This window comes from Diceros bicornis, chromosome 40, assembly GCF_020826845.1.
Source record: "Diceros bicornis minor isolate mBicDic1 chromosome 40, mDicBic1.mat.cur, whole genome shotgun sequence".
NCBI classification, from domain to species: Eukaryota; Metazoa; Chordata; class Mammalia; order Perissodactyla; family Rhinocerotidae; genus Diceros; species Diceros bicornis.
Window position 1 is genome coordinate 10,988,421 of NC_080779.1, and position 144,179 is coordinate 11,132,599.

The window sequence follows — 144,179 nt, forward strand, 5'->3', positions numbered from 1 at the left end:
TCAGAGGAGGCTTCACAGTTTCAAAGTTCTCAGATTCATTTTCAATACCTAGGTATTGCCATCTCTGGTTTCAGATTTCTACACTTGTCCTTTTTTAGCATAAGTAACCTGGTAGGGTTGAGCATTTAATTGCAGATGGACTCTGCGACTATTACAGTCAGACCAGGGCTTGATTGCCATATTCGCCCTGGATGTCGGAGGCAATATATGCTCTATTTGTAAGTGCTTCTCTGATACATTGATGTATTTACCTAGTGAGTCACAAATCTAAGTGAGGTCCAGAGAAACAGAAGACTCTCCAGATAATTAAGGCTATAAAACAACCATTATGTTATCACGGATTCAGTGATGCTGAAAGTATTATGAAAGATCAGAAGACCTTTAAAGCCTGTGGCAAGTCCCAGTAGAAAAATCACAGCAAAAACTCCTATGGGTTTGGAGTTAAGCCGTGCAAATAACTTTTAAGTAAGTAACTGTGTTTCTTTTGAGAGTGCTTGCTTATGGGACACAAGGTGCCCATGCTGTCTGAATTGCCCATCATAAACTCAGTTTTATCTGAACCACCAAGCCAAACAGCACCCAACCATCAAATAGAATTGGTACGTATAGTGTGTTGGTTTTCAACTGCGGAGAATATATTACCACAAATATAGTGGCTTAAAGCAACACAAATTTATTTTGCAGTTTCTGAGGTCAGAAGTATGATGATTAATTTTATGTATCATCTTGACTGGACCACAGGATGCCTGGATATCTGTCTAAACATCATTTCTGGGTATGTCTGTGAGGGTGTTTCTGGAAGAGATTAACATTTGAATTTGTGGATCAAGTAAGGATTGCCCTCTCCAGTGTGGGTGGGCATGATGCAATCCATTGATGGCCTAAATAGAACAAAATGGGGAGAAAGGTTGAATTCTCTCTCCCTTTATGTCTAAGAACTTGTGCTGAGGCATCCATCCTTCCTGCCCTTGGACTGGGACTTAGAACTTCAGCACTCCTGGTTCTCAGGCTTTTGGACTCAGACTGGAAATACACCACTGGCTTTCTTGGGTCTCCAGTATGCAGATAGCAAATTGTGGGGCTTCTCAGCCTCCATAATCACATTAGCCAATTCCTTATAATAAATTTCATTTATAATAAGCTCTATTAGCTTTATGGTGATTGGTCAGAAGTTTCCTTAAATGCCTTAGTCTGGTAAGTCTTCCAGTGGATCTGTGTGTTTGTTAACTCATTCCTTCAATGCTCAAACAGTTTACGAGTCTTCATTAGCTTTTATTTCCTGCTCGTGCAGAAATTTAAAGTCAGCCAGAGGTGACTAGGGCCCTCTCAGTTCTATTCTGTGCATATGTGAATCTTCTAAATCCTCAAGAATATATCACAACTTTTTAAAGCCCCTATGGACATCTCATTTCCCAGACCCCCCTTGTAAATTTTTGGCTAGTTCTTGTTCGCTGCAACCGGTATCACATAGCCTTGGGCAGCTACGATATTCAAAAGTTGCTGCTGATTGATTTTTACAAACACACCGAGGGTAGAGCTTGCCTCACTGAGCAAGCTCTGAGTCAGGTCAAAAAAGACAAGCCCTGTGAATTGGACTTTTCCAGGGAGCTATCAGACAATCACAATATTCTGGTAATGGAGCTTTTCGAGAATGAGAATAGGCCATACTAACTGCAAAATCTGCCATTTTTATGGAGGTTCAGTAGTTCTTCTTGAATAAACAATCTTCAGATTGTTATAAGCCTTGGGTTAATTTCCAGATTTCTGAAGTTGCTTTCGGTGATTTTGCCAGTATTTTCATTGCTTTTCTGAAAGGGCAGATTTATGGAGCTCCTCCTTCTGCCATTCTCTAGGCACTTATTCTGGATATGAATTTGCTTGCCTTGCTTTACATCCTTCTGGCAGCAATACCATTTATTTATAGTCAAGATATTTATTTATTTATCATCATAATATTTCACAAAAATCGCCACTGACAAAGAAACATATTTTATAGCAAAAGCAGTGATACAATATGCTCAAGCCAACAGAATTCACTACTTTCACTATATACCCTACCACCCAGAAGTAGGATAGTGAAATAGTCAATTGAAGACTCAGTTATGGAGCCAGCTGGAAGAAACCACCTTATGAATTTGTGTTACAGTCTTAAGAGGAGGTGATATGTATAGGCTGAACTGATCACCAATATGTGATTCTGTGTTTATTGTAACCTGAACACATGGAATGGATCCAGGAATCAAGGATAGAAGTGGGATTGGCTCTTATCTCTATTAGACTCAACGCAAATATTTTGCACTGGCTATTGCTATACTTTCGTGTGTGTGTGTGTGTATATATATATATATATTTTTTTTTTTTTTTCTGTTTTCATGACCTTGGCTCTCCTGACCTATCAATTTTCATGCAAGTTCAATTAAAGGATGAAATTGGATCATATAAGAACTAGTAACATTGTTTGATAGAAATAATTTGTTGTGGCTGTTTTGTGTTATGGAAAAAGCATTATATTGATGTTGAGTATCAGAGAGGAAGGGTAGGTACCATTTTTCATTTTTATGGCAGTTCCTTATCTTTTAAATATTTCCATATTTGAGATACATGGTGTTTACGAAGGTGCTGTGCTCAGATATCTTTTCAAGGGAACCGGCTGTAGGGAACGTCACTCATTGACAACCTCCAGCTGCTGCATCTTCGGATCTATCTTGGGGTTCACATCAGGCCATATTTCCCTTGGGCTGCTCTCAGCCAATGAGTGAGCACAGCAAGTGTATTTGAAACAGCCATTTTTGCTCAATAGTGGATTTCTTTAAAGAGTAACTTTTGTTCAGGGATTCCCAACTAGCTTGATCAAGACTTTGTCAGAACCGTGCTGCAGTCTGAAGTTCTTCTACCCAATCCTTTCTTCTCGCTCTCCTTTCATAGGTGTAAATCCTGCATTGTGGTCTGAAGTTTCTCCCTGTCTAAACCTGTTTCCTCCCCATTTATTCTTCAGAGATGTTTCCCGCAATAAATCTTATGCATGTCTTTCTCATCTCTGCATCTGCTCTCAGAGGCCCCAGAGTAGCACAGCGAAATTCCCATGAGTGCTGTCCTCCCAACATCGTAGTCAAAAAACAATTTTGACTACTAGGATGTGGGAATATAACCCAAGCATACTTAAGTGAGACTCTGTTTCAGGTGGGACGAGTTTGGACAAGAGGCTCTTTAGGGTGAGAATTGTAGCCAAGTGTCTGGCTTTTGGGGTTGACAAAATCAAGCACCTGATTCAGAAATGGAGTGGTAAGTGAAATGGCTAGAAAGAAAGGTAATTTTAGTAAGATCAGATTTCCAGTATTTTGAGTTTGGTGACATCAGTGCTGGCAGCAACAACAGAGATTTCTTCATTAGGGATTAGTTCCACGCTCGGTTTTAGAAATTTTTCCTGGAAGCTTAACTTCCAGGCTAATTTGATAGCCCTCCCAAAAACCTCCATACATTTTTTGACATCCTTTAATAAATTCCTTTTTCTGATTAAACTATAGAAATTGCATTTATTGTTTACAATTAAGAACTCTGACAAGTAAGACAGTCTTCGTCATTTTGTTAATGAATGAGTTTGATGGGAAGAAATCAGAGGTTCCTTTCCTGGTGGTAATTTTTTTTTTTTTGCTGAGAAAGATTTGCCCTGAGCTAAATCTGTGTCCATCTTCCTCTATTTTGCATGCTGGTTGCCACAGCATGGCTACCAACCAGTTTTGTAGGTCTGTGCCCGGAACCAAACCCGGGCCGCTGTAGCAGAGCGTGCAGAAATTAACCACTAGGCCATGGGGCCAGCCGGCCCCTCTGTTGGTAATTTTTAATAACATAATTTTCCATTCCAATAAGAGTCATAAGTAAACATTTTTTGAACATTTTTTGACATGTACTCAGGCTTCAAGAATGGATCCTCAACTGTTTGGATATTGCTTGCAATTACTATTACATATTAAAATATTGTGCTCTTGAAAATATTTTGCTTTGATTACCTTGATGAATTTACCAAGAACTAATGTCAGTCAGGTTATTAGCCTTGTAGCCTCAGAAATCAGACTTAGCATATTGAGAATGAACCCATATCTCAGGAGCAGACAAACATGAATTGACTACTTAAAACCTACCTTGCTAACTTATAATGAGAACTATCATGGGGATCTGAATATGTAAAGTCTCTTTAAGCAATGATCCATCTCCCTGTTATCAGGTCCAGTATGGTGGGCCACTGGTGAGTCTATTTCTTGCTCATCCTTACACTAAGAATAAATTATGGAGTCCCAGTTTTATGAGGGAAAAGATCTCCTATTAACTTGTACCTGAGTGAGTCCTGAACTTTGTTTTCTCTACCTTGTATCCCATGAGACTATTAAAAATAGGTTACGTTCACCTGATTCGTTAAATACCTTTCAGATTCGAAAGCTGGTTTCGAATACCTTTCGTATTCGAAAGAGATAAGCTGCTCTTATCTCTCTGGAATCCCACTTTCATTTAGGTTGTGGCCCAAATGTTTTTGATTTTCTTGCTTAACAGTGCTTTTCAGAAGATGAAAAATTGTATCACCCGGCAGTTTTAGTAACTTCCAATGGGAGAATAACTCAGTCTGCCATATTACCGTATTTAAATATTAAATGCATCAGGAACTGATTTTTATGTATGATGAAAGATGGCAATTCAATTCTTTTTTTGTCCTGATGGACAGCCAGTTGTCTCATGACCATTTATTGATAATATGTTTCCATATATGTGTGAGTCCATTTCTGGAGTCTGTGGGTGTTATTCTATTGGTCAGTGTATCTATACCTTCACCAATACTATGCTGACTTAATTGCTGTACACCTATAAAAAGATTTGAGACCTGATTTAATTAGTCCCCCAAATCATCATCTTCTCCTCCTTCTTTTTCTCTCTTCTTTTTCTCCTTCTTTATGTCCCTTTCCCTCTCCTTATCCTTCAGGAGTACTTTGTCTACTCTTGACACTTTGCGCATTCAAATAAATTTTCAATTTTAAAATTTTCTTTTAAATTAAAAAATTTTAAAGCTTGACAAATTCCATATTAAACATGTTCAGATTTCTATTTATATTTCATTAAATATATTGATATATTTAGAGAAAATTAATATATTTATTATGTTGAGTCTTCCTATCTGTCATCTCACTTTAATTGGGTCCTCCTTAATAGCTTTCCAAAAAGTTTTATAATTTTCTCCAAAATGGTCTAGCATACTATTTTTTTAGAGGAAGAAAAGTCCAATACTACCAAGTAATGCTATAAATATGAAATTTAACAATAATATTAACCACTTCTAGTGGTAATGTAAATTGGTACACTATGGCAACATCTTTTAAAATTTACTGTTCACATACTCTATGATTTAGCAATTGTATTTTTTAGGAACCTTTCCTAGAGAATATTGGATAGTTTTTATATAGAGTGGATAGACTGTAGTATATTTTCACAATGGAATATTATGCAGAAGTAAAAATGAATGAACTATAGGCAAATGTAACAACATAGAGGAATCTTAGAAGCATAATACATAGTGAAGAATGTCAGTTTCAAAAGACTATATGTGGCATAACACCATTTTTATGAGGTTTGAAAATGAACAAAAATGGAACAATATATCCTGTAGGAACGCACCTATTTGGAATAAAACCATAAACATAGCAAAATAAATGTAAGATTTAGAACATTGGTCACCACAGGGCAGAGTGGAGAGGCAGAAAGTGGGATAAAGAAAGAACACTTGCGATGATACCAGGATTGTTATAGTTCTTCAAATAGGTTGTAGGTTCATGTATATTTTACTGTCTGGCTTAATAATTTACATTTGGTTACATATATTATTTTTATGTATCAAATCTTACATACTAAAAAAACAAATAAGAATGATTTATTATTTTAATCTTTAAAATTTTTTTAGTCTGATCAAATCCTACTATGTAAAAATTGAATTGCCATCTTTCATTATACATAAAACTTCCTGATGCATTTAATACTTAAATATGGTAATATAGCAAACTGAGTTAACAGATTTTTGTTTTAAGTTGGTTTTCAAAATACCACTGTTACTATTTTTTTTGTGACAAATATTGAAATAGTTATAGATAAATTGATGTAATATCTGAGAATTCTCCTAAAATAATCTGGTCGATTAATGCCATGGTGTAGATATAGCTGAAATCAAGTTGGCCATGAGTTAATATTTATTGAAGCTAGTGATGGGCACATGAGGATTAATTATCATCTTCTTGTTACTTTTGTATACATTATAATTTCTGATATTAGAAAGTTTTTCTTTTAATCTCAGCACCCACAAGAGAAATTATAAGCAACCGCAGAAAAAACATAGAGCAACTGAAGCCTGTGATGCAGAGCTGGGAGTGTATGTGACGGTGAGAGGAAAGGTATACACAGGCAGACAGGTCACCGGGCCAGTGGCAATGGTCCCACTTAAGTGTCATCGTGTGTTGTCTTATACCAAAGAGCTTATATTTTTATTTGTTTTTTATCTTGAAAGACATCAAAAACAAACTGAAAAATAGTGATTCAGTTTTATTTGTCCCGTCAACAATCAAATAGCTCTCTCTCTTTAGGAAGCGTGTGGAAAATTGTCCATTATTTGCTTCCTTTCCTATGCCACATCCAATCCCTAGAGGACAAAATTGCGTGCACAGAAATCTCATTCAAAGAAGAGCCCCCAGTTCCCTGAACCAGGTACACAAAGAAAATATTGTTACTATCTTACTTTCTCTCTCTCTCTTTCTTTCTCTCTCTCTTTCTCCTCTCTCAAACACACGCACACTTCCTGGATAAATAGAAGATAAGGGTAGCTATTTTTTTTTCATTAGGGCCCAATAGATGCCTTGCCTGGGGTTTTACATGCACTGTTTTGTTTATTTCTCACATCAGTGGTAATATTATTGTTCCCATTTCATGTATCAATAAACGAGGTTTAAAGAGTTACAGTAACTTGTCTGAGTTCCCATAGTGCGAATGTTACACAGCTGTGACTTGATACCACATCAATTACACCTTTAAACCAATGTTATTTCCAATACATCAAATGAAACGGACAGTCTGAATAATGGAATAGGAGAAAACCGTAACTTTAGGACAGCTTTGCAAAAGTCAGGAGTAGCTTAAAAGCAAACATAAAGACAATTCATGAGGTAAGGAAGGGTTTTAAACAGACGACTAAAGTGAACTGTATTCTAAGGTTCTTGTTGACAAAGTCAGTATTGATCAGCTGAAGACCACTGCTGAGCTCAGGCTCATGAGAATCAGCTGGGTCGGTATACTACAAGGATTCCTTAAGTGTCAAATCTATTGAAAGTACAGGACAAGGGAGTCAAATTTTAATTAGATGCAAATTTGTACAGTAATAATTTGGATGAGGCAATAATCTAGATGAGGCTTATGCCCTTTGCCAGAGAAACAGGAACTTTCCGGGTGGGTATTTCCCACCAATTTTCAGCAAATGGGAATTTAAATTCACAACGTTAGAGTGCGAAAAAAGTCCCTTTCTCTCATTTCTAGATTAATTTAACCTGCTCCAAGCACTGTTTTTTTCAGGCTTTCATTGTCTTTGAATTATTTTGCTTTTAGCTAATTACAACTCTGTAAATTGTAGACAACGGATAGCATTGCAAATAACTCTTGTCCGTATTGCGTAAGCAGATTCTGTCAGGTGGAGAGACAATTGATTTCTCTTCCCACTGGGTAAAAAGCTTGTTTTGCATTGGTTTGTAATTTCATTTTAGCATTCCTGACTGCTTATAAATGTATGGTATTTTGAATTCTCCTTTGAAACATTACATCGATTCCCTCATTAATTCATGAGTTAAACATAATCTTTAACAAGTGTTCATTTTATTTTTGAGAGTCATGATTTTACCTTTTTTAAAACAATTTACCCTTTCACAGATCTAGTCAATCTGACTCCAGAGCCGGGATCCTTAACCACAAAACTATGCTGATGCCATCACTATAGTAACAGTTAAACTTTACTGTGCATTAACTATGTGACAAACACTCTGCTGACAGCAGAGAGGCTACACAAGTTGCCTAAGGAAGGTTTCACAAAGCCACAGCACAGGATTCAGATTCACCTCTGTTTCACTCCTGTCTTCCAGCTCTAAACCACTGTGCTGTACTTCCTCCTCAAGTTGTCTCACAGCCACAAGAATTTTCTGCTTAAGATGATGTAGGGCTCTATACTTCAGAGATTTTTTAAACTCTTGACATCATTCCAGAATCACAACTGCTTCTTTTTTTTTTGTGAGGAAGATCAGCCCTGAGCTAACATCCATGCTAATCCTCCTCTTTTTGCTGAGGAAGACCGGCTCTGAGCTAACATCCATTGCCAATCCTCCTCCTTTTTTCTCCCCAAAGCCCCAGTAGATAGTTGTATGTCATAGTTGCACATCCTTCTAGTTGCTGTATGTGGGATGTGGCCTCAGCATGGCCGGAGAAGCAGTGCGTCAGTGCGCGCCTGGGATCCGAACCCGGGTCGCCCATAGCGGAGCGCACGCACTTAACCGCTAAGCCATGGGGCCAGCCCACAACCACTTCTTGAGGTAGGTAGAGTAGATGTCATCACCCTCAATTTCGTGATGTGGAACCAACTTGAGAGGTCCGAGAGCTGGTCAAGATCACAGAGTACTAATTGATGGTGCTAGTGCTCCACCACAAACCTTCTGATTCTGAATTCTCTGTTCTCTGTTGGAGGAGGAAGCTGTCGGGTCATCCCCAGATAAGTGGTAATGCCCAGCTGGAAAGGGTCTACTGCCAGGTGAGCTACACTCACTGTCATCCTGGAGAGAGTTCAGAAGCTCTCGAAGAACTGACCCTGGCATGCTAACCCAAGATTTGACCGCTCCTCTAAGATATTTAGATTTTAGGACTTATTAGGACGCATCAATGCAGCAACATTTCCCCAGGGCTTTCTCTGTGTCTGGCATTCAAAGAATTGATAGTCTGGAAGGGAACACTGGGCAATACACCAAGACTTGCAAATAATTTATCAAATGTAAAATTTTCTTCCTATGTATGAAGGTTTCCTGAGCCTACCCTAGATACCAGGAAGGGTCTAATGTTGTGATTTAGTTACAATCGTACATTTTCTCCTCCAATAAATTCATCCTACCTCCTCAAGTCATTACGAAACTGAATCCACTTGTGAGGTACTCCCAAAATAGCTATTTTCTGCTCATTCTGCCTGGAAGAATTTATTTACCCCAATTCACCATAGATGTTTTTGACTCTGCAAATTTCATTTATATTCTTGCAATGTTTGTCCGGATATTTTTAACGGAGAGCTGCCTGAAACTCCATGTGTTGCAGAGTAAACCTGCAGAAATTCCAGCCGTATTGTCTAAATTCAGAACTTGAAATTCAGCTCCAGGGGTGTGGGTGGAGCACAGCAACCATTGTTTGCTCAACTCTATGCTCCTAAGGCTGCTGGTTTGTTCTGCCCTGCTCTGTGTGACTTTCCTGTGGGCGTATCCTTGGGTGAGGATCTGTCCTTTTGTCCTCTCTTTTTAAGAATATCCCCTTTCTGGAGGACAGAACGCTTATCCTCCTTTCCTCTTTCTGATTGGTTGTATTTTTTAACTTCTGCATTTAGAACTTTGGAGACCCCCCTCCCCCATACACACAACCCCTTTTAAAGATGGCATAGTTAGATAATAGGGCTGCCTGCTGAACCGGGTCCAGGACAAGCACAAACTCACAAGGGCAGCCTTCACCTGTGAAACAGTATGCCAGTGAAACCCAGAGACCGAGTTTCACTTGCTCTTAGTTACCCAGAAAAATGCCTTTAAGGAAACAAAGTAAGTGAAACCTGGTGGGGCCTTCCTTCCTTTTAAACTGGTTCAGGGCCATGGTGCTAGGTAAGCCCTTATTTTACAAGTTTCTCAGTGGCTCTGTTTCTAGTATTTCCATTAGCTCAAAGATAAAATCCAACAGGAATAAAAATATTGAAATAAAAAAATAAGTTAAAGAATAACATGAATTATCAGAACATGGTTCCAGTGACTTCATTGAATAAACCCTCACTTGAAGAAGGCTGGGCAATGGGAATTTTGATTTCTAACCTGCCGTACTTACTTGATCATCCCTGGCTCGTTAGAATCTCAAAAAGAACAAGAATTTTTAAATCAAATCTTGTGCACAGATGAAACAACACATCACTTGCTAACTCACATATCACCCACTTCTCTATACATAAAGACGCAGACTCCTGAATCAGTGATTTGGCCACAGCCACTGTTAGCTTCATTCAGCACTTCAGCATCACGTTAAATGGAAAAGAAGGGGCCGACCCCAGTGGCTTAGTGGTTAAGTGCGTGCGCTCCGCTGCTGGCGGCCCGGGTTCGGATCCCGGGCGCGCACCAACGCACCGCTTCTCTGGCCATGCTGATGCCTTGTCCCACATACAGCAACTAGAAGGATGTGCAGCTATGACATACCACTATCTACTGGGGCTTTTGGGGAAAAAAAGGAGGAGGATTGGCAATGGATGTTAGCTCAGAGTCGGTCTTCCTCAGCAAAAAGTGGAGGATTAGCACGGATGTTAGCTCGAGGGCTGATCCTCCTCACAAAAAAAAAAAAAAAGAAAGGAAACTTGTGTCAGTGCAGCAGTGTATAAACAAGACCTAAACTATTACTTGATTTAAGGACATGGTCTTAAGAATTCAGCTGATGGTGGCATAAGGCATATTCACTTTTTAGGTTACTCAATGTGTTCTTCACAACAGCCATAAGGGTGTTACTACAGCTTAGTGGAGAGAGTGAAGACTTTGGAGTCAGACAGCTCTAAATGTAAATATACTGGCATTTGTGTGTCCTTGATGAAAACTTGGACCAGCTGTCCTCGGTGGAAGCTTTTGTGAGTCTCAGTTCCTTCATCCGTAAAATGGGTATAATAATCATAATACCTACTTCATAAAATTCTTGTGAGAATTACGTTCTAAAAAATGCGTATGTAAAGTTCTTAGTAAAATCCTGGGCACGTTGTATGTTTTCAATTAACGGTACAGTGCCTACCAAGAATATAAGTTCCTCTTTAATTATTAAAGGAATGCTTCAATAGTCAGTCATCTCCCCACCCCCTTCCATTCTTTCAGTGGGTTGTTGATTTATTTTTCCATCGTAAGCAAATGGCATAGTGCAGTGTTTCAGAGCTGCCCAGGACTGTGGAGGTTGTCTGGTGGGGACCTCATCCAGGAACCAAAAGCAAAGTTCTTTGGAAACAACAAATAAATGATATCCAAAAGAAACAATTTAAAATCAGACACAAAACATTTCATTTAAGCCCTCAAAAAATAATCTTAACAACACTAATGATCAATCCTGCTCATCATCTAATTTTCAGATCATCCACTAAGTTTGTCAAAGCAGATTTTCAAAATCAGAATACAAAATCTGTACTGATTTGTCCGTTTTAAAGCAAGGGGTTTTTTTTTGCAGGATGAAGCCTTTCTGTTTCTTCCCACTGGATCTTTCCCAAGTGAGAAGGATAACTATGTATGGATCTGACTCACTAATTAAATTCCCAGTCCTTCTCAGGGAGAAAGTTCGGGCGGTGGTTGTGAACCAGGCAGACTTGGTTTCCAAAGGTCTTCTTTGGAAGCAGGGAGACCTTGGACCTGTTACTGAATCTCTCTAAACCTGTTTCCTTTCAGGCAGGATGATACTACATCTATGTATGCACAGCATTTTGAATAGTGCCTGGCATACAGTAAGCATTCTATAAATGTTGGCTCCTACAGTTCTGTTCAAGGCTGACTTCCTAGAATGCAGAGTAAACACCTTGCTTTTAGGACCCACTTTGATTCTAGATCTGTATTCCTGTGCCTGGAAACAGAGTAGCCACCACCTGGGTTCCGTTGACAACACAGTTCTAGTGACTTTGTTGAATAAACTGTAACTTAAAGAAGGCGGGGCAATGAAAATTTTGATTTCCAACCTGCCGTACTTACTTGATCATCCCTGGCTGGTTAGAGTCTCAGAAAGAACAAGAATTTTTAAATCAAATCTTGTGTACAGATGAAACAACACATCACTTACTAATTGCAGGAGCGACTAGCACTGCTGCGGGCATCTCTTTTATTCCCCTTGGCTTGTGGCCCAATTAACAATTAGCAGCGACTGATGTGCTCAGAGGAAGCGTTCCGTCTGCACCGCTGGGTTTTCTCAGGAGGAGTTAGAAATAAGATATTTGACAGAGTTTAAACAGGGAAAAAAAATAAAAAACTACAAGAAACCACCTGTTTTATTTGTGGATAAAATATACTTGCAAAAACCCTAGACAACACCAACACATTCACTGATTTTACGTATGAAAAAAAATTTACTTTTCCTAATTTTGGAAAGTTAGGAAATATGCTAGAAACTATTTTTTTCATGCTGAAAATTCTTAAATGCTATCTCTCTAGTTAATATTCATAAGTTAAGATAATCACATTTTTGGAGGGGAGGTCTCTTACAGAAAAGAAATTGCAGGCTGAAGAATTAAACCCCATTGACTATTCCCCCAACAAAGAGAAGTTTTCTCTTTCTTCACTGGGTGCCTAGCATGATATGCAGAGGCAGGGCCTCTAAATTCATTTGTCTCTGTGAGAATAAACCATGATTAGAATAGTGCACTGGGGTAACTGTCCCAGAAGGAGGAAAATGCAGTAATTTTGAGGTAATGACACAAAAATAAACAAGCTTTATTTGTAAAACGTGAATCCGTACCCCGACCCTGTCTCTGGTTTTGCTGTTGATTGACGGACACTGGATAGAGGCAGGTGGAACTATGATCATGTTTTTCAATGCTCTATTTCTGCCACATCCTCTCCCTGTCCTCCCAAGTATCCTCTATTATGTCAGTCCAATTGCCTCTCAGAAAACTCTCAGATGTCTGTTATTTATACCTTGTCATATAATCAAATAAATATATGTCCTCTCTCATGAGTACATGTATTTTAGCCTAAATAATTGTAGCCATTAGTGATCAAGCTCTGACTATAAAATAAGCACTAAGCTAAGAATTTTACATATATTATCTCATTTAACCCTCATGATCATTCTATGAGGTAGATAAAATTATCTTATTTTACCAATCAGTAAAGTTCAGCTTAGGAAAGATAATCAAGTTACTCAAGGTCCCACGCTAAAAGTGGGCTGAGTTCAGAGCCCACTTAAGAGTTATTGATTTAAAAACCTAAATGATCTGAGTGGCAGGCATCCAAACAGGTGAGGAGGTGTTCTGGGGGCTTGCCTGCAGGCTGAAGCCAGCACTCCAGGCTGAAGACCTGAGTTCTGCCACACACCTGCCATAGTAGTCACTTCCTATACAGGAATGATAATTCTATCATTGAATTCAGGTGCCAATGCCAGCCCTTCCTCCCATGTCCCTTTGTCTTTCTTTTTCCAAGAAGAGAAGCATAGAGGTATATGGCCTTCACGAGAGAGACAAAAGCAGGAAGGAAGCGTAATGAAGTGTCCAGAATCTCATCTCCACTTTGTCATGGCAGATTCCATTCCACAGCCACGCTTTCTCTTTTAGCAGGTTCATTAAAGACAGGAGAGGTGCCCATGGCATCCCTTCAGGGTTGGGGAGGGCGAATAAAAACATTTACCACATCCCAAACACCAGAAAATGTGTGGAAAACCCTTAAGGCGGAAAGCCGCTATATAAGGTAAATAAAAGAAAATGCTACTTCACGCAACTTCAGAATTGACTGAAACCCAAGAGCGTTCAGGCTAGCCATATGAATAGGTTTGAGAAAGTAAAACACAAAACAAAACAAACAAAAAACCTATGGAGGGAAATTAGGATGTTGTGGGTTGCGTGTCCAATTTTTAGAGGTTTAAAAAGGCTGGGGCCGGCCCGTGGCTTAGCGGTTAAGTGCGCACGTTCTGCTGCTGGCTGCCCGGGTTCGGATCCAGGGCACGCACCAACACACCGCTTGTCAAGCCATGCTGAGGCAGCGTCCCATATAAAGTGGAGGAAGATGGGCCCAGATATTAGCCCAGGGCCCGTCTTCCTCACCAAAAAGAGGAGGATTGGCAGATGTTACCTCAGGGCTAATCTTCCTCACACACACACAAAAAAGCTAAAAGGGCTAATTCTGTTACTGGAAGAGAAGGTGGACTACTCAGCGGACCACCAGCCAGGCCCAGGAGAGCACCCCTTATGGGATTTCAGCCCCTCCCTGAGGTGAGTAGGGAACGAGAACCAGATCTTCCTCAAACTCGAGAGGAAACTTGCTCTGCTGCACTGCTTGGTGCCTGTTGGGTCTCATCACGTGAAACCAATACCCAAGATAGCCAAGAGCATCCCTGGGGTAGCACCTGTTACACCCTCAACCAGTGCCCAGAGTGGGCTGTCACTGATGGAGTGAAGATCAGACCGCACTGCATTTTGAAACAGTCCTGGATGGTAACCAGAGGTTACCCTGGAGGTAACCAGCCATTTCCCCCATGAGCTCTCCAAGTCTAGCAGAGCTGCCAGGACCACGAGGGACCTCAGTCTGCCTCACCTTTCAGGCAGGAGCTCCAGGGCCTCTTCCCAGACTCGGGCTGCCCTGGCCAGACAGTGTCTATGTGAACAAATGACCTCAGAGCAAACAACTCTATTGTGGCTTCTACCAATTAAAGGGGCAAGATCCAACGGACTCACTGAATCCCACCACTCCTTTCTCAAAAGGCACCAGCATCTCAGAGAAAAACAGAAGTTAGATGGAGTCCACTCATCCTTAGGCCTTGCTGGCTACTCTGGGGAAGGGCTTTCACAGTGTGGATTCCTGTCATTTTGTGGAGAGTCCAGTAAGGGATGTAGGGACTCTTTACCTCTCAAGAATCTGCCTTGTATATGGCTTTGGAAAGGTGATTTCTGACAACCCCTCTCTGTCTCTGTGTCTCCATCTGCCGTTTAAGAATCGTGACTCACTGACTCCCTCTCATGGGGCATCAAATTTTTTCTGTTGCTTGGACTGTCGATTAGTTTAAACAAAAAGAAAAACCCAGAGATCCTTGACTTTTATACGTGTTTCTATCCCTTTGGGCTGATTACTATTATTTGGTTGTGTATAATTTTTATTAAAGTCAAAATATTTAGACAACTTAGAAGAAGCAGTCTTCTATTTCAGATTCAGAAGAAGAGAGACAAGTGGGCTCTTTTGATTGCCATTTCTACCACTGCAGCGGGAACCTGAGTGAATGCTGTTCACAAAATACAAATCCGGGGAAAGTCACACATTATTTGACAGTCGCTGGTTTCCATGGGTTACACTAGGGGGCAAGCCCACGTCCTTCAAGGGAAAGCAGACCTTGAACTGGCATCAGGCAGCTTCTCAAGACCTTGTTTTTGTCACCTGGAAAATAAGAATGTCTGACAACATCCTCTCTAATGTCCTTTCCAGCTCTAAATTGTCATTGTCATTTCAACATTTATAAATAATCTACCAGGTTCAAGGCACTACAATAACAAAGAGAAAAAGTCGATAAAAGCTAAAAAAAAAAACATAGAAAAAAGGTAAAGCCAAGAGATAAAAGACACAGCTGATGAATGGATAAAATTTAAAATAAACAAACTATCCTCCCTGTCCTTCAGACCATGGACCATCAGATGCAAATGCCCGTATATAAGTGTAACCCCAGAGAAGTTTCGTGACACGTCCAAGGTGCTGTGGGGGCACCAAGGAGGAGGGCAATCACTTAATCCCTTCTGATTCACGGGATCACAGCGGGCCTAGAGGCAGGGTGCATTGGATCATGGCCTTTAAAGACGCATAGGATTAAATCAGTTTGGGATGGTAAGAGATATGAGAAACAGCAATGATAAAGAATATTATGGTTAATTGATTATTATAGATTAGCCACTTGGCATAATAAATAGCACTTCATAAATATTTGTTAATCTATAGGTGGCCAGAAGAGAGAGAAGAGGAAGAGCGGGGAGGGAGGGAGGAAAGATAAAGTCATCTAGCAAAGTTGATGAGCTGGAGTGTGAGGTTCAACGTCATGTTTGGGGATGATGAGGATGGAAAATTAAATTGGAAAATGTTTCAAGCCTTAGATACAGAGAACAAACTGGTGGTTGCCAGAAGGGAGAGGGTGAGGAGTTGGGTGAAATGGGTAAGGTAGACTAAGAGATACAAAATTCCAGTTATAAAATAAATAAGTCATAGGGATGTAATGTACAGCACAGGGAATATAGTCAATAATATTGCAATAACTTTGTATGGTGACAGATGGTAACGAGACTTATTGTAGTGAGTATTTTGTAATGTGTATAAATGTTGAATCACTATGATGTACACCTGAAACTAACATGATATTGTATGTCAACTGTACGTCGGTTAAAAAAATGACTAGATAATGCTCTAAAAATAATAAACTTTGTTATAGTCTAGAAAAGAAACCCTAGAGCAAACTATCATACCCTACAATGCACAGCTCATAAATACCTGATGTTTGTGTCATTGCTAGTAAAGCCTGTTTATGGCTGTTTTGTTTCTAATATTTGTTTTTAAAATAAATATTCCAACTATAAAAATAGACCACTGATTAATCCACTAGATTAATCTGTGAACAGATTAATCCTATAGTCTGTATCACATCTGTCTATTATTGCTACTGATTAAATATAGCAATGTTATGACAAATTTTGCCTCTCTTCAGAAATATAATTATTATATCATATCAAAATTGAAATCGAATGCATTCACTTGGAAGGGAGGACAGTCAGCTTGTGAAGCCAGCAACTCCCCACATGACCTTGGGCTAAGTGTCTTTATCTGTAAACACAGGGGGTTGGGCCAGGCCATTTCTAAGGCCCCTCCTAGTTCTAACTTGATTATAGGGTGCACAGGCGTATGCTGAAGGTGAATTACTGACAAATCACGTTTGTATCTCAATAAGTTACATGGATCACACACTCTTAGGAATTCTTAGTGAAGAATTTTGGGGGGGATTAATATCTATCACTCACAGGGAATTCATCTACAAAGTACACCAGCTACGAATGTGGCAGAGCCTACAAGCTGCTCTCAGGCCTCTGAAAAATCTCCCTGCCTCGTATAGATGCATGTCTGATATCTTCCAAAAAAGTCAACTCAATAGCTTTCTTCAGAACTTGGAAAATCCTTCTTTCACAATAAAAGGAAGACAGGCTCCTGAAAAACACAGAAACGTTCCTGCAGACAATAAAACTATTTTCTTCGAAGCAAAGGGCTGTGGGACTTGTAGTGTTCCCTGCTAGGTCTGTGCTCAGGTGACTGACTGGACCCAATCACTGAGACATCTTCCTCACTCTCCTCTTCAGATTCATACTCCTCATCGACTACGTGAAACAGTGGTTTGGGCTTTACAGCTGCCCTTCTGCCTCCACCAACATGCTCTTCTTGGCTTCTCTGTCTTTGATAACTGAAGTCAGATGGCCTCCTTCCTCTGTGTAAGCTCTTCATCGGGATTATTTCTTGTGTCAGGTGTCTGTCTTGAAGCAACCCTGTTCGAGAGTGTACGTTGAACGTGATGGATGGGAATTCTGAATCACTGCTGTCATTGTCTGGGAATATATGACACAAGGAGGAAAGAACAAGACTTAAGATCAGCGAGTTAAAACTTAGTATCCAGATGCCAAGAACTCAGAGTGAAGCTGATTCCTTCTTGAGGTTCCAGCTCTTATACTCAACTTGCTGATCAGTGTGATTTTCCTTTTTCAAGGTAGCTACCCCAAGAGGGGAGTGGAATAGACGCTATGTGCGCAACGTTATAAATAAATAGAAATGCATGGAAACCTATGCATCAAGCTAGTCTTCTCCAGGTAAGTAAGAGAGTGGTTATTTTTTTTACAAAATCAAATCAATCGGCCATAGGCATTAGGCCACAAGGCACAAAGCTGCTTTAACTTGTCAAAGACCAATGCTAAACTGAACGTTACATGATACTGTGATATGATAATGATTGGTTTTACCTTGGTTTGTTTTTTAATCAGTGGTTACCAGAAAGCATGAAATCTGAGTTTTACCCCTTTGACCTTGAAATAGCCAATCATGGAGAAACAGCGTTGGGAGGGGGTCACAACAGAGAGCCATGTGTGGCAAAACAACCCTGACTAGATGCTTTCCTCTCAAAGGAAATAAGAAGGTGAAGAGATTGTGGCTGGTACACAATGGCAATGATAATGTTGGTAACATCCATTTATTGAGAACTTACTATGTCACTGTGCTAATTATTTCACATCTATTACGCCACTTAATCCTCAAACAACCCTTTGAGATGAGTAAAATTATGATCCTCATTTCGGAGGAAAAAAGGCTGAGGTTTCAAGAGGTTAAGTGACTTTCAGTATCACACAGTGAAGGTGGGACTGGAGCTTGGGCGGAGCCTGTCCACTTGCACATCAGCTCTCCCCCGGCTGTCACTGTCTCCTTTATATGTGCCACACGTGGGTTGGGAGGGCTCCTCATGAAAGGAGAGAAGCCATCGGGTTTCTATGTAAAGTCCCCTCCGGGATGACCTTCCAAATACCTAACCCATGTCTAGGACATTGCCTTTTCCCTACTTCACTATGCACACATCTTCGAAGGAATATATTTTACAAATCTCTTTTATTCTCCTTTCTTCAAAGTTTTAATTTTATAAATTTATTTTCCTTTTAAATATTCTCTTGAGAATTTAGGTATTTTGAGACCTTTATTTTTAAATCTGAAAGCAGGCTTCTTTCTCCCGCTCTCTACTCTCTCCTGAAAAAAACAAAACAAAAACTCCACAGCTAGAACTAATACGCACACAGGTTTACACTTGACAAGATGTGTTTAAATTGTGGGATATCAGAAAATCTTAAAATACCCTGTGCAATAATGTTTTTCCAAAATATGTCCAAATTATCCTGACAAGGTAGCCGGGACGTTGAGGAGGGCAGAGGGCAGGAATCAATTGCTTTGAATATAGAACACATTAGTTAGTATATTCGTCCATTTTTTCATGACTTCCCTTTAATTTGTGCTCTACAGTCTGGCCTGGGACCAGAGTTCCTCTGGATCCTTTGGTGCTTGGAATACCACCTAAGAAAACAACAGCCTGGATACTTCTGCCCCCAAGAGCCATTCCTTTCACTCCCCTCCGCTCCCTCTCCTGGTTTCCAACTACTCCTCTGAGTGTGGCTCCCCCTCAGGGGACGGATTGCAACTGCAGTCAGTTGACCACCTGGTTTTAGAAAGTGGGTTCCATGCACTAGGGAGAGGCTGGGCAGGTCACTCGCAAGGAAGATTGAGCAGATTTGATTAATCAGAATGAAAATTTCTGAATGGCAAAAAAGTCTAAAAACTGAAAGACAAATGTGAAACTTGAGGAAAGATCGTTGGCAACAAATATGAGACAATGGATGATATCCTTGTTATATAGTGTTCTTCAAATTCATTTTAAGAAAGCAAACAAATTTTAAAAAATGGGCAAAGACAGAAATAGAAACTTCCCCCAAAGAAATATAATTGACTCTAAACATATGAAAAGATGTTCAACCTCACTAAAAATCAAAGAGATGCATATGAAAATTAAATATGGTATATAAATTTTATCCTACCATATGGTAGATTACTCAAAAGTTTGACAATAGCCCAGCAATGATAAAAGTGTTCAGAAACGACCTTTCTCACAGATTTTTGATGTGAGGGTAGATTTAAATATATATAACTTTTAACCTAAAAATTTTACTCCCAGGAAAACGTATTAAGGGAATACAGTCACGCATTGCTTAACGATGGAGATACCTCCTAAGAAATGCGTCATTAGGTGATTTCATCGCGCAAACATCATAGAGTGTACTTACAAAACCTAGATGGGATAGCTTACCACACACCTGGGTGATATGGTACTAATTTTATGGGACCACTGTTGTATATGTGAGCAAAACGTCATTATGCAGCACATGACTATAATTGGTTATTTATGCAAAGATCAATCACAAGTGATCCAAGGTGCTTATCATATATCATTGCCTATATTCACTAAAAATTGGAAATATCTTAAATATTTGTTAATAGAATTTACCTAAATAACCTATGGTGCTTTTATATAATTGGCTATTATTAAGTCATTAAAAATGATTACTAGGTTCCTATCTATTGACACGGAAATAGGTCCACAACATATGATTGACTAGGCAACTTTCTATAAAAATTACAGAACAATGACTATACTATGATTTTATTAATGATATGATGCTGTGTGTTCGATTTTTTTTTTTTTTTTTGGTATCAAGTATAGGTAGAGTAAGGATCAGGATGGTGTAGAAAGAATTATAGAAGGCTGCTTACCAAAATGTTCTATAAGGATTCTATCTTGGTATTGGGGTTTCAAGTACTTTTAACTTTCTTTTATGCTTTTCCCTACTGATTGATTTTGAATCAAGCATATTTTTAAATCAGAAAAAAGTCAAGTTTGATTTTAAAGAACAATTATATTCACTCTTCAATGATTTAATTCTCAAATTCCATGTGTTTAGTTCATCTGAATTTCCAAGATGATTTTAAGTCTTAAAAATTTAGGAAAATTAAAATAGACAGCATGGCATGTTCTATATATTATATGTCACCTTTTGCTATTAGAAAATTATTTTATATATACACTTTAAAAATAATAACTTCGCTTTTATTAGAATGATAGGCAGTTTCAATAATTCTAAGAATTCTACTTAAGAATTAGATATTAAATGGGAAACATTAATCAGTAAATTTGATGAAATTATTTTAGTAAAATTTAACCACCTCGGAGAATTCCGCCAATTTTTAAGCCATGGGTGAATTACACATTTTCAAAAAAGTGTCCATTTTACATTTCTGTAAGACCCTTGGGCTGTATCCAGCCTGCTGCCTCTTTTTATATGGCCCATGAGCTAAGAACGGTTGTTACATTTTTAAACAGCTGAAAAAAAATTAAAAGAAGAATATTTCCCGACAAGTAAAAATTATATGAAATTCAAATTTCAGTGTCTATAAATAAAGTTCTGAATTAGATTAATAAAAAAGTTATTTTCTCTTTTTCTTGTCATGTAAGTACCTATATAATCTTGATTTTGCCTTTTGGCCCATGAAAATATTTACTATCTAACCCTTTACAGAAAAGAAGGAGAGCAGCCAGGTGCACGAGGTTACCTGTGAACTCAGCAGCCCTCCTGTCTCTTCTGGCTGGCTGAGGATCGCCATAGGGAAAGGAGAGATAGCGGATGTTTTTGGTCCCAGCCTGAGGGTAACAAGTAGAAATAAACGGAGTTAGCTACTGCAGTTTGGAGCTTGACATGGCAAACGAAGTGAAGGACAGTGCCCTGTACTGTGGTATCTTGTGTGGATTACTGGCTTTCAGTTACTTGTGTTTAAAGAAAACAGAATGCTTCAGCCTTCAATATATACTTCCCTTCCCTCTCATGATAAAATGGACCATTATGAACTTCTCAAAGTTACTCCCACAACCCCACAGAGATTAGGGTAGAGGTTAGGGTCTACTCCAGACCCAACCTCCATCCAGAAGTCCCAGTAAGATTGCTTTGATATGGCCTCGAATAGAATAGTGCAGCCGCACAGTGGGTGATATGAAGATGAGGGCCAGGAGTTTTGGCAAGAACAAATTCTTCCCTATATCTTCCTGGGGAAGAAGTAAGCTTCCCAGAGCCAGGGTCCCAGTCCACGGAGGTTCCCCTGGGATGTTCAGTACCTGGACACCATGGTATCTGGTCTAGACACACAGCCCAGGGAGTGTGTTCCAGTCACTGGCCCACCCTGGAGGGCAGTTTGCTGCCTTGTACCACAGTGACAGACACCTCGGATTCCTAAGGCCCTGGACCCAGAGACAGAGCTTGTCCGGTGTCCTACATTCTCATACTTTTGTATTTCTTTGGCAACAAGTGGGTGGTTTTGTTTAAATGTCAATGGTAGTCACCCGAGGACGCCCTGTACAGGGACGGGCCCAGCTCTCAGGTGAGTCAACAGTCCCCCCCTTACCGGCTTTCCCCACGGCAGGCTGTGACCTTTCCTCATACTCTCCCTTAAGGTGTTCTGGCGGCGGATCAGAATCTCTTTAGCCTGTTTCTCACTTGTTTGGGGTTTGAGGCTGTATTTGTTGTAGGATGGGGTCTGCAGAGACAACAGAACATCAAATAAGTAACGACATCTCCAGTACAACTTTCAGCCTCAGGAGGTCATAGAAATGTCACAGACTAAAACTGCTAGAGCTGGAAGGCACATGGAGGTCATCTGAGCATTTGCCTCAATTACAAAGGAACAAGTTATGGCCCCAAGAAGAAATGTCTGTGACCAAGGCCACCCCTAGCAGGACAGAGCTGTGGTCGGAGCCTGTGCCTTCTGGCTCGCAAAGCAGAGCTCTCTGTCTGTACTCTCCCTCTATTATCCCTACAGTGGTCCTCCCCTAAGATACCCACAGGCTTCAGCTGCTCCCCACACACTTTCTTTCCCAGGTGATATTTTTTATGCCAGGCCAATGGTTACTGAACATTTGGATTTAATAGATCAGGAAAATGTCAAAACTACTTTGGGAATTTCAATAAGGTTGCTATTTTTTAATTTTGCCAACTAAAGATACATACAAAAAAATCAACCAATTACTGTTACCATCATCAGTTCAAAAAGGAAGAAGTCTTTTAACCAAAATAGTAGGAAGGACATAATCTTGACAAAAGAACAGGCCTTCAAGCGCTTAACTGGAAATTCTTCTCCCTCTTCTTGCTCACCCAAGGTTCAGCAGTGAATACCCAGCTTTCTCTGGGTCAGTAGGTCCCATTGGATAATAGAATTGGGACTGCAGTGCTCTCTCTCCTGGTTAATGGATGCTTCAATAAGGATGTTCAGCAATAGAGCAAATTCTTTGTATGCCAGGTGCCATGGTGGGCACGGGATTTTAAAAAATGAATAAATTAGAATTCTGGTCTTCAAAAGGCTCATAGTCTACTAAGGAAGTCAAACAAATAAGCATATACTGTTATGTGATCAGGTAAGTGATAAGATATTGGGTTCTGCAGGGAGTTATAGAGTACAGGCAAAGGACATGTAATCCAGTTTTGGGTGGGAAAGGTGCACTGCACTGATCTGAGTCTTGAAAGACGAGTGGATGTTCCTTCCAGGAAGTGGGAACACATGAGAGAAGACATAGCTGTGAAACAACTTGGGAGGGAGGGAGGAGGGTCCACTGGAGTAGAGCTGGGAATTTGTTTGTTATCACAGGAGAATGAAGTACTTAATCAAACTGTGGTGAGACATGAGACTAGAGGTGCAGGAAGGGGCTGGGCACAACCTGCCAAGAGACGAGGCTCCATCCTTCAGGCCAGTGGTCTCTTAGGTGGGGTGCATACACTCCAAGGGATGCCACAAGATGATCCCCAGTGTGGGAAAAGAAAATACTAATACTTGTATTTCCATTTATTTTTACACAAAAATACAAAAGAAATTAGACCCTCACTTGGTTGATATATGAGATAGTCAAGTTTCCTGTCAGAACAGAAGAGGGTGTTTGTAACAAGGAGGCATTGACCACAGTGTTTTCACTGGTTTCACTGGTTTTTAGTTTACTGTTTGTGTTTTAATGTATATACATCCAGTTAAGTAGATTTGTGGCTTTTATTATCTATTAACTAAATTAATCCTCACATAGTAGACAGTTGTCTAAAAGTAGCTCCACAAATCAGGCATAGGTTGGGGGCTAAGGGAGCAATGAGGTAGCAGCAGAGCCAACCTTCACCTTCTCCTCATGGGAGATCTTTACCAGCCACTCTTGACAAATTAACCAATCTGACAGGAATTTGGCAAAAAATTTGAATTTTAAAGACATTTTAAAATATGGATTCTTATCCTCCATCACTAATGAGGGACCTCAACCTAAGTGCATTTTGTACATTGAGATATTAAAGAATGACATTATGATACTATCGTGAAAAATCTTTAAAAGTTAAGCACCTAGAATACCAAGACAATTTTACAACTGTAAATACCAATACCTTTTACAATTTTTCATCAATGTTAAATTCATGCAAAACTTAATTCACTCATTGTGCACATTTGTGTGTTTACACACACATATACATATATGTGTATATATACATATAGACATATATACGTGTGTGTATAAACATATATTGCCATGTATAGGAATGCTAATAATAGAAATTTCCCACACTTTGACTTGAGGGGAGGCTGTACTTTAAGGAACATTTGGACATTTTTTCTTCTGTTTCGCCTCACATCATGTCACCTATATGCTTGTCTAATCTGCCTATCTGTAGGGAGCATAGTAGGTCCCATGAATATAATGTATATGCAAGTTTCTTCCCTCTCCTTCCTCCATTTCTGCCATTTAATGGAGCTGGTGATTGTTTAAATCCTGTATTTCCCACTAAAACTTGAGTTCTATGGGAGAAAGGTGTGCATTCTAGACTTTCATTAAATATTTGCTGAAGGGAACTGAAGTTGAATAAATTGTTTTCCTCCTTTGAAAGTATGTAGAAATTCAGAGAGCAATCTGCTTATTGAGGCCACCTCAGGGACTGCCCACCAGTCTCTGATCTGTCCTTAGGGTCTAGACCGAGGCCAGTTTCTTCACTTGTAAGTTTAGAAAGAGTGTTTCTCAGTCTCCATCCTCACTGCATTCCAGAGAGCATCTGTCCCCCTGAGAACCTCCAGAGGTTAGTCTTTCACCTTCCCCACCAGTGACGACCCTGTTCTGGATGTGCTGAGGGGTGGCCTTCAGACAGGAGTACAACAGACCCAGCAGGGCCAGCTCAGGTACAGAGCAACTGTGTATTATAATCCCCCAGAGTTAAACCGTGCCCTGAGTGACTCCTGACTCCCAAGACGGCCTCTTCCGAGATGTGAACACTGAGAAACGCCCCAACCACTAGCCCTGCACAGCGTGAGGCCTAGTGACCAATCACCCAAGCTAGAGGACAACAGATGTCACCTTTTGTGACAGTCCTCAAAATTGTAGATTGTCCACTAGAAACAAAGCAGACAGTGGTCCTGGGTTGCACCTTTAGAGTGGTTTTTCCTTCAAGAGAGCACAAGGATCATGATGGAGGACAAGAGACACATGACCTATGTAAAAGACAGGGTGAGAATGGAAAGACAGGAACGGGAGGGGACTGGTGAGTTTTACTCTCTAAAAGGAAAAAAAGTGGAGGCAGAAGCCATCTCAGAGCTTGGAACTCTCCTCTGTTTATTATTTATGTTCTCCCCATGTGACTTTCCTTGGTGCTCAGCAATAAACTCTTTAAATCAAAAGAGGCCTATGTGCTTATTTGGGAGCAACAAGGAAGGGGGATACTGCATAGCTTAAAAGGGAGAAACCTGGGGGACAGACCGAATAGGCACACTTATAAAAGAAGAGGGTGGCTATCTGGGAACCTGCATAAAAGGGAAAAAGGAGAGAATGGGCAGTTAACCTCATTGTAGATAGGGTTGGAGTCTCAGGATCTCTATCTTCATTTCTGGACCTTTCCCTAAATTCAACCTTCCGCAATATGATTACCAGGCTTCCTTTGGTCTCTGGCCCTCACTAAGCTAGCCGACGTTCTTTGAACCAGGAATTTCTTAACTTTTTATCTAAGGCAGAAGGTGATAATCTCACTGAAACAGTTTCACTTGGAATGATTTGAAAGCTGTGGAATTTACTCTAAGCATGCTGATTAATGCTGACCTATATTCCTTGAGGAAGTGCAGGGCTCTTTTGCTGACACATTCCCCTTAATCATTGACCTTTTGGAAACAGGAAACCAGAAAACATTCACTTTCACTGGATCATGTGAGTCTGGAGTCATGGAAAGAGCACTGGGTGGTGGTTGGAAGACCTGGGTTCTTGGATTTGTTTTTCAACCTTAAACAACTCACGTAAACCACTCCCCAACCTCAGCATCTTCTACTTGAAAATGAGGAGCTTTGACTAGATGATTTTTTTTGGTCCCCTTTAGGCTATGATCTATGACATAGTCACAAAAACCAAGGATCTAACAATGAATTCACTTATAATTACATTCAATAATTGGATGTTCACTTGAATCCTCAAACTTGAAAAAAAACTCTAATTAGAGGACACAAGTTTAAATATCATTTAACTAAATCAAAATTTCAGAAGGACTTACTCACTGCCCCCAGAAATGTTCTTGCTGTGCATATACTTTGGACCAGTTCCCAGGTGCTGGTATAGACTCTGTGCCTTTTTCCAAAATCGAAAAATAATATGTCTCCTTTTATTTAAGCTTTCAGCATTGCGGTTCCAACATTCTAATCTAAACTATCTCAGTTTTCTAGGCCCTGTTACAATCAATCAGATTGAGACAACTCGACTGTCATCGTGTCCTGGGGCCATCTTCTTTCTGTGGTCCCATGGATGAGATCCACCACTTGTCGACTCTGGAGGGAGAGGGAGACCTGCTGGTTCTGCAAAGCACCAGGCTGCAGAGCTAGGGCAGCCTGACCCCTAGGGACAGCAACTGGATTTGCAGTTCTTTTTATACCATGGTGCCAATTTTGCAGGAGAAACATAACAATTAACTTTCTGTTCTCCAAACTAAGCAAGAGAAATTGGTCAGCAAGGAGGCTGCTTTAGAGAAGATAATGTGAACAAGAACTGATTCCTGATGGAGCAATTCCAAGGACAGGCAATAGGGACAAGTCAGGAGGCTTATACACACCCTTTGTCGAACTTGGTACATGTTGTGTGTCAGAAGGTCCCTCATGGACTCCACATCTTCAGGGGAAAGCCTTTTGGTTCCTTGTATCCTCTGGGCCCTGGAGATATCATTGGAGGGAAGCCAAACTTTATTCTTCTATCTCGGCAAGAGTGCCACGAAAGTATCAATGTACTTGTAGGAGTTCTAATTTCCAGAACCCCTGTTTTTATATAACCTTTCCGATAGTTTCAGTAAGTTCATGTGAAATGTCAGTACACGTGTCCCAACTTACATTTTGAAAATGTGGTTTCTTTGCCTGTAGCTTTTATGTGGGAATTATTCTAACTTACTTTTCAAAAGGGGGTTTAAGGGGGTGACAAACCAGTTATTTTTTTTCCTACTTATCTGTTTTGAACAGACACACTTGTAAAATACAATAAAAATCAATTATTACAAAGTACACTTTTAAAAAGATACCATAAAATGCAAACCAAATGTTTTACTGTTAGATTCAACAGAAATAAGTTTACTTGGTCAAGGTTGACTCTTGGTTAGGTCTGTACTTCTCTCACCGCGGACAGGTGACAAAGAGCTCATGGCCACACCACCCATGCACCACATTTTGAGTAGCATTGATCTAAGAGAGTATTAAAATTTCATGAGTACCTTTATCTTGGAATTGCCCCTTTAGGGATTTTATCTTTGGTTAAAGAATAATTGTAAGAAACTAGAATCATATTTTATCAGGAGAATTAGAGCATGTCTACCATGGAAGCCAGCCCAGCTCTGAGACACCGGGCATTCTGTGAGATTCTAGAAGCAGCTGACTGCTTGCTGCCTCTGCGCTGACCAGCTCCACATGGCTTCCCTCACCGCTCAGAAAGGGTTCAAAACCCAAGTCACACCCAGGTTAGCGTCAAAGCACAATTGTCTTCTCAGGATTTCAAAGTCATGACATTGCTAAGCGCAGAATTCTCATGTGACAAATATATTTGATTTCAATGATTTCAATCTAGTGGCAGTAATTTCTAAAAATTTTCTGGTGTACGAATAACATAGGTCCACTGTAGAACATAAGAACAGAAAAGAGAGAACTAAAGAGAATTAAACCCATCTTTTACTACTATCACCCCTCTTAACATCTTGGTATAAACCCTTGCAGAGTTCTGATTTTTTCCTTTCCAGCTACAGCTCTTTAGAATGCATAAGGACACTGCTGTGCTAATAACTGCTTGCAAAGGTCTTAGGATAATTGATCACAGAGATAAGTAGTTATTAGTTTCAATACAGGCCACTTTTTGAGTATTTTTCCCCACACATTAGTGGCAATATAGCCATAAGTAGCAAGAATATTTTGTAAGCAATATGCAATTGGTAAAAGATTTTTAAGGACTTGGGTACTGGATATCACAGTACGCCAGGATTTATTTAGCAATGCTATCTGTAGACTGACTAATGCCCTTTCTACAAAACCATTAAAATCAGAGTTTTGATATCTCAGAGCTTCAAATGTCAACCCTATTGATATTCAGTTACCACCCTTGTTGATTTAAACATTATTATCAGGGCATTTCAACTTAAGTGTTTAAATGTCCTTCAAATAAAATTTATTCTGATTTAGATACACCTACACATTCCCACCATCTGAACACATTCCTTTTTATGGTGGAAGTCATCTATTGCTAAGCAGAAACAACAGCTAATCAAACAGGTCCATTTTCCGTGTTCATGATAAAACAACCAAATAGAAAAAACCATTGGTAAAGGTAATGGAAAAGTTAAACTTGAGATTAGACGTAGATGTAACTTGGCACTTTCCTTCGTTTACAGTTGACCACTTTGGGAAGGACCAGACTTAATTAAGGTCCATTCAGGCTACTAGCTGGATATGCAATCCAGGCATCCCAGAGGCACTGTCTCCCATTGGTGCACACTGAGAAGCTGGGGCTATAAAATCATATAGAGGAATCATTCACTTGGGCTCCAGTGTCCAGGTGATACTGGAGTTTCCTACATGCCACTTCATCAGCAAAACCATCCCAAATGACCATATCAGGAGCACAGGGAAGATACAATCCTTGGAAAAACTGAATGTTAATAATCTGTGGGTCAAAAAAGTGGAATTATAAATGGAAAGATGCTTGTCACTGGAACATTCATTCATTATCCACAAAGGAAATCTCTGTCACCTTAAATCAAAATCCTCTGGTAATTTCATGACTATTAAAATCAAACTGGGAAAATCTGAATCTAAAAGTATTCGAATAAAAGATTCACATTTCTCTTAACTTTTTTTTTATCAGATGCTATAATAATGTAAAAAGAGGCTTCAATTCTAAACACAGCAATATAGATATGAAATCTAGTAGATGTTATATTCCTGCCACAAGATGAATTCCCCAAAGATCAAATATGATATCCCGATTCATTTAGAAGAATCTATCCTCTTTTAATAGCTTTATATATGAAATCCATGGGGAATATATGCTAAGATGATGGAAGGATGTGCCCACTGTGTAATCAATGGTACCCGACAGCTCTTCTGTGTCTGTGGTCTCCTAGTGTCTTTTTAGAAAGGTCATCAAGATGACCAACATTCAGAATGAGTGAAGAGTGGCAGAGAAGAGGGCCCAGCTCCCCACAACACGATGTTCCACCACGGAAGTGAAAATCCAACAGAATCTTCATTCTATAGTCTTCGGTGTAAGAACGCATAAATGTAAACTTATACCTGTCCATACGTAATCAATTAAAAAATTCTTAAACTACAATAAATTATGATTTTTTATAAATGAGATGTTAAAATTATTTGGGAGTTTAAAATAGAATATTTTGAAGTTATATAGTTGTAGTTTGTTATGCCTATAAATTTATAAATGTTTTAATATCACTTTAACATTAGCCAAATATTCTTTAAAGCTTTGACACTTTTAATCAGTTTGAGCCTCTATCCTCTGATATTTCTAAGAGCTTACTACTCATTGGTAAAATGAGTGCCTCATATTTAAAATAATAATCCAAGTATATACTCTACCTGTTCCATTGGTTGTTTTGAGGGTCAAATTATATAATGCATGTAAAAGTCATGGAATTCTATAGGATCAACATGATCTGCATTGTGTTATAGACAACTCCTGGTGGTAGTGTTCTCCTGAAGGTCACAAAGTTTGGAAATCTAACCTCTTGTAGAACAATTGCTTAAACTTCTAAAGAAAAAAATATATGTGCATTTTGTTGTTATCATCTCACACAGAAAAATAAAAAGCGAGCTGAGTACACACTTCTTTTTCCTATTATTGTATGAAGGTTTGTTTTTTAAGAAATGAGCTGCTTTGATCTTAGGAGAGGAATTCCTTTTTGCTTGACGTCCTACAGATTTCTGATGAGATCAAATAAATGCAATTTAAATACTAAACTTGTATTTAAACTTGTATCAGTTTAAAAATCTCCTCTCTTACCTCGGTTAACTAAATGGTTTGGGCTATAGGAGGGAAAAAAAAATATCTCTAATCTATAAGGCTCTCTTACTAATCTTGAATCAATGTTGGAAAAAATAGTTGACTCAACAGAAAGGCCCTCTCCAAATAAAGCTGGCTTAAAAATTCCCGTGAGGTCAGAAACTGGGGCAACTGCTTATGACCAATGCAATGGAATACAGAGATTCAAAATCTGTTTTAGCACATGATAGACTGATTCTCGTTTGAGATAAGTACCCCTACATTCCTAGACCGAATGCTCACATAACTAGCATGCAAACCAATTGAGGAAGTTCTTCATGGTCTAAACTGTCTGCACCTGTCCTGCCCTCTGGACGTGCATTGAAGTAACTCCTGTCCATCCCTCGGTGAGCAGGTCAAACGCCTGGGGACCAGATGAGGGTCACCTCTTATACTCTCACAGCTTCCTAGACTTTATGATTATGTCTGTGTGACCTTTGTCATTAACGTCGTGACCCTGCTAGGGTATGAGCTTCATGAGCAGGGACGGAGTCTACTTTCAGTACTTGGCACATCATAGCTGCGCAAGGAACAGGGTTGGGCCTAAGGTGAGGCAAGTGAGGCACTAGCCTCTGGGAAGGGGATGCCAAAGAAGTTCGGTAATCAAGTCAAGTAGGATTTGAATGCAATATTTTAGAAAATAAAGATCAATGCAAAAAAAAAAATCCATGATGAATAAAATACCATTATTTGAAATAAATACAGAATCAATATTACTGATTTTTCCTTCTGCCTCAGGCTCCAATATAGCTCAGCATGGCATTGCCAATAAATATTTGTTAGCTCATTCCCATTTTAGTATCAGAAGTTTCCTTAACGCCACGTAATGGGCAACACCAAAATAAACCACAAAAACAGTTTCACTGAGAATTAAGGCAGAAAGCTTTCTGTCTACACGAAGATGCCCTCAGGGACGTGACTAGATTTTTCTCCGGCCATGGAAGAAAGGTGATGTTGTTTCTGATTCATTAGCAAGTAAGTAAGGGATGAGAAATAACACTCAGGCATCGGTGACAATTTTGGTGCTATCTATTCTTAGCTCTTCTCTCAGCTTGCTTTTCAAACATGAGGGCATAATTGAAGCTCATGATCAAGTGAATTCACCTGCTGAAGATGACAGGCTGGAGGGGCTGGTGTTCCTTATCCTAAACGTACATTGTGACTAATTTTCCCAATTCATAAACCATTTCTTGGAATAAAACTGGGCATCTTTGGGGGGTGGTTTAATTCTTGTGACATTAAGGGGGTTCTTGTTAAATGTCAGAGAGTTAAAGCAGCTTTAAAAAATATCTAGCCAGCTCTTGGGACAACTGATTTCCAGATGGTCCAACAGAAGCACCATGCTTCAAAGGGAATCATCTTGTAATGACGGATTTATATACTAGTCTTACCCTGCCTCAACACCAACTCCCTAAGGTCCTCTGTTCCACAGGAAGCCAGTCCCCTCCCTGCTTCTATTCCAAGCTGGTCCCACACAGACTCAAGGCAAATCTCACAGTCTCACATAGATCTTTGCCTTAGACACAAGTATCAACTCAGCTTTCTCTTTAAAGAGCACACCAACCTCCACACCTCTTGCTACCACCATTCATCCTCAAATCCATGTTAGTGTCACAGGATGCTGACCTGGTCTCTCCTCATGCAGGAGGGGAAGAGAAATGACTTATGGGAGAAATGCAACAGTAGGATTAGCAGAATCAAACGAACAGAGATTAAAGGGTAGAGATTTCTTTTTTTTTTTTTCTCCATGAAGAAGATCAGCCCTGAGCTAACATCCATGCCAATCCTCGTCTTTTTGCTGAGGAAGACCGGCTCTGAGCTAACATCTATTGCCAATCCTCCTCCTTTTTTTCCCCTCAAAGCCCCAGTAGATAGTTGTATGTCATAGCTGCACATCCTTCTAGTTGCTGTATGTGGGACGCAGCCTCAGCATGGCCGGAGAAGTGGTGCGTTGGTGCGCGCCCAGGATCCGAACCCGGGCCGCCAGTAGCGGAGCACGCGCACTTAACCGCTAAGCCACCGGGCCGGCCCAGAGATTTCTAATCAAGAAGAGAAAGAGAAAATCTTGCAAAATATGCTATAATTCTAAATTCATTGGCCCCTCCCTCCCAAAGAAAGGTGTTATGCAACTATAGTAGGCAACTTTTGCTATAAAGTAATTTTCAGAAACTAGGCGAAACAGGTTGAGCATAGCTCAAGCTACAAAATACTGAGACTTAGATCCTCTTTTTTTCATGATTCCTTCCTTATGTATCTGCCTCTTCACTCCTAGTATTAATCAGTTAATGCCCCGTGGAATTCTAACACTGAAAGTCTAGATCAAAGAGCAGATATGACTTACTGATGAGGTACGGAAAAGGCTGTAGAACTCAGCATCCCAGTCTCTACCATCTCAATTGCTTGTTTCATTTCCAGCTTCTTGTATAAAGAAACAATGCTTGATTTTGGCAGGTTCTTTCGGATTAGTATTTTCCGTAAATATCTATGATCAAACTTCTTAAACCTAAAAATGAAAGCCAACATTTTGGAAATCTTTAATCTCTGTGCACGTTATGTAAGTATGTGTTTTTCTTAAAACAAACTACTACTTAACTTTATCCTGAAAAACACCAGGACAGGGCCTGGAATTCATAGCCTTTGAACACATTTTTTTTTAAAAAATCATAGAATTTATACATTTTTTAAAATAAAGAAAGAATGGCCTACTGGCCTGTACACATTGAAAATCAACTAAACAAAAGGAAGGGACAAGCTGCAATCAGGGCAAAAAGTGTGCGTAAGTGGGGAGCGAGGGAGGCCGAGCCCAGCTCAGCTCTGATTGTAAGAGAAGAAATGAGTGGGTTAAGGCTTTTGAGCAAGTGTTCCATTCTAATAGCTCATAACAGTGGCAGCTGCACTTACGGTAATACCGGCCTATTCAACCAGAACCCAATAAGTTTAAATGGCCTGGTAGTTACAGTAGTTTTGCCCATTATGCTGCAGATTATTTTAAATCCTGCCAATTAAATAGGGGGGACCCACATATATCCTGACAGTCTGAATGATGGAGAATCTGAATAGCTAGACACTGATGGCCGCTGACTATTGTAGCAAACCTCTGGCCGACCCATTAGACTGAGCTGCACATATGCATATGGTGCCTTCAGAGTCGGCCATTTGTTTGGAGTAGGAATTTTCAACACTTCCAATCATTTTACATTCAAAGAGTAATTTGTCTGCCTGTTTTATTTTCTGGAGGGGAACACAACTCCCTGGGCTGCTGGCTTATCATCTGGTGATTGATTTCCTGGTCTGCAAGGCGGATGGACTCATTGTCAAGTCTCCTCTGAGTTTAGCGGGCTGTGATTCCTTGAGCTCTGTGATCTGTGTTTGGCTCATACCAGGCCCACTCTTGCTTCAACCAGGTCACCCCCTCAGCCTTCTAGTTTTCTACTTTTCTTCAGGGGAAGGCACGTTCCTGTTTATTCCTGACTCCACTGTAATTGGCTCCCTAGCCATCAGGACTTTCTGGACACTCTTCACGCTGAGCTCACCTTGGCCTTGCACTGTTCAATGCCAGTGGTTGAACATGCCCTATGTGCCACTTGGCTTCTCCTGATGTGCCACTGGGTCACTTCCTCCATGCCCTCCACATCCTGATTCAGACCTGATTCTCTTCCAGCCTCCCTAACCACTTCTTCCAAGTCTCCCCTGCCCCTCCTCTTCCTTACCTGCCCCATAGGAATGGAAGCTTCTCAGAGTCCTGTCCTCGGTCAGCTTCCCCTCTTCACACCCTTGTGGTTACCTCACCCATGCCCATGGCTTTAGTTACCAAATACTCACTGACAACTCACAATCTTTACCTTCCTTGAACTTAAGACTGAATTCCAAAAGGGGGCTGAGTATCTATTTGAGACATCTTAAACAGAATCTACTATTTAACCAAACATTCTTCTATAGTCTATAAATTTAACCATGGCATTGTTATCTCCCTCTGCTCCCTTTCTGGAATTCTGAGAGTCATTCTTATTTTCCCTTTCCTCACCTTTCTCTGCCTGTGCCCATCACCAGTCACCACATCTACCTCAGAAATATTTCAGTACCCTTTCTGCTAGTTCCTTATCTTTACTAGTCTGAAAGCTCTGTGGTTCATTCAAAACAAAAGAGGTTTTAAAGTCAGTCCTGAATTTAAATCAAGGTTCCACTGCAGAATACGTTAATTGACCTCTTGGAGTTGGTTTTCTCATCTTTAAAATGAAAATAATAGCAATAACACAGGACTCTTAAGGAGATCATGTAAGAAATAATATACGAAATAGCTAGCCTAGTAGCTGGAGCTTACTCTATGTTTACAAGATGATAGTTGTTTTTTTAAAAATTTTTTACATGATTGTGAAAATCCCCTTACAGCTCTCCCTCCCCACATTATCTCTTTCTAATCCAATTTCCATATTGCTTTTGTAGTTTGCCTTCCAAAAGCCAAATACGGTCATGTCACTCTTCTATTTAAAAGCCTTTTGATATACGTTTTAAAGGTCAAGTAGAATTTTATAGTATTAATGGCTGTATAGAACTCCTTAGCACTGCATCATAAAAGCAACGTCTTTGTCTTTCCGACTTCTTGTCTCACCACATCACTCTCTCTGACCGTATCTAAATGGTGCCATGATCTTTCTTGCCTTTGCATACTGAAATACACTGCTGCTGCTGCTGCCACTTGGCATACTTTCCATTCTTCTTTGCCTGGAGAACTCCTCATTTATTTTCAAAACACACTTCCATTTCTGTATTAATATAGTTCTATGCATTTACCTCTGTTATTACATTTCCCATATTGATCATAATTATTTGTTCAGGTTCTTTTACTCTTTTTTTCCAGAACCTCTTCTACTATACTGTGAGGATCTTGAGTGCGTTGAATGTGTCTTACTGCTCTTGATATCTGCCATTGTGTCTAGAAAATTAGGCGTAGATTTGGCTAAATGGAAGAATATTAAATGGTTTTTCATTTGGGAGAATGAATGATAGGATTTGGCCTTAAAAATGCATGGCCCAAGTTCTAGATTGGTGGATATTCACACAATTTAAATTCTACTTTAACATGATGAGGACTGCTAAAACTAACCTTCTTTCTGCCTCATAAAAAGAGCCCACTCAAGAGCTCTCAGTTTCCCTTTCAGGTGGCACCACTCCACAACAGCCAGATTTTTTAAGATCTAGTTTCTCCTTGGTATCACCAACATCAATGTGTTGGCAAGCCCTAGAGAGGAAACTTCTACCATGGGGTTAACTTACCTACTGCTAACTCCTACATCCTCCAAACAGCTGTGCATAATTCCAAAACTCTCATCTTCCTCATCCTCGATGAAACTCTCCTCAGGGCCACATACTTAAGAAATATGGCTCTAGACTAAATCCAGGAAGAGAATGAGTTCTGAAATGTATGATCTAGTGGAGAAGAGGGACTTTGGCATTCTTATAGAATCATTACGTGCGAAGGACCCTTAAAGGTCTTCCATTGCAGCCTCCCCAACAAAGGAGGAATCTCTTCCCCAGGATCCCTGATGAGGGAAACTCATCAAACTTTGGATCACCAAATTCCCTCTACAGCCTCATGAAGACAGTCATTCCATGGTTGAGCTTCTCTTATCATTGAGAAACTTGTCCTCGTTTTAAACTTAAGTCTGACTTCTCTAATTTCCATCTATCAGTTGTACTACTCCCTAAAGCAACTTGGCCCAAGTCTACAGCCTCCTCCACCTGATAGTTCTCCCTTTTCCAGGCTAGGCATTCCCAGGACTTCCACCTGCTTCTGGTATGGCATGGATCCCAGGCCCTTCATCTTCCTGGTCCCCTTCCTCTGGATTCTTTCTAATTTAATGCTCATCTTCCAGTGTAACCTTTTGAGGTTCCCATTCCACAAATATCCTTCCTAGGTAGTGAAGCCCTCAGCCTCCTTACTTGTCTCTCACTTGGTAGTGGCTCCATTGCCCACACACATCTTCAATTCCAGCCTTCAAGTGATCCATCAGCTGCCAAACCAAGCACAAGAAAATGACAGCTGGTGAAATGTTAACTCTAAAAGACATGAAGGAAAGCTAATACATTTTGGAAAACAAAGGAGGCTTTAATTTCCTGGAGCATATCCTCTTTTCTATCACTCTGTTCATGTAACTGAAACTTACAATACCTTTCATAGTAATTCAACTTAGTTTCATGATTCAAAGACTCTGTAGATAAATTCTTTAATAATGCACATAACTTGCAATGAAAACAGGATACCTGCCATTTGCTTTGAATAATATTGTTCTAGAATGATCTAGGAAATTTCTCATTACTAAAATCACATGGATGTAAAGCCTAATAATTAACTGTTACTTTTAATTTCATTGCAAAAGAAAAGAAAATGCCAATATCCAATTTATACAGTTTCTGAAAATATAATTCCACAGACATGCTATTACAGTAATAACATGTAACAACAAAATTTGTGTATGTGCCTCATTTTTTATCTAATCACTTTGTCTCAGTATTTACATTGCACTATCCAAGCCAATTATACTACATTTGCTTTATCCAAATTTTTTATAGGAATTTAGGAAAAAAGCACCGTTTCTTCAAAATTTATGAATTAGTCTTGAAGAAATTTAAATTTATAATCATTGAAGTTTATACTAGCTTCTAAAATTTTTTAGAAAATTGATTAATATACTAAATTCATTCTGAAATACTAAATTGATGCATTTTCTGCCAATAATTATAACTTTTTTTAAGAAAAATAAATAAGAAAGGAGTGAAATATCCAAGTTCTATTGTTTTAGGTATATTACCTAATTTCTCAAAATAATGAACAGGGGGATAAAGATAGAGACAAAAATCTTAAATCAGGTTAAAGCATCACTTATTTTAAAAAGACTCATTCTCTATCCTCATCTGTTGAATACTTTCAAATGGCCTTGAAAAATTTTGGTTTGGGCTTCCTAGAATTTAAATTACTTTATTTCCTCAATGTTGGCCATGAAATTCAGGACTGATTTTGAAAGACTTCATCAGTTTCTCCAGCATCAGAATCATGAACTCTCAGATATGAAAGCAACCTAAAAATTGTCTGGGGCGTTCATCTCCTCAAAGCTTGAATCTTCTGTACAGCAGCTATGCCAACTGTTCCCAATCATTGCTTGCACACATCCATTTCACGTTTGGGTGTGCCATACAAGAAACAATGATCAGAATGCTTTCATTAACTGAGCTGAAGTCTCTCTCCCAATACCTTCCATATACTAGCTCTCATTTCTATTCCCTGGAGCCACACAGAATGGCATTCGTTCAAAACTGTGTTGAACTTAAACAAACAGGTAGAAACCACGCTGAACTTCATTTTATCATTGTTAGAGTTGGATGTTTTCACCACTAGGCAGAATTGGTAGAAGCCTTTACCTCTTCCTCATTAAAAGTTCAGAAAGAACAGAGGATCCTACGTTCCATTGGAACAAGGAGTTTAGAAGCAAGTAGGGCAATTCAGAACATTAGTCACTGTGATAGTTTTTTGAAGTGTCAACTTGGCTAGGCTAGTCCTCAGTTATTGTTAACACTAATCTAGATGTTGCTGTGAAGGTATTTGTAGTAAGATTAAAGTCCATAATCAGTTGTCTTTAAGTAAGGGATATTGTCCTAGATAATCTGAGTGGGCCTGATTTGATCAGTTGAAAGGCCTGAAGAGTAGAGCTGAGGCTTCCCTGATGAAGAAGAAAGTTCCATTGATCAATGGAACAGAATCGAGAGCCCAGAAATAAAACCACACATCTATGGACAGCTGATCTTTGACAAAGGAGCCAAGAACATACAACGGAGAAAGGAAAGTCTCTTCAATAATGGGAAAACTGGACAGCCACATGCAAAAGAATGAAAGTAGACCATTATCATACACCATACACAAAAACTAACTCAAAATGGGTTAAAGACCTGACTGTAAGACCTGAAACCATAAAACTCTTAGAAGCAAATATAGGTAGTACACTGTTTGACATTGGTCTTAGCCATATCTTTTCAAATACCATGTCTACTCAGGCAAAGGAAACAAAAGAAAAAATAAACGAATGGGACTACATCAGGTTAAAAAGCTTCTGCAAAGCAAAGAAAACCATCCACAAAATGAAAAGACAATCCACCAACCTAGATTTGCAAATCGTATATCTGAGAAGGGGTTAATTTCCAAAATACATAAAGAAGTCATGCAACTCAGCAACAAAAAAGTGAACAACCCAAGCAAATAATGGGCATAGAATATGAAGAGACATTTTTCCAAAGAAGATATACAGATGGCCAACAGGCACATAAAAAGATGTTCAACATCACTAATTACTAGGGAAATGCAAATCAAAACTACAATGAGATATCACCTCATACCATCAGAATGGCTGTAATTCACAAGACAAGAAATAACAAGCGTTGGGGGCCGGCCCTGTGGAGTAGTAGTTAAGTGCGCACGCTCCACTGCTGGCGGCCTGGGTTCGGATCCCAGGTGCCCACCATCACACCGCTTGTCAGGCCATGCTGTGGTGGCATCCCACATAAAGTGGCGGAAGATCGGCACGGATGTTAGCTCAGGGCCAGTCTTCCTCAGCAAAAAGAGGAGGATTGACATGTATGTTAGCTCAGGGCTTATCACACACACACACACACAAAAAACCAGTGTTGGAGAGAATGTGGAGAAAAGGGAACTCTCATGCATGCTGGTGAGAATGCAAACTGGTGCAGCCACTAAGGAAAACAGTATGGAGGTTTCTCAAAAAAATAAAAATAGAAATACCATATGATCCAGCTATTCCACTACTGGGTATTTATCTAAAGAATACGAAATCAACAATTCAAAAAGATTTGTGCACCCCTATGTTCATTGCGGCATTATTCACAATAGCCAAGACATGGAAGCAACCCAAGTGCCCATCAACAGATGAATGGATAAAGAAGATGTGGTATAGGGCCAGCCCCCTTGGCCTGGTTTGGCCACGCTCTGCTTTGGCAGCCCAGGTGTGGTTCCTGGGCATGGAACTACACCACTCATCTATCAGCGGCCATGCTGTGGTGGCAGCTCACATACTAAAAGAGAAAGATTGGCAGTGGATGGTAGCTCAGGGTAAATCTTCCTCAGCAAAAAATAAAAATAAAAAGATACACACACACACACACACACACACACACACAATGGAATACTACTCAGTCATAAAAAAGACAAAATCATGCCATTTACGACAACGTGGATGGACCTTGAGGGCATTATGCTAAGTGAAATAAGTCAGACAGAGAAAGACAAATATGATATGATTTCACTCACATGTGGAAGATAAACAAACAGACAGATAAGGAGAACAGATTGGTGGTTACCAGAGGAAAAGGGGGGTGGCGGGAAGGAGAAAGGGGTAAAGGGGCACATGTATATGGTGACAGATAAAAACTAGACTATTGGTGATGAACGAGAGCAATCTACACTGAAACTGAAATACAATAATGTACACCTGAAATTTACACAATGTTAAAGGCAATATGACCTGAATAAAATTTTTAAAAAGTGAATAAAGTTGGAAAAAAAAAAAAAAAAGAAGAAGAAGGGGGCTCGCCCTGTGGCTGAGTGGTTAAAGTTCCACGTGCTCCACTTCAGCTGCCCAGGTTCATGGGTTCAGATCCCAGGCACAGACCTACTCCACTCATCAGCCGTGCTGTGGAGGCATCCCACATAAAAAATAGAGGAAGATTGGCACAGACGTTAGTTAGCTCAGGGCTAATCTTCCTCACCAAAAAAGAAAATCCCACTTGTGCACAGTGGCTGTAGCTCATGCCTGAGAGTTCCAGTCCACTTTCCTGATGGCCTGTCCTACAGATTTTGGACATGCCTAGCCAGGCCCCAAAGAAGGTAAGCCAATTCCTTGCAATGAAGCTCTTATACATCTCTTACTGGTTTGCTTCTGTTGAACCCTGACAGAAGCACTGCCAGCTTAGACTGAAAGAGAAAGACAGAAGATAAAACGAAAGAAAGCTGTTGGATCTCTAAAATTCTATAGGCAAGAAACAGGCTGATCAAACTAATGAGCTGCAAACACATGCTACCTTTCACGATAAAGGAAGTATGACTCAGTGGGTGGAGCTGAGAACCCAGAGGGTGGAGCGACTGTTCCCAGGCCTTGAAACCAAACAGAGTTTTCCCAGGTGGACTTAGAAATTTGCTTGGGATAGATGACTCCTTTTTTCCTCCCATTTTTTCCCCCGTTTTGAAAGGGAATATCTATAGCTGTTATCCTATGACTGCCCTACCAGTGTATTTTGGGAACGGGCAACTTGTTTCTTGAGTTTCACAGGTTCAGAACCAGAGAGGGGAGCTGTGCCTCAGAAAGGATTATACCCAGAGCCTCACCCATCCCTGATTTAGATGGTCGAGATGATGAGATCTGGAACTTTTGAGCTCATAAGATTTAGAAGAGATTTTGGTCTTTGAGTTGGTACTATAATGGATTGAAATTTGGGGGATGTTGGGATAGAGTTAGTGTATTTTGCATGTGAAACAGACATGAATGTTTGAGAGGCATAAGGCAGACTGTGACTGGCAGAATAATGGTCTCCAAAGACGTCCACGTCCTGATCCCCAGAACCTGTGAATATGTTAGTTTATACGCAAAGAAGCATTAAGATAGCAAATGGACTTGAGGTTGCTAGTCAGCTGACCTTAAGATAGAATATCCTAAATTATCCAGATGGACCCAATATAATCACAAAAGTCTTTACTGTGGAAGAGGAAGGCAGAAGAGTCAGTGCAGCACGAGAAAGCCCTGACCGGCCATTGCTAGCTTTGAAGATGGAAGGGGTCCATGAGCCAAGGAATGCCAGCAGCCTCTAGAAGCTGAAAGAAGCAAAGGAATAGATTCTTCCCTAGAACCTCCAGAAAGCAATGCAGCTTTGCAGCATCTTGATTTTAGCCCAGTGAGACCCATTTTGAACTTCCGACCTCCAGAACTAGAAGATAATAACTTTGTATTTTTTTAAGACACTAAACTTGTGATAATTTCCTGCAGCAGCAAGAAAAAACCAGTACAGTCGCTCTTGGTGGAGCTGCAGAGGAAAGAGGCTATGTCTAGTGACATGTACACATGTCACCTCAAAGCTCTAGATTACTCCCATAAGCGGCAGATGGGGACATCTTATTAACTTATTAATTATGACAAAGAGATAACTTACACGGATATGAAGCTCTTCATTGATGGATTCTTTTTTATTGGTCTTTTTAACATCCAGGTACCTGACCAGAGGGCCAATTGTGATTCCCTAGATCATAAAAAACAAAATAAAGGGTTTTGTTGTAGTGAAGATTGCCATTATAGAGAGCAAATCCATTAGCAAAACTATTAGAACTTCCAACTTTTATGTTTTTTGGGGTACTAGCTTCTACTGGATAGCTCCAGTGTTGACCTTAGTTCTTGTTTAATTATTTTAAATTCTGCAATAAAAATAGGCAGTACGTCTACATTTTAAAGCAAAAATTTGGTTTCATCCTTTAAAATAAACTCTCATTAGTTTGCTAAGACATAACTCCAGCTAAAATGAAAACTCATGCTAGCTAGTACTGATTGGAATCTCATTTTCAGCAATACACAGTAGGGTAACTATCATTCACTTGTCACCCAGGAATATTTTGATTAATACGTTTTATTGATTAAAAGGCAACATATTTTAGAGATTAAAGGATGACCATAAACATGATCTAGAAATATTTGGTAATTTAGCTTGGGTATTGAGCACACGTCTGAAAGTCAGAAAAGTGCCCCTTTTTTGGTATTATGCTAATTTAATACATAACCCTGAAAGAATCTACTTATTTCAGATATGAAAGAAATCTACCAACCTGAATAAATACAGTAAAATATGTAACTACTAGAGTAGCAGTGACAAACATTTTCTTCCTAGGAAAAAGAGACAGAGGAAGCAAAAATGCGAGTGAAAAACTTCCGGCTCCTCGAACACCGCTGTAGAAAATTACGCACTGGTCCTTGACGGAGAAGGGGTAAGTCCGAAACTGGTTACTGACATAGAAGAGAGCAAACACGCCTAGAAAGGGGGAAATACGTATTAGAGCAGAGGGTCATGAACGGGTAGAGGTACAGTGCTAGTGAACCCAAGCTGAGTGCATCTGTCCTCAAAACAAGGCCTCCTAGTTCTATCACACCCAGGATTGTCCATCCCAAACATAGTATCTTACAAAACTTACCACTTTTTGACTAGGTGTGAGACAGTAGTGCTTCAGATTGGTAGCTTCCGTGTGTGTGTGTGTGTGTGTGTGTGTGTGTGTGTGTATTTAAAGTAATAAAATCTTGATACTTTTGGATATACAAAATGGCAGAAATTTTGGGGCCAGCCTGGTGGTGCAAGCGGTTAAGTGCGTGTGCTCTGCTGCCTCGGCCTAGGGTTTGCCGGTTTGGATCCCGGGCGCACACCGACGCACTGCTTGGCAAGCCATGCTGTGGCGGCATCCCATATAAAGTGGAAGAAAGATGGGCACGGATGTTAGCCCATGGCCAGTCTTCTTCAGCAAAAAAACAAAAAAACCAAAGAGAGGAGGATTGGCAGATGCTAGCACAGGGCTGATCTCCTCATTAAAAAAAATGGCAGAAATTTTCTAATCTATACTCATAATTTTTGTTCTGCCTTTCAAAACTAGGTAAAGCAAGGGGATTATTTGGGGGACAAAAATATTTTTATCATCTCATGTTCTCGTTGAGTAACCACAGGAGCTTTAAACATGAGAAGAGCCCTCTTGGTGACTGTGGTCTCTGCAGGGTGAGCAAATCTGTGGTTGGTTTGGTTCTTCTTGAGGTTCAATGTAAATAAGAAAGGATGTTGGCAAGGGTTCAAAGGGGGGCTTCTTACAGTCAGTAAGTGGAGGGTGGAGGGTGAGGGAGCTTGTTTAAAACAGAAGTGTTTTCTGCCACACTGATTTTCTATCCCCAAGCGGTCCCCATGACCTAGCGACCATCAATGCAGTGGTGCCTGGTGGGAAAGCTATCTTCATTAATTAAAGAGGTTTCACTGCAAGATGATAAAACTCTCAGTATCCTCATGTGACTTCTAATCACACAGGCTTCACAGCAAGTAACTTTTGATTATAGACACATTGATTGGGCAAGAGACGGTAAAGTTTAAACTTTTTCATTTTGTTTCAATTTTCCTGGGTCCTCCACATACTAGTCATGTGACCTCAGGCAAGGTTCTTAATTTTTTTATCTACTCAGTCTCCTCACTGCTGAATGGAAGTAATGATAGTATTCACTTCAGAAAGCGGACGCAAGGCTTAAATAAATTTAATATCTGTAAACGATATGAAGCAGAGCCTTATATGTTACAAGCCTTCATGAGTGTGAACTATTGTTAGCTACGATGAGTCAGGCTGGGAAGGGAACAGGCTGGAAGCGGGAGACGTGGATTCTGACACCTGGCTCTGTCCCTCACTGTGATGTGGCCAAGTCAGCCATTCTCTTGGTGACTGTTCCATCAGTTCCCTCAGCTAGAACAGGAAGGAGTTGGGCTGGATGGTCACCAAGGGTCAACAATGTTGAGGTATCCACAATATACCTGGGTGGTTTCTATTCTTGTTGGCTGGGCTGAAGCTCTGTAGTGTTACTTCTTTTGACATTAGCTCTACTCCTCTGAAGATCCCTACAGGTTTAGAACTGAAAGGAACCTAAGAAATTTGTCCACACTCACGATTTTGTGGTTGAGGAAGATTTTGAGTAGTTAAATGTCTATCCAAGGTCAAATAGTTAGCAATGGTGCCAGGATTTGACGTGAGATTATAAATTTATACCACAATTTCCTTAAATCTTTTCTCCCTTGAGGATCCAACAGGCACATATATTAAGAGTTAGTTTCATGAATATTTTAATATTTCTGCATACTTGTTATTCTTTCCTAGATCCTAAAATCCATCCTAAATTAATTTAGAATTGATACGTTCAAGATAAGTTCTCGGCCATTTCTCTAATTTCTGTTTGAGTAATTGGCTTGTAAATATTGATCAAAGTCATTTAAAAAATGCTTCAAATATTGGTCAAAATCACTTTAAAATATAATTGCTTCTAATCAAAAGGCAATACATATTGTAGTTCAGTACTTAATGTTCTTTTCTAGCTCCGGAAACATAAATGTACAAGATATAGCAGCAGCCATTAGTCAAGACATCTCCTTTTTTAAATTAGGCATATTTTGTACAGTTGACACCAGGTACATTACAGAGTTGCCTTTACTACTTAATACTAAGCACTTTTTAAAAATAAAGATTCACTTCCTGGTCCTTGGTTTTCTGTACATCACACTCAATCCTCAACTAAAATCACCTGTATTGTTTAGAGCACTGTTTCCTAATAGTACTTGCCTCACGCAGAATACAACTTGTGAGATCTCACTTTTCCCGTAACAAAAGTGTGGATGCCCGCAGTTTATTATCTATATCTGATTTAAGGTGCGACAGGACACAGATTGGCAAAACGAAGAGCAAGGAATAAATTTACTGAGTTATATTTAAATGTGTAGATGTGAAAGTTCTCTATTCAATTGAAAAAAAAAAAGAAACCCCTGCTCCAGCCTTGCTTCAGGGCAGAGCCTTATCAGCCACTAATTACCTTGAACTGATTGAAGGAGTAAACAGAAAACATTCCTGGTCACTACAAGGTGCCTATACTCCCCTAACCAGTAAAACCAGTTAGCGTCACCTCACTACCTACTTATGCTTTTACACCGCAGGAAGGAATCAGAAAAACAAAAAAAAGAAGGTGGCAGGAGAGTGTTCAGGGCCCTGCTGTCTCTTACTGATGGCTCTCCAGATCTGGCAGAAGGCCAGCGTGAAGCAGATGAAGGCCCAGTTCCACTCGTGGTTCTTCCCAACGGTGGACACGCCCATGAAGATGAAGATCAGGGTCTCGCTGACACTGCTCAGCATCTTCATGAAATACTTGATGGTCGTGTAGGATGTCTGGGACACGTTTTCTTCTACGTACTTTTTCATTGTCACGGCGCAGGCTGTGATTCTGCAAAAGGAGCAGAGACTGAGAGAAGCCACGAGATTTTGCCCCTCCGTGAAAAATCCCACCTACTGGTGACGCCACAGATACACAAATCCTGTCTTTCCCTGGAGAGAACACCTTCTCCATTCCCCTCTCTGACAGATTTCCTTTCTTCCTCCTCTCCCTCTCCAAGGGGTTTGCACAAGTTGAGTGTGGGCAAGGTGGGTGTGGCATGGCTTTCCCACAACAAAAAGGCACTAACTCTGCACAAATCCGAAGCAGAACTGTTTCTACCTTGCTCTCCCTCATCAAGAGCCTTGTCAGTCCCACCTCTTACTCTCCACTTCACTCTGCCTTAAACCAAAATAAATCCAGTGCCGTTACCTAGAAAGAATAACTCAGCAAGGCCCCTCATATTGCAATATTTCTTACAACAACTTAATGAGAAGTTTTTCATTTAAAATGTTTCTGTTCTAGAGCTACTTCGCAAGTCTGGAGGGGAAAGACAGGACTTTGCCTTGTCTTAGTAGTTCTGCTTACTTTTAAGGTGGGAAAATGATGAGTGCCCAGACTTTACACTATTATATTTAATTGAAAGATGTATTTCTATACAATAAAATTAAATATTTCTGCCCAACTAGCTGGGTATGAGAATGATGTCACAAGGAAAATAACATGACTAGATATAATAAGCCAAGTTGAGAAGCCTCATTTCAAGATCTACACAAGGATAAACATTTCAAAATATTTTCATTAGGAAAAGGCAATCTGGATTTCTAGTCTTATCCCATCTACCTAGTTTCATTCCGCATTGACCAGTCCTGGAGCTCTGATGTGACTTGAGGGAAATATCAGAAGGCGGAGCTCAGGAATGCTTCCCTTTGCCGTTAAAATAATGAATTTTTCAAGGAAAAAAATAATCTACTGAAATGAGACTTTAACTTTGAACTTCTCCCAGCTCCTCTCTGTATCAGCTTTTCTGAGCTTAATTGCTATGCTCTCCTTAGGCAAATCATGAGAAGAGAGCAAATGCAAATGCTGGAGAGAACATTTGTTTGGCAAAGGATCTGAATAAGATTTTACAAAAGTTTAAAAAATCTGAATCCTACAACACCTTTGAGAATTAGCGTCAGAAGTCAAGCCTTTTCCAGATGCTGGGCCACAAGATGCGGTCCTAACGTCTCTTTTATTGCTATGAGAGTTAGTCTTTGGTTTGTACTCACGCCAGGATGCCAGAGAGATAGAGGGTCTCAGCAGCCAAGTAAGACAAATAGCTGAACATGAAGACGATGAGTGGTTCAATTGCAGAGATATTCTGAGTGAAACGTGTGATAAATGCAGAAATGAATCCAAAAATGATGCCGAAAAATACTCCCCCGACCCCCACAATAACGAATCGGGCACATCCAGCTAAAATGTCAACAGGTTCTATGGCTTCAAATTTATGCATCTTTGTGAAGGCAATTAATATGTTATATAAGACCTAGACGAAAAGAAAATGAAAAGAAAGAAACACGAATTAGAAATGAGAAATATTTTACACACAGATTCTTAAATTTGTGTCTAGTTAAATAATACACAACAATAAATTACACGACAATATGTATCAACACGGCTGCCCAACTTTTAAATGTATTTCAAATAATTTAAATATATTCAGTTTCGCTGAATAAGAAGTCACACTCACAGCTTTCAGTCATCGAGTACCTACTATGTGCCAGTCTCTTTGCTAAGCTCTCTGTGTCACTATCAATTTATTTCCTTTCAGCTCTGAGTGCACCATTCACTAGAAGCTCTGTAATAAATGACGGATTTCCTTTAAGTATTTCTCCTTAACAACGAGCACCACGTTAAGCTCTCTCAGTAGGGGGAGCTGAAGGGACATTGTAGGGGGAAGGGGCCTCCTGCAACTTCCAGTGGGAAGGGCGAGAGAGTCAGCCACGTCGGTAGGAAGACTTCCAGTGGATCCTGCCATGGCCACAGGGCCTGACAGTGGTCCCTCTGTACTTGCAGCTTTGGCCTGACGATAACCTGTCCACAGAGCTCTTGACACACACACACAAAAAGCCCCAGCATGGCCCTGGTGCAGCATGGCTGTGGCCAGGGGTCTACCTGGGCAGCCCACTGTCTGTAAGCCCCCTGCTCTCCCCACCCACCCCCGTGCAGCCTGCTCCTCTGAAGGTCCTCTGCCCCCTCCGGAGCCCAGGCTCCCACCGCACACCTGGTGCCCCTGATTGCTGATGCCTGCTCCCTGCCTGCCCTCCGGAGGGTGGTCTATTGTTTGCCCAGCAACTCCAGACCCGCTCCAGTCTGGCCAAACCAGCCAGCTTCTCTGCTGTCCCATGGTCCAATCACACCTTCTCCAGTGAGATCTGAACCCCTTCCAAGTTTGTCCTTTTTTGGGGGCGTGGAGGACCATGGAAAGTTTTTTTATATCTTATAGCTATTCCTTTACTATAGTTAATAATTTTGATATTAACATTTCTCTGTTTAACCTACTGTGTGGTATCTCTTTCCCGATTGGACCCTGCCACCTGCATTTTTTATACACATCATCTCATTGAGTCCCCCTAATAATTGTAGCCCATGGGATACATACTCCCAGATTTCCTACTAGTTCCTTCTCATTTCCGCATTTATATTGAAGTTGCAGTGAACTATTTATCACTATCCCATGTCACTCGGCAGCGCAGAACTTAGACCAAACTTCTGAAAAGTGGCAGCTTCCACACAGTAAATGAGACACATAAAACACGTAAAGTAAGATCTTTGCAGAAAATGAAGACCTCTGAGAATACCCAGCCCTGAAGAGTCCTGCTAAACCACAGCACACACCAGGACAAACGAAAACATCAGAGCAGGGGCAGAAACTAAAACTCAAGGAAATAGCATCAATGAGTATATTCCATGTGCTGTAGAACCGCAGGAGTGCCATGGACCCGCCAGAGGGGTTAGGTGTCTATCCTGTTCATCCCCCAGCTCACACTCTGCTCTCTCCTTGCCTCTGGACACAATCCTCCACTCTGCAACCTTCCAGACTTCCCCAGGCCTGAGCCGCGTGCTCGCCTCTGCCCTCTCCATTCCCGATCTGTCTTTCTTTACTGAGACACTCAGTGGCACCTCTGTTCTTCAGGGTGCCCTGACAGCGTTTACATTCTGGCTGTGGCTTCACCCTCAGAGCTCACCGGAACTGCGTGCTACTTTGTGAACATGCTGGTCCCTCAGCCGTGCTCTGCAATCTGCAGACAACTGTCGCCAATCCTTCCCCAGCCCCATCCCAGTCCTGGCCCCTCCAGGTCAGCTCTGTGCATGGCCTCTGCAGACTCCCCGTGATGTTATCATTACGATGAAAGGATGTTTTTTTCCCACAGAGAGGTTGGCAGCAAATAATCAACTACAAATGGAGCGTTATTATGTTCATAATCGTCAACAGTCAGGGTGCATTTAAAACAAAGCCCCACTTCATCTCATTTGCACTCTTTCCTAAGGAGTGCCTCATATTTGGTTGAGTGAGGCGACAGATAGAAGCAGCTAGTCTGTGAAGATAAGCATCTTTGCTCTTGGGTGCCCCCGAGTCCCTGTGTAAACTGTTTATACAATTTTTGCTATCCATTTATGTGTAGAGATCAAAAATCTTATCCAGCGTAGCGTGGCTTTTGGCTTTGGAATGTGAGTTGCAGTCAGTCCTCAAAGTAGCTCAGGTGTCACCAATCCTCATCTCGGATGCTTCATCACTAACGGACTTTGTTGATGGAGGAGAGGGGACATGAGGTCATGCAATGGCCTGTCTGCTCACAGGCTGTTGGTCCACAGGCACCTCCCTGAAGAAGCTTTGTCACCTCGCCTTCTGTATTAGTTTCCTTTTATGGCTGCTGTAACAAAGTACCACAAACTGGGTGGCTTAATTCAACAGAAATTTATTTTCTCACTGTTCTGGAGGCTAGAAATCTGGAATCAAGGGGTTGACAGGGCCATGCTTCCTCTGAAAGTGCTTGGGGAGGATCTTTCCTCGCTTCTTCTTGGTTTCTGGTGGTTGTTGGCAATCCCTGGCATTCTTTGGCTTGTGGACACATCACCCAGTCTCTGCTGTTGTCTTCATATAGTCTTCCCTGTGTGTATCTCCTCTGTGTCTTCACATTGCCTTCTTATAACTACACCAGTCATTGGATTTAGGGCCCACCTTAATCCAGTGTGAGGTCATCTGAATTATGTCTGCAAAGAACTACTTCCAAATAAGATCACATCCTGAAGTTCCAGGCGGGCATGAATTTTGGGTGGGACACTGTTGAATCTAGTACAGCTTCTATAACCAAAACGATCTTACAATGGAATTAACTTGTATTACAGACTAGCAGATTTTAGTTATACATCTCTCAGGGCACAACTTCATTTTGCATTTCTTAAGGTCCTAATCTGTGGTTTGTCCCCAAGATGGATCTTTTATGCTTTGTCAGAGAGCCTAGGAGACATATTTTCAGTGTCTGGCTTAGTTCCCACTTTTTAATATAATTAGTAGGCAGTAGCCAACAAGCATGGTTAGATAAGGGGATGTGGACAGAAGGTTATAAACAGGCTTGTGTCTTCCCCCCAAAGAGATGTTTCTAGTACATTTTCTGGGGGAAAAAAAGAAGCTTGGGAGCGTTAAGAAGAATCAGAAAGCTTGGTGCAAATTGGCCCAAGCAAGGACACACATACACACACACACACAAATACACACACACCGTGAGCATTGTAAATTTCTGAGATTAGGAAAGGGATTACCTTGAAGAGAGAAAGAGTTGCTTAAATCTCAGTCCAGTTTTTTTAAAGAATACACATGCTGAAGTACAGAAGTTTTAGAAAATATAAAAGTGCAACGGAAAACCCCCACAAATGTCCCACAATTCCTAGCAGAGAAAGCCACTATAAGTATTATATATATCTCTTTTCTAATCCTGCTTGTCTGTCTGGCCATCTGTCTATCTGTCTGTCTACCTGCCTCCCCACTCATCTGGCATCTGTCAACTACCTCTGTGTCTGTGGCCGTCAGAGCCCCTCAAATCTCCAACCACAGGGAGTGAAACTGACAGATAGCTGCTGCATCTTGATTCCCACCTGCTGGTCTCAGCTCAGGACCTAGTGTGGCAGGGGCGCTAAGGCAGGCCCAGTCCTGGGAGGTGCAGAACTCCTCTGATGGGTGTTCTTAACCTGGAGACTCCCGGTAGGCTTGGTAAACTCTCTTAGAAATGCAGTGAGACAGTCCCATCCAGTTTCTCTCCGTCCCTATCTCTACGTGGGGTCATCTGCCCCATGGACTGAGGGCTCTCCCCTCTCTTTGAGCTCCTTCCCCATTTTCTCTTACAGGCGTTTTCCCTACAAATCTCTTGCCCATCTAATGCCCAGAGGGCATTAGATGTGTCTAATACATGAACGACCTGGACAATATCTACCTGTCTGTTTGTGTATCAACCATATGTTATAAAACTGTTATAACACTGGCCTATTTTATTCAAGCAAAGTGAAGTCATATTTTAAGAAAAATCTTGGCTGAGTGTTTGAAAGAAAATTGTGACAAATTTGACAATGGTTTCAAAATGAATTAAAGGACCTTAGTGGTTGTATCCTGACTAGTGGGTTTGTTTAGTCCAATTTCACCCCCTGCTTAACCTCAGAGCAACCCAAAGATGGGTCTTAGATGCTGTGGGTGTCACACCTTTGGAGCTGTGCTCACATTCCCAGGAGTGAAGCCAAGAAGAGGATCCAGACACTTCCACAAGACCCAGGAAAGGGAGGTTTGAGTCATGTAAGTGGGACCTGGGAGTTTATTTGACTCTCAAATCCAGAGGAAACTCAAAATATGATTGAGACTCAAAGATTTGCATGTTGTTGCCACAATCTAAAACTGTTTTGCATAGCCCTCCGGATGAAGTAGGCACCCAGTCTGTCTCAAGGGCCTGGGAAAGTCAATTGGGCCAGCCCTGCCCCTGGACACCGCTGTGCCCTGCCAAGAAGATGCCATGGCAGTTCCAGAAGCTAAAGTAGTACATACAATTAAAAAGACTACATTTACAGACACAATCCATATGACTACATGAAAAACAGTTCTTATCTTTCGAATTACCAGGCTCTGGATGTCATTACAGTTGTAAAAGATTTTCTTTGGACTCATTTCAAATCACAATAATGTGTGTATTTTTCACACAATAGAGGGAAAAATTCAGCCAATGCTGAATCTCAAACATGTCCACAGTGCTAATGGAAAACAAGATTACATCTAGCCTCTCCACTCATGTGGAGGTGTGATATTGTGATATAATAAGAAATACATATTTTGTCTTTGTCGCTGGTTCCTGGCACAGAGTTCCTAAAAACCTTCTAATTTCCTGAGTGATAGGGATGCCAGGAGCATCCTTTGTTATTCATGATGAGCCCTTTTCAAGCATACCCGAGTTTATGCTAATGAGGTGACTCTTGTGGACTTTAGATAACTTCAGGAGGGGGGCTGGTTACCAGAGGACCAACCATGTGACTAGAGGGTTATAACTTTCAGCCTCACATCTTGACCTCCAGGGAGAGAAGAAGGGCTAGGCATTGAGTTCAATAACCAATGGCCAGTGATTTAATCAATCAAGCCTATGTAATGGAATCTCCATAAAAACCCTAAATGACAGGGTTTGGAAAATTTTCAGGTTGGTGCAGGGAGGGTTGTACCCTTGGAGAAGGCATAGAAGCTCTGTGCGCCTTCCCCCATACCTTGCCCTATGCATCTCTTTCATTTGGCTGTTCCTGCGTTGCATCCTTTATAACAAACCCGGTAATAAAAAGTAAACCATTTTCCTGAGTTCTGTGAATCGTTCTAACAAATTATCATACCTGAGGAGGTTGTGGGAATTCCCAACTTTACAGCCAATCAGTCAGAAGACTTGTGATTGGTGTCTGATGTGGGGGCAGTCTTGCGGGACTGAGCCCTTAACCTGTGGGGTCTATGCTAATTCTGGGTAGTGTCAGAATTGAAATACATTGTAGGACACCCAGTTGGTGTCCCAACAGTTGGTGAATGGGTTGGTGTGGGGAAAACACCCACACATTTCGTGTCAGAAATGGTGTTGTCAAAAACCAGTTCAGAGGAGGTGTCTCAGGAAATGGCCCTTTTGTGTTACGTTTACCAAGCTCACTAAGCCACCCACGATCATAATAACAGCAATCCTTTAATAGGTACCACAGCAAAAGTCTGTAAAGCCCTTTCAACACACGGAATAATGACTAAAGACACCAGCCCACCAACCAAGGCTTAGCAGAGATGGAATGTTGATTTCAAATGTGCTGACATTTTTTTCTTTATCAACTTTACTGAGGAATAATTTGCATATAACAAACTGCCTCTAAAATGAATGAATTTTGACCATTGCATACACCATAAAATCACCACCACCATCAAGATCTAGAACAATCCCATGAACCCAGAGAGGTTCCTCATTCCTCTTTTGAAGTCCATCTCTTCCTCTAACCCTGAGCCTAGGAAACCATTGGTCTATTATTGCCACCATAGATTAAGTTGTGTTTTATACACGTTAAATAATAAAGTATGGACTCTTTTTTGCATCTGGCTTCTTTAACTCAGCATGTTTTGGGAGTTCCCACGTTGTTGTAGGTATCAGTCCTTCATTCCTTTTTATTCCTGAGTAATATTCTATTATACAGCTACAGCACATTTTGTTCATCCATTCACCTGTTGAAGGACATTTGTTTCCTGCTCCCTGCTCCCGAGTTTTTGGCTATTGGAATATTGCTGCTATGAACACTCATGTACAAGTCTTTTATACAGACTTATGTTTTCATTTCTCTTGGGTATATACCTAAGAGTGGAATGGCTAGTATGTTCAATACATGTTAAAATTTTGAGAAACTGCTGTCATAGTCCATTTGGGCTACTATAACAGAACATCGTAGACTGGGTGGCTTATAAACAACAGAAATTTATATTCTCACAGTTCTGGAGGCTGGCAAGTCCAAGATCAAGGCGCTGGTGGATTCGTTGTCTAGTGAGAGCCCACTTTCTAAGTTCTAAGACAGCTGTCTTCTGGTCACGTCCTCACATGGCAGAAGCTACCCCTTTTCTGGGCTCTCTGGGGCCTGTTTTATAACAGCACTAATCCCACTCATTAGGGCTCCACTCTCATGACCTAATCACCTCCCAAAAGCATCACGTCCAAATACCATCACATTGGAGTTAAGGTTTCAACATATGAATTTTAGGGGGATACAAACATTCAGTCTATAGAGACTGCCAAATTGTTTTCCAAAGTCATTGGATCATTTTCCGTTCCAACTAGAAAGGTATGAGATTTCCAGTTATCCCATATCCTTGTCAACACTTGATATTGTCAGTCTTTTTAATTCTAGCCACTCTAATGGGTGTATTTCATTGTGATTTTAATTTTCATTTCCCTGATTACTAAAGATGTTGAGCATATTTTCACGTGTCTATTGACCACTCATATATCATCGTTTATGATGTATCTGTTCAAATCTTTTACCCACTTTTGAGTTGTTTATATTCCTATTATTGAGTAATAAAACTCTTCACATATCCTGGATGTAAGTCTTTTGTGAGATACGTGCATAGTGAATACGTTCTCCCATTCTGTGGCTTGTGTTTTTTTTTTATTTAATAGTGAATTTCGAAGAGCAAAATTTCTTCTTTGTATAAAATCCAGTTTATTATCTTTTCCCTTCTGTCATTTGTGCTTTTTTGTCCTTTGCCTTCTCCAAGGTCATAAAGATTTTTTTCCAGGAGATTTATAATTTTAGCTTTTACATTTAGTCTGTGATACATTTTGTGGCAATTTTTGAGTTTTCTTTGAGGTAAGGGGTAATTTTCATATTTTCCACGTGGATATTCAGTTATTTCAGTGCCATGTCTTCCTTTTCCATTGAATTGCCTTGGTTCCTTTGCCAAAAATCAATTGACCATAAATGCATAAGTCTGTTTCTAGACTCTCTATTCTCCTCCATGATGTCATTTCCATTGTTTAATCAATATTGTGATTTTATTGCTTTATTGTAATTATTGTGGCCTTATAGCAAATCTTCAAATGCGTCTTCTATCTTTGGTCTTCCTTTTAAAAATTGCTTTGTGTATTCTGTCTTTTGAACTTTCAAACAGATTTTAGAATCAGCTTGTCAATTTCTACAGAAAAGTCTTTTGGGATTTTGATTGGGGTTTTATTGAATCTACAGATCAATTGGGGCAAAACTGACCTCTTAACGCTATTGAGTCTTCCATTAACAAACATAATATTATTTAGGTATTCTAATTCCTATCAGCAATGTTCTATAATATTCAGTGAAAAGGTTTTGCATATCTTTGTTGTACTTACTTCTAAGTATTTTTGTTTTGACAATACTTATAAGTGGAACTTAAAAATTTTCTTTTGCCACTAGTATTTAAAGTTGTTTGCCACTACAATATTAAAGTGCTATTAATTTTTGTTCATTAACTTTATATCCTGTGACCTTGCCAAATTTATTAATTCTAGTAGTTTTATTCCTGAAGATTATTTCTATGTAAACCATCATGTCATCCACAAATAGAGATACATACACTATTTCCTTAGTGATCTTGTTTTTATGCTTTTGTTCCCTTGCCTAACAAATAGAAACATTGAGAGTGGATGTCCGTACGTATAATGTTAGCTGTAGGTTTTTCATAAATATCCTTTACCATGTTGAAGAAGTTACTTACTCTTTCTACCTTGCCAGGAGTTTTTATCATAACTGAGTGTTGAATTTTGTCAAATGGTTTTTCGCATCTATTGACACAATCATTTATTCTATTTACATTGTTAATTACATTGATAGGTTTTCTCAATGTTAAAGAAACTTGCATTTCTGGAATGTACCTTACATGTTCATGACTTATTTTCCTTGTTATATAATGCTGAATTTGATTTGCTAATATTTTCTTTTCTTTTTTTTGGGGGTGGGGGGAAGATCGGCCCTGAGCTAACTTCTGTTGCCAATCTTCCTCTTTTTGTATGTGGGATGCTGCCACAGCATGGCCAGATGAGCGGTGCATAGGTCCACACCCAGGATCCAAACCTGCAAACCCTGGGCCACCGAAGCGGAGTGCATGAAATTAACCACTATGCCACCAGGCCGGCCCCACTAATATAAGTATTTTTGGTCTGTATTCATGAAGGATATTGGTCTGTAGTTTTCTTTCTTTGCATTATCTTTGTCTGGTTTTGGTATCAGGGTAAAGATGGCCTCATAATGTGAGTTGCAAGATGATCAATCCTTGCAATATTGTGATTTATAAGAAGTATTTATTTGGTCATTCAGATGACCAAAAGTATATTTCTCATATGTATTTGGTCTTTGTCCATGGTTCCTGTCCCACAGCTCCCAAGACCCTGGGAATTTTTTGAGCTATAAGAGCGATGGGAGCATCTTTTGCTATAATAATTGGTCTCTTGTCCTCAGTTCCTGAAATGGCTCAGACCCATAAAGGTGCAATGAGCGTCTTGTTATTCATAACAAGTCCCTTTCCACCGCAACTGGGTTTATGTTAATAAGGTGACTTTTGGAAAGCACCACCTAACGATGGGGAGTGGTTGCCAAGGGAACCAACTAGGAACAGAGGGTTGGAACTTTCAGTTCCGCCCCCTTATTTCTGGGGAAGGGAGAAGGGCTAGAGGTTGAATCAATCACCAATGGCCAATGATTTAATCAATCAGGTCTATGTAATGAAGCCTCCACAAAAATACAAAAGGACTGGGCTCAGAGAGCTTCCAGGTTGGTGAACATGTGGAGATACTGGTAGAGTGGTGTGCAAGAGAGGGCATGGAAGCTGTGTGCCCTTTCCCCATACCTTGCCCTATGTATCTCTTCCATCTAGCCATTCCTGAATTATATCCTTTCATAATAACCAGTGATCTAGTCAGTAAAATGTTGCTCTGAGTTCTGTGAGTCACTCTAGCAAATTAATCAAACCCAAGGAGGGGGTCATTGGAACCTCTAATCCAATGCCAGTCGGTCAGGAGCACAAGCGACAACCTGGATTTTCAATTGGCATCTGAGGTGGGTGGCGGGGCAGTCTTGTAGAATTGAGCCCTTAACCTGTGGAATCTGTTGCTATCTCCCAGTAGATAGTGTCAGAATTGTGTTGAATTGTAGGACATCCACCTGGTGTCTAAGCATTGCTTGGTGGTGTGCGTGAAACCAATCCCAACCAAAACCAAATTTATGACCAGAATCCTTATTCTTCTTCTATTTTTGAAAGGTTTTATGGAGAATAAGTATTTGTTTCTTAAGCTACAGATAAAGTGTCTTAGCTATTATAATTTATTATTTATTTTATTGTTGTCATTTATTAACTGTAAAATTTCCTTGCTATTACTTAGGAATTACTTTGCTCTACTTTCTCTAGTTCCTTCAGGTAGAACCTTATGTTGTTGATTTTAGATCTTTCAACTCTTTAATATAAGCACTTAAGCTATATAGTTTCCCCTAAGTACATCTTTAACTGCATGCCACAAATTTTGATATGTTGTATTTTCACTATCATTTGTTAGAGATATTTTCTAATTTCCTCTGTAATTTCTTGTTTGAATCATGGATTATTTAGATGTGTGCTGTTTAGTGTCCAAATATTGGGGTTTTCCTGGATATTTTAATGTAATTTATTTTTAATTTAATTTTGTCATGGGCAGAGAATATACTCTGGTCGCAAGCCTTCTAAATTTATTAAGGCTTCTTTTGTGGTCAAATATATGGTCATTTTTGATGAATATACTATATACACTTGACGGGAATGTTGGGCACAGTGTTCTATAATTATCAATTATACAGGGTGGTTGATGGTGTTCAGATCCTCACTATCTTGCTGATATTTTACCTACTTGTTCTATCATTTCCTAAGAGAAGAGTACTAAAGTGCCCGCAATGATCACGGAATTGTCATTTCCTTCCTTTACATCTGTCAGTTTTTACTTCCTGTAATTAGTGGCCCTATCATTAGGTGTATATACATGCATAATTATTAGATATTCTTGATGAATTGACTTTTTTATCATTATGAAATATTCCTCTTTACTTTTGTAAAAGTTTTATCTTTATGTCTATTGTAACTGATGTTAATATAGCCACACCAACATTCTTATGCTTACTGTTCGCCTGGTGTATCTTTTTGTATCCATTTACTTTCCAGTCATCTGCATCTTTAAAATTAAGTCGTGTTTCTTGTAAATAGAATATATTTGGGTCTTGTTTTATAATCAATTCTGATAATCTCTGGCTTTTAATTGGAGCATTTAGTCTATTAACATTTAAGGTAATTATTCATATGGTTCAATTTAGATCTACCAGGTTATTACTTGTTTTCTAGTTTCCTCCTTTTTTTTTTTGTTCCTTTCCCACATTCACTTTGATTATTTGAATACTTTTTAGTATTCAATTTTAATTTTATTATTGGCCATACTTCTTTGCATTATGTTCACTGGTACTCTACAATACAACATTCTTAACTTTTTACAGGATTTAGGTTAACATTATGCCACTTCACATAAAATAAACTTATAACCTTGTAGATTCATTAAGTATACTGACTTTTAACCATCCTTAAGGACCGAAGTGAGAAAGGTATTTGTCTTCACAATATTAAATCTCCTGGATTCCTGCGACACTGATAACTGAGGACTTAACGACAATTGATCGCATATTTTGTGACTAACAACCCTTCTAGTGTGATAACCATAGTCCCCACCATGCTCACGGCCCTTTGTAAGGGTAACTTCTATGACGTAGCATCTGAGGACAGATTAGCCTTGTGTGGCTACATTGCTTTCAACATGAGAGCTCCCATTCAAGAATAGGAGTAGACAGACCCTTGAGAAGACTGTCCACAGACTGGGGGCTGTGAAGCAGCCTGAGGTAAAAGCTTCTGCCCAGTTATAAGATAAAGCAACTCAATTTTCTGAGAAGTACAGAGAGAATTGTCTAAATGTGGATGAATAGAGAAATACTATGAGACAAATTAAGAGATGATGAGGGGCCGTAAAGAAGTACAAGTTTTGAGCATCAAAAACAGTGAATAATAAAAACTAAGGAGTAGGGGAAAGACAACTGAGTAGATTATGTGGAAGCTAACTGGAATGGGAAGAGAAATGAAAAGATCTATAAAAAAGCAGTGGAATCTGAGCAAGTGACCAAGTGGCATCCATTGTGGGGCTCTGGAGTGACGATGGGATAGTTGTTAGCACTGTTTACCCAATACTTATTTTCCTTCTAAGCACCTGATAGGATTGCAATTCCAGCCTCTACCATATGACTATGCTCGGCCAAGTTTTCAATTGAATGAGTTTTGAGCAGAGGTGATATATGCCATTTATGGGACAGGGAGTTTGCATGCTGAGGTAAGGCCTTCCATAAATCTCTCTTTCCTGCTGGTGCAATGACCAGCAGTGCTCAATACGGTGGCTGCTCTCTGAGGCCAGGATCCTGAGTAACCATGATGAATAGAAGCCTCTGTTGGCCAGAGTAAGACAAGTAGTGTAAACAAGAAATACTCCTTTGTTGTTTTAGGCCGCTGAGTTTTGGAGGGATGTTTATTACCCCAGCATAACCTCGTCCATCCTGACTGTAAGAAAAGATCTGAAATCCCTAAAACCAACTTGGTTCTAGTTATAGCCTTTGTGAGACCTCATTGTAAAGCACTTCCTTTTCCTGGGTTCCTGAGGAGTTTTCTATGAATGGTGTCCTCCCAAAATTCATATGTTGAAGTTCATAAAGAGGTAATTAAGGTTAAATGAGGTCATAAGGGTGGGGCCCTAATCCAATAGGACTGGTGTCCTTACAAGAAAAGAAAGAGACACCAGGAGTGTCTCACCAGAAACCAACCCTGCTGTCACTTTGATCTTGGACTTCCAGCCTCCAAGACTGTGAAAAAATACATTTCTGTTGTTTAAGCCACCCAGTCTGTGGTATTTTGTTATGGCAGCCCTAACGGACTAATACAGGATCTATGTCTTCCTGATCACCTTATGTATCTTTTTAATTAATTCCCATTACTTGAGCTTGCCATAAACTCAGTTCCTTAAAAACAAAAAGCCTAATTAATGACTGACTCTACATACATGCAAAAAGCATTGAAAGTTCACAGTCACAGCACAGTACAATAAAAATTATCTTTACTGTATGTCAGATAGTGGAAAGATACAGAGAATATCATAAAGAAATGGATTCATGGGCTGGCCAGTGGCACAAGTGGTTAAGTGTGTGCGCTCTGCTGTGGCAGCCCAGGGTTCGCCAGTTTAGATCCCGGGCACCCACTGATGCACTGCTTGTCAAGCCTTGCTGTGGCAGCGTCCCATATAAAGTGGAGGAAGATGGGCATGGATGTTAGCCCAGGGCCAGTCTTCCTCAGCAAAAAGAGGAGGATTGGCAGATGTTACTCAGGGCTGATCTTCCTCACAAAAAAAAAAAAAAAGAAAGAAAGAAATGGATTCATCAACGTTACACAGGAAATTAAACAATGAACCCAGTTAATTTTCCATTTTGTTTGAAAGGGCATTGACACATTCGACTCTGTCATACAGCAGTTCCTTGACAAGCACTTGCTCTGACTGTTAAAGAAAATCAACCAAGAAAACCAGCGATTACGTAGCAGGCGCCACATAAAGATTAAAAGACAGAAGGGAAGAGGCTTTCACCTCACTCTTAAAGGAAGGAAGAAGAAGATCCGCATCTCAGGATAGGAAATGAAACATGGGATTCACCAGCTCTCCTAGGTTGATATCCCTGAACATTTGTTGCTTATAACCTCAGAGAACAGAGGCCAGGAAGAGGACCCGAACCGTCGTCGTCAGAAAATTCACTAAAAGGAGAGAAGTGTGAGTGGCAGGATTTTATTGATTTAGGGCACAGCAAAGACGTTTCTTTAAAGAAATCCTTTTCAATATAAAAAGTTCGAAAATTCTTCTCAACTTGAAGAATAGTGGGGAGACGACTGCCATATTTCGGAGCTGCAATGACCACCTACCTGCCAATGGCTCCCAAATATGCATTTCCATTCGATCTCTCTCCCAGGCCCCTGACTCCTGTTTCTAAAACTACTGAAAAATTATTTTCAGTAGTCTGTAGGTATGTCAAACCCAGCGGTTTAAAACTAACCTGATAGTAATTACCCACCCTCACCAACACCTGTTCTCACCCAAGACATTGTCCAAGGAACTGCCCTAGCCTAGCAATCTCTCCCCTCCCTCGCTCCCCACACCAACTTGGAGCAAATGCTCACAGAACTATCTTTCACCATCTGGTGTTAGTACATCTTCATGACAGGAAAAGTAATTCGAAGGCTATTTAACCTCAAAACTTTTTTTTTTTTTGGCTGAGGAAGATTCACCCTGAGCTAACATCTGTGCCTATCTTCCTCTATTTTTAAGTATGTGGACCGCCAATACAGCATGTCTGCTAACAGAGCAGTGTAGGTCCATGCCTGGGAACTGAACCTGGGCCACTGAAGCCGAGCACGCTATACTTAACCACTAGACCACCAGGGCTGGCCCAACCTCAAAACTTTTTAACTCTAAAAGCATACATCACTTGTGATCAGTAGGAATTAAGTTCGCTGAAGACTAGCTCAGTGATTTGCTTCTTCTGAGGTCACTCTGGCATAGAGGAAAGAGCAGTTTCTGACAGAAAGTAGTTGCTCAGTAATATTTTTTTGTGAATGAATGAATGAAGGATGAATAAATGAATGATTCAGATTCAGGGGAACTCTGGCTCAATCAAACAGGACTGAAATTTACTTTTAAATAAAGAAGCTGGATTTCAAGATCTCTCAATTTTCTCCCATACTGTTAGTCTAATACTCGCTAATGACCAAGGCTGATCCTGGGTGGAAAGGAGTGAAGTGTGGATAACCATAGCCCAGAGCCTGGATCAATGGCTTCCTCTCCAACTCATCACCTGGATGTAAAGTTACAGAGTGGGTTTGCACAACAGGTTCTGCTGGATACTGTTCATTTTACATAATCATTGTCAACCGGCTCTTTCAGCCAGCCAGCTCATGGGACTTTTCGCATGATACCGAGCATACATTTTCCGTTTCACAACCCAACACACCCAACACACTCTTGACAATGCACTCAGATGTGTGGTTGGGGGTGGCGGATCGGTTGAAAACCACGGAACTAGGAAGCTCTCTTGGCTGTGTTTGGAGTTCTAGGCTTTTCTCCCAAGTCAGTGATTTCTAGATAATGTGGATTTCTACATAATGTACTATGTAATCTCCCAGGAAATTTCTATGGCTTAAAAGGGCTATAAGAAAATACAGAAGAATAGGTAGGTCTGTGGTTTTGAGTAAGAAGAATAATTTACAAATGAAAAGAAATATGTCAAATGTTCATTGCTAGTGGCTCCTTAAAAGGAGGGACAATGTTTGTTTTCTTCTGCATCCCTGGCACTTAGCGCAGTTGGTGCACAGTGCATGGTTGTTACGGCTTTGAAAGAACTGCTTCTATAGGCTATTCTGTGCTCATTCTGATTATTCCCTAAAGATTTAAAGAGTTTGCTTTTCTCCCTAAGTGTTTCTTTTCCAAATCTATTTCAATAGCTACTCAACCTACCTTCTGACAAAGGAAGGACAACCTGATACCAGTGAGCCTTTGTCTTTTTTCCCTGCCCCTGTGAACTGGAGTGAGTTCTAACCCCCTGTAAGTGGCTCACAGCGTAGGCTGGTTAAAAAGCAATTTGTACAATTCAAACTTCAATCACTCTGTTTCTTCAACCAGAAGAAAATGAACCAAACAAGTGTTTATGAGTAAAATTTGAGGAATTCCAATGAAATAATTGTTGAAGTGTTCCTCTCTGACCCTGCATTGTTTCAGCATGCCTCTGAATTATTAACACACGCCTAAGGAACACATATTTCAAGCTGCTGGTTAACAGCATCTACAGCTTAGACCCCAGACATGCAGGAGGTAAAGGCGTCATTCAGTTGGGGAAGTTTAAGTATCAAATTTGCCTTCTCCATGTTGGGGAACCTCCGAGCCCTCAACATCCTTGTTTGCTGGGATTGACATGAGCTGCCCTCTGCCCCTCATTTCTCCCATCTCCTCCCACCTCCCCAACCTGGTTCAAGTGTCATCCCAAGCTATTTGTGTGTGTTGCCACATGCACACACACACACACACACACACAGTGGGGCCCCACAGCCAGCACCCTATCTCACTGCCGATAGCAGCTGTGGGCTGAGGAGAAGCTCACCAGGCAAACCTCCAAATGCTTTGATGAGAGTGTATGTCTGAAACAAATGCCTGGGTTCTGAGTGGGCATCGGAACCTGCCCTCCCCCATGGCGGGTAAGAAGCAGCCCTGAGAGAGACATTGCACAGCTCAGGTGCACTTTCTGAGCCATTGCCAGGGGCGAAGTTCACTCCCTTGTCACCTGAAGCCACCCAACCAAGGCTGCATGGCCCTCTCTGAGGTTTAGGCCTTGTCCCCATTTCTATGCCCACAGACACCACCCAGATTGCCTCTCTTGTGTGGAACCTCCTTTCAAATACAGGAAGGCATTTCTCATCACCTACCGTGTGCCAGGCGTCCACGTGTCTTATTACATATCATCCTCAAAACCACTCTCTGAGGTCAGATCAATCATTCTCATTTTCCACGTGGAGAAGCAGAGGCACAAAAGGATTGAGTCACCTGCTCAAGGTCACACAACTTGTAAGGTTCACATCCTCTTCATACCCTGAGCTCCCTACATTCTTGGCCAGAAGAAACTGTCTACGTGTAAAGGTACCTGGGGCCTCTCACCTCCTATCCTAGGAACCTCAATAAAATGAAAGGAAATAAGGAGACACAAAGAGGACAAGAAAAATTTGCCTCCCGCTCCCCGCTAAAGAGTCTGTTCAAGTTTGTGTACAGCCCTTCTCCAGGAAAAGCTGAGACTGCAAAGTCCAGACAGATGGACAATACGAATGTGGCACCACTTAGGACGTGAGGAGAGCTCTGTGGCTCAGAAACGCCCAGGTAGAAAAACTTCTGTTAATAACACTATTATTAACTGATTCCGACACCAATTCCGTTGTGTGTGTTTTGTTCCCAACACCACCAAGCAATTAACTCAATTCCACAGGTTAAGGGCTCAGTCCTTCAAGACTCTTCTGCCCACTTCAGATGCCAATCGCAAGTCCAGGTTGTCACCTGTGATTCTGACCAACTGGCTATAGAACAGAGGTTCCAATGACCCCCTCCTTGGCTTCAATTAAGTAGCTAGAGCAGCTCACAGAACTCAGAGAAACACTTTACTTACCAGATTACTGGTTTACTGTAAAAGGACATAACTCGGGAACGGCCAGCTTGAAGAGATGTGTAGGGCAAAATATGGGGAAAGGCCGTGGAGATGCCACACCCTCTCCAGGTGCCCCTCTCCTCTCCACCTGTTCACCAACCAAGAAGTTCTCCGAACTCAGTCAGTTTGGGTTTTTATTGAGGCTTCATTACGTAGGCATGATTGATTAAATCATTGGTCATTGGTGATTAAACTCAACCTCCAGCCCCTCTCCCCTCCCAGGAGGTCATGGGGGGAATTGAAAGTTCCAACCCTCTAATCTCATGGTTGGCTCCATGGCAACCAGCCCCCATCCTTAGGTAACCTAGGGGCTTTCCAAAAGTAACTTCATTAACATAACAAAAGACACTTTTATCATTCTCATCACATAGGAAATTCCAAGGGTTTTATGAGCTCTGTGCCCTGAATGGGGATGAAGACTAAATATATATTTCTGATTATAAATCATAATATCACAAACATCAAACACTCTGTACTCACCCTGTGCCAGGCACTATTTTAAATGCTTATGTGTATCAACTCATTTTCACCCTCACACAACCTGATCTCCATTTTACAGACAAGAAACTGAGGCCCAGAGGAGTTAAGAACTCACATGAAGTCACACAGTGTGCAAGTAGTGAAGTCAGGACTTGAACTAAGGCATATGGCCGCTCTGTCCAGGCTCCTGGCTACACGTGACTGCCTCTTGAATGGGATGTTATTGGACCCCTTTAAGGCAGGAAAATATAAACCAGAGAGAATCACGAAGAAAAATTCACCCCCAAATGAAAGTTTTTTTAAATCTTTCCCAAATGAATCACAGCTTCCTCTGTGCTGCTCCCTATGGTCCTAGCTTGGTTTGAACTCGCCATCTCATTCTCACAGCTAGCGGGGGCCATGATTGTCCCTCTGCCATTGAGTGGTCACCTGATGGGTCAGAGGCACACAGTTCACCTTCACATGCCCAGTGCCCAGGACAGCACAGGCGTGGACAGGTGCTCCATGAAGGTGTGGGAAGGAAGGAGACTGGGACTCTTCTCTCCCAGCACGCCTGCCCCTGGTTTCATCGTACCTCTAGCATGTAGGCTCAGGGAGCAATTCTGAAGTTCGCCGGTGGCACTTTGTAGGAGGGAGAACACCCCAGTTTGCTCACAGCCTCCCTGACAAATACAAATTCCAATGGAGTGTCACTCTTGGGAGGAGGGCTGTGGTCACCAAGACGGGCAGGATTTGCAGGTGGGCCCCAGGGCCAGCACAGCCTCTGCACAGCCTCTCCTCAGCCCCATCACTCCCTCCCTCATTCATTTATTCACTGTCTCTGAAGCATTCTCTCCTGCATTACAGTCATTTACTCTGCACCCCCGGCAACACTCAGGGCTACGTGCTGGGTCCTGTGATGATGGCAGGAGCTGCTAGGAGAGAAATCACGAGGATCAACAGCAGCTAATTAGCAAAGTCAGGCTGCTAAAGGGATGGAAAGATGAGAGGAGTACAGGGCAAAGGAATTCTAGCATGAGGGATCAAGAAATTTAGGATCTAAGGCCAGCAACAAGAAGGCATAATAAATAGAAGGACAAATTGAATGAAAGGTAAAAGGTCTCTGCTAAGAAACCATTGCTATTGATTGCTGTCTGGGAAAAGCAGCCCGAGGATAACTCTTCACCATATCTTCTGGATATCGAGCCACAAAGAATAAACTATATTTAATAAATAAATTACTTCTTTGACAGCCTGTGTCTTTATAATAAAAACAACAATGAGGAAACTTAAGCACATGGAGATCTGGTAACACATTTGAGAGGCTCCAAGGCCCAAGAAGTGCCAGTACAGAGACGTGAGCCCACACGTCAGGTCCAGGGGTCTCTGCTCTTGACCACTACATACTGTCCCTTCACAGAATAGGGACGACAGTCCCCGCCACATTAGGTTGTTATGAGGCTCGAATAAGGAAAAGTACATACAGCACCCTTCAATGTGACTGGTTGGCCCAAGGTCTGTGCTCAGAAATTTTAGTCGACCTCTCTCTACCATTCTCTCATTCTAGTAGTCCTAGGGGGTGGACTACGGCGTCAGCAAGACGCCAAGTGAAGATATCACTAAGGGAAGGAGAGAACCAGAGGAAAAGAAACTGGGAGGGCGAGAGGGAGACGTGAAGGAACAGTGTAGAGTATCAGTTAGGAGAAGAGATGCTCTGGAGCCGGGCTGCCTGAATCCAAATCTCAGCTCTGGCCGGTCCTGGTCTTTTGGATCTCTCAGAGGAGGGGGCGGGGGGAGGTGTGTGGACCTCTCAGAGGAGGGAGAGGGGGGGAGGTGTGTGGACCTCTCAGATGAGTGGGAGGAGGGGGAGATGTGTGGATCTCTCAGATGAGTGGGAGGAGGGGGAGATGTGTGGATCTCTCAGATGAGTGGGAGGAGGGGGAGATGTGTGCACCTCTAAGATGAGTGGGAGGAGGAAAGAGATGGCGAGAGATGGGAAATGATAGAAACCTTGGTGGCGTCACCTGGTTGCTCATTCAACAAGTTGATCCAGGAAAACCAAGGAAGAATGTAATGTATGAACAATCTGCCTACAGTAAATGAGGTAGTGCCACATTTAAAACCAACTGCCTCTTAAGGCAACCAACCATCATGCCATGTTCGTAAGTTGGTGTAATATAAGGATAACAGCCAGCATTCGTGGAGTACTCACTACGTGCTAGGCACTCACTGTACTAAGAGCTGAATATGAGTTTTCCAGTGACCCTATGAGCTAAACAATATCATCACCCCAACTGGACAGAAATGAAGCACAGAGATGATCAGATTCTTTCCTGGAGCCACACATTGGACTCAGCCAATCAAGCTAGCTCTGATTTGGAGGAGCACTGGCTTCACTACTAACTGGGCATAAGCCCAGTCTCCTTATTGGTAACACATGGGTTCTCTCCTGTCCCTCCCAGCTCCATGAGTTGGAAATTCAAAAGGGAGAAATAAAAGGAAAGAGATTGGAATGAGACAGACCTGAGCACCCATGTCCAGTCTGTGACTGACCAGGCAGTATGCCCTTGTTCAGTTTATTTTAACTTCCTTTGCCTTATTTTCTTCCTCTGTGAAATGTGGGTATTAATTCATACCTCATAGAAAAATCTAAGGATTTAATAAAATAATAAATGTAAAAGTGATCCCATACAGGACCTAGTATACTAGGATATAGTAGCTGTACCTCTCTTCTTGCTGTGATTTTAGCCATGAGATTCAACTGTGGATACTAGTTATCATTTTAAAACTATTTGGTTTGCTCTCTGTTCTCTGTGCCTACCATTAACGGTATGTTCTGGTGATAAGAGCCACAACCTAAAACATGCAGCGAAAGGGAGAAATCAGGGGGACAAGAGACCTAGAGAATCAGATTCATTGCTATCACAGCAGTTCTGGAGCAACTCCTTCTTTTCAGTGAGAAGGCAGCTCTTTAGTGGTTAAAGATCTGTACAGTTGTCACATGTAACCCACTAATCATAGATCACTTTCTAGATGACTCACACTTTCCACTGAAAGACTTTGCTTGCGACTCTTGCCCCTAAGAAGGCTCCTTCCTCAATGAAAGGGTGAGTTCAAGGCCTTTGGCTCAAAATACAACTGGACTGCATTAAATACCAGTTGCTTTCAAGCTGCTTTCTAAATCTAGCCCTGGAGCGTCTCTGGTTTCACATAGGGACGCGGAAGTGCCCCAGCACACACTTAATACTCACTGTGCTGTGGGTGACCACGGAGTGACCCAGGAGTGACGTGTGGGCAACCCCCCTGGAGCCAACACAACAGAAACTTCGCCCACTGGAGGTCACAGCAATGTCCTCAGCAGATACTCTGGACACTTGAATATTATAATTTTATTTTGAAATTATCCTTTCAAAAAACGTCCAAGTGGAAGCAATTAAACTTTGGGAAAGTCAAACAAATGCTGCTAGCAAACAAACCCCAACCAGAAACCAAGCTTTGTTTGGCTCTAGATGTAAAATCTAGGCAAAATCCGGGTGAGGTCAGATTCGCAAGCTCAGCCGCAGCACCAAGGAGACAGCAGAGTCAAATGCTTTCATTGGTAATTAATAAACACTATTTCGCAGAAAGAATTTTTGTAGATTGTATCATAGAGTTCCCAATGAAGAAACAATGTGTTCTGTGAAAATTAAAGAGTTGGTATTTAGAAAGTCATTTCTAGACTTCTCTAATAATTTGTGAAGGACAGGGTGAATAATTACCTCAGAATGGGCTGCCAGGAGGTGGCCCTGATGTTATCACAGATAAACACTCTCAATGGCATTGCCAGTAGTAGGCGTTACAGTAAGTAAAAAACCTCAAAGAACTTGGATATTAGTGAAATAAGATTGTGTCTGGGAGATGAACTATGAAATGAAAGCATCATGGCTCAGAGGGGCTGCCTTAGGAGATGGAACAGATGTCCAGCCAAGGACACTTACTCCATTGTAACAAAACCAAAAGTTTTGGATTTCCTAATCTAATCCCCCTGGACCTAATCTAGCCCAGTCTAAGGAGAGGGGTGCAGTCCTTGTTCTAGCTGTATCATCATTTAGATCAAGATACATCGGCTTCTCTCAACCTAAAGGCAATAAACCAGTGGTTCTCAAATGTCAGCAGTCATCAGAGGTGTTTGTTAAAAATACAGATTCCAGGGGGGCCGGCCCAGTGGCACAGCAGCTAAGTGCGCACGCTCTGCTTCGGCAGCCCGGGGTTCCCTGGTTCAGATCCCAGGCGCACACCGACGCACTGCTTGTCAAGCCATGCTGTGGCGGCGTCCCATATAAAGTACAGGAAGATGGGCACGAATGTTAGCCCAGGGCCAGTCTTCCTCAGCAAAAAAGAGGAGGCTTGGCATTGGATGTTAGATCAGGGCTGATCTTCCTCACAAAAAGAAAAAAAAATACAGATTCCTAGGCTTGAGTCCCAGAGAATCTGGGTCAGTCGGTCTGGGATGGGGTTTGGACATCTGAATACTCACCAAGCTCATCAGGGTGATTCTGAGGCACGTGCTTGAGGGTCACACTCTGAGAAACTAAATATCTGAACCCATGGCAGTCTGGAATCTAGGCGCCCCTGGCAACTTCCCGACAACTTGGCCTTTGGTGAAGAAAGTACGTGCAGGCCTCATGACTCTAGTATCTTGCTCAACAGTTAGAGATTCTCATCGTGAACAGACAGATTGACTTCTGTCTTCAAGTACAGGCCTCCTTCACTTGGTCAACCTACCCTGGATGTCTTGGATTACTTTTCAAGAGCCTTTTCCCCTCTGTACTATCTATTTTTGCATAAAACCCTCATGATAAAATATTGTGTGCCAGATGAATTAACTAATTAACTGTAAAACGGGGGAAATAAGAAACATAATATTTGCAGGTTCTTTGGTTAGGCACAATCTCCAAAAGCAAAATATCACACCCAGAGGCAATAAAAGAGTGTGTTAGTGGGTTTGGCATCATAAAAATTTAAAACTGTATATGATAAAAGACACCATAATCTAAAAAATTTTAAGTGACAGAATGGAAGAAAATATTTGCATTTTACGTAATATTCAAAAGTTTAGATAATTTAATGAGTTTCTACAAATCAACGTGTCATTCTAAGGAAAAATGGACAAGACACAATATTTGTATACAATAATTGGGACATACTTATGACAAAATTATTCATTGTTTATACGAAATTGAAATTTAAGTGGGTGTCCTGTATTTTTTTTAAGTCTAGCAACCCTCACAGGACATGAACTTCCAATTTACAGTGTGAGAAACACTAATGATCCACAATCATTGAAAAGATGCTTGCAATCATCATGCTAATTAAAACAAACATGAGTAATCCTTTTTTTGTTCATTAGATTGGAAAATATTAAGAAAACAATATCTCTTGTTGACAGTACAAGGAAAACTGCACTCAATACACTGTCTATGGAAATGTAAGCCCATAAAGACTTTCTGGAAAATCTTGGCAGCTGTGATGTAAGGACTAAAATTCAGGTCCAATAATACTTGCTACCTTGACATTTGGTAAAACTGTGAGGGTCTTGAATGGCCTAACTGCAAGCTCCCCTCCCCAGTCTGACCCCATGGATAAAGTCCTCCAGCCAAATTACGCTCCTTATCAAGGGGACCAGGTACAGTTCCTGCTTATCCCTGAGTATTGTGTGTGAGCCCCCTGCCAGTCCCTGGAATTAGTCAAGCAAGCCAATCACGTCATCCCGTGGGAACCAGGAAGCACCCCATCCTCTTAATACTGCAAAACCTGCCTCCCAAACCACTGGTTGTTCCCTCTGTTCCTGAGTGCAGCCCCCATGTGGCTCCGCATGGGTGTGGTGTCCTCCTTCCCGGGCTGGGAGTGTACGTGATTAACAAACTGTTATTGATCCATCTGTCTAGTGTCAGGTGTCACTCCATAACCCTAGCTCAGAATCCCTCCTTCATCAATTGGGTGAAAAGGAGGTGATTAAAACAGAAGCAACCTTCAAATTTTTAAATATACCTGCTTTTTAACCCAGAAATTTCACTTCAAAGAATATATCCCATAAAAATATTCACAAATTCAAAAAGAGATGCACACATAAACAAGACTTTCCATTACAACATTGTTTTAAAAGTGAAATATTGCCAATAACCTGAATATCAATCCATCAGGAAATGGTTAAATAAATTATTGTAAACGTAATCTGTGAAATACTATGCAACAGCTGAAAAGACCTAGAAAGAATTCCAAGACTTGATACATCCAAGCAACACAGATAATATAATCCCATCCAATTTATGTAAAGTAATATAATCTACATCTGCGTATATATATATGCGTGTGCATATAATAAAGATGAGGAGGGAAAACCCCCAACTGAACAAAGGGGTCACCTCTTGCATAGAGAGTGAGGAGCGGGACAACGGCGGCTTTTGTGTTCTTATGCTGTACAATTTTGTACTGTGTGAGTCTTTTACATTGAAAATGCATTCTAGTATTACTTATGTGATGTGATATAAATTTTAAAATAAGAAAAGTATATCAAAGTATATCTAAAAAGTCTCATGGACTAACACTTGGTGAAGGTTTGTAGTAAGGTAAAGAAACTGAGCAATGAGATGACTAATCAGGAAAATTCCAGCGTCTCCAGCCAAAGACATTTCTTGGGCCTTTAATGTTACCTGTTGATCTAGCCTGTAAGTCGTTCTTGACTTCTCTCCAGAAGGACTCCTAAGCAAAAATGCCTCTTTCACGTTTTCTGTATGAGCCATGCAATCGAGACTGATGTACAAGCTAATGCATTTTTGCAAATCCTGTCATCTCTCTTCCTACCCCTATCTTTTATTTAACTTCATCATCTAATGTATCACATTGAAAAAAAAAAGCATATAAAGGGAATGAGAGTGAGGTCTGCTGAATGTGAGAAAATAAAAACATAAGTACTGCTCGTCCTAGTATGAAAACCCAGAAGAGCCTTTAGCAACAGCTTCTGCTTGCTAACTGAAAGACGGAATTTAACTAAAGAATTATATGTTCTCTCTTCTTTTTCTCTCTTTAAAGAAGCTAGTTGGCTAGTGAATGACAAACAGTGTTAGTGAGCAATTATGCACACAACACAGATCCTAAGGGAAATCGCCAGAACTTGGGCCACACTGCGCTGACCAAAGCCTATCTCCATCCTGCTGTGGCCCAGTCCTGCTCAGCCTTTTCCATTAGTTCTGAGGACAGACTCCTATCCCCAGGCACACCCCAGACCCCTCATCTCCCTGGGGACGCGTCATTGACATCTCACCACAGTAATGCCATCATTGAGAAGGGCCTCCCCAAAGATCATCATATAGAGCGGCTCGTTCACACGCGCCTCCTCGAACACAGCCAGCACAGCCACCGGGTCCACGGCTGAGATCAGGCTGCCAAACAGCAGGTTCTGAAGCAGGTTGACGTCGCTGAGGCCAAAGGCCTTGATCTGGCAGATGAGGTAGAGGGAGAGGCCAATGCCAAAGGCGTTGATCAGGGCCCCCAGACATGCCCACCACAGGATGGAGCCGATGTTCTCAAAGAAGGGCCGGGTGGGCATAAAGTAACCGCCCTCCAGGACAATGGGTGGAAGGAGATATAAGAAGTAGATGCTCGAATCCATGACCGGAGGTGATTTGTGGTCGGTGCCAAAGATGATGGCACCCACCAGAGCCCCAACGGTGATAAGGAGGCAGCTTTCCGGCATGAGGCCTGGCAATCTGTGGTAAAGATGGAAGCCTATGGAAGAACAGAGATCCACATTTAGATGTTTGCAAATAAAACAGTTCTGGCCACTAAGATCCCAGGAGATGAGTGTACAAGAGATCTTTCAAAGTTAAGCAGATGGGGCCTTGGCCAAGCTGGCTGGCATCTCTGGGCCTCAGCATCCCATCTGCCGCAGGATCTGGGAGTGTTGCGGGGGCTTTAAACAAGATCAAGTGCTTAACATGCCAGGTCCAGCCTGCTAGTCCCCTTCCCCTTCCTCTTTTCTGCTTTCCCATCTTACAGGGATCCGAGAGGCACATTAGAGAAGAGGAGAGAAGAGGGTGGAACTCTTCCGCACTCATGCAAAACCCACCTTTAAAGCCCATGCAGTCGATCACAGTCACTTAAACCTCAGCTTGTTCCAAACTTACCTTACCTCACTTCCCTCTCCACCAACAAACAAACAAACAAAAATTGAGTCCTTTAATTTTGTTTCCCTTATTTAACCAATGACATTGCATCCAGTCAGGCACTTAAGAGGGAAATCAAGTCACATTCTCATGAAGCCCTTGCTCCATCACCTTTGCCCCTGCAGACAGTCAGCTCCCCATTTCGTCACTTATGTCTCTCATTAGCTGCCTTAAAGACCATCCCTTCCTCTCCGTTTCTACAGCCACTGTCTTTTTGAGGGCCTCCCTACTTCGCATCCTAATTACTGCATTGTCGTCCTGATCTCTTTCCTCATCCTCAAGCCCCCGGTCCATTCCACATCCTGCGGCCAGATGACTTTTCTACACCACAAGTATCTGATTGTCTCATTCCCCACCTAAGACCCTGAAGGCACACAGAGCATCTCATGGATTTTACACTGACGGTATTTGTTAAGCATCCCTGTGCCAAGACCAACCCACTGGCAAGTATTGTGAGGTGGAGGACCAAACATGTTTTCTACAATTCCAACTGTTGACAAAATTTTAGACATAAGATATTTACAAGTAAGAATATAAAAACAATACAATGTATAAGTATATAATGCCATGCATATTGAATATATCAACAAATATGATAAGAGATCAGAGCACAGGGGGTCACCCTGGGGCTCTCTCCTAGTCAATATTTCACACACCCTGCACTATCTTTATACATCCCACAATCCAACATTATAGTCAACCACAGGCCTTTTCATCCTGCAGGCCCTCTTCCTTGTCTTCGTATACTGTTATTGCTGCCTGGATTATCCTTTTCTTCAACCTATTTTGGTCCTGCTCAGTCTTTGAGGTTAAGATTTTGCCAAGCACTTCCCGAGGAAATAATATGTCTTCCTCTGAATTATTATAACATTTTGTCTGTAACTGTCTAATAAGAATGATCTTTTTCTACCGTTTTTTGTGCATGACTTGTCTCTCCTACTAATCTCTAAACTCCTCAAACACTGGCAGAATGATATACTTCTTTATATCTCCCCAAAGCCCTTAGCAAGTTGTCATTTCCCAACAGCTGGTCTATTTGCTGAAAGAATCTACAAGTTAATAAATGAATGAATGAACAGGTTAAATGTTCATCAGAGAAGCTTTTACATGGGAAACAGAAGTTGAACAGGTTATTGAAGAATGAGTAGGGCTTACACGGTTGAACAACACAATGGAAGATATTTTAGGCGGGGAGAACTCCAAGAAACAAGAAGAGAGACAAGATGGCCCAGTCAGATATTTGACGTTCATTGAGGAGATCCACCTGCCTGGAGCAAATTTTGAATTGGAAAGAGCGTTGGAAAAAGAGTCGGAAGATGATTTTGAGCCAAATAACGGAGGGCCTTGAAGTCAAGGCTAAGGAGTATAGGCTTGCTCCCATGGGCCATAGAGAGGCATTGAATGTCTCCTTAGGAATTTTTAGGTTCAGCCATCCAATGAGCATGTGGGTTTCCCTGCCCACAGCTTAGAACTTCTCCATTCACTATCAGCAGGCAGGTGATTACAATGGAGTATCGCTAGTATCAAGCGACACTATTCCAAACCACAAGCCTGGCCCACTGGCTTCAAGACTAGCTTAAATTCTCCTTCTAGAGTCCTGCTCTCTCCATTTCCTAATGACACCTTTGTCCTCCCTCTCCTCCTCCTCCTCCTCCCCCTTCTCTCCTCCTACTTCCTCTCCTCCTCCTCCTCCTCCCTCTTCTTCTTCCTCTTCTCCTTCTTCTCCTACATTCTCCTTTTGCATTTAGTGCTTGTTTTAACCACACTGAACTTTTTAATATGTAAAATAGGTGCAAGAGCCCATAGTGTGATTTTCTCAGGCCCTGTGTCTCCCCAGTTTGGTCCTGTTTCCACAAATCGAGTTTCCTGAAATGGATCCGACACGTACCTGCCTTAAGCCGAGTTGCATCTACACAGCAGTAGCATGAAGAGGCTTCATGCCTGTGAACAGGGCACTGTAAAGGGACATTCTATGTGCATTTCACATTTCACAACTCTCTCCCCTTTCACAATTGACAATAAAGTCAGTTACTTTGAGATTTTACAGTTCCAGTGTCTGAAACTTAAATGGCACAAATAACAAAGTCCTGCCTGAAAGTCAAAGATGGCCCTACAATTCTATTCTGCCCAATGATTCAAGGAACATCTTTTTATAATGTTCCAAGAAGTGAAACTAAAATAAAAAATAAACAAAAGTCTGAGGTGACTTTGTATTATCTTTGTTCTGTAATATCATTCTTTTATAACATGTAGAGTTTAGTGTTTTAAAAAGGATTGGGGACAGTTGTAATGTTTTTCTGTCAGACAGTGCTGGATTTGACTTTAAACTAAGGTTTTAAACTAAGTTTCTTGAGGGCAGGGACCACGGTCATTCACACATATTGCATGGGCATTCAATAAATGTGTCTTGATAGAATGACTGAATAAAAGAATAATAATAGTAATGATTATTAATTACATTTTGATTCAAGTTTTATAATATAGAATCTAACAAATCTATATGGGTTCCTTACGTGTTAAAGTTTTATGCCATTTTTTTTTGCCGGAGGTGACTGAGGTGACATATAAAACTATGAGCTCAGCACAAACAATGCTTCTAAAGAACAATTTATGCTTTATGCAAATATAAAGCCAAGATAAAATATATCTTTTCTGCATTGAGATGTTTACTGATATAGAATGTAAGCCTCTTTTCCATTAGAAAATACTTATCTGAACCAAAAGAGGTCTTAGAAATAATTTCACAGGTGAACAAACTGAGACTTAGAAAGACAAAGTGACTAGCTAGTCAGCAACAGATCTAGTTTCCTGATTCCCAGACCAACTTCACCCATTACTGTAAAAAAGGAAAGGAGTGGGCGGCCAGAATCTCTGTCATTGCTTACAAAGGAAAACTCAAAATGCATATATACGATCACATTGAATGTTCTCCGAGTCCATGTGGTTGCATGAAAGGTATTAGACCCCTAGCTCTGAATTGAGAATATTATCCCTTTAGAAAGCCATTTTACCTGAGCACTTTTTAGAAATAATGTGAGACACTTTGTGTAATTTAATCATTTGACAAATCACACAAGTGTTCTTCAAGCTAACAACTTCCATTCAATCTTCACACCTTACTAGCTCCAAATGAACAGTAGTTATGAAGGAGCAACTGATGAATACACCAGTACCCCCAACATCCGTGGGGAGGGAGCAAGATGAATAGACAGAGCCCACAGTCCTGATGCCAAGGAGTTAACTGCCAGATCTCATGGCTCAACCCATATTTCACACCCATTCTAGAGGAAAAATGTAAATAAGCATCAAAATGTTTCACAGATTCTATCCCAATACAGCAATTTATCTACTCAAATAAAAAAGTTCATTACTGAGGTAGAGGAGATGTTATGCTTAATAATTGAGATAATTGTATCAGTTTTCCACTTTGGAATAAGCTGGTTTTAAGGCAACAAGGGGTGGAGATAGGGATTAAATGGTCAGAGCGTAAACCATCACTTTAGTTTTTGGCCCAAAGAACTCTGATTAGAATTTAGACCATTAACTTGAATTCACCTTATTTCACAAGGGAAACCAGAGATGCCCCACTGGTTCCATTTGGCTCAGGTGTAAACCAATATTTTACTGACAGATATCATCTCATATGCCCCCGTATCCCATCACAGAGTGATATAAGAGTCGTCTGTGGTTGTCTTGTTCCTTGCTTTCTGCCAATTTGCAAGGAGCACGTGCCACTTATAAAGAATAAACAATGGGAGTCGTTGATGAAGCCCAAGGTTACATGGCCGAGAATTAAGGAAGAATTTTATGTGGTTCCTGAAATTTCCAGTGAGCATCATTCTAAGGTCTACACGTCTTACTCTCTATTTTTTAAAGCATAGAACTCGAGATTTTTACATGCCAAATAATGTCACATGGTTGCCACCCTGAAACGAAAAGAAATCAAAACAACCCATGATCCAGAAGTATGATTTTAAATTTCAAAGCACAATCCTGAAGTATTAAATGGCTTCATAAAAAGCAAAATGACTTTCCCTTGACTCCACGGTACAGAATTTTTGATGTCATAGCAGTAACAGTTAAAATCCACTTAGCTCACTGACCAGAAGGCATTTTCACATACATTATCTTATGTGGAAAACTACTCCCACAACCAGGTGTTTGGGGACTTACCTATTTTTGCAAGGGATGCTAGAAGTATCCAGAGGGTGACCTCATAAGGAATTTGCACGTAGTCATAATCCAGTGCAAAAACAGCTATCTTCTCATCTGGCTCTGAGCTGGCAGCAGCAAACTGAACATTAGGTTCACGCTGGGCAGTGGAATTTGTGAATTCATTCACATCAGAAGATGCTTCAGAACACTTGAGGGCCACTAGCAATAGCAACCAATTCCAAAGACCGAAAGGTACAAACCCCTGAAAACCCATGCTGTGGACTTATCCTACCTTGTGTGCCGTTACGCGCACACATCTGAAGTGAGGAGAGTTTCTAGAGAGCAGTGGTATCCACGTGGGTCAAAGGCAATATACGTACAGTCCATGGGTCCTTCCAAGAAGAGTCCGAGAGTGCCATTGAGTTCTGAGTATAGATGTTTTCAAATCGTCATTAGAGGATTTGTGTTCAGGCAACACAGCTTCTGGCTCAAATGCAGTCAGTCATTCAATAGACTTGTCAAAACCCAGGGAACTGCCTGTGTGACGTTCATCCAACCATGATTTGAAAAACAATTTATGAAGAGGAAAATATCTCTTCATTCGAAATTGTTTCCTCACTTCACTGCACGCTGGTTTCATCTTGTGAGTGAAATTAAAAAGGACACCATTGTGCTCATTCCAGATATCAGTGGAGTCCTTCTAACTAGGAAGGGAATCCTTCTCTCTCTACCAGATCCCAGTAAGGAGCTACCTATCCTGCACCTGCTCCTTCTCTCCTCCCCGTGCTCTCTCACTTGTTTTGAATGGTCGAGGCTGCAGGTAGCTCTTGAGCTACGCTTAATTATTTGTTGTGATTTGACTTTTGTAATGAAACGCTTTCCCTGAGTGTTCTCCAAAGGTTACACTTCTGACACCTAGTGGGCAGCCGCAACACAACACCTTAGCATGTTTAATGACGAACAATTAATATGACTATGTAATTATCATCCAAATCAGGGCTTGTGAGTAAAGAAGAGCTATTACTAATTATGCCAGAGTTTGGAAGATGGCCATGTAGGAGGATCCTGAACTCACCTCCTCCCACATATGCAACAAACCTATAAATACCTGTGGAACAATTTCCTCTGAGCGAGATCTGGAAACTGGATGAAAAAAACCTCCACAACAAGGGACAACACAGAGAAGGGGGAAGAGACAGAGATGCAAACCTTCTGAGGAAAAAACCACACCCTAGCTGTGGCACTTCATGGTAGAAAGCGATCTCAAAGGTACAGAGTTTTCCCGGAGGAGCAGGGGATTCAAGATCCCACATTAGGCATGCAGCCTTTAGATCTAGCACAAGAGAGACAAGATCTCAAAATATGTGGCTTTGAAAACCAACAGGGAATATGCCCAGGAAAACTGTAGAACTTCGGGTAAAGGAAAACCTGCTCTTAAAGGGCCTGTGCACAGGAAACCAGCACAAAACACCAGATTGAAAAGTGCATAGTCCATTGGCAAAAGAGACTTGCTAAGCTCAGAGCATATTCCAGAGAGGCAGGAGGTGGCTGGGCCCACCCCCTAGGGATGGAGACACTGGTGGCAGCCATTATTGTGACCTAATTCAGCTGTACTGACACCAATCCTGGCAGGTGCCATTAGAATTCTTCCTTGAGCCTATAAGCACAGAGGTCTGCCCCACCCGCTAGAGCACCCAAGGTGATTGAACGCAGCCAAGCAGCACAGGTAACCTGCCCTAGGGATGAGCCCCACCCACTAACAAGCCTGCAGCAAACTTACAGCACTGGGCCTCAAAAACAGCCACACAGAGGATCTGCCCCACCTATCAATGCCTGAAACGGTTGAATGCTGCCACACCTGGGGCCTGCCCCACCCATCAGTGCACCTGAGGCAGCTGTGCACCTCAGGGCCACATAGCCAATTCACACCAGAGGCCTGCCCTGCACAAAAACAAGCTGGCGACAGCTGAGCTCATATAGCTAGCCTCACTAGAAGCACCCCCTGCCCACTAACGCATCCAAGGCAACTGAGTACTGTAGGGCCATGTAGCCAGCCATACTGGGGGCCTGCAGCAGTTGTGCACCCTCGGGCCTAGCAACCAGCTGCACTGGGGCCTGACTCACTCAGAAAACTGCAGTAGTTGTGCCCTACCAGACCTTGCAGCCAGCCATGCCAGGGACTTGCCCCACCCAATAATGTGCCCATAGCAGCCACACGTGGCTGGGCCTCATGACCAGCTGGCCTGGGAGCCAGCCCAGCCTACCCACATGCCTGCAGCAATAGCAGGCTTGCCACAACAGAAGGGCACGTACAGCCCACACAGGGGAGACTCCTGGAGCATTTGTCATGGGCGATGAGAGAGAACATACTGCTGGTCTCCATAAGACATCACCTACATGAGGCTACATTTCCAAGATCGGGATACATAGCTAATCTACCTAATACATAGAAATAAGCACAGAGAAGTAGGCAAAATGAGAAGACAAAGGAATATGTTCCAAATAAAAGAACAGGACAAATCCTCAGAAAAAGAACTAAATGAAACAGAGATAAACAATCTACCTGATAAAGAGTACAAACTAATGGTCATAAGGATGCTCACTGAACTAGAGAGAAGAATAGATGAAACACAGTGAGAACTTTAACAAAGAATTAGAAATTAAAAAAAGAATCAATCAGAGCTGAAGAACACAATAATGGAAATGAAAAGTTCAATAGACGGAATAAACAGCACAGAAGGTGACACAGAAGAATGGATCAGCAATCTGGATGAAAGAGTAGAGTAAATCACCCAAGCTGACCAGAAAAAAGAATTTAAAAAGAATGAGGACAGTTTAAGAGACCTCTGGAACAACATCAAGCATAGTAACATTCACATTGTAGGTTTCAGAGAAGGAGAAGAGAGAGATACAAAAGGACAGGGAACTTATTTGAAGAAATAATAGCCGAAAACTTCCATAACCTGGGGAAGGAAACAGACATCCAGGTACAGGAAGCACAGAGAGGACCAAACAAGATGGACACAAAGAGGGCAACATCAAGACACATTATAATTAAAATGTCAAGGATTAAAGATAAAGAGAGAATCTTAAAAGCTGCAAGAGAAAAGCAACAAAGAGAACCCCATAGGACTATCAGCTGACTCCTCAGCAGAAACCTTACAGGCCAGAAGGAAGTAGCATGATATATTCAAAGTGCCAAAAGGCAAAAACCTACAACTAAGAATACTCTACCTGGTAAGTTTATCATTCAGAATGGAAGGAGAGATAAAGAGTTTTCCAGACAAGCAAAAACTAAAGGAGCTCAACACCACTAAACTGGTCTTACAAGAAATGTTAAAGGAACCTATTTAAGTGGAAAAGACCACAAATAGGAATAAGAAAATTACGAAAGAAAAAATATCACTGGTAAAGGCAAATATACAGTAAAGGTAGTGGATCAACCACCTATAAAGCTAGTATGAAGGTCAAAAGACAAAAGTACTAAAATTATCTATATCTATGGTAAGAGGTTAAGGGATACACAAAAATAAAAGAGGTAAAATATGATGTCAAAAACAAAAAATGTTGGGTGGGGGAGTAAAAGTGTAGGACTTTTAGTAAAACGTCAAACTTAAGAGACCATCAACTTAATATAGATTGCTCATTACATAGGTTATTATATATGAACCTCATGGTAAGCACAAACCAAAAACATATAATAAATACACAAAAAATAAAGAGAAAGGAACCCAAACATAACACTAAAGAAAGCCTTCAAATCACAAGGGAAGAGAGCAAGAGAAGAAGAAAGGAACAGAGAGCTACAAAAACATCCAGAAAAAAAGTAACAAAATGGCAATAAGTATACACTTATTGATAGTACATAGACTAAATACTCCAATCAAAAGACACTTGGTGGCTGAATGAATAAAAAAAAAGACCCATATATATGTTGCATACAAGAGACACACTTCAGAGCTGAAGACATTTACAAGCTGAAAATAAAGGGATGGAAAAAGATATTCCATGCAAATGGAAATTAAAAGAAAGCTGGGGTACCAATACTTATATCAGACAAAATAGACTTTAAAACAAAAACTGTAATGAAAGACAAAGAAGGGCATTACATAATGATAAAGGGAATAATCTAAGAAGAGTAAATAACACTTGTAAATATCTATGCACCCAATATAGGAGCACCTAAATATATAAAGCAGTTACTAATAGACATAAAAGGAGAAATTGACAATAACATAATAATAGTAAGGGACTTTAACACTCCACTTACATCAATGGCTATATCATCCAGACAGAAGATCAAAGGAATCATTGGCCTTAAATGATACATTAGACCAGATGGATTTAATAACCAGATATATACAGAACATTCCTTCTAAAAACTGCAGAATACACATTCTTCTCAAGTGCACATGGAACATTCTCAGTCTAGACGACATATTAGGCCACAAAACAAGTCTCAATAAATTTAAGAATATTGAAATAATATTAAGCATCTTTTCCAACCACAACAGTATGAAACTAGAAAGGAACTACAAGAGGAAAACTGGAAATGTCACAAATATGTGGAATTTAAACAAAATTCTACTGAACAACTATTAGGTACATGAAGGAATTGAAAGAGAAATCAAAAAATACCTGGAGACAAATGAAAATCAAAGTATGACATACCAAAATCTAAGAGATACAGTAACAATTGTACTAAGAGGGAAGTTTATAGTAATACAAGCCTACCTCAAGAAATAAGAAAAATCTCGAATAAACACTCTAACATTACACCTAAAGGAATTAGAAAAAGAATAACAAACAAAGCCCCAAATCAGTAGAAGAAAAGATATAATAAAAGTCAGAGTGAAAATAAAAGAAATAGAGAATAAAAGGACAATAGAAACAATCACTAAAACTAAGAGCTGGTTCTTTGAAAAGATAAAAAAAAATTGACAAATTTTAGCTAGACTCACGAAGAAAATAAGAAGATTCAAATAAATAAAATCAGAAGGACAAATTACAACAGACATCACAGAAATACAATTATAAGAGAATACTATGAAAAACTATATGCTAACAAATTGGCAAATCTAGAAGAAATGGATAAATTCTTAGAATCATACAACCTTCCAAAACTGAATCAAGAAGAAATAGAGAATCTGAATACATCGATCACTAGTAGGGAGATTGAAACAGTAATCAAAAACCTCCCAAAAAACAAAAGTCCAGGACCAGACAACTTCCTCAGTGAATTCTACCTAACATTCAAAGAAGATTTAATACCTATCATTCTCAAACTTTTGCAAAAAATTGAAGAGGAGGGAAGGCTTCCTAATTCATTCTATGAGGCCAACATTACCCTGATACCAAAACCAGACAAGGACAACACAAGAAAAGAAAATTACAGACCAATATCACTGAAGAACATAAATGCAAAAATCCTGAATGAAATATTAGCAAATTTAATACAACAGTGCATTAAAAGGATCATACACCATGATCAAGTGGGCTTTACTCCAGGGATGCAAGGTGGTTCAATATCACAAATCAATAAACATGATACACCACAATAACAAAATGAAGAATAAAAATCACATGACAATAGATGCAAAGAAAGCATTTGAAAAGGTACAGCATCAATTTATGGTAAAAACTCTGAATAAAATGCATGTAGAAAGAAAGTACCTCAACATTATAAAAGTCATACATGACAAACCTACAGCTAACATCATAATCAATGGTGAAAAACTGAAAGCCATCACTCTAAGCACAGAAACAAGACAAGGATGCTCACTTCTGCCACTGCCATTTAACATAGTATTGGAAGTCCTAGCCAGAGCAATTAGTCAAGAAAAAAAAAAAATAAATAAAAGAGATCCAAATTGGAAAGGAAGAAATAAAACCATCACTATTTGCAAATGACACGATTTTATATATAGAAAATCCTAAAGAATCCACCCAAAAACTATTAGAAATAATAAAGGAATACAGTAGAGTTGCAGGGTACAAAAACAACATACAAAAATCAGTTGCGTTTCTACATGCTAACAATGAACTAGCAGAAAGAGAAATCAAAAATACAATCTCATTTACAAACACAACAAAAAGAATCAAGTATCTATGGATAAATTTAACCAAAGGAGTGAAGGACCTGTAGACTGAAAACAATAAAACATGACTGAAAGAAATCGAAGAAGACACTAAGAAATGGAAAGATATTCTGTACTTATGGATTGGAAGAATTAACATAGTTAAAATGTTCATACATCCTAAAGGAATCTATAGATTCAATGCAATCCCTATCAAAGCCCCAATGACATTTTTCACAGAAATAGAACCAAGAATCCTAAAATTCACATGGAACAACAAAAGACCCCAAATAGCCAAAGCAACCCTGAGAAAAAAGAACAAAGCTGGAGGCATCACAATCCCTGACTTCAAAGTATACTACAAGGCTATAGTAATCACAACAGCATGGTACTGGCACAAAAACAGACACACAGATCAATGGAACAGATTTGAGAGCCCAGAAATAAACCCACACATCCATGGAAAGCTAATTTTCGACAAAGGAGCCAAGAATGTACAAGGGAGAAAGGAAAGTCTTTTCAACAAATGGTGTTGGGAAAACTGGACACTCACATGCATAAAAATGAGTGTAGACCATTATTTTATACAATACACAAAAATTAACTCAAAATGGATTAAAGACTTGAAACTATAAAACTCCTGGTAGAAAACATAGGCAGTATGCTCTTAGACACAGGCCTTAGCAGTATCTTTTGTATATCATGTCTTCTCAGGCAAGGGAAACAAAGAAAAAAATAAAAAAGTGGGACTATATCAAACTAAAAACTAAAAAGCTTCTCCACAGCAAAGGAAACTATCAACAAAATGAAAAGACAACCTACCATTTGGGATAAGATATTTACAAACCATATATCTGACTAGGGGTTAATATCCAAAATGTATAAAGAACACATACAACTCAACAACAACAAACAAACAACCTGATTAAAAAATGGGCAGAGGATCTGAACAGATACTTTTTGAAAGATATACAGATGGCCAACAGGCAGATGAAAAAATGTTCAATATCACTAATTTTAGGGAAATGCAAATGAAAACTACAACAAGATATCATCTCACTCCCATCAGAATGGCTATTGTAAAAAAGACAGGAAATAACAAGTGTTGGAGAGGATGTGGAGAAAAGGGAACACTTGTACACTGCTGGTAGGAATGTAAACTGGTGCAACCACTATGGAAAACAGTATGGAAATTCCTCAAAAAATTAAGAATAGAACTACCGTATGATCTAGCTATTCCACCTCTGGGTATTTATCCAAAGAACAGGAAAAGACTAATTTGAAAAGATGTATACATGCCTATGTTCAATGCAGCATTGTTCACAATAACCAAGACTTGGGAACAACCTTAGTGCCCATCAACTGATGAATGGATAAAGAAGATGTGGTATATATACACAATGGAATACTACTTGGTCATAAAAAGATGAAATCTTGACACTTGTGACAGCATGGATGGATTTTGAGGGCATTATGCTAAGCCATATAAGTCAGACAGAGAAAGCCAAATACTGAATGATTTCACTCATATGTGGAACATGCAACAACAAGAATGACAACAAAGAAACACATAGACACAGAGAATAGATTGGTAGTTACCAGAGGGGAAGGGCAGAAGGCAAAAGGGGTAAAAGAGCACATTTGTACAGTGATGGAGGCAACTAGACTTTGGGTAGTGAACACAATGCAGTCTACACAGAAGTTGAAATATAATGATGTACACCTGAAATTTATAAAATGTTATAAACCAATGTTACCTCAATAAAAAATCAATCAAACAAACAAAATAATTATGCGAGACCATGGCTGTAAACCAGGACTGTCCTGGCAAATTTTCTCATATGATCTCTATAAATGAGGAAAAGAAGAAGGAGGAGGAAGCATAGCACATTACTGAACTCTATGAGCAGCAATTTAAAGAAAGAATGAAGTTCCAGCTTTCCAAAAACCTTACATGGAAAAAAAAAAAAAAAAACTATAAGCAGAAGAACAACTTCCATGAAATACATCTAAAAACCCAGTTTTTAAAAATCCCATAGCACATCCAAATTTTTCATTTTAAAGAATTTTGTTTTTATGATCTCTTTCCTTTGTTCAAAAGAAGCAGTATGACAGTGTTTATGGAAGAATTTTCAAATGGCTTCCATAGATCTCCTCCTACTTCTACATCTGGCCAGGTGAACTTAAACAAATTACTTAACTTTCAAGGCATTCTTATCTGAAAAGGGGGAGGATAATAATATCTACCTCACCCAGTGGCTAGGAGCATGAAGTGAGGTAAAGCAAGTAAGGTATCTGGCATATAATTGGCACTCACTAAATTTCAGTTTTTATTATTTTTAATCACACTTCTTATTCTATGTGAGGAGAAGAACTCTATTGCAATGACAATGCTCAATACAAAATAAGAATTATTATTCACAATTGATAGACTATCTCCACACTTCTTCCATACCACACTGCATGATGATTTGTGTTTTTTTCTTAGTTCATGTTAGTCAGTGTAGATGATTCTGACCCTCCCCCCACCTCACACTCAGCAAAGATCATTGGGAAATTGAGGTTGGAAGTGTTGACAAAGTCTAGCATCTAGATGCAAGTTCTTAGTAAGAAAATAGAATTAAGAACTCACATATGGATTTCTTTCTATTTTCTTCATAGTGTGACTGTAAAATAGATCAGATCCAGTCACTAAAATGAGACTATAGGGGGACCACAAGAAGGTCATCTTTTTTTTTTTTTTCAGAAAAAATTACATGAGTAACCTTGTAATGGAAAACTTTTTTATAATAGATATTTTATCTTTTTATTTACTTTTCTTCTAAAAAGAAATGGGAGAGAGAGAGTTTCCCGTGGTGCTCTGTAGAAAGACAAAAACTAAGAATCAGAAGACCTCTGTTCTCAGGCATTGTCCGATTGACTTTGGGAAAGTCACTTCACCCATTTGAGACTCGATTTTTTGATTTATAAAATGAAGATACTTTCCACACCAGGTATCCCTTTCCTGCTCTAAAATTCCAAATCTTTGTGAATATATTATAACATGTTTACCCTTGCAATCAACTGACAGCTGGTAGTACACTCTGATAGCACAATCACTATCAGGGAAGTGATGCCAATATAAGGAGGATAGTAAGAGAAAAACTTGAATTCTGCAGCAGCCTACCAACTTGTCTTCCAGGGTAAGATTTTGTTGTCAACCTTGTCAACTCTTGGCATCACTTCTACCCATGCAGTAGTACTTACAGCTGCCTGAATATTCTTTCTAAAAGGCTTTCTTAATCCAGGTTCTCTGGAAAACACAGTATGAGACAAAGCTTATATGAGTGGTGCAAACCAAAGGCAGCAGGAGTGAGAGAAAAGAGAAGCAAGGGAGAAACACTTCCAGAATGACCACGTGAGGTGCTCTACAGACCGTCTCACTAATGAAACAACCATAACTGGTGAGAATTATTAAAAATAAAAACAACCATTCAGTTTCTGGAAATTGTCCTAAGAGCATAAAGCAATTGAAGACAATCTTCTAAACACTGGTAAAAACTGTAAGGGTCTGTGTCAGGACCTGTTTCCTCCCCTCACTTCCCAGCTCAGTGTGAGGAAAACTCTACTCTGGATGGACACAGCCAAGAGGATGGGGGTCCTCTGACCCCATCTCCCAGTCTAGGGCAGCAGTTTCTACTCAGAAGTCAGGCTGTCAGTATTTGTCATCAATATCCTCTCCCCCGGCAATGTGTTGCACAAGCTCTATTGCAGGCAAGTGTGACTGAGAGAATCCTTCTTCTACAAAGCCCCACTCATAGGCTTGAAGTTCTACCCCAAATATGGCAGTCCAAGGATACTGGGCTCCAATCACTCTCATCCCAGCTTACTCATAGGGCTGAGTTTCCGTACCAGGGGAGACAAGCCAAGAAGACTAGGAGCTACTGCCACTGTCCAGTACCCCATTCATAAAGAAGGGTGTCACTCCAAGAGAAGTAGATTGATGTCCCTGTTTCCCTTTCCAGAGTAGTGGAGTAGAGGTTCTGTTAAAGGGGGGATGCAGGCCATAAGACAGAGAACTCCATACGTATCTCTAAGGGAGCTGACTTTATTTGGAACAGAATGTAGGGAAGTTCAAGCCTAAGGGCACTGTCAAAAACAATGGAGATTTAGGTAGTGAGCAAGAAGAGCTGGTGGCTCCATGATATCAACTCCTGAAAGGTAGACCTATGAAAATTTGACAGAAGAATAAGGGAAAGTAACAGCTAAGAAGAGCCATAATGGGGTCAGAGAAGTGTCAAAGACTGGCCTCGAAGATTATCACTGCAAAAGAGCCTGACTTTAATTGGATCAGACTGTGGAGCAATTTATGACCCAAGGCATGTTGAAAACAATAAGTCATTCAGCCAGCAATTATTGAAGGTTGACAGCTGGGTATGACGTCAATAGAGACAACAGACCAGCTAGGAGCTTAATAGGGATATCAGTGAAAGAGTCAAAGAGAACTCTGCTAAAACCACTGTCATCCTGGGTGAGAGAGGAAGAGGTCAGGAGGATTATGAGCATGCCCAAGGCTGTACTGGTTGAGTGGCAATGTTAAAGTCTGCATAGGGAAGTAGATTTCACTGAAATAGTCCAGCCAAGTTGCTAAACAAATAAACAAACAAACAACCATAAGACCTGGAGTTGGGGAAGGGAGAAGAATCAGTATCAACAATTGCTACAAGATATCATTTTAAATGACCACTTTTTAACAACAACAAAAAAGAGACTATACGATGTCTGTAAAAGACACACTTCTAGATTCAAAGATACAAGCAGATTGAAAGTAAAAGGATGGAAAAATATATATCATACAAGCAGTGTGGTAAGAGAGCTGGAGTGGCTATACAAATAATAGGCAAAATAGACATTAAGATAAAAAACAGTTACTAGAGATAAACAAGGACATTTTCTGAAAATAAAGGGACAATTCATCAAGAGAATGTTACAGTTATAAACTTATCTATACAAAGCAGGATTTACCCAAGAATGCAAGGTTGGTTTAACATCCAAAAGTCATTTAAATAATATATCATATCAACAGAATAAAGGACAAAACCACATGACCATTTCAATAGACTGAGAGAAAGCATTTGAGAGAATCTAACACCCCTTCATTTTAAGAACACTCAACAGACTAGGAATACAGGAGAACTTCCTCTACATGATAAAAGACATTTATAAAAAATCCACGGCCAATGTTATACGCATTCTTCATAAGATCAAGAGCAAGACAATTATGTCCACTCTTGCCACTTCTATTCAACATTCTCCTGGAGGTTCTAGCCAGAGAAATGGGCAAGATAAAGAATTAAAAGACATCCAGATTAGAAGGGCAGAGGTAAAACTATCTATATTTACACATGACATATTTTTTTTACATAGAAAATCCTAAATAATTGACTAAAATACTATTATATCTGATAAATAAGTTCATCAAATTTGCAAGATATGACGTTAATATACAAAAACAAATTGTGTATTACAGTAACAATGAACAAACCAAAATGAAATTAAGAAAATAATGCCATTTACAATAGCATCAAAAACTAAACTTGTTAGGAATAAACTTGACAAAAGAAGTGTAAAACTTGTATTATGAAAAACAAAATGTTGAAAGTAGTAAAAGAAGACTGAAATAAATGGAAAGACACTCTGTTAATGGATCAATAGACTTAACTTTGTTGAGATAGCAATATTCCCCCAAATTATCTACAGATTCAACATAATCCCTATCAAAATCCTGTGTCTCTTTTCTTTTTAGAAATTGACAAGCTGGTCCTTAAATTCATACGGTATATGCCAAGAAGAGCCAAAAATTCTTGAAACAAGAAGAACAAAGTTGGAAGACTCATACTTCCCAATTTCAAAACTTACTATAAAGCTACAGTAATCAAAATAATGTGTTGTTGGCATCAGAATGGACATGTAGATAAATAGAACAGAATTGAAAAACCAAAAAGAAACTTTTACATTTATTGTCAATTTATTTCTGACAAATGTTCCAAGACAATTAATTCAATAGGTAAAAAATAACTTGTTCAATAAACAGTGCTGGAAAACCTGAATATCCACATGCAGAAGAATGAAGACATACTCCTTCCTTATACCATAAACAAAAGTTAATTCAAGATGAATCATGGACTGTAAGAGATAAACCTTAAAACTCATAGAAAAAACAAGAGTAAGTTTTGATGATCTTGGATTAGGCAAAACTTTCTTATGTACACACCAAAACCCACAATCAACAAAAGAAAATAATAGATAAATGGACTTCATCAAAATAAAAAACTTGATGAGCCAAACTATCCTATCGATGAAGTGAAAAAGGTAACTCACAAAATGGGAAAAAATACTCGCAAATCACATATCTGATAAGGGACTTCTACCCTGAATATATAAAGAAATTCGTACAGCTCAGTAATAAAAAGATAAATAATCCGATTAAAAAATGGGCAAAGGATCTGAAAAGACATTTCTCCAAAAAAGATACACAAATGGCCAATAAGCACATAAAAAGAGGCTCAACATCATTAGTCATAAGAAAGATACAAATCAAAACCACAATGAGATATCATTTCACACTCACTAGAATGCTATAATGGATTAAAAAAAAAAGAAGATGACAAGTAATAACCAACGCTGCCAATGCTGGCAAGAATGTGGTGGCAATGTAAAACACTACTGGAAATCTAAAATGGTGCAGTTTGGCTCTTTCTCAAATTGTTACTATATGACCCAATGATTCCACTCGTAGATATATATCCAAGAGAAATGAAAATATATATCAACTCAAAAACTCGTCCATGACTATTTTTAGCAGCATCATTCACAACAGCCACAAAGTGAAAACAACCCAAATGCTTATCAGTTATTGAATGGGTAAACAAAATGTGGAACAGTTATACAAAGGAATGAAGTGCTGTTATGTGCTACAACAGGGATGACCTTGAAAAAATTATGCTAAGTGAAAGAAGCCAGTCGCAAAAGACCACATGTCATAAGACTCTATTTACATGACATGTCCAAGACAGGCAAATCGGTAGAGACAGGAAGTAGATTTGTTGTTGCTCAGGGCTAGAATGAGAGGGAAATAGAGAGAGGGGGAATGGAGAGTAGCTATTCATGATTATGAGATTTTTTTTGGATTGTTGAAATGTTCTAAATTCGTGTGGTGATGGTTCCACAACTCTGTAAGTATACTAAAAACAATTGAATCGTATACTTTAAATGGGTGAATTGTATAGTATGTGAATTATATCTCAATAAAGCTGTTTAAAAAACTAGTAAGCCAGGGAAGGAGGTTCATTTGTTATTACTCAGCAGTCATAGCTTCAGAAGAGAACACAATTTGATGCTTGGTCACATGGGATGTCTTCCAGAAAGCAATGTGGAACCACCACGCTTTAGAGAAGTCTATGGGAAATGGGGGAAAAGAAAAAGAATTTATCTGGAGGGTCCTTTGTATCTCCTATGTCATATTTGCCCCATAGAGCATTAACTCCTTATATTTCTGGATATAGTTACAGAGTATCTGCAGGGAAGCCAGTTATTATATACCTCGCACTGGAGGGCTTCATACTGGCCTGGAAGCAAGAGGAGGAGTCACAGCCTTTTTGGGTCCAGGCAAGCCGAAACCATGGAAGGCCTGAGCCTGCAGGAGCCATTGATTCTGCTGGAACAGAATACAGTAGAGAGGCTGCCATATGTCTTAGTATACCCCCCTCAAATGCCAGAGCTGGGGAAATTAATAATTTCAATTTGGAAGCCCCCGAACCACACTGCAGCCCAGAAGGTCAGAACAGGAGGATGAGCTGCAAGGCCTTGCATGAAACAACATGCAGCTACTCATCACTGGTTGTGAAAGCTGACCTTAAAGCACATGGAGAAGTCCTGAGTGTTCTAGCTTCCTAAGACTACTATCCTACCCTTCTACTGGGTAAGAAGCTAGTGTTCCAACAATAGCTACCCATGCACTGGCTCAAGGGCGTCTGCCCAAGAAGACCAATTTGATGTGGGACCAGTTGAGCAAGCAAGGTTATGGCAGCCAGAACAAGTGGTCAAAGCCCATCCAGATGGAGCCAAGCAAATCCTGGGGGGAGGAAGAGGTGATGGCACATTCACTGGGTCTGGTAAAAAAATGCCTCTCTGATCAATTCATTTCTTAGCATGATCTAAGTTGGCCTGCAGGATCTAACCCCTGATTACATCTTCAGCTCCACTTATCCAAAACTACTTACTGTTCCTGGGAAAAGCCTTACTCTCTCTTTTCAAACCTGCATAGTTGTAAATTCAGTTCCCTTTGACTAGAATAGCTCCAATTCCATCTCCCATCACTACCCTTACTCTGATTAATACATTCTGGTTTTTTAGGACTCAGGGCATAAACATCTCACCTCCTTCCACTCTGGAAGAGGGTTTCTCTTGGGACTTATGCTCACCTGTCTCCTCCCACCAGATGGTGAGCTCATCAAAGCAGGGGCCGCCATGCTTACCTTTGTTTGTTTTTTTTAATTAATTAATTTCATTTTATTGTGGTAACTTTGGTTTATAACACTATATAAATTTCAGGTGTATATCATTATACTTCTATTTCTGCACAGATTACACCATGTACACCATCCAAAGATTAATTACAATCCATCCCCACACACACATCCCTTTTGCCCTCCTCCCTCCCCCCTGCCCCTCTGGCAACCACCAATCCAATCTCTGTCTCTATGTGTTTGTTTGTTGTTGTTTTTACCTTCTAATTATGAGTGAGATCATACAGTATTTGACCTTCTCCCTCTGACTTATTTCACTTAGCATGATACCCTCAGTGTCCATCCATGTTGTCACAAATGACTGGATTTCATCGTTTCTTATGGCTGAGTAGTATTCCATTGTGTGTATATATGACATCTTCTTTATCCATTCGTCCCTTGATGGGCACTTAGGTTGCTTCCAAGTCTTGGCTATTGTGAATAATGTGCAATGAACACAGAGGTTCATGTGTCTTTACCCATGCGTGTCTTCATGTTCTTTGGATAAACACCCAGCAGTGGAATAGCTGGATCGTATGGTAGTTCTATTCTTAATTTTTTGAGGAAACTTCATACTGTTTTCCATAGTGGCCGCACCAGTTTGAACTCCCAGCAGCAGTGTATGAGTGTTCCCTTCTCTCCACATCCTCTCCAACAATTGTTGTTTCCTGTCTTGTTAATTATAGCCATTCTGACGGGCGTGAGGTGATATCTCATTGTAGTTTTGACTTGCATTTCCCTGATAGTTAATGCTGTTGAACATCTTTTCATGTGCCTGTTGGCCATCTGTATATCTTCTTTGGAGAAATGTCTGTTCAGGTCTTTTGCCCATTTTTTTAATCAGGTTGTTTGTTTTTTTGTTGCTGAGATGTATGAGTTCTTTACATATTTTGGATATTAACCCCTTATCAGTTGTATGGTTTGCAAATATCTTCTCCCAATTGTTAGGTTGTCTTTTCGTTTTGTTGATGGTTTCCTTTGCTGTGCAGAAGCTTTTTAGTTTGATGTAGTCCATTTGTTTATTTTTTCTGTTGTTTCCCTTACCTGGTCAGACATGGTACTTGAAAATATGTTGCTAAGACCGATGTCGAAGAGCGTACTGCCTATGTTTTCTTCTAGAAGTTTCATGGTTTCAGGTCTTACATTCAAGCCTTTAATCCATTTTGAGTTAATTTTTGTGTATGGTATAAGATGATGGTCTACTTTCATTTTTTTGCATGTGGCTGTCCAGTTTTCCCAACACTATTTATTGAAGAGACTTGGCTCCCTTGTGGAAAATTAGTTGTCCATAGATGTGAGGGTTTATTTCTGGGCTCTCAAATCTGTTTCATTGATCTGTGTGTTTGTTTTTGTGCCAGTACCATGCTGTTTTGGTTACTATAGCTTTGTAGTATATTTTCAAATCAGGGAATGTGATACCTCCAGCTTTGTTCTTTTTTCTCAGGATTCCTTTGGCTATTCGGGGTCTTTTGTTCCATATAAATTTTAAGATTCTTTGTTCTATTTCTGTGAAAAATGCTGTTGGAACTTTGATAGGGATTGCACTGAATCTATAGATTGCTTTAGGAAGTATGGACATTTTAATTATGTTAATTCTTCCAATCCAATAGCATGAAATATCTTTCCATTTCTTTGTGTCTTCTTCAATTTCTTTCAATGTTTTATAGTTTTCAGTATACAGATCTTTCACCTCTTTTGTTAAGTTTATTCCTAGGTATTTTTTTGTTGTTGTTGCAATTGTAAATAGGATTGTATTCCTAATTTCTCTTTCCGCTACTTCGTTGTTAGTGCTTACCTTTGAGTTTGCAGTGCCCAGCACAGTGCCTGGCACAAACGGACTGCACCTGATTGATAGATGTTGAAATTCATGTTGAAATGAAGAGTTTTTCCCACCAGCCTCAGTTGTTGCACAATCTGATTTTCTCAATAAGGAAAAATTAAAGTCTTCCTTTGAAGTTTCACAGCAAATTCATTTCCTTCTAAGGGTCAAAATTAAGGAAGACAATGCTAAGAAGTCTTGCTGGAGAAGCTGTAGCTTGAGAATGCTTCTTAGTGAAGCTATACCACAGGGTGATTAAGAACACAGGTTCTAGAGTCAGATGACCTGAGTTCAAATCCCAGCTCAACTATTTGATGGCTGCGTGACCTTGGGAAAGTTACTTAACCTTCTTGTGCCTTGGTTTCCTCATCCATAATGTAAGGAAAATAATAAACATGGAAGGGTTCTGAGTATTAAATGAGTTAATATTCATAAAATGCTTAGAACAGTGCCTGGCACATACAAAGCACTGAGTAAGAATTTTTTTAAGAAAAGGGGGAGAAGATGGAATGATGAGGATGGGCTTTTTCATTCAACAAACATGAAGAATTTGCTGTCATATGCCCTGGGAACAAGAGGAAAGAAAAGATATTGTCTCGGGAAGAGAATATAGTGTTTAAAGAACACATTTTGCATTGTGCAGGTTTCCCTGACTAGAACAAAGACAACACAGACATGTAGGGAGGGTCAGGGTAAATGATAAGAAGGAGCCTTTTGGTTAGATCCTCATAGTTGAAATAAATACTTCCTGATGTGTCTATATTGTAATAAGATCCACATGGTAATTATTGGTTAACTTAATTCTTTGGGAAAGATTGATTGACGAGGCATCAGGAGACTACAGGTTGCAGGACACTTACATGTCTATAGTTGTACCTAGAAAAAGAAATTTGAAAGATGAAAGGTAAAAAAAACAGCTTTCACTTGGAAAGCAGAGAATTAAAGGAATTATTCTGGAATTTTAGGTCAGCAGCAAGCTACAGAATTATCTGAAGCTTTTTGTCTGATTATCCAAATAATTGTATTGGCAGTAGAAACCTGGCCTGCTCTGACCCCCTTTAGTGCCAGGACCCAAGAATCCTTGTGATCCTTGTCATCTGCTCTTGGAAACCTGTCTACTCAGAGTCCAGTGGTGGAGAAGGAATGACCTGATGTCCTCCCCCCAGTGATCCCTTGTAATTTAAATTACGATGTCCAGTCCACCCTCATGAGACTAACTGAGGGTGTTGCACCTAGTGGGGGAATCTCCCATCACCCAGGGCTTCAGCTATGCACAGCTGGAAGCAGAATCTTGAGCATTTGGTTTTCTTCCCTTTTTACCTTCAGTTTCCCAAAGGTAAGTTTTGTCTTAGAGAAGCTCCAAAAGAAACAAGGGCAAAACTGACACCATATCCTGTGCCTGCACATGATGAATTAGAAGGTCATCTCTCTCCAGGAACACTGTTAAACAAAATGATCGGCACATCTTTTCTTTCTTCCCATAGTGTGAGGGTAGTAATTGACATTACCAGAAAGTATATGTGCAGCACTCCTGGGACTGAAGTATCTGTTGCTTTGCCCCTGAGTTCTCGTTACTGTGTTGGGGCTCAGATTTCTATTCCTTTTTTAGGAAGAGGAAGAAGAAAACAGCGATAGAGGACTAGTCAGTGCTGTCCAGAAACATGATTTGCTTTCCAAGCCCATAGCTAGCAATTAAGCTGAATGGCCTTGGAGGGAGTTCTGGCACATCATACTGCTAAATTGAAAGCCTGAATCCTGGGCTGGAGTGAAGTCAAGAGTTTTGACCCCGCTTTCAGGACAGAAAAACTGAGCTCTGTCCTTGCTCCCCGAAGTCAACATTCTACTGCTCAGAGAGAAACAGAGAGGGCTGCAAAAGGGTATAATCAACTCTTGGAGATTCCCTAATATGGAAAGAAGAGGATGGGCACCATGGTGCTGTGAGTGGATGGGGTGGGCATGAATGTGAGCTTTGGAGTGGGACAGGTCTTCACACTAGAGCATGGTTAATGTCATGGTCTTACAATCCTAATGTGATAGCTTCTCTAAGGGAATGGGGATTTTGCAGAGGGGGAAACTTGAAGCTGCATGATCTTGGGCAAGTCTTAAACACCTTAAAGCCTCAGCTGCCTTGTCTACGATGTTGATAATGATGACGATGCCTATTTTAAAGATAGTTTGAAGATTAAGTGACATAACATATAACAGAGAGGAAAATGCTCAGAACATAGTAGATACTAGATGAGGGTTTGATTCATTTTATTTCAAAGAGATTTAAAACTCCATACAGGTAAAATCCCTTTGTAGTCACCATAATGCCTAACCAATCCCTTGTCCACAGTGTACCCTAAATCAATGAATTAAATGGCTGAAGTAAGAGAGTGAGGTGGTAAAAATAAAATGTATCACTTATTCTGCCTACCCACATAACACCAGTCAACTGTTCAGAAAATGAGTCTCAAGGCTAGTTGAACCCAGACTAATGTGGCAGAGCCAGCAACTGTACCTTCCCTACTCTTTCCCTCCATTCCAGGAGCTGTCACCCCCTCCTCCCATCTACCACCATCACTTGTTCTAGGAAGGCCTAGTAGGTCTGTTCTCCCTCTCCTCTTTCTGAAATTACTCCTCTTTTTCTTTCTTTCCTCAACAAAATTCTTGTTTCCTTAGGGTGATTTTGACATTGGATTTCAAGGAACACAGATTCTCACTACAGTAGGCGGATAACATGCGCTGCCATTGGGAAAAGGCTGCTTTTGCTAGCCCAGAAGAATCATGGGTAGATATTCAGGCAGTTTGGTTAAATGGAAGTGACAGATACAGGCTAGTGGGATATGGGGAGATACCATGGGCCAGAGGAGATTTCCAACCTTCTCCTCTAATTGGGCTTCAAGGACACAGGTGCGTGTGGAGAAAGCACAATTGTGACCTTTTTTCACAACTAGTTCTCAAGGAACCCACTTGCATGCCAGTAAACCACTGCCAACGCCCATTTTCTGTGACTCAGTACAGGTAAATTCGCTCCCCTTCAAGGTTTCTGCCTGCTGCACATTGTCTCCAACACCAAATACCTAGGTGAGTTTCAACACTGTATTGGTCAACTTGGGCTGCCATAACAAAATACCATAAACTGGGTCACTTAAACAACAGAAATTTATTTTTTTTCACCGTTCTGGAGGCAGGGAAGACCAAGATCAGGGTGCTAGTTGAGTTAGTTTCTGGTGAGAGCTCTCTTCTCTGCCTTTCACTGTGTCCTCATGTGGCCTTTCTTTTGTGCACACACACATGAGAGAGTGTGAGACCTCTAGTGTTTCTTCTTATAAGGACGCTCATCCTATCAGATCACGGACCCAGCTTATGACTTCATTTGACCTTAATTACCTCCTAAAGACCCTATCTCCAACTATAGTCACATTGGAGGTTAGAGCTTCAACATACGAATTTTGAGGGGACACAATTCAGTATACGGCAGACATCTTTAGGAAGAGTTTGCCATTGCCTAGTGTGGGAGATCAAGATTTGGCCACCCTGAAATATATCTCTTTATTTTGATTGCTTTCTCTGCTGGACATTTGACCTCCCCAACTAACTGCCTAAAGAATTTGACATAGAAGATCTGTAATATAATGTAAAATAGATGTTACAATAGGAAAGGCACCAACAAGCCCATCTTATCGGAAGTTCTGTCTCTCTGGCCACATTCTCTGGATGGCCCTGCGAGGAGTTGCCAGACAAACATTTACATTTATAAGGGAAATCTCCATTTGTAAAGGTATCTCCCTCTGTGTATTGGGAAGAGGGGAGATGACCCCATTTCTAGAAACTTATCAGTGTGGAAGATGAGGCCTTAAATCTGCATAATAACCTTAGTCTTGTTTACTGTGCTTTAGTGGTAATCTCCTGTAACTGACTCCCCCCACCTCCAACATCCTCCTTTGTCTTTAGCTGAAGATGGTATTTAAGATGAGAATTTCTGCTATTGTGTTGAGAAACTCAGTGTCGCTGGTTTCTCCCATGTATACATGTTATTAAACTTGGTATTATTTTCTCCTGCTAATCTGTCTTGTTAACTATTTGGCCAGCCATAAGAACCTTAAGAGAAAGGGAAGAGGGAGAATCCCCCTCTTCTCCCTCTTCCCCTACACTAGCTCCTGACTTCCTGTGACAAAGCTAGTTGTTACCAGTAGAAGAAGTTGTTCATTGTCACCTCAACTGGCAGAGCCCGAGTTTTCTTAGATACTCAATTAATACAGAAGAGTCTTTTTGTCAATATCCCTGGTCCAAGAGGCTTTCTCAGGTGGCTCTTGAATTCTGAGATCTTTTTCTTTGTTACAAGACAGAGTTTTGTGCCCCTTAATAGTGTAACAGTCAAGACTGTCAGCCTTTAGCAAAAGGAGGATTTTTGATGAAATGCTGGACAGATTCTCCAAAGACCCTTCTATATTAAATCTCTGAGGCTGACTGTTCATCCCAGAATGCTTTAGCACAGAGCTGGAGAAATCGCCTGGCAACTCATTAGCCCCATGGCAGTTGAAGCAGAGGAAAACAAGCATTCCTGTAGCTAACTAACCTGCCAGGGTGCCTCAGGAGAGAGTTAGTTTTCAAACCTCCACATCTGGTGTTCCCCCAATGCTTTAAGAGAGTTGGGGCCCAGATGTAATTTCCACCTCTTTAGCATGGGCCAGATGCCATGCTGGCCCCCGCTACATGATGGTCTGCTGGCCTGAAATTCCACAGCCCATGAGGTACTGCTTCCCTTGCTTGAGGAGTTGACTTCTCCTCCATGATGGAGAGACGAGAGCAGGTTCCTGAACAGATAAAACAATGTCGATAAGAGACAACTGGTAAACAATGGACATGGGAAGCCAAGGTAGCACAATATGTGTGGTTCCAGAAATTTGTGAGGCTGGAAGTGGGAGGATAATTGGATCCTGTAAGTTAGAAGACAGGACCTGTTGCTGGGGTATTTACCAAATGCTCAGCTCGGGTATAAGAGAAAGCCTCTTACAGTGAGGTAGCTTTTTGATAATTGAAGCAACTGTATGAGATCATGTCTTTTTTTTCTTTATTTAAATCTACTTTTGTTTTATTGAGATATAATTGATGTATAACATTATATTATTTTCAGGTGTCAATATTTGTATATACTGTGAAATGGTCACCATAGTGTCTAGTTAGTATCCATCACCACACATAATTAAAAATTTTTTTTCTTGTAATGAGAATTTTTATGATTTGCTCTCTTAGCAACTTTCAAATATACAATACAGTATTATTAACTATAGTCACTATACTGTACAATACATCTCCAGGACTTATTTATTTATTTATTTATTTTTACTGAGGAAGATTCGCCCTGAGCTAACATCTGTTGCCAATCTTCCTCTTTTTGCTTGAGGAAGATTTACCCTGAGGTAACATCTGCGCCCATCTTTCCTCTATTTTTTATGTGGGTCACTGCCACAGCATGGCTGCTGACAAGTGGTGTAGGTCTGCGCCTGGGATCCGCACCTGGGCCACTGAAGCGGAGCATGCCAAACTTAACCACTAGGCCACAGGGCTGGCCCCCTCCAGGACTTATTTGTTTTATAACTGGAAGTTTATACCTTTTGGCCCTCTTCACCCATTTCTCCCACTCCCCTCCACCCACCTCTGGCAACCACCAATCAGTTCTCTGTATCTATGAGTTCACGTTTTTTTTCTAGATTCCGTGTATAAGTGAGACAATACGGTATTTATTCTTCTCTGTCTGACTTATTTCACTTAGCATAACACCCTGAAGCTCCATCCATGTTGCCTTTTCTTTTGGTGTCAAATCCAAAAAATCATCGCTAAGACTGATGTCAAGGAGTTTACCCCCTATGTTTTCTTCTAGGAGTTTTATGTTTTCAGGTCTTGAACGTTCAAGTCTTTAATCTATTTGGGATCATGTCTTGTTGTAGACAAATGAGCTTGTGCACGTGATTCTTAGCCCAACATCGGTATTAGAACCACTCAAGAAAGACAGATTTTAATCAGAGTCAGAATGTTCTCTGTGAGGAAAAAAAGGGGCTTCTGGGACACAAGAAAGCAGGAGCAGAAGTGAAATTCAGAGGCCTAGACATTGTCTCTGCCTTCTCCCTGCTCAGAGGTGTGGCTGAACCAACGTTGAGTTTGGCTCAATAACTAAGAACACACAAGGCTTGTAAATTTCTTCAACAGAATCACAGATTGTTAGTGCAATTTTATGTGGAATAGTGATATAAAGTAGGATCAAGAATAGTGGGATACCAAGAATGGGGCTATTTAGTCAACTCTGACAGGAATCTCATTGCATGGAGAAAGTGACTGGCTTCTGTGATCAATAGAAAGCTAAAAATCTAGGGAAATCAGCCACAAGATATGATGCATGTGCTTCCTCTGAGGCAGCCAACTCTATTTTATTGAGTTCAGTGTCCATGTGCATGCATGTGTGTGTGTGTGTGTGTGGGGTGTATGTGGTGGGAAAGGAGACTGGGGATGTGGAACGGATGTATGTAATGTTTTCACACCAATTAAGCCCACTTACAATGGGTTACCCACATCCACACACTCATACTGGATCCTATTTTGCTGAGAAATATGTTAAATGAGGTGATTCTAGTATATTCTATTCCCTTTGAGAAATGTCTATATTCTACTTATCCAACAAAAGAGAAGAGACATTTAGTTAATTTTAAGAGGAGAAAAAAAGGAAGACTTGGAAAGAGCTCCTGTTGGAATAAGTTGTAAATACCTTGTGTGCAAGTCTAGGGGTAGGTGGATGATTTCTTCATCAGGATCTTCTCTTATGTGGCAGTTCATGAAGCAGAGCTCCAGAGCTCAGTTCAATTCAACAATTATTGACTGAACTACTCTGTCACAGGCACATAATCCAGAATAAGTAGGCAAAGGGGAGAAAGCATAGAAGGAAAATGAGATGGAAGGACATTGAGGGAAATCAGGACTTTCCTCACCAAAGGAGAACTGTTTCAATATAATTTTTTTTAACTCTGAAAAACATGACAGTTTCAGATAACAAAATCCTTGGGAGAGTACTCTGAGATGTTAAGGAGAACAGAGAAGTCTTTTGTCTTATATCAGTCAGGACAGCTTAGACTCTGCTGCAGTAACAAATAATCCTGGAACTTCAGTGGCTCAACGTAGCATTTATTTCTCATATTACAGTTCAGTGTGGTTGGGAAGCTCTTCTTTATCACGTGGCAATGTCATCTCAAGCATGTGGCCTCCAAGGTCACAATGGCAGGAGGAGAGAGTGTGGAAATGTTATATCTGCACTGAACTGCCTCAGTCTAGAAATCACATATCACTTCCACTCACCTTCTAGAAAAAAGTTGTCACATGTCCCCAACCAACTACAAAGGAGGCTGGGGAAGGTGGCATCCTATGTGTTCAGAAAGATGAAATGATCTTGGTGAACACATAGCACAGTCTCTACTACACCTCTGCAGTTAGCTCTAATCTACTACACCTCTGCAGTTAGCTCTAATTAGACTCAGGTACAATTGCATAAGTGATCATCTGCCCATAGCTGAATTCAGATTTGTAAATATCTTCCTGAGGGATCTGAGCAGGGAAGTGAGGAGACCCTAGAGAATGTGATGAGGCAATAGTGGGGGAAAAATGAAGCCATTTCCTGCAAATATCCTAGTAAGCTCCACCTGTTCAATAATCCACTTACAGTTGTAGAGGACTGTGAGAAACTCCTAGACATGAAATGAGCAGATTAGAAAGATAAGATTAGCCATCATGTGGTATTCAAATATGCAAAATTCTGGTCAGAAACTTGTTTTTACATAGTTTGCTTTTAAGAGAGCACAGAAACTTACCTGGGGGTGGGTACAACAAGACGTTGAGTGCAGCTTTTCCAGTTGACTCTGAATTTCGGCAGCGGTCACAAATTTAAGGACTGTGAGTGGCAAATGCCTTCTCAGTCCAGAGGTGTTAGACAAAACTCCTGCAGGACTTGCTAAGGGCAGCCAAACTGCCAAATCACAACACCTAGCAACCTCCATAAGAGGCCCTCCAGCCCCAGCACCAGTGAGGGAGCTCTGAGAGAACAGCTCATAGAGAGGGGGCCTTTCTGCCAGCAGGAAGACTGATATTTTACACTCTGGCTGAAGGTTTACAGAGCTGAAGATTTATCACTCCTACAGTATCCATGGGATTGGGATGTAGAAGAGTGAAAAACTTGGGGGAGAGTTTGACATTTTTCCTTCGAGATTCAAAGATCAGACTGGAGCCTGACCCTCAGCAGAATATCGTTAACAGAGGGAGATCAGCTGGAACAGCTGCAGTGGGAAAGCAAGGAGAGAGGAGAAATAACGGGCACGACAGTGGGGAAGTGGGCATCGGATTCCCCACGAGCTAGGTGAATCACACTGAAAGAATTGCCCAGTAGGGGCTTCACCGCATGGGCAGGAGATGAGGGGGGTCCAGAGAAGGCACGACCTGCAGGAGGTGCACCATGAGCAGTGGAGGTCCTGGTAGAGTTGGGGGGAGGGGAGGTTGTCCAAACAACCCACCTGAACGCCTCAGACAGAAGGAGCAAGCAGTTTGGCATCAGGAGGACGAAAGGGCATTCCACCACTAAGAGAGAATTTCAAACAGCACCATCTGAGTTAGAGGACTTTTCTTCCTCCTCTAGTCCCTCCTCCCTCTAAACTCACTGAAGAGAAAGACAGAAGCCAACAGGAGGAAGCAGAACAAGGAGAGAGAAGCAGACCACACTCCCCCTCCCATTGCTGGTCTAGAGAATCACAGGTTGGGCCTAAGCTAGGGTAAGAGGGGACATTTGAACTGGATTAGAGATTACAGTTTTGATATTAGATTGGACTAGACTTTTAAAAATTTTATTTTGAAATTAATGTACAATAAAATTGGCCTTTCTGGTGTACAGCTGTATGAATTTGAACACATTTATAGCTTCACAGAGTCACCAAGGCAATCAGGTTAGTTTCTTGTGCTCTCCCTTTGGGTGTCCCTTTGTCACACCCTCCTCCGCCTCCAACCCCTGGAAACCACAGGTCTCTCCTCTGCCACAGTTCTGCTCTTTTGAAGATGTCATATAAATGGAAAAAGGTAACCTTTTGACATCAGTTTTTTTCACTCAGCATAATGCTTTGAGATTTATCCGCGTTGTTGTGTGTCTCAGTAGTGAATTCTTTTCCATGGCTGAGAAGTGTTTAATTTTTTGCATGTACAACTGTTTATTGATTGATTTGGCCTGTGCCAGTTATCGCTTTATTCCCTCTCAGCCCCGAATTCACCATTCAGTATCTGCTGACTGAGTGGACTGGAGTTTTGAAGATTTAGCCCTCACAGTGAGCACAGTGTTAAGCTCTGTCAGCAGAGGGAGTTGGAGGGGCATTGCAGGAGAGTCTTCCTGGTACAGCTGCTGTGTTTTGTGTTTCTCTGCTTGTGCTGCACGATCAGTCAGCAGCACGTGTGTGAGACATCTGTTGGTGCCCTGCTCAAGCCGTGCATCCAGAGGAAGCCATCTCTCAGTGACTTGGCAGTCCTGGCCTAAGTCAGGTGACCACCTTCCCACAGCCTCCTGGCATGGACACTGTGCACTCCAAGCCTCGTGCCCATGGTGGCACTCCACATGCCCCTGTGTACCCTCACATCAGCTGCAGCTCACCTGCATACCAAAGCTTTGTTCTCCGAAGCTCCCATAGTGTGGACACTGTGTGCTTCAGACCTCATACCCACAGCCATGCCATGATTCATGCTGCAAGCCTGTCAATCAGCCATGGTTTGCCACATCCCGGAGGTCTTCTGGCTGTTTCCAGCACCTACGGACTAGCTCTGGCCCAGGCATCCAACAGAACTTTGCCATTCAGTGGGCAGCACCACACCTTCCAAGTTTGTCTTCCCACTCTTTTTCAACCCTAAGATACTATAGAGTTCTATTTACATCATTATAGTCACTCTCTTATAGCCAAATAATTATTTATATTAAAATTTCCTTTTTAAAATTACTATGTGTTTTATGTCTGCTGATTGGACCCAAACTGATACCCACTAGTTGAAGGTCATTGAGTTGTTTTCAGATATTGATGATTATGAATAGAGCTGCTATAAACATTCTTGTACAGGGTTTTGTGTGTGTGTAAACATGAGGTTTCATTTCTCTAGGGGAGACATCTAGGAACGGAATTCCTGGGATATACAGTAAGTGGATATTTCACTTTATAAGGGATTGTTAAACTGTTTCGTAGGGTGGCTGTACCATTTTGTGTTCCCACCAGGAGTGCATGAGCATTCCGGGTGCTCCACATCATCACCAGCATTTGGTATTGTTAGATTTCTTTTCTTTTCTTTTTTTTTTTGGCCATTTTAGTTTGTCATTTTAATTTTCATTTTCCTAATAGATAATGACATTGCACATCTTTTCATATGCTTATTTGCTGTCTGTATATCCTTTTCAGTGAATTGTCTTTTCAAGTTTTTTGTTCCTTTTTTAATTGAGTAGTTTGCTTTTTATTATTGAATTTAGAGAGATCTTTATATATTCTAGATACAAGTCCTTTGTTAGATATGTGATTTTCAAATCTCTTCTACCAGTTTAAAGTTTGTTTTCTCATTCTTTTAACAGTGTTTTTCTCAGGACAAAGGTTTTTAATTTTGTTGAATTCTGATTTATCAATCTTTTTCTTATAGATCACGCTTTTGGTGTCATATCTAAGAACTCTTTACCTAATCTCAAGTCATATTTTCTTCTAAAAGTTTCATAGGTTTAGGATTTGCTTTTAGATCTTTGGTCCATTTTAGGTTAATGTTTGTATAATGTATGAAGTTCATCCTATTGCACATGTTTGTCCAATTATCCAATACCATTTGTTTAAAATTCTATCCTTTCTTCACTGAATTACCTTTGAAACTTTATCAAGAATCAACAGGCCATATTTGTGTGGGTGTATTTTTGCGCTCTTGACTCTGTTCCATTGATCTATCACTTTGCCAACATCACATTGTCTTGAATGTTATAATTTTATATTGATTCATAAAACTGAGTAGTGTTAACTCCTCCAATTTTATTTTCTTTTTCAAATTGGTTATTCATTTGCCTTTTCATATAAATTTAGAATCAGTTTGCCTGTAACTACAAAAAATTCTGCTTGGATTTTGATTGAAATCTTGTTAAATTTCTAAACTAATTTGGGGAAAATTGTTGATTTGAGAATATGTTGAATCTTTATGTCAATGAACATGCTGTGCCTCTAACCGTTCTTTGATTTCTTTCATAAGTATTTTGTAGTTTTCAGAGTACAGAACATCCACATGTTCTGTTGATTTATCCCTAAGAAATTCTTTTTGGGGGGAACTATGTAGATGGTAATGCTTTTTAATTTTTGGATTTCAGTTATTTATTGCTAGAGACAGAAATATATTTGATTTTTGCATGTTAATCTTATATCGTGAGATCTTACTAAATTCACTTATTACTCCAATGAATTTTTTTTTGTAGCTCTCTTGGATATTCTACATAGAAAATCGTGTGTCAAGAATAAGGATAGTTGTATTTCTTCCTTTCCAAACTGCATGCATTTTATATCTTTTCTTGCAATATTGCACTGGTGAAGACTTTCAGCACAAGCTTGAATAGGATTGTGAGAGCAAACATCCTTCCTTTGTTCCCAATCTTATGGGGAAAGCATACAGTCTTTCACCATCAAGTATGATGTTAGCTGTAGAGCTCTTTAACATGGTGAAAAAGTTCCCTTCTATTCCTGGTTTGTTGAGAGTTTTTACGATGAATGGATGGTGAATTTAGTCAGATGCTTTTTTGGAATAGGTTGATAGGACCATGTGGTTTTTCTCCTATTTACACTGTTAATATGCAGGATTACATTGAAAGATTTTTGAGTATTAAACCAGCCTTGCAGACCTAGGATAAATTCCACTTGGTTGTGGTGTATTGTTATGTTTGTATATTGCTGAATTCAATTCGCTAATAGTTTCTCGAATATTTTTGCACTAATGTTCATAAAGAATGTTGGTTTTCTTTTCTTATACTTTCTTTGTTTGGTTTTGGCATTAGGAAAATTACGGCCAGATAAAATAACTTTAGAAATGTTCCCTCATCTTCCATTTTCTGGAAGAAATTGTGTAGAATTGCCATTATTTTTTTTCTTTAAATGTTTGGTAGAATTAGGAAGTGAAAACATCTGGGTCTGGAGATTTCTTTTTTGGAAATTTTAAACTACGAATTCAATTTATTTAATAGTTATGTAAGAGGCCGGCCCCGTGGCTTAGCGGTTAAGTGCACGTGCTCCGCTACTGGCCGCCCGGGGTTTGGATCCCGGGGTTTGGATCCCGGGTGCGCACCGACGCACTGCTTGTCCGGCCATGCTGAGGCGGCGTCCCACATACAGCAACTAGAAGGATGTGCAACTATGACATACAACTATCTACTGGGGCTTTGGAGAGAAAAAGGGAAAAAAAGGAGGAGGATTGGCAATAGATGTTAGCTCAGAGCCGGTCTTCCTCAGCAAAAAGAGGAGGATTGGCATGGATGTTAGCTCAGGGCTGATCTTCCTGACAAAAAAAAAAAAAAAGAAAATCCAATAGTTATGTGAAATTCAGGTTATCTATTTCATCTTGGGTGTGTTTTTAGAGCTTATGATTTTTTGAGAATGTGTACATTTCATTTAGGTTGCCAAATATGTGTCCACATAGTTATCCATAGTATTCCCTTATTATCCTTTTAAGAGGTCAGGGTCTGTACTGCTATCATTTATTTCATTCCCGATATTGGTAACTTGTGTCTTTTCTCTTTTTTTTCTTGGTCAGTCTTGCTAGGAGTTTATCAATTTTATTGATCTTTTCAAAGAATCAGCTTTTGGTGGTGTTAATTTTCTGTATTGTTTTCCTGTATTGAGTATAATCAACTTGTGCTCTTATCTTTATTATTTCCTTCCTTCTACTTGTTAAAGTGGGAGTTTAGATTATTGGTTTGAGATATTTTTCTTTTCTAATATAAGCACTTAACACTATAAATTTCCCCCTAAGCACAGCTTTAGACTCATCCTGCGAGCTTTGATATGTTGCATTTTTATTGTCATTCAGTTCAAAATATTATTGAATTTCCCCTGAGACATCCTCTTTTACTCAGGGATTATTTAGAAATGTGTTGTTTAATTTCCAAGTGTTTTGATATTTTCCTCTCATCTTTCTGTTACTAATTTCTAGTCTCAATTCATTATAGAGAACATACTTTCATATAGTTCTTTTATTTTTGTTAATGTTTGTTTTATGACCTAGAATATGGTCTATCTTGGAAAATGCTCCATGAGCAAATCGAAAGAACGTGTATGCTGCTGTTGTTAGGTATTCTGCTACGATTGTCAAGTAGATCCAGAAATTATCAATTAGGTGGTATTGTTCAGTACTTGTATATCCTTGCTGAATTTCTGTTTACTAGTTTTATCAATACCCGGGAGAGGAACATTAGAGTCTCCAACTACAGGTGTAGATTTGTCTACTTCTTCTCTTAGTTCTGTTAGTTTTTGGTTCATGTATTTTGAAGCTCTGTTAGGTGTATACACATTTAAGATTGTTATATTTCTTGGCAAATTTATCCTTTTATCATCATGTGATATCATCTTTATCCTTGGTAATTTTCTTTGTTCTGAAGTCTACTTAAGCTGTTGTTAATATGGGCACTCCAACTTTGCTCTAATTAATGTTCACATAACTTATTTATATCTAACCTACTTATATCATCATATTTGAAATGTGTTTATTGTAAAGGTAAGATAGTTGGGTAGTTTTTTAAAATGTGTTCTGATAATCTTGGTCTTTTAATTACTATCTTTATACATTTTACACTTAATATAATTATTGAAATGTTTGGATTTATGTCTACTATTTTATTACTTTATTTCTGTTTATTTCCTCAGTTTTCCTTTTTCTTTCTTCTTCTGGGTTATTTAAACATTTTTATTATTCCATTTTAATTTATCTATTATGTTTTAAAAATATTTTTCATTTGTGTTTTTAGTCGTTTCCCAATGGATTAAAATATAACATACTTATGTTTTCACTTCCTGCTTAGAATCAATATTTTACCACTTCAAGTGATATGTTGATACCTTACCACCATAAAATTCCCCTACCCTCTCTTCTTTATGTTGTAATTGACTTATATATTACATCTACCTACATGGAAGATTCTATCAGAAAATAGAAATTTTTGCTTTCAACAGATTGTACCCTGAACATTTTAAATATTATATCATGTAACTCTGGATCTTGTTGAAATCCTGTGTCGAATGTTATTTTTGTTTCAGCAGGCAATTGACCCAGTTGGATTCAAGCCCCAAATTTTAACCAGTCTTGTGGTTTCAGTGTCAGTTCTGTTTCGCTGTCTTTCAGTTCTGTTTAGACTTGTTCCGTATAGACACCTTTCAGTGGCCAGTCTGGAAATCAGGAAGTGATCTACCCTATAGTTCAATTCTCAAAGTTTATGGTATTCTATTTAAGGTCAGATTCATGCATCTGCAGCTTGGGGGTCAGCCCAGGAGTTTGTAAGCAACTTTACGGTTCGCTTTCCTGAGCGCCTCTCTGCCTGCAATCTCCACCGTACTTTCTGGTTCTATAGGCCTCTTATCCTCCTCTTTGCAGTTCTCTAGCCAGAGTATTGGTGTTTTATATAACCCACTCTGCAGTGCTCTTCCCCCAACTACTTCCGTCTCCACAGCCAAATAGTAAGAGGACAGGGAGACAAAAAAAAAATCAATAGAAGTTTGCCACACTCTCTTGGGACCACAGCTCCTCGTATCAAAGTAGACAATTCCCTGTCTGCAGAGATGTAGGCTCTTGAGTGTCCCTGTTGCCTCTACTTTTGTTGGTGCCTCTGTCACCATTATAGGATTGCATAGGGGCCAAAGTAAAAGAACATAGAAAGGAAAAAATACAGGAGTGTTAGAAAACTCCTTTTCCAGTCTTCAAGGCAGAACTAGAGGGCTTCCTCTGGAACTCCTTCTGTCATCACTAATGTCCGCTTCTGGGTTTCAAACTGCACTGAGTCTAGGCCAAGGGATATAGGAAGAAAATAAAATCATGGAACTTTGAATTCTTGTCTTCTTCCATCTTCCTGCTTTGATTCACTTTTCAGAATCCTCAAAGTGATTTTCAACGCATTTTATTCAGGTTTTACAGCTGCAGTGAGTGGGAGGGATAGTGTGGTGTGTGCTTACTCCGTCTTACCTGGAACTGCGCTCTGGAAATGATATAGATAGTAAATTACAGGTATTTAAAACACAGAAGAGACCCAGAAGGCTGTGATATCTGCCTGAAATATCATCCAGGGACAGTAAGGAGTACTCTAGTCTACCATCATCCAACCAGGACACATTTACAGAGAGAGAAATTTTACTTGAACAACAGGTGTAAACCAGGAAGCAGAACATATAACCACCTTATTTAGAAGGTGCGGTGGGAAAATGATGTTCTTTTCTCATTGTATTCTACCGAGTTCTGTCGTTTAAGTACCAATAGTCTCCTACATATATAGAAAATTTGCTTTGGTCGTCCATTGTTTTGATTGATTTACATATATGAAATATAAATAAACCTTTGTCCTAAATGCTAGTTTGTCATCTTCAATGTACCTACAAACCTGGAAAGAGTGTATTCTGTAAATGTTAGACCTAGATAGTTCCTTTTTGTGTGTATGCACAAACCTGAGTCTTAGTCTGAGTTTCTGTTAAGCTAAGAACAAAACTCTGGACCTCGGGATAGATCAGTTATAGCAATGTTTATTTTAGAATAAAATAAACCTGGGTAAACCAGCCAAAAGAGGTTTCTGAGTCTTAGATCTCAAAAAGTGGCAGGCAAGAAAACCTGGGATTCTGGCCATCACCATGGCACAATGGGACAATAATAGTGTGGACTATTCCCTGCCGAGAACCTGCAATGAGCCTTCCCACAAGAAACTTCCTCCGGGAATAATTTATACCCTTTAACTCATCTTTAACTTTATCACTGAAATTCCCAACAAAGATGTTGCTTGGTGCCAAAGCCACAGTGGTTTTTTTGATGTGGGCACCTCTGTGAGAAGAGCTCCAGAGCATTTCACACAGGCTCCAAGCAATGGCCAGATGACAATGAATTTTAGCCACTCCAAACATAGGTCACATTCATACCACTGGATGCAACACATTGCATGTGAAGGAGTCCAAAAGTTGCCTTTTCTTTATTGCCCAAATGAATCATTCCTTTCCATCAGGGATGACAAAACATGAAGGTTTGACATTTATATATGACTAGAACACTATTTTAACTACAGATCAAATGCTCATAAGGAAAGCAAACTTATGAGAATGACATTAGCCTCGTCTATCAGGAACAACCACTTGGTACTGCAGCATACCCTATTCCTTAGGAGAACTTCAGCTGAGAACAGTAGGTCAGGGAGCACATACAAGGAGTGCTAGCCTCAACCCGCACATGGTTCAAATGAAAGCTCTGTTCAAGCTTCAATCTTGCTATCTTTCAACCAGTGTATACCCTTGTGTTCCGGACTCTTACTTTGCTGACTCTTGTCACTGCCTTCTACTTTGTAAGTAACTGCTAGTCTGTTCCTTGTCTCCTCATTGGCCTCATCATTTTGGCCTAGTTGGTCCCTACTTCCAGTGGCCCAGGGTAAGGTCGTATACTTCATGCCCTGCACAAAAGCCGAGGGGACAAGGAGGAGCTGAAATGAGTCATACTCTGCTCCCTAAGCCTTGTGTCTGGCACAGGGCTGCATCAGTCCAATGGAAGGGGCCCTTTCCTCTAGTTAATCTGCCCAGACGGGGCACTTCCCACAAGGACACAGTAGAGAATAACTGTGGCCCTGTCTGCTCCTTGTGCCCCTGGTCTCTGCCTTTGCTACTTGCACTCTGTGCTCCAGAGTTAATGGGTGAACAGGGAGTAAGAACTGTCTTTTTTACAGAGAAGCTTTAGGCAAGGTTTAAATCACTCATTTCTAATAAAATAATATTTATTTGATTGCAAATGTATATAAATTTATACGTACAATACAGAGTAGACAGGATGGTCCATAGTTACAAAGCAAACATGGCTGTATCTGCTGATTCTGCTTAGACCACTAGGAAAATCTTAGAGGCATTATGTGCTGAATGTGTGAAGCATCTGGAGAATTCACTCTCCCTCTGTCCAGTCCAGGAAATCAGAGGCTCTAACCACAGCTTCAGTGTCATTCCAGTACCTGTCAAACTTGCTCAGGGCTGGCAGAACTCTTTCCATTTTACATCAGCCCAACCCATGCTGTGCGTTCTTCCATCAACATCTCTACTTGCCAAGGACTGGAGGGGAGGTGGTTCAGGGCCCATTTCACCCTTCCCTAGGCTGGGAGCTCCTCCCAGTGGTTTCTGTTTTACTAGTCTTTTCCAGTGAAAAAATTCTTGGGATAATTCTGAAATGGTTCCACATGAATCCTTTAGAGTTTTTCACAGGCATGTGGTAGCGCATTTGAGTCCAGAACCTGGAATTGGGAGGAACTGATTTTAAGCCTCTCCAAGTGACTGTGGGCAAAACCCGAAGAGCTTTTTTCACAAGATGAGGTAGAGACTCTGGCTCCTGGAAGGAACAGAACTTAATTAAAATTAGTTTCAGTGTTTGATCATCCAAGGCAAGATTCACTGCTGCTTGTAGTTCAAAGACACTGGGTCCATTGATGTAGCTGGGGCTCAAGATAAATATTCCTCTTCTGCTTCTCTGAACAACGCTCACAACGTCTTCTGCATACACTAGAAATAAAGAATTTAATTATTTGCAATTGTTAAAATTATTGTTGTTGTTAAACCTTGAGTCTCTATAACCCTGTCTCTCCCAGATCTATCCAGAGGGTTCCTTGCAATGGACAATCTCAGGCAAGGAGGAAAGGAAAGAGAGCTTACTATATCACTTTTGATATATCAACTCCATCGAGAGTTGAAGAAATACTCCAGTGTCTATAACTCTCATTTTACATTCCTCCTCTTGTATTCTGTCTCCTCTAATTGTCAATTCCCGCAGGAGCAAAGCTTGTAGGAACAAGGTAGGCTGGGACAACGGAGGGGCATGGAATGTCCCAGGCTCCTTGGTGGGGTATTTGCGGCAGAGGAGGTCAGCAGGACAGGACGAGGTCTGCACATCTGATGGGTGGCCAGGGCTAGGCCCAGGTCTGAGGAGCCTGCTTGACCCAGTGCTGAGATTTGTGGCCAGCAAAGTCCCAGAAAGCAAGGGGACCACCTGTTTGGGATGACAGAGACGACTTCCTGCCGAGGAGCCAAGAAAGATACCTTTGCTCTGGAAGACCTCCCTAGGGCCCGATACTATTCTTTTTGTTCTGAAGATGGATTTTTTTTGATGAGGGAGCCTGTCTCTGCAACACAGGTTTTTCTGGATTGTTGCCCAAGATGTTCTAAGCCCGTGAAAACTTCTAGAAGATGTAGACCCCAACGGAAAGAGTGTCAGGAAAACTTAGAAAGCGCTTGCATTTAACTATCTTCCTGTTCTACATTCTCTCCTGGCATATGCAGGACCTACCTCCTCCGGGGGCCACATCTCTTTCAAACAAACACAAGGTGTATCCATATTTGTTTTCCAAAACTTCAGGGAAGAGATTCAGGGCCAAGTTTTCCTCACTTAGAGATGAAGTGGCCTCACTCTCAAAAGACCTCCATCTCGCGTAGGATACGAAAGCATCGAATTCCTTGTTATCTGAGGAAGAAGGACAATGGAAAATATAAGCCATTTACGTAGTTTTTACTATCATGGTATACCTACCTACGCGCAGACCATATGGCAGCGGGTAAGAATCAAGCTTTGGGAGTCTTACCGAATTGATTTAAAACATAAAATACAGCAGCTGTGTCCATTTCAAAATCATACTGCTGAGTGGTATTGACTGTCCGCCCAGACTCCAATTCTAATCTATGAAGCGCTCCTGCGTTTTCACCAAGGTCGGATCGAACAGCTGGGGCCCGCTATGATTAAATCCCGCGTCCTCGGGAGTTTCTCGGAGCTCTCCGCATCTGCAGGGTTGCTGCTGTCTCATTAGTTACACATCAAAGAGAAGCCTGCTCCACTGAAGCATGATACTGTCCAGTGAGCCCAGCACCGCCGAGAGCCAGCGCCTCTCAATTCGGCAGTACACTTGCTTAGCGTGGTCCTAGGAGAAGCCTTAACGGGTGGAAATGCCAGCAATAGCAAAGGAAGAGGGAGTGGAGGAGGTCCAGGAGCGAAGAGAGGAGGATGCAAAGAACCCAGGCCCAGGAGGCTGATCCACGGAGCTCCTCACTGCCCAGGTGGGAAGGAGGCGGCTCATGGGGCGTGGCCAGCAAGTAAGCGCCGTGCAGTTTAAATGTGCAACACACCACAGGCACCTCGATTCCTTCCATATCCCTGTGAAACTCCAGCAAACTAGGATCTTTCTATAATCTGGAAACGTTAAATGTCTTTGGTAATAAAACTAGAGAGTGGGAGTTTTAGACCATCTCTTAGGTCCTCTGCGATTCCGACGTTCTATGTCTGGCTAAAATTTTGGATATTCAGTATCAATTTCAAAGGAAATAGTCATTTTGCTGAAAAACGTTAGATTGGCCACAGAGGACGGAGTCGCCATGCTTGAAACCCAGGTTCTGCCTCCCCATCAGATTACTAAAACATTGCCTGTGCAAAGTAAAAAGAAACAGGATGCATTTAAAATGTTTCACAGTTGACTGACTCTTCTGTACAAGCTTTAGAATCTTAAGATAAATAGCATTTTAGTAAAAGAAGTATGAGTCATCTAGGGGAACAATTAAGACATTGATTAGATAATTTGTTCAGTTCAAAAAAACTGAAAAGCTAATTAAAAAAAATAAATCGCAAAAACATTCTTGGCTTAAGCATAGCTAATATGTAGTCTCACTAATTGGTCTAAAGAAAGGTGTGATGGATGCATTTCTTTACTCGCCCTTTCCTTGGAGATCCGACAGCTCCTCCCTGAGTTCCTAATGTGGGAAAAGCAGTGGCAAGTGAAGGGGCATCGCAGTCAGGTGAGTAATGACCCTGGAATCCGGCAGAAGGGATTCTGCTCTTTCCAAGCAATCGATTTCTTCACTAAAAACTGCAAACATTCTAACCTTAGAGACCTCCAGAACTAGAAAAACATGCAAGCAGCTTTTCTATTCTAAAGAAGCAAACATTAATACATGCTATTATCTTGTCCCATGGGAAAACTGACAGACTTCATAAATGGTAATAGTACTTGCATTTTACAGAACTTCACGCTTTTCAGGACGTTTGCACCATGTTGCAGCCCCTCACTTTACAGACGAGGCTAACCGATGTCATAGCTAACGGGGACGCTAAGCCTAATTGCCTGGGTCCTAATCTCGAGCTCTATCACCTCCTGGCAGTCCAATTCGGGGCAGGTGACTGCACATCTCTCTGCCTGGCTTGTCCGATTGCGGTGACGATTAAAGTAGCGAATACACACGACTGGCAAACACTCAGTACTCAAGAGATAACGATAGCTGGCATGGACTGAGTGTCTATCACATGCTGGGTGCTGTTCTAGATGCTTCACACGTCGTCACCCAATAAGCCCTATAGCATTCATTGTGCTGGTGGTCGCAGTACACTCCTATTTTACAGAAGGGGAAACTAAGGCACAGGGATGTTAAGTCATTCGCCATATTGCTTCAGGGTGTTTAGCAGAGAGATGATTTTCAGGTCCAATCCGTCTTACAATGGCATCGTCGGCAAGACTCCTCGGTACCAGAATGAAAAGAAATTGTTTCCCGCTGGCTCCCAGTCCTCCCAGGTGTAAAGCCACCAGCCCTGGGGAAAGGTCTCAAAGCCTGTGGGACATGACTTGATCCATCAGGAAACATCCATTTCTCGAGCTCCTCCCTCTAAGTTCTGAGAGGAAAAGTCAGAGGCATGTTGGGGTCCCCTTACCTCCAAGTGTCTCATCCTTGCTCTGGTAGGTTCGGTAGAGCAGCACGATTTCAATCCAGTAGGTGTAGAGGAGAGCCCCTGCCGCCAGCACACCTGCCAGCATCATGACCGTGAAGAGTAGGATGTACAGGAACACCACTGGGGAAACACGGGGGCCATGAGCAGATGCAGAGACAGCATTCCTGGCACAAGACCACCTGCAGGTCAGCGCTGTGAGCCCACCCAACGCCTTTTTGGCCCTTTTATTTTATCAAAATCCCTGCTGTTGGAAGCACTTCTCTTGAATCTGGAAACATCTTAAATCACATCTTGAGGGAACTATCTTACCATGAACTTGAGAAAACCTAGGGGAATGAGCGGTTCCTCATCAATCAGTTGGCCTGGGAAACTGACAGCGCCACTTTTATTTATTTTTTTCCCACATAAATTTCCACACCACCCATCTACATTCCTCTCATTGTATGTTGTGAACTATTTTTATGCATTATTGTCCCTACTACAGTCTAAACTTCCTGAGTCCAGGAGCTACTTCTGGCTTACTTTCACATCTTCACGGTACCTAACGCATGGGACCTTCCGCACCCTTCTACGGAGCATCTGTTAGGGGCCAGGCACAATTTTGTCTCCTTTAAGCCTCACAAACATTCAAAACCTACTTGTTCTATAATCATCTATTAATTGAATGAATGAATGATATCAACTTCGTCTCTGAGCATCTTCTTAAAGAAATTTAAAAACTATTCCTTACCAGGAATTTCCACTCTAGCTTTAAAAGGCTATTCTGTGAGATACACATATTACTTTGAACACTGAGCAAGATTACTCTTTCTCTCCTCCGCTCTCCAATACCAGACCATCACGTCATCTGGATTCAGAAGCCAGGAAAGGAAAATAGGAAAGGGAGCTAGGTTCTAACACAATATCTGCCACATCGGGCATGCCTTGTAGGAATTTGTAGAATGAATGAATGAGTGAGTGAGTGAGTGAATACATGAATGAATGAATGAATGAATGATGGGCTTTTCCAACACAGCCCCCAAATACAGAGTATTAGCGAAGAGGACCAGCTCTGGATCACTGATAGGAAACTTACTAGTTGTGTGGCCTTGGTCAAGGTATTAAATAGGTTAACACAAGCCAAGTGCTTAGAACACTGTCTGGCATCTAGCAAATGTTAATTGCTGTCATCATCGTTACTATTCTTTAGGAAAATTCCTCTCCTCTCAGATAACAGCAGTTGTGTGCATTCCGCAGCAACCTTCCAGGCTTACCTCCTTTCTTTTCTTTCAGTTGGACGGACTGGGTAGTGTTCCCGACGGAGTTCTGGGCAAAGCAAATGAACTTCCTGCGAAGATCACTCTGAGTAACTTCTTTCAAGAGGACAACACGCTCAATGACTTCATCCTTTAAGGTGGATTTAACACTGGAACAGGAGGGAAAATACCACTCCCGTTCAGTAACGTAAATTGACACCCATTTGCAGGCCAGTCATGTGCCACATAACGACGCTCCAGTCAACGACGGACCACACACACAACAGTGGTCCCATAAAGTGGCCCATCTACAGCTGTCTTCAAGTTAAAGAATATTGTTTATGTGAATGGTGTTTCAGGCAGTGTTGCTTGGAGCCCACGATACCAACTCTTATTCACTGAATGCTTCCTATCTGCCAGAGGCTGCAATAAGCATATCACCATTACAGGGACCTTGCAAAGTGGAGGTTAATGTCCATAGATTACAGATGGCATGACGAAGGTTCGCAGGGGTTCACAATGCCAACGGGTGGAAAACAGAGATTCAAATCCAAGGGCATGTGAAGTCAGAGTATACTCTCTTGGCCATACTCAACTACTTTGAACTTTGACGCAATATCAGTGTAATATGGGACCCAATTACTTCCTTTAAGTTCTTGGGAAATTTTACTACTGGACAAAAATCTGTCCTTTATTTTTTGTAGTGATAGATACTTTGCAAAAGGATAATACATTTGTTTATTGAAATGTTTTGAAAATCAGAAGGAAGTTCTTAATATAGACTATTACTTTGGAACAGATCTTGAAAAATGAGGGACTGTATCCTTTAGCGACAGGACTGACAGATTGGATCCAAGCCCGTTACCTTTCCAGGGCCGGGACTGCAGTCTCGTGAGGAGGCACATAGCCTGAAATGTCTCGAGTTTTCCTTTCTATTGAGCCAAACTATCTTCCCGGAATATTCTGCCCACTAATCCGGGTTCTGTGTTCCAGACAGAAACAAACTTAGTCTAGTGTCTCATGAAACATAATAGCTCCCAAGTCCTTCAAGACAGACGTCCACCCCTGGGTCTCCTTTCCCAGGTGGGGTTGCTTCAACTGTACCTCACTTCACGTATTTTTGGTCCGACTCCTTATTATTCTGCCGTTCCCTCTGGATAAGTTCTGGACTGTTCTGACTCTGCAGATTGGGATCCCTGAACTCGCCACTACCCTGAACGGATGGATGGCACTGGGGAAGATGGGGGGATGGGAGAGTAGGGGCAGCTTCCTTTCCCATTTGTTGGACATGCTGCTACTGTTCAAGGAGCCTGGGTCAGTATGCCTGTCTGTTAGCTTGATGTTTAAAGCAACCACATCAAACTGTTGCTACAAATTGAGCTTTAAAACAACTTAAATATTTCATTCTATGGCCCTTTCAGAAACTGCATTTGGTCACCATGTTTAAAATTAACACACTTTTTGCATTTCTGTACTTTTATTTTCACCACTAGTTGGTGCTAGTGGCTACACCATCCACTCGGTGTGTTTGCTCACCTCTGTGTGCACATTTTAGAGGTTTCTAAAGGTGAAAGCATTTAGCGTGAGTTGCAAAGAATATAGTCGGCTAATTTCCTTCTTACCTTTTCCCCTCAGGTGTTGGGACTTCCCACTCCTGGTCAGAATCTTTGACGTACCATCTTATCACAGATTTAAAGTCCTTTTCAAAGCCAAATCGTGCCGTGCAGTTAAGAGTCAGAGGCTTTCCTGAAAACGAAGGGGCCACAGAAAACAGGAAGGAAGCCCGTGAGAAGGCTTTGTCCTGGGCAGGAGGAAGACTCTACCTGATGACTGTCCCCTGACGCAGTCAGGTTTGAAGGTAAAACAGGCATGCCAGAAATAACCAAACGTCTCTCTGCCTCTCATTCAGAAACAAATAAAACCAGGTATGTTTGTCTCTAGTGGGAAATACTTAGACCTTAAACCTGTGACGATATTCTTAAAGTGGAGACTAACATGGTCAGAGCATCAAAGGTTCTGATGTGGTTTGAGGACAGACACCAGGAAAATGAGGAGTTTCAGTGATCTGCCCTGTCTGCCACCGCTGCTTTTGAAGCACAGGGTGTGTCAATGAAGAACATTTTACTAGCCAATATTTGCATATTAAATAAAAATCAGGAGGTTACTGTAGCATGTGGTTTAAAGAGGAAATTATTTAGATATTCAACTGTTTTTTGAACAGTGCTCTATGAACGGCCATGCATGTTATTACACTACCCTCTTTCTACCCAGCCTCTCTGTCCGGGGTATCCAGATATGCTCTGCCTCATGCTCGGCATTTTAATGATCAAATGGTGAAGGACTTCAGTTGAAAACTCATCTTTGCACCCGAAGAATGCTTTCCCCCAGTAATACTTTAAAATTCACTGATACCATATGTAACTTGGCTATTTTTGAGTTAATTATTTTTTTTCCTTCTTTCCTTCTTCCTTCCAATCTTGCGATGTTGCCCATATTGCTGTTTCAATTTCTGAAATCAGGATACACTGCTACTGCCACCTAGTGGCCACCTTCTTTTACCATAATATCTCTTTTTACATTTCTTTCCACAATTATAAAAATCTTACTAGCATTTAAAAGAACATTTACTTTATTGAAACAACGAGCACATGGTTTTAAATAGAGCAGTTCTTATTTGGCTGTGTGGGAAGATTAGATGTGATCGAAGTTGACAAAATGAAAGGGGACCACGGGAAAGTCACTTTTCCTCTCTAACCAAATTCTTTTGGGACATTACTTGGAAATACAAATTATTTGAGCAGGGGTTGTAGTATTCCCCTATAACTATTTTAAAGGCTGGACCAAACACCGTATTCATAAAGGTTAATGCTACTTAGGTTAGTAAATTGGTTAAATTTATAGGCTTAACCAATTGACCCAACCAATATATGTAACCACCTGCTCATGGGGGCAGCCAGGAAGAATCCAAAATCTATTGATCGTGTCCAATGCACCAACCACCTAACATACATTGTCCTGTATTTCTCAATGCAACCTTGTGAGGTCAGTTTTATTTTGCCTATTTACGGATTTAAAAACGGACACTTTGAAAGATTAAGTAACTATATAAGTTCACAAAACTAGTCAGTGGCTGAGTCAAGATTCACACCCAGTTCTGTCTGACTTGAAATCTCAACGTTCTTTTCCTTATATCACACTTAGACCTGCTCCCAGAAGCACAATGTAATTCAAGGGTGAAAATACAACCCACCTTACCAAGTTCTACTTCCAGTGTGTCCTTGACGGGATCCAGAATATCTGGTTTGAGATTAGTGTCTTTCACTAAAAGATGAAAATAAAAATTATTATTTGCATTGGGAAATCTGAAGGCCTGATTGCTGAAGATTTGAGTGCATGCTCGCACTTCGATCTAAATGTTTTGGAACTCCCTCTTCAAATTTTATCCATAATTCATAGGCTAGAAACTCAAGTTTCCATATGAAAAGCTTGCCTCCAAAAAATGACTGTGACGCCAGGTTGCAGGTGCTAGCAAAACGTTAGTCCTTGCTAATTCCATATCTGCCCTGGTGCATTTTCTTCCACAGCAGCTCTGCTTGCCCATTGCAGACTTGAGTCCCCATCCCTTTCTTCTCCTACAAGATGCTTTTTGGTGCCATCTGGCTGAGTACTCCAACAGGAAGGAGAACCTACCTGAGAAAAGGCACAAGTCAGCCAGATCAGAGTCCACCCTTCCATCCTTAAATTCATGGTTCATTTCAAAATAAAGGTGAATCCATCTCTTCATTAATTATTTATCCCTCAACTTCCTGCCACAAACTTTCAAATATGCTTCCACTGTCAAACTTTCTCCTGAAGATGTCCTATCTCCTAATAAAGGAAAATTCATCGTCTCTGCTCTGGACATCGTCCTCTCTTCCTTCTCAGGGACCTCCTTCCCTCAATTACACCATTTTTTGACTTTGACTTGCTCTCTCTCTCTCTGGGCTTCTTCCCATCAGCGCTTATTGATGCTCGGTCTCTCCATCTTAAAAAAGAAAAAGAACTCTCCACCTCACATCCCTGCCTCACTCATTCTCCTACCTTCCCAGCCAGGTTCTTGAAAGAGTGCTATGTGCTCATTTTCTCCCTTCCTTCACTTCCCTTGGAGTCTGATTTCTGCCCCCACCACTCCTTCAATGCTGCTTTGGCCAAAGTCACCAGGGACCTCATCGCACCTAAATCCATTGGGTACAACTGAGTTTTTAACCTTTTTTACCTCTCGACAGCATTGGGCACTCCTGGCTACATCCTCTTTGGAACTCTCTCCTCTTGTGGCTCCATGTTTCTCCTGCTCACCTTCCACCTCTCTACTCACTTTTCTGTGTGCCTGTGGGCTCTTCTTCCTCTGTGCCTTTTGTGAATATCAGTTCTCTTCTTAGTTCTCTCCTAGTGGTCTTTCATTCTACCTACTCTCTGGGTGGTACAGTTCACTCTCTAGGCCTCCTTCTTATGAAAGATCTTGGCCCTTGAAATGATGTCTCTCCTATGTCATCAATTTCACTTCCTCTACTGTTTTCCTCACCACCCTTCCACTGATACCCACTTGCTGATGTCAATAACGACCTCCATCTTCCCAAATCCGATGACAAGTTCTCAGGCCTCACTATTTGATGCAGTGCATCCCTCCCTCCTTCTGGGACACTTTAGTCACTGTGCCCAGGGACAGTTCTCCTCTGTTCTCATACCCTTGTTCCATCTCCTTTGGGGATCCCCCTTTTCCCCACCTCTCCGAGTGTTGGAATGTTCCAGGCCTCAGTTCCAGGCCCTCTTCTCTCTACACTCAATCCCTAGGTGATATCATTCAGTCCCTTTGCTATAGACATCATGTTGACCACCCTCACGTCCACATCCCCAGCCCTAACATCTCCAGACTGATTTATCCAGATACCCACTAGTCATCGTGACTTGGGTGACTAAGAGTCCTTCAAACCTAATACTTAATTTCTTCCTCTGACCCTCTTCTTTTTCAGCCTTTTCTGTCTCATTTAATGGTGCCACCATTTATCAACTTATCCAGGCCAGAAAACTAAAACATCTTTGATTTCCCTTTTTCTTTTATCTTCCACATAAAATCCATCATCATGTTCTGTTGATGCACAAACAAAGTCATTTCTCATCACTTCTGCTAAGTCTATTCAAAGAACAACCAGAGACATCTTTTAAGGGCATGAATCGAACCTGCTGCTGCCCCACCTGTGCGCTATATCAGCTCTTATGTATGCTCTGCTATGCTATCTTATCCCTATCAGTATATTACAGACAGTCTACCTAGTTGCCCAACTTAAAACCTGCTGTCATCCTGGACTTCTCCTTTTCCCTCTTCCTCACTCTCAATTCCCACATCCTTTCAGATGTACCTTCTAAATATTTCTTGAGTCCATCCACTTCTCTGCATTCCCCCTGCCACTCCTAGTTCAGGCCACCACCAGCAACTGCCTGATGAACCGTAGCAGCCTCCCAATTCTTCTCTCCACCTCCATTCTGGATCCCCCAAACCCATTTTCTACACAGTAGGCAGAGTGATCTCTCTCAAATACAAATATACTCGTGACATTCTCCTGCTTAGAACCCTCAATGGCTCCCCATTGTTCCTTGAATGAAGTTCAAATTTACTAGAACAGTGTTATTTCAGTCCTGCGTCCAGACACTCACCCTCAGCTGACCTTCGCTTTCTTCCTAGACTGTACCAGGCTTTCTCTCACCTCCCGGACATTAACTATGCTGCTCCATCTGTCTGGAACGGCATCTTTCCCACCTTCCTTGGGCTAGTTTGTCCTCACCCCTCAGTTCTCACTTGGACTCGGTGTACCCAGGTTTGGTTTCGGTGGGTCTCCCATATGCCTTACTGCTTCCCTTTCTCTCCACTCATCACATTGTACCGTGATAGCCTGTTTCCTGTCTGTCTGCCCCACAAAATGGTAAGATCTGAGAGACCAGAGAAAGTGTCCAGGTACTCATTCTTACATCCTTAGCACCAAGCCCAGTGCCTGCCACATAGTAGATGTTCAACAGATATTTGTGTAAAAATGAATAAATGAAAGAATGAATGAGTAAATGAGGAAGACAGGAATGATGACAGAGAAGGCTTGGTTGAAACAGATGCAACAGATGTTACAGAGCCTCCCTTGGGAGGGAAAAGCAGATTCTGCCACTGAAAATTTGATGGGCTGAATTATCATGCGTGAGGGAAAGAACAACAACATCACTTGGAGAGGGCAAGTGATAATAGTAAGGTATTTGAGTTCTAACTTCTAGTCCAACGAACAATCTAATATAAATTTAAATTGCTGAGATCTGAAGTAGTGGAGAGTGCAAGGGCCAGGAAGTAGGCAGGAGTGTTTGACTTGGTTTCAGAGCTTCATCTGGTTTGTATCTTGCCATAAAAGAAGAGGAGGTAAAATTGATGAATATATTTACTGAAAGCGAAGTCAACCGTTCTGTAGCCGTTAAATACAAAGCATGAGTGGCTGACTGTTACGTTTTGACATAGGCCTTGCTTAAATTAATTATATCAGATAGTTTATTCATGCTGACACTTGTAAATCTAGTAAGAATGACCCAAAGGAAAGACTGGGCCAAAAATACAAGTCACAGAAGAATAAGCCCAATGGACCAATAAATGTATGACAAGATATTCAGCCTCATTAGTTGTCAGGAAAATGTAAATTGGTATAAAAAAAGAGACCCCACTTGACACCAATCAAAAAGTCTGATAACACCAAATGTTATTTGGGAATAATGGAAATGTGTTCGTTGCTGATGGGAGTGTAAATTGGCACAAAGATACCTTAGAATAATACCACTTGTTTATAACACAAAACATATTTTATAACATAAAACAATATTCTTTTTTATTAACGGATACATGCATATGTAGAAAGAGCATAAAAACATAAATGGAGAGGATGTAATCTACAAGATTGGACTACATCTGGAAAGCTGGAGAGTGGGAAGGCATGAGGGCATAGGCCTCAAGTTATATCTGTGATGTTTTGATTCTTTAAGGAAAAAGCAAGATTTTAAGCATGTGTAAAAACGTTAACAGAATTAAAGCTAGTGATAGACACATGAGTGTCACTTATTTCTGTGCGTGAAATATTTGATATTGTTTTTTAATTTATTACAAAAACAAACCAGAGATCAATGCATGGAAAACCCAACATGTGAACTTGACTGTGATGCAGAACCAGGTCTGCCTTGGAGGATGGAATGTAGGTTAATGGGAAAATTGATGCTTGCCAACATTCAAGGCTTTACATGACTATAGTGTATGACTATCTTTTTTTTCCAAAAAGGAAAATATTACTAAGTCAAAGGAAGATAACCTTAATTAGGTAATTGGTGTTCAAAGCTCAAATCTTGAAACCAGAATCTTGCTTACCGATGGTTTTCACTTGAACAACAGCTCTGACTGTCCAGGAACTTGCGTTATCCCACTGAGTGTAATCACAGACGTATGTGCCCTGGTGATAGTCGTAAATTTCATCCACTAGGATTGGGTTGCTCCTTTTCTCAGAGAGTAGTTTTCCATTCTAATCCAAGAGACAAGAAAATTAAACAACTTTCTTTAACCAGAGAATTGTTATTAATGTTAATCGCACCTAGAGAAAAACTTCACGTGTTTGAACCAGGGAAGGAGAAAGTCAGTCTGAGATAAGGACATTGCAATGATATCCCTAAGCTATGAAGAGATTTTTTTCAAAAACTGTATTTGTAAGATTCTACTTGAAGTGAGATGCATTTTCGACTACAATTACATTATGTGTGGAGATCAGGGCATCAAATCCAGTCAGCCCACCAAGAGCTATTTAACTCAGTATTTCCCAAAGCGCGGCTCAGGCTCCAATTCTGGAAAACTCATAGTGTTCTAAGAAGCTGACACCTAAATGAATTTTTAAAAAACATATATATTTATACTAATGTTTCTGGAGCTTGATATAAATTTTTTTGTGTATGGGGCTAACAAAGTTTCCTCTTTAAATAAACTTAACTCTACTAAAAATAAATCTTAAATTAAAAATATTAAGTGAATAACTAATCAGGTGTGCATAAATATGACAAAGAATGACTGGTGATTGAGAAACAATTCTTTAACTCATAGTAGACCCAAAGCCAAGTGAGAACTAAAATACAGTTATGAATGTTTCTCTCCCTTTCTTAGAATCTACCGGTGACAGTCCCTTGCCTTGAGGATCAAATCTAAAGTTCTTCACAGTTTGACCTTGCCATCCCTTCCTGGACTCATTTTCTGCCACTGCCCCTCTAACCACTTGCCATTGCCTAGATAACCATGCTCTTTCTCAGTCCACACATCTGCACATCTCCCACCACTTTCCCTACTGGGTACACTGCTGCTCAATCTTCAACTCCAGCCCAAGTGGTATCTCTCATGGAGATGAGTTGTCAGGAGCTCCTGAGCCAAATCAGTCACTTCCTGCTCCCAGAGCAGTGAGCACAGACCTCCATCATTGCACATAGCCCTTCATAGTAATTATGTGTTTAGGTATCTCTTTCTCTGTAGTTGTTGAGAGCAGCCTTTGTCCCAGAATGCAGAGCTGGTCCTGGACACACTGGGAGGAATAAACATAGATGCTTTCTCAGTGAGCTCTCGGTCTAATCTGGCAGTTTAGATTAGACTCTCGCTCTCTAGTCTGGCGGTGAGCCAGAGTACGCTGCACTCAGGTTGCTCTAACTCAGTTCAGGCGAAGCAGGCGTGCTCCCTTCAGTAATCAGAGCCTTGAAGAACATGTAGGAATCAGTCAATTGAAGGTAAATGCCATTTTAGAAACATCTGAAGCACAGTATCGGTGTGGAGAATGAGGCCAAGGTGAAAAAGCTGTGTTTCATCTTTGGTCTCCAGTGTACAGCAAGCAGGCCAGCAATAGTAAGATCTTTGTAAATGATGCGTGAATAAATGCATGTATAATTGAAAGAAAGGTTTTGAAGCATAGTAGTCACGCGATCAGACATTTTTGGGAAAATGACTGGCAACTGAGTGTGGAAGATCCTGTAAATTTAAGCAAGAACTATCATAATCAACTTAGTATCACTAGGGACTAGGACATATATACGGCTCCATAAATATTTGTTGAATGATCCAGTATCACTGTACCAGTAATCCTGTGGCCCCTAACCTCCATGTAGCACATGGCCTTCCAACTTCCAACTGAGAGTACCAGAAGCATCTCTCTCACCACTCCAGTCAAAAGAAAAGAGATAAACAACAAAAATAACAAAATAATAAGAACCTATTGTCTATAAAGATTACAAAGTTCTTTCTCACATATTACCTTGTAGTCTCTGACTTGATTTGCACAGATTCTATACTTTCCATTTTATAGATGAGAAAATGGAGGTTCTGGAGTTTGTGTTTTGCTCTATATCACAGAGTTAGTAAGTGAGAGGGCTGAGAATCAATCTAAATTTTTCTGACTCTGAGTTTCGTGTTCTGATTGAGGAATTTCCCTTCCACTTTGCCTGTTGAGTCATAGCAGCAGGGATTCCCCACTCCAAGTCTCTGGTGTGGTTCCTGTAGCCCAAGAAGAAATTTCCAGTAGGTTGGCAAACAGCGTAAGAGGAGGGTCAGAACTGGTCAGAGAGGAGCAGCTGCAGGTAGGAAGTAAAATAAGGCCAAGAGGTGGGAAAGACAAGGTTAAATATCTACCAGCTGATCCCAAGGATCAAGAACGCTTTGAAAGGAAGGTTCAGAACATGGAGTAAAATTCAGAGATAAAACTCTAGAAAACACAGTAATAGGCAAAGAACAGAAATTGGAGTGGAGGTGTGTGGTAAATCACATGAGAAAGTAATGGGAGAGGAAGCAGAGTTGTAACCAAGACCTCAGCTGAGCCATAACAAAGTGGACCAGATTTTTTTTCACAAGAAAATATATCAAAAAGATAAGTATGGCTTAGTATGTATGATTAAGATGGAACTGAAAGGAAACATCAAAGAAAAGAGATAAAGGAGAAGCAATTTGTGTCAAGAACGATGGGAAATCCATTCTAAAATAAATTCACAAATGATCCTAGAAGGAAAGAGAGATGCTAATGGGGCTGCACAGGGAATTCTTTGTTTTGCTCAGATGTGAAACAGTCATGAACAAAATATGGAAGGAGGAACATCTCAGTGTGGGCCTGTATGAATAGTGTCAATAAGTCCTAGAGAGAACTGAGGCATCCCCCAAAAAATCTGAGGACACTAACAATGACTTTTAAAGGTGTGCGTGAAGCATGGAGAAAAACGAAGAAAACACATTCATAAGAATACCAGGAGCGGGTATTATAATATTATCCTCTATAATTGTCAAGCTCTTGTACTACTAGGCAGTACAGCCGCTCCAGGGAGCACAACACACAATGTGTTATTCTTAGGAACCATGCTCCCTGGAACTGGGCAACACAGTGGAGCTCCTCCCTGGGCTTCCACCACCTGGTCTGGGAGGACTTCCAGCATCTGCATCTCGAGCCCTATCCTCCCTGATGTACTTGAGGTTTTCGTGTCTGTCTTGACAACTCATTGTGTCTGGATCTGTATGTGTATACACATATTCACCTTGTCTCACCCCTAATTGAATTAGTTTCTACTTTTTCCAACTTGGTAAATGCTGTGAATATATTTTAAGCCATAAAAGACCCAAAATATGATAGTCATCTCTTGCACACACCCCCAGTTAAAGTATTTAATCTTTTATTTTACTCCTTGAAAATCTCACTAGTATCCTCTATCTTCTCTCTGTCCCCACTGCTAGTTCCCCAGATCAGTACTCGCACGTGTAAAGTTCAACCACACCAACAAGGACTCCATAACCGTACCACGTAACCACCCACAGTCTTTTTCCAGCTCTAACCCAGCTACACCACTCAAGACCTCTCTGCTCCCACCGTGCTGAGCCACTCACCATTCACAGAATGTAGCCTTCATGTTGCGCTTTCTTGCTGAGTGCAGCTGCACACTCTCTTGCCCCAATCATCAACTGACAACATTTACTTATATCTAAATTTTGTACTAATATTTATCTTTTAATGGGCAAAGGGTACATTATGGAAATTATGGACTGATGAATCTGATATCAATCCTTAGCCAAAGTCTTGAATGAATTATTAAACAGATGGCTTATGAACCCTTAAAACAAAAAGGTGATTAATATTGGCCAGCCTGCATTCACTAACAACAATCATGCCAGTCTTCTCATTTCATTCCATGATGGAAGGATTAGACCAGAGACTCAGAGGAATACAGTAGACACACCGTATCTTCACTATAGTGAGTCATCTGGAAAATGCTTTGATGATCTCCTTGTCAAACAAAATGGATACATGTGGGCTGAATGATTCAACATATGGGTGTGTTTTTTAGTTAACTGAGCAGCAGTACCCCAAAGTTGTGGATTAATGGACCATATGTAACTAGAAGGATCAATCTAGAGTCAACAGCTGTGAACTCTGTCCTCAGTGCCTGGCTGTTCAGTATTTTTACTAAGGTCTTGAGTGAAGACCTATCATGCTCACGTCTCCTCTACAAATCTCACAAATCTGGGAGTGAAGGCTAATATGAATCAGAATTCAGCCTCTTGACATACATAGAATGATAAGCTAAAACCAACAAATTAGAATTCAATAAGAATAAATGTAAAATCATGAATATGGGCTACAAATTCTACTCTATTAGCACAAAAGAGAATCAGGCCAGATGGCAGTTCTTGTAAAAAAGACCTACCTGCCAAATCAGAGTGAACCAAGCAGGGAAGGGAGCTGTCCCAAAGCTAATACAATCATCGACTGCACTTACATTGTTCCGAACAAGGAAGGAAATAGTTTCTCTCTTTTCAGTATCGGTTAGACGGCATGCGGGTTCTAGCATTGAACAGATGTTAGGAAGTTGTCTAGGATTTTGAGAGTTCTGAAATGTCACAGTGAAAACAACCAAGCAGGCCAATGTCTCGACCTTGGACACAGATTTCAAAACCAAATCTAAATGATCTTTGCTTCTTCCCTCCTTGGCATCATATTGATCTCTGGTGTAGCCAGTCTCACCATACTCCCCAGATCGCATGTCATGAGGCTCACAGAATGCCATAAGGTGCCAGTTACTGCGAGAATTAGGCCAAAAGGAAATGAGAAGGAGAAGTGGAAGGTCTGTCTATGTGCGAAAATTCCATGGAACACAGGGCTCAGAGACGACGCAGCAGCCACGTCAGTATTGTGGCAAGTGAATGCGGCATATGAGCGAGATTACCTTAAACCACCAATGGAAAAGTTATTCAGGGCACAAGTCCTACTGACGGGTCGCAGCAGCGTCACAGACACCCATATCTCAGTGCCCTAGGCCATTGCAGAAGAGCCTCTCCCGTGCCCTTTGTTATAATTTTGCCTAGGTCAAAGATTCACTTAGCTAGGGAACATGAAATACCCTTTCATTAAATGTAATTATCATTTATTTAAGCTGAAGTCTGTTTATGCCAAGCCTATTTTTTCATTCTATTTTCAGAAATTAGGAAAATAGAGAGAAAAAATTTATTCTTCAAATAAATAACAGATAATTCACTTTAATTCTGACTTCTCGGTCATTAAGTATTTCAATTAAGAATCTCCAAGCCTAAATTTCTTGATGTGCCCATTAAAATATTTTGGAAGGCCCCAGAGACTCCAGCCCCTGGATTTGTTTCAGTTGGATATTCTATACGTCTGTCAGGTGCCCCCTGGTCAGCAGTTTCATGTGAATTCAGCGACACCGTGTTCTCATCCTTTCAGTCATGTTAGTGTCATCTGTTCTGAGATGCCTTAGGTGTGACTCACCTGGGGTTTAACATGAAGGAAAGAGCCCTGGGCATTATTTCCTGCCTAGTGTCATCACTTTTAGTGATACATGGCTTCCATAAGGTCTGTGACTTTCCAGGTTACTGAGTGCAGGTATATATGTGTGCGTGTGTGTGTGTATGCACATGTGCACACGTGTGCATACACACATGCAATTCATGAAACATAATCTGAACCTTGACCTGTCCAAATCTGCGTCAGATGGTACCATTTTAACAGCCACTGTTGCCTACTTTTGACACAGATGCCTATTAAACATGAAGCACTCCTGACATTTGCAGTCAAGGCCACAGAGAAGTGAAATAAAGCTTCCTTTTGTGAGTGCCATATAGCTCTAGGGTTTAGTTTACAAGAGCCATATATGCAGAAAGCTGGCAACTACTACATGGCTTGTGCTTACGTGAAAGCGAAAATAGCTTTCATTTCAGTGATGCAATCATTGCAAATTCAGATGCGTTTTCATCTGAAACAACTGGGACAAGCCTGCTTTTCTGGCCTAGGAACAGCCTACTTTGACATAGCAAGACATCTGTAACCACAGATTACAAATACTTTTGAGCCAAGGGAAGTTTTGTTCCTAAGAGAGAACTGAAAATAACGAGCAGAACCATCAACTGTTGTTACTAACCTCATTTGAGAGGTTATGAAATTAATATGTTTCTTAAATTAAAATGTTTTTAATGCCAGCATATTTTCAGTGTCACTTTAACATACAAATGTGACATCTTAAGCACATCACTCACCCTCCCTGTGTACTTATTTCTGCAATGGACTTACTAACACCTGTCCACATATTGTCACTGTGTCTCAAGAGAATCCAGCTAGGAAATGTGTTTTCACAGCACGGTGACTGTGCTCCCGGGAGTCTCTGGTTATTGAGTTCTCTGAGTATTAGAGTTCATAAGGCCACTGGATAAACACAGGCCACATTCTTTACTTTCATCCGCGGCAATTTAAAATGATATTTTTATATTAACAAACAGATATATTTTGAAGTCAAATTTAAAGTTTTGCATGATTTTTAAGGCAAAGTACTGGACTTCAAACAATTATTGCAAGTGTAGGAGGCAATTTAAATTCTATTTCCAGATTCCACCACCCAGGGGTCAACTGACCTAGGGCTACATGGGAAGAGATGCTTAGGCAGCATTTATATATCCGTTAGCAGTTGAAAAACCCATAAAAAATGGTGAAAATGTGAAGTATTTTTGTAATAATGTTTGCTCACATGTGGTTCATAACTCAAAATCATCATGAAACTTGCCTTTTCCTGTTGTCTGTTCCCTTTTCCTCATAGCACTGTGCTCCCTCCTACCTTCTCACCTGTGCAAGACACCTGTCACACAGGCCACCCTGTGTTTGCCATAACTGTCCTCCCAGATGCATCCTCTTTGGAAAGTATTCCAGTCTCCTATTTCTTTCAGAAACTCTTCAAGACTTACCTGTTGGGCACACTCTTCCCCTTAGCCATGCCCATGGCTTTGCAAAGACAGTAAAAGTGAACTAATCTGGCCTTCTGCATTAGTGCGTATTTGTAAGTTTATGTCTTACCTTACATGCAATATACTTGTATTTTAGAAATTTTTCTGGCAATATCAAAAGGATGGTTCTAGTGACTGGAATACCAGGCTCTGTGGCTAACTAGTAGAAAGACCATTTTAGAAAGTCAAGTCTTCTCTGTAGGCACAAGGCCAGTCTTTGGAAAGCTCTAGACCTCAGATTCTCAAACCTACATTTCAATAAAGTACCTACAAACTGTATCATAAAAACCACTCTCACACCAGTTTCAGAGAAGTCACTCTTACCTGGTACCAGGTGACCTCTGGACTTTGTGCATCACTTTGGCAGCTGAGACTGGGGCAATAAATAGAGTCAGTGCTACCAAGAAGAAGGTATTGCTTATGTGAAACAGAGCTCACACAGGACGTGTTTGTCTTGGGCTTAACTTCTAATATCGTCTTGACACAACAGGCCTCATCCTGGGGGCTCCTAGGAGAGTCAAAAAGGTCCTGTGAACATAGATATAATATCCAGATAATATAAGATTTGGGAATGTTTTCACATAGCAATGCATTTGGGGCGTACCTAATCCTGGGTCTACAAATATATGACCCAGCATTATTCATCCCTGCGGTCAAAAAACGTAGGGTGCTCTTGTCCTGGATGATGTGAGGATAGTTTTCAGTAATTTCCTCTAGTAGACCTCCATTTTGAGGTTGTAGGTACCATTGGACATCGGATAGGTCCTTAATACCACTGCAGGGCAGGTGTCCAGGGCCTTGTGTTGGTGAAAGTTGACTTCTGTGGTAGAAATGGGATTTCTGTGGCTCTGGTAAATCACAAAATAAGAAAAACTCCTCCTCACTCTTCACAGAATACATCCAAAGAATTTTTTTGGTGGAGCAATCTGAAAACCACAATAAACAAAGCAACACAGAAATGCATTAGGAGAAGAAACTAACTTATATTTACAAAGAGTACTTGATTCAACAAGGGATTAAGTCCCCTGTGTTTCTCTTCTTGACTGTTCCCATTTTGTGGAGGAAAAGTAGTTCATGTTCTAACTCCTCCCGGTGGACTCCATCACCAGTAGCAATGGTGGTTGCCTGTTAAAGATGCCCAAACCACACCTCATTCCTCTTCAGCTGCTCCCATTGAACTACAGTGACTGGGTTCCCCATTAATGTTTGGTATCAGCTGAAAGCTGTTCACCCCAAGAGTTTCTCCTTCTACACTCGTCTTAACAGTAGGAAGGAAATGTTCTGATTAATATGTCATGCTGCTGATATATCAGATAGATTATCTGTCACTTTGAACTTTGACCACAAAACTCACAGTGTCAATATGAAAAGTGAAAACCCGTACCTGAAATATTAAATCCTTTAATTTTCACTCCTGTGACAAGCCAAAGAAATATCCAGCTCAAATAAAGCATTGTTCTCCCTGGGTCCTGTCATCACTTTAGTGAATTTGTTCTGTCGCCAGAGTGCAGTACATTGTGATTCAGAGCTCTGTCCTGAGAACCTTCTTCATTTCTGTAAATCAAGAAATGGGAAATGGAGAAATCGGAACCGGTGATCAAAACGCAAGTCACACAGGAAGCTTTGAAAGGGCAGGTCCTACCCAAACGAGCCCTCACATGCCCACAGTTGTGTGGTATTTTCAATGGTGTGTAGCAGTGTTTTGCGTGTGTCATTTCTTACACAGCTAAAGGAGGGAGAATATCTCAAGCTCATGGTATCACTTGGACCTATGCACCGTACGGTGTGTTCTTTTGACTCTATTTATTCAAGGAATTCTTTTTTTTAATGTTCTCACCTAGTATGTATATTTCTATGAGTACTTTGGAAAAAGTTAAGTGATACTTTTCCTGAAAAGATGACCTAAGTGAAATGAAAATGTCAGATTCTTCACAGTTAGGGAAGGTGGTGTTACAGCTCATATGTACAAAATTTGAGAATGTCTGCGCATTACCAGTTTATAATAACTGTTCAAGAATAGAGGATGCTTGACTTGGTGCCCCAAAGAAGAAATGGCTGTCACTGGATGACATTACTACCAATCCTCTGAAACAAAAGCGGAGCAGTCACCTCAAGAGAGAGAATCAGAGCCTGGGCCAGGTTCATGGTTCTTGTCCCCTTTGTTGATAGGGTGGTCACGGGAAATTTGAAACCATGTACAAGGAACAAAAGATAAGGATGCTGGGTGGGTGTCCTGTCCATTTGAGCTGCCATAACAGAATACCAAAGTCTGGATGGTTTATAAACAACAGTAATTTATTTCTCACAGTTCTGGAGGCTGCGAAGCCCAAGATCAAGTCACCAGCATGGTCATGCTCTGTTGAAGGCCCTCTTCGTGGTTCATAGCTGGTGCCTCTCACTGTGTTCTCACATGGTGGAAGGTACTAGAGAGCTCTCTGGAGTATCTTTTATAAGAACACTAAACTCACTCATGTAGGCTCCACTCTTATGACCTAAGCACCTTCTAAAGACCCCACATCCTAATACCATCATTAGGGGTATCATCTTTGGAGGTTAAGACTTCAACATACGAATTTGGGGGAAAGGGGTTACAAACATTCAGACCATAGCACTCGGTAAGATTTGATTATTATTTAATTTTGTTGTGAACAGAAAATAAAGGTAATTTTGCTAAAGAACAGTTTCATCTGTGTCTCTGAGAGTTCTAAACTATTATCTCTAACATAAAAAATGGCCTATATATTACTCTTGGGGTTGTAGGAATAAGGTAATTTATCCTTGAACTTTAGCTAAAAATTTCCCCTAAAACATTCCTGTACTGTCTTAGGCTCTTTAAAGGAGGGGGCGCAACATAAATAGTACAGTCTCTGTTCTCAAGGGTCTGTCATGATGTGGAGAACAATGTTAAAGACACAATTATTCTTCTTTTGTGTGTATGAGGAAGATCAGCCCTGAGCTAACATCCATACTGATCTTCCTCCACTTTATGTGAGACGCCGCCACAACATGGCCTGACAAGAGGTGCGTCAGTGCAGTGCACGCCCAGGATCAGAACCCAGGCTGCCAGCAGTGGAGCATGCACACTTAATCGCTACACCACGGGGCCGGCCCCAAAGACACAATTGTTCCGACACTTCTTAAAATGGTAAGGAAGACTCTACTCAAGACTATTGCAGTGGGGGAAAGAGATCAAGCTGGACTCAGAATACAACAAGCATGAGTGAGGATTTATAGCCAAGGAGCAGGGTGAAGGGATCAGGGGTGGATAATTACTAAGAGGAGACATCAAGGGTGGGAGAATTCTTCCCAACTGACCTGACAGGATTCTTGCTAAGGCAGGTCAAGACTTGGATATCAAGGGTGGGAGACGAGGACCTTGATCAGATATCAAGGGTGATTAGATACCAAGAATAAGAGGATGACTAGCAGAATTCGTTGGTAGTACTGAGCTGGGCAGACCAAAGACAGGGTAGGGCCCAGATCAAGGCCTAGTCAAAAAGAGGGCTCAGAGGAGCCTGACTAAAGTTTGATCAAGGAGAGAGTCTTTGTCAACACAAACATGTAAATAAACAAGTACAGGAAAATGCAATGAACAAATGCAGTGATAACAGAAAAGGAAAGATAAAGAGAGAAGAAAAGAAAGAAGGAAAGGAAAGAAGGAAGGGATGAAGAGAAAAAGAGAGAAAGAAAGCTTACACTAAATATCATAAATCCACTCTGAAAGTTCTCTTTAAAAATCTTCTCTCCACAGCATCCTTGTTTTTTTGGCAGCTGACAAAATCAATATCTCTCTCTCCCCACCTCTAACTGGCCATGTAACTTCCTCTCACTCTTCCCTGCACTCACTGGCCATTCTTGAAACCACTCCCTCCACTCCCAACTTTCTCAGGACCTTTCCTTCCAGGTATCTCCATCTTTTCTCCTAAAGAAATACTTGGCTTTCATTTTTTTGCATGTGGCTATCCAGTTTTCCCAACACCATTTGTTGAAGAGACTTTCTTTTCCCCATTGTATGTTCTTGGCTCTTTTGTCAAAGATTAGCTGTCCATAGACGTGTGGGTTTATTTCTGGGCTTTCGATTCTATTCCATTGATCTGTGTGTCTGTTTGTGTGCCAATACCATGCTGTTTTGGTTACTATAGCTTTGCAGTATATTTTGAAATCAGGGAGTGTGATACCTCCTGCTTTGTTCTTTTATCTCAGGATTCCTTTAGCTATTCGGGGTCTTTTGTTGTTCCATATAAATTTTAGGATTCTTTGTTCTATTTCTGTGAAAAATGTTGTTGGAACTTTGATAGGGATTGCATTGAATCTATAGATGGCTTCAGGAAGTATGGACATCTTAACTGTGTTAATTCTTCCAATCCAAGAGCACGGAATATCTGACCCTTACCTTACGCCATACACGAAAATTAACTCCAAATGGATTAAAGACTTGAATGTAAGACCTGAAACTATGAAACTTCTAGAAGAAAACATAGGCAGTACGTTCTTTGACATCAGTCTTAGCAACATCTTTTCAAACACCACATCTGACCGGGCAAGAGAAACAATAGAAAAAATAAACAAATGGGACTACATCAAACTAAAAAGCTTCTGCACAGCAAAGGAAACCATCAACAAAACGAAAAGACAACCTAACAATTGGGAGAAGATATTTGCCAACCATACATCTGATAAGGGCTTAATCTCCAAAATATATAAAGAACTCATGCATCTCAACAACAAAAAAACTATCAACCCAATTAAAAAATGGGCAAAAGACCTGAACAGACATTTCTCCAACGAAGATATACAGATGGCCAACAGACACATGAAAAGATGTTCAAAATCACTATCAGGGAAATGCAAATCAAAACTACAATGAGATATCACCTCACGCCCGTCAGAATGGCTATAATTAACAAGACAGGAAACAACATGTGTTGGAGAGGATGTGGAGAGAAGGGAACTCTCATACACTGCTGGTGGGAGTGCAAGCTGGTGCAGCCACTATGGAAAACAGTATGGAGATTCCTCAAAAAATCAAGGATAGAACTACCATATGATCCAGCTATTCCACTGCTGGGTATTTATCCAAAGAACTTGAAAACACCAATTTGCAAAGGTACATGCACCCCTGTGTTCATTGCAGCGTTATTCACAATAGCCAAGACTTGGAAGCAACCTAAGTGCCCATCAAGGGACGAATGGATAAAGAAGCTGTGGTATATATACACAATGGAATACTACTCAGCCATAAGAAACGATGAAATCCAGCCATTTGTGACAACATGGATGGACATTGAGGGTATTATGCAAAGTGAAATAAGTCAGAGGGAGAAGGTCAAATACCGTATGATTTCCTTCATTAAGTAGTAGATAATAACAACAATAAACAAACACATAGAGACAGAGATTGGATTGGTGGTTACCAGAGGGGTAGGGGGGAGGGAGGAGGGTGAAAGGGATAATTCGGTACATGTGTGTGGTGATGGGTTGTAATTAGTATTTTGGTGGTGAACATGATGTAATATATGCAGAAATAGAAGTACAATGATGTACACCTGAAATTTTTACAATGTTATAAACCAATGTTACTGCAATAAACAAAAAATTAAAAAAAAAAAAAAAAGAAATACTTGGCTTTCCTCATCTTCCAAAATTCTTCATTTTCCAGCACACACACACTCCTACATGCACACATCACGTCTCCAACATCTTCAGATGCAGGAGGAAGGAGTAAATTTAATATTTATAAATTAGTTATAAATAATTAATATATCTCTAACAGAAACATCAAGCTTGAAGTGTCTTTGGGGATCCAACTGGAGCAACCCAAGGGCTGCCTGGTGGGACTCACAGAGGGGCCTGGGAGTCAGCAGGATGGGGGAGAATTCAGGCTAAAGAAGTGTGTAAGCTGCAAGAAGAGAGCAGATAGACTTCCCTGAGGAATAGCAGCCCGGAAGGGTGGGTCATGGCCACGGGGAAATTAAAAAGGATAAACTCAAAGGAAAAAAAGAAACAGAACACAGAGAATACCCTGACATTAAGCACAGAGAAAGTATGGAGGAAAGACTAGATGTCAAAGTCAGAAGCTACAGGGGAGTTGGGCACTATAAGGACAGAAAAGTGTCCGTTAGCTTTGGCCACCAATGGATAAGGTCAGCATGAGCAGAGGGGGTGAGATGGTGGGGAGCTGCACGGTGACAAGGGAGTAGGGGAAGGAATGTGAAGAGTAGGGACAAACCATGCCTTCCACAGGCTACACTGTGCAGGGAAGACAGGGAGGTGTTTGCTCACTTGTTGACAAGGGGAGAGCTTGGACGTGATTCCACTGTGAGGGGAATGAGTCGGCAGGGTAGCAGGTCAAATACAAGAGAGAGTAAGGAGAGAAGGCACGGACCAATTTCTAGGAGGAGGCAGGAAGAGATGCGACCTTGAAAACCACGGGGAGATTATCTTAGACAGGAGGTGGGCAAGCCACTCAGGGTGGGAAGGCCTTTGCAGACCAATTTGCCCAGGTGGGGGCCGGAAGTACAGGATGATTCCACCTGGCTACTGACCTGCTGAGGGGAGAGTGCTCAGCAAAGAAGGGGCTTCAGGAGATGGTGGAGGGCCTTGAAGAGTGCCAGGGATGGGGACTAGAGTCACTGCATTATTTATCCCCACTGGGGACAACTGGTGGCTCTTCTTAAGAAGGACGGTGGTCAAAGAATGAGACAGGGTAAGCAACTGCCTTTCAAGACGTGGTCTGCCCCCTTTGTCTTCCTTTCCTTTGCCCGCAAAACCCCTGAGGGAACAATCTCCCTACCTCCAGCTGCTGGAGGCAATTTCCTAAAAAGCAAGCCTGAGGATATTATTTCCATGCTAATAACTTCGCTGACCCCACTGCCCATGAGACAAAGAATCGATTCCAAAGCACCATGTGCAAAACGCTGTATGACTTGATTTGGCTGTCTCACATCTTATCTTAGATTTCTTCCCCAGAGAGACTTTCCCTGACCACTTGCCTGATGAAGCCCACCCCTCCCTCCTCACCACTGCATAAGCCAGCAACCCTCTCTCTTATTACTCATTTTACTTTGTCTTAGCACACATTATTGTCTGAAAATGTCTTATTTTAAAAACTTCTCCCCCAACTAGAATCGAAGCTCCATGCCAGCAGGATCTGAGCTTGTCTTTTCCAGCCTGCGTGGTCTCTCCCGGAATAATGCCTGGCTAACAAGAGGGGCTCAGTAACCTTGTTCATAATTTATCCACACCACAGAGTACTTGTTATTTCATATACCGTGTTTCCCCACTAGATTAAGAACTCTTTAAGAGCAGGGATCCTGTTTCAGAAATCTTATCTCCAAATCCTAGGACAAAGCTTCATGCATAAATCATAATCACTTCTGTTGTCCAAATAAATGCAAAATACTTCAGGAGGAGTCAAAACAAATACATATTAATCTAGGTTTAACCATTAACTTGCCGTGTGATTCTAGTTAAGACACTTAACCTCTCTCTGTTTTTGGGGTTTTTTTATATGCAAAATAAATTATTTGGATTATATCAGTACTTCCTCCATTTTAGAGCTAAGGTATCAGAACTTCTGGAGATTAAGCTGGGAAACCTGTATTTATTTTTTTAAAGTTGCCTGACTTGGGAACCATGGAAACAGATAATTGCAAAGATCATCTCAGCTCTAACATTCTGTGATTCCATTGTGGGAGACCAAAATTGGCCACCCTGAAATATGTCTCTTTACCTTGATTATTTTCTCTGACAGGCATTTGACCTCCCCCAAACTGCCTAAAGAATTTAACATAAAAGACCTGTTTCAGGAAGGAGCCACTATCATATGATGTCTGTAATGTAATGTAAAATAGATGTTACAACAGGAAAGGCACCAACAAGCCCATCTTATCAAAAATTCTGTCTCTCCCCAGCCACATTTTCTAGATGGCCCTGAAAAGAGTTGCAGGACAAACATTTACATTTCCCTCTTCATGTGAATTGTCTTCTTCTGCTCTGAAATCCCAAACCCTCCAGTCCCAACATCCTCCTTTGTCTTTAGCTGAAGATAGTATTTAAGATGAGAATCTCTGCCATTGTGTTGAGAAACTCAGTTTCCCTGGTTTCTTCCATGTATACATGTTATTAAACTTGGTGTTATTTTCTCCTGCTAACCTGTCTTTTAATTATTTGGCCAGCCATAAGAACCTTAAGGGAAGGGGCAGAGGGGGATTCTCCCTCTTCCCCAACACCATGTTTGAATGTCCAAGCCTATAACAAATTGGTTACTCTGACCCCCAGCAGTCTCCAGCCCTCAGGAATTCCCATCCCACCCATCAGTGGACAGATGCTCTCTCTGTGATGCATGCACCTGCTGGCCTAGGACCTCAGGCTATCTGGGGCTGTTTCCAGGCTACAGTTTTGTCTCTGGAACAGTATTTCTCAAATTATCTTGATGATGAGAATCACCTGGAACACTTCTTACAAATGCAGATTTCTGGGCTCTCCAAATCATATTAAATCAGATTCTCAAGGAGAAGAACATTGGAATCTACTCTATAAACAAGCGTCAGGTGATCACTACGATCCAGGAAGCACCCATGGGAACCCCAGCTCAGGGACAAGAATAGAGCCTGGGGATGTGGGCCTGTGCCGAGTTATAGCAGCTGTTGCCAGCACTGTTGGCCAATGAACAACACAAGGACAAGCCCATTCTGGAAACCCCATTTATGTGGGATAACACAACTGATGTTGTTTGTCAACATCTACCTCTTTAAGACCATTTAATGTCTACATGATGCCTTCATTCCACCATCACTGTAACGCTTCCATGAATCGTAAGGAATCACACAAGGTGCAGAGTATATGTTGTTTATCAAGCATTTAGCAACTTAATGCAAACCAGGCTGCAGACTCTCTGTTTGCAGGAGTAAAATGATGGACAGGTAGCACTGAATACAGTGTGCCCCTGCTCTCTCGTTTACTTCCTGGTCACACTTGGAAAGACAGTTGTCGTCCTTCTTGTTTTATGGATGGACGGCCAAGGCTCATATTGCTTGAAATAGCAGTCCTCGCTATTAATGGTAATCACACATCTGGTAAGTATTAGAAGAATTCATGTCCAGGTGCAGAAGGTCTCAAAGACTCTGATTTCCCATCACCACAAGTTGTTGCCTCACCGAAGGAGTTGAGGACCCAACAGGGTGACTTCAAGTATCTGAATGTTCTCTTCTCTAAAACATTTTCCATAGCTACTTTTTATACACTTTTATGTATTTCATCAGAGGTCAAAGATTCCCACCCTCAGCTTGTCAAGGCTATACCTTCAACTACCTTTGGTTAATCAGTAACCAGAATTTTTGCTGGCCAAAGCTTTTGATGGGAGAAAGGAAGAGAGAGGAAAATGACAGAGAAGGCAAGTGTCAACAGAGGGTCTGAGGCTCTGGTAGGTGAATCTCATTGTCAAAGATAGGCAAACAACAATTTCCCACACCATCAGAGGTGACTACACACAGAGAACATACATACGCATAGAGATTGGTCCAGTGTAATAGGAACTATTTAATTCAACTGATATTATTATGGTTCTCACATGGTCCATGGTAGCTTTATATTCCGTTATCTAGGAATTACAAAAAATCAAGTGTGTAGTGCCCGCTCTCAAAGATCTTATGGTCAAGTCAAGATGAGCATTCAAATTTGGAAACATTTTGAGTCCCTCTACTCTTCACCTTTTCCACAAAATACTCAAAGCACTGCAGATAGGTTTATTTTATAACCACCAGTTATACCCTGTTTTTAATAAAGTGAAGACTCCATATATACAAGATGTAAATTTTGCTAGTTATACCACATCTATTATTACAAAATATTTTATGAAAAGAAATTGTGTTAGTAATTCATTTTGAAAACTATTTAAGCTCTTTTTTCAACTTATATTTTCTGGTTAGGAAATCTAGTAAAAAAAAAATGTAATACTGTCTTACCTTTATTCCTGTTCTTAATACATAAAAAAAGAGGAAGGAACTTCAAGTTCTTATGTCAGTGACTGCTGGCTTCTCTATCTGAAGAAGAATGTGTGAGAATATCCATTTTCAAACAGTCCTACTGTATCTCTTCCTAGCCAGAGAGATCACTGGAGAAGACGCAACAGCCATTTAACTCGCACGAGTTTGGAAATAATGAGTTCCATCTAGAGAAAAAAGAAAACCTTTAGTATTTTATAAATGACCATTGACATTGTCAAATCCGTGGTCATACAGAAGAAACTCAAATTAACTACATCTATCAGTAGAAGACAATACCCTGAAGATGAAGCATCTAAAACTCTTCTCTGACCAACCTCCTCGGCTAGATAAGGTTTGTGGTTAGGTTTAGTTGAAAGAGTGAGTAAGCCTGTTTCCTTTACAGGAATTTCCTGTAAAGATTATTAGCACTCAACTCCATTTCTCAACTGTGGGTTTCTTTTTTTTCTGTCTTGTAAAGCTAACCCCTGAAAGTATAACATTTAAGATATAATCTAAAGCTTTTTTTGTTATTGATTTTTTTAATTCTGAAAAAGAAAAAAATCTCTCCAATGTCATTTACACAAAGCAATAATTTACTGATGCAGAGAGGGAAATAAATTTAAAGGCTAAAAACACCAAGGCTTTTTTGCACCTATTTATTAAGAGAAAGCTTCAAAATATAACATATAACACTGTTTCTTTGATAGAACAACTAAAATCACTTAATAGGGATCTCAGAACACCCTGAGACCACACTGGTCAGAAAGAGCTTTGTCCAGAAAGCATCTTGGTTAAGCCTAGATATCACCCTCCCTCAAGAATCTCCTGTTCTAGTAAGGATAAGGCTGATTCATCTGAGCACATCAAAGCTCCAGGGGTATTCTAAACAGACTAGAAGATAACATAAAAAACAAATGATGACTAAGTTCACTTTAAAGGCAAATTAAGTGTTTACCTGAGGTAAGAGTAGGAGGACGGAAGAGGAAGTTAGCCGTTATAGCTAGGAATGAACCCAAAAATGTATTCGCCACCTGTCATGAATCTGCCTAGGATTCCAAGAGGATGTGAGGTTTTTTTCAGGCCTGTTTCAAAAGAGGTCATAGGGAGCAGCTGACAGGATCTTCCAGGCTTGTGACGCTCTAGGCTCACAGTGTCACACGGGAGCAGCACAGTGCTGAGAATAAAGGCAGCAGACCTGGGGAGCTGGAGAGAGATAAGACTACAATGGAAGGAGAAGGCTCAGCATAAGGGGTTGTTTATGACAGGTATTCAATAACTGTTGAATTGAACTAGATTCCAGTGAGTTGGGGTGTGGGAGCTGTCCTTCTGAAGTTTCAGAGATCTTGATGCAGACCTTGAAGTTGAGTCTACACTTGTTTAGAGAGGTGTTTCCTAAAGTGAATTCCATCTCTTTAATAGACTTTGAATAGAGTTTGCAGGAGATGGAATATCCTGGTATAGGCTTTAGGGGTGTGGGAGATCAAAATTGGCCACCCTGAACTATGTCTCTTTACCTTAATTATTTTCTCTGATGGATATTTGAGCCTGCCCCCCCCCCACTAATTGCCTAAAGGAATTTAACTCTGGGTAGGGACAGAGTGGCAGGGTCCTTGCTAAACCCATTCTTATTAAAGTTCTGTTTACCAAACATACATGTTTGTAAAGGTATCTCCCTCTCTTTACTGGGAAGAACAGGGGGATGACCTTATCTCTGGAAACTCTTATCAGTACAGAAGGAGAGGACTTAAATCTGCATACCCTTGATTGCTGTGCTTTCTGGTAATCCCCCATAGCTGTCTTCCCCCCGTGCCCCCACCAACATCCTCCTCTGTCTTTAGCTGAAAATAGTATTTAAGATGAGAATCTCTGCCATTTGTTGAGACACTCAGCTTCCCTGGTTTCTTCTATGTATACATGTTATTAAACTTGGCACTATTTTCTCCTGCCAACCTGTCTTTTAATTATTTGGCCAGCCATAAGAACCTCAAGGGAAAGGGTGGAGGGGGATTCTCCCTCTACCCCAAGAGGGGATAGTCTACAAAAATGGCTGCCATTAACTCCTCTGGTCCCCTTCCTGTGCTTTCTGCTTTTCGTGTCGAGAGGTAGAGTCCATTTTTCCTGTCCTTGAATCTAGGCTGACTTAGGGACTTGCTTTGACCAATAGAATGCAGTAGAAGTGACCTTGCGCCACCTCTGGACTTACTTTTTAAAAGACCTTCAGCTCCCACTTCGTGTCTTTTGGAAGCTAGACATTATATAAGAAATGCGAATGTTCTGAGATCACTGTAAGGAAACCCAAGCTAGCTGTATAAGCTGGTTATAAAAACTCCGGGAGACAGAGAAAGAGATGTCTGGCCAGACTCCAGTTGCTTCAACCATCCCAGCTTCAGACATGTGAGTGAAGAACATGTTAGATATTCCAGCCTCAGCAGACACCATATGTAGCAGAAAAAATGGTCCAACTGAGCCCAACCTAGACTGCAGAATTATGAGAAATAATAAACTGTTTAAGCAACTAAGTTTTGGGGTTGTTAGATAGTGTGGGAGAGCAAGATTTGGCCACCCTGAAATATATCTCTTTATCTTGATTGTTTTCTCTGATGGACATTTGACCTCCTCCACTAACTGCCTAAAGAATTTGACATAGTAACTCCTTCCTGGAACAGATCTTCTGTCTGATGGCTGTAATATAATGTAAAATAGATGTTACAACAGAAAAGGCACCAACAAGCCCATCTTATCGGAAGTTCTGTCTCTGTGGCCATATTCTCTGGATGGCCCTGCGAGGAGTTGCCAAACATTTACATTTATAAGGGAAATCTCCATTTGTAAAGGTATCTCCCTCTCTGTATTGGGAAGAGGGGGGACGACCTCATTTCTAGAAACTTACCAGTGTGGAAGTTGAGGCCTTAAATCTGCATAATAACCTTACTCTTGTTTACTGTGCTTTAGTGGTAATCTCCTGTAACTGACACCCCCCACCCCCAACATCCTCCTCTGTCTTTACATGAAGATGGTATTTAAGACGAGAATTTCTGCTGTTGTGTTGAGAAACGCAGTGTCCCTGCTTTCTCCCATGTATACATGTTATTAAACTTGGTATTATTTTCTCCTGCTAACCTGTCTTGTTAATTATTTGGCCAGCCATGAGAACCTTAAACAAAAGGGCAGAGTGGGATTCTCCCTCTTCCCCTACAATAGCAATAAATAATCAAAACATGTATTACCATTGGACAAATAAATTCTATTTCCCTTGGAGTAAATTGCTGGGAGACATAAAAATTAGTCCATTCTGTGAATTCATGATTCCAATCATTTTATGTATGGCTATCCTTGTATCAGAAAGATAATACAAGGATAAATAAAATGCAGTCGCTGTCCTTAAAGAGCTCATATTTTTTGGGAGAGAGAAATAATTACAGAGCAGAGTAATAAGTCCAATCCAACACACATTTGCTAACCATCTACTACCTACAAGGTCTTTTGCTGGTAATTGTCATTGCACATTGCCCTTCAGAAGTGACCAGTTTAGTTGGAGGGAGAGAAAGTGGACCCCTGAAGGTCATTTCTTACGTGGTTAATGCCCAATAGAGGTATGCACAGCAGACCAGAGGGGAGGGGCTCTTAGCCAAACTGTGGGCTTGGGGATGACTCCTAGAGGGAATTCATTGAATTTTCATTAATTCTTTTTCTAACCTCAGGTGTAGATGGTTAAATTGATCATCTGTAATATCTTCAAACTCTGCTCTAGCCTTTCTTTCATTTCCCTCCCCCATCAACTGCTATTTGACTGTCCCCTGAGGACACTGTTTCTCTAACAGTACACTTAAATTGTGGTTGTATCCTCTTCTAGACCACTTGTACCACTGATTCCCAGCCATTGTACCTCTCTTCTTCCTAAGAGTCCCCAGCTTTGAATAGCATGTCCTCATGCTGTAATACTGTCACCCAGGGAAGTCCCTAAAACACTTTCCATGTCTAATGCTTTGTTTTTAAGTTGTGCTTGCTTATAGGAATGAAGGCAGAACATTAACACGTGGCCAAATGGCACAATCAGTCCAAACCAGAAAGGTCCAAGATGGTGATGGGCTGCCATGCACAAAAGGAAACATGTGCAAAAGGTGCCGTGTGCAAGAAGGGAAGATCTGCACGTGCCCCAAATGCCCCTGCCCAAGCTGTGACATGGAGACCCCTCTGCCTTCACATTCCATAAATACTGTGCTCACCATCCCTTCTGGGAGAAGGTGTTTTAAAGTACAAGCTCTGCCTCTTGCATTCATTGATCAATGAATAACATTTCTGCTCTTCTATTCTGAACCCGGTCTCGTTCTATTGGCTCAGGGGGCTCTGGGCAAAAGGCCCCACTTTCAGATCCCTTAGGGCTCAGTAACAATACCAGCCGGTACCCATCTTGTTGAGGTTGTCCGCAACCCACCCCTGGTCACTCCACTTCATTCCCTGAAGAGTTTAGCTTCCTACTCACTCTTACTCTCACCTGAACTCTTCCTCTTTTTCCTCTTGGTAGTTTTAGTACTCACATAGATAAGCCATGGAATACCCTGGTCTCTTAGTTCTTTAACTTCCTCTCTTCCAAATGTCTTGTCCTCCACCCCGACCTCAGACATTTACTCCTGTGGTCATACCTTAGACTTGTCCTTACTAATAATTGCCATGCCTCCGTAATCTCCATTTCAAGCATCCCACTCCCTGACATTCACCTCCTATCAGCTTACCTCCTGAAGTGCTCCAATTTCAATTCAACTATGACAATCATTTGGTCACAGAAGAATCTTATCTTGATCTTACCAAATTTTCAATGACCACCCCCCCATGCTTGCATTTTCCAAC

The 144,179-nt window shown here is 40.7% G+C and overlaps 2 protein-coding genes across 2 annotated transcripts; both read right to left on the reverse strand.

The window, feature by feature from the left end:
- Positions 1-14,882: 14,882 nt before the first annotated feature.
- On the reverse strand, positions 14,883-76,631 carry SLC9A4 (solute carrier family 9 member A4). Its single transcript, XM_058534382.1, has 12 exons — positions 76,376-76,631; positions 71,302-71,765; positions 46,427-46,686; positions 45,010-45,227; positions 42,053-42,255; positions 41,389-41,475; positions 36,124-36,194; positions 32,525-32,686; positions 26,708-26,804; positions 22,014-22,145; positions 21,171-21,258; positions 14,883-17,581 (listed from the first exon to the last, which is right to left on the reverse strand). The coding sequence occupies exons 1-12, from the start codon at positions 76,629-76,631 to the stop codon at positions 17,226-17,228; spliced, it is 2,394 nt and encodes a 797-aa protein (XP_058390365.1). The 3' UTR covers positions 14,883-17,225.
- A 33,159-nt stretch (positions 76,632-109,790) lies between these two features.
- IL18RAP (interleukin 18 receptor accessory protein) lies at positions 109,791-139,708 on the reverse strand. The gene is made up of 12 exons (XM_058534383.1): positions 139,629-139,708; positions 139,311-139,516; positions 130,730-130,899; positions 129,950-130,271; positions 129,670-129,853; positions 122,428-122,578; positions 118,263-118,328; positions 116,630-116,753; positions 115,026-115,177; positions 113,755-113,892; positions 111,355-111,528; positions 109,791-110,573 (listed from the first exon to the last, which is right to left on the reverse strand). Exons 3-12 carry the CDS (start codon positions 130,797-130,799, stop codon positions 110,158-110,160), a joined length of 1,797 nt encoding a protein of 598 aa, XP_058390366.1. The 5' UTR covers positions 130,800-130,899; positions 139,311-139,516; positions 139,629-139,708; the 3' UTR covers positions 109,791-110,157.
- Between the last annotated feature and the right edge of the window lie 4,471 nt (positions 139,709-144,179).

What these genes read in the sequence shown, in the direction of transcription:
- IL18RAP (XM_058534383.1), bottom strand. Translation starts at nt 130,799, where the DNA reads ATGCTTTATTTGAGCTGGATATTTCTTTGGCTTGTCACAGGAGTGAAA. An exon ending in ATTTGTAGACCCAGGATTAG is followed by an intron (nt 129,854 to 129,949) that starts GTACGCCCCAAA and finishes TGACTCTCCTAG; the next exon opens with GAGCCCCCAGGATGAGGCCT. An exon ending in TGTTCAAGTGAAAACCATCG is followed by an intron (nt 118,329 to 122,427) that starts GTAAGCAAGATT and finishes TTCATCTTTTAG; the next exon opens with TGAAAGACACTAATCTCAAA.
- SLC9A4 (XM_058534382.1), bottom strand. Translation starts at nt 76,631, where the DNA reads ATGGGTTTTCAGGGGTTTGTACCTTTCGGTCTTTGGAATTGGTTGCTA. An exon ending in AGCATCCCTTGCAAAAATAG is followed by an intron (nt 71,766 to 76,375) that starts GTAAGTCCCCAA and finishes GTTCTTCCATAG; the next exon opens with GCTTCCATCTTTACCACAGA. An exon ending in ATGAAGAGCTTCATATCCGT is followed by an intron (nt 36,195 to 41,388) that starts GTAAGTTATCTC and finishes TTGGTTTGGCAG; the next exon opens with CTGATGGATCACTTGAAGGC.